Source organism: Zootermopsis nevadensis, unplaced genomic scaffold (genome assembly GCF_977971745.1).
Source record: "Zootermopsis nevadensis isolate Lab colony 2312 unplaced genomic scaffold, Znev_1.0 Znev_ptg000024l, whole genome shotgun sequence".
In the NCBI taxonomy this organism is placed as follows: domain Eukaryota; kingdom Metazoa; phylum Arthropoda; class Insecta; order Blattodea; family Termopsidae; genus Zootermopsis; species Zootermopsis nevadensis.
The window spans coordinates 644,367-766,253 of NW_028259156.1; the positions used below are offsets into that span (position 1 = coordinate 644,367).

At 40.7% G+C, this 121,887-nt stretch overlaps 1 long non-coding RNA gene across 3 annotated transcripts; it reads right to left on the reverse strand.

Moving 5' to 3' along the window:
* Positions 1 to 15,324: 15,324 nt before the first annotated feature.
* On the reverse strand, positions 15,325 to 117,063 carry LOC110830204 (uncharacterized). Of its 3 annotated transcripts, XR_015536903.1 has the most exons (4): positions 115,842 to 117,063; positions 114,892 to 115,081; positions 63,193 to 63,254; positions 15,325 to 15,447 (listed from the first exon to the last, which is right to left on the reverse strand). It is a non-coding gene; the product is annotated as an uncharacterized LOC110830204 (long non-coding RNA). The 3 variants fall into 3 exon arrangements; XR_015536904.1 differs by lacking the exons at positions 63,193 to 63,254; positions 114,892 to 115,081; positions 115,842 to 117,063 and adding an exon at positions 103,135 to 103,323; XR_015536905.1 differs by lacking the exons at positions 63,193 to 63,254; positions 114,892 to 115,081; positions 115,842 to 117,063 and adding an exon at positions 26,287 to 26,657.
* Positions 117,064 to 121,887: the final 4,824 nt, after the last annotated feature.

Genomic DNA, 121,887 nt, shown 5'->3' on the forward strand with positions numbered 1-121,887 from the left:
GGAGGGACCTCTCACGCTTCGTACAGCAACAATATTTTGTGTCGCTGCGTCAGAGGCGAGCAATGGCTGCTGAATAGAGCTAGGTGTTGTACGTAGGGGAATCTCCCAACACCACCGAGTTCTGGCTTCTGGGTGCCTCGGGGTATGTTAACTTCTAGAGATGACAGCTCTGACGAATAACGCGGTGTTCTGTATAAACCAGAATCATAAAACCGGTAGGGTATCATTACAAAGTAAATTGATGCGAGGCGAAGAATCTTGTTTCAAATTAGATTCGGGCGTTACCGAAAACATTCCAAAAGCCGAGCCTCGTCCTGTGGGGAGGGGCCACTCCACTGTAAACACGGAGCGCCAAACACCGTTTGAAAGGCTCGATATTTCTTTCGTATCTATTTCCCTGCTCAGGTAAATGCACTCCGTAGGAAGCTTACAGAAGATAGTCGACCCTCGTCTCTTTTTCTCTCTCCGTATTTACATTTCACATCCCCTTCTGAGAATTATAGAAGCCAGAGACCGGAGCATCAACGTATTCGTCCCTTCCTTTATTTCCTATTTCAAATGAACCTGCTCCGACTAACATGAAATACGTCTTCTAATTCAGATGGCTCTTTACAATTTTGATGCGAATACAAATCTAAATTATGAGTTACGATCTATAAATCGCATTTCAAACTGCAATAACCGGTATTCTGAAATACAGGACACGCGTAAGAGAAATTCTGTTTCAAAATTACAATGACTGCTGTCTGTTCTAGCTGACTCAGTGACTTCAATTACTGAGTCAACGATGTTAGTTGGAACAGCTAATACTTGGCGGGATTAAATGTTCTCGCGGCTACAATTACATAGATTGGGGCTGTCTTACGCGATGTCACATATTAAATTCAGTTTCAGAGGACCTTGCTCCTTTGTAATGAAGATGCACTAACTAAACCCCTCTAAACGTCAGTTAATATCCCACGATGCAGTACTCCAGGAGACAGCCATTTTCAAAATTACTAACTTCATAATTAGCTGACAGCTAGGTCCTTGGCTGATGAACGATTGCACAAAGCCATTGTAGCGAGTTTCCAGGGGGTGCAACTGTGCAAACCAAAACGTGATTCACTTGAAATTAGACCACAACTTCACAACTTAGTGAGTACTATGATGCCACCTACTACTTTTTCCATCAGCTGGCAGAAAATTGACGGGAAAGTTGAGTTTCTTTCATGGTTACCAATGCGTGCTACAGACCCCGCTCATTTCATTTATTTAATTAGGTCGGAAGTGTTGTTAGAATGCTAATTGTTTTGTGGCTTTCCTCATAACGTTTTATTAGATCCAAGAAAGCTTTCTTAGCGACTTCAGTTACGTCTTAAGTGACATGAGTGAGGGATTGTCGCTTAAAACCCACCGAGAGTCGTTCATGTTGTATGGTGGTGCACTCCGTCGAATTTGAGTGAAAGTCTGACTTTCCCAACGCTGGGAATCGGCGAAGTCATTTTTGTTGCAAAATGAAGATGTACGGTGAATGTCAGAAACATTTTGCAAGCATAACTCACACTCAAACTTTTCTCTACAATAAAGACGTGTAATCATTTACATACAATTTAGCTGAATTATAAAAGGTTTTGGCTCCTTACCGCCAGCCTTTCCTATGAACTGTCAACCGGGTGTCTGTTCCCAAACTACGCTCCTAACACCATGTACCGGGTGGGTCCTAATATCGTCCACTGGACTTCAAAGTTTTCTTAATATATGTAACACTGAGGATGGCTGTCTTCTGTGTTGTAGCGCCGTGTAATCTCGTAGAAGCTTATCGACGTTTCGGAGGTCCTTGCTGCCTCCATCATCAGGGCGATAAGTAACCGATGACACGCGCGAATCTTATTCATCGCCCTGAAGATAGAGGCAGCAAAGACCTCTGAAACGTTGGTAAGCTTCTACGATAATACAGCCCATCGCGAAAACCTACTTAGGTTGTATTATTTCAAAGGACCCTCAGTGTCAGATTTAGGTCCAGTGAAGATTTCTATTACTTTTACATTTTTGTAATTCTTACAATTTTATTTCTGTTTCATGGAGTTACGTTGATTTTCCTAGCTTACGCGTTTATAAAGTTTTACGACTCGACTCGTTTCACGTTACTGGTGTGTCGTTTATAGTGGGGCGTGTTTTGTGTTGCCAGAAAGTTTAGTTTCGAAGTTTCATGGGTGAGACTATTACTATTGTGCTATATATATTATGGGCAGACGTAACTGGGACACCGGAAGTCCCCAATAACGTCCAGGCGACAATTTTACATAAATTTTAAAAATAGACAAAACTATCAGTAATTTTATACATTAAGCAATTTTCTCGTCTTAAACGAAGTTTAAAAAAAAATATGGACGACGTTAGGCGCCTCTCCTCCTCCCAGTGAATCATGAAGAACCCCCGATGTGCGGATTATTCTCATATTACTTCCACCCGCTTTTGAACTCGTGTGGTTCGAATCATTTGGAACGCGACTTCATTTTCTGTTTAGAGGCATTTTTTCCTGCGCCATTACTGCGACTACTCCCTGCCAGTCGCCAGGTGAAGCTGACAGAGACTTGTGGCGATTACGCCCTACAGAAACAGGGAAACACGACAGTGACCTAAGTACCATTCTTCATGTCTTCGTGCTCATGACCGTGGGTGTCGAGGTCGGTCAGTTTTTGTTTTCAGAACAATTTCTGTCCTCGGAAGCTGTTTGTGAGTGGTGGAGATTAAGACCAAGGCAAATTTGTTCCTCCGCCATCTTATGAGCACGCGTGGAACAATGAAAGTATAGCACTCTGCATTTTACCCCTGCACTAAATACGGGTCTACGGCCAGAAGGGAAGGTGTTCTGTGTGACGCCTATTTTAAGGGGAACGGTCGCATTCTCGTAGAAGTTCGACGTAATTTGATGTGAATACCGCGGTTACAGATTTTGATGCAATTTCGTTTCGCGAACCTCAGTTTACGGAATGACAATGCACTTGTCAGTCCACCATGTTCCTTACGCATTGACGTCCGCACATAACAGTCTTTGAACCAATGGCGATGCGGTGTTAAATCGTCCAATGGTCGCGAATTCTTGGCTGGTGGACAGTCATTATCTGTCTTGAGGTAGTCGCCATGCCAGACTTTATTTTTCCTTATAAACGGAATTCTCTGTTGCAAGAGCTGGTTCACGGACTGGAATCGGCAATTTCTAGTTAGCGTTTGTCTTAACATATTTTTAAGAATTTTTAGATTTTTCAATTACTTCCTGTTATACTTTTAGATGCTGAATTAGCTGGTTTATCATCATTCACGTTATTGGTTAGGAGACTGCTATTGTTTTAAAGTTTGCCGCCCTGTCCGTCAGAAATAGGTTGGCAAAACGTGGATATTCGTAAAATCATCAGTATCGTAGCTTAAAATTTTATCTCATAGGACAAGAGATCGACTCCCGTTCGTCATTTACGGTAGCCAGTAAGAATAAAGCAGAACGGCGAACCATTCACAACTTAACATGCGGGTTTAAACATGGACCTTTTGTGCGTGATCTTATCTGGACGTGGGTTCCCAGTACTCTGACCATCACGTTGTTACCAAAACCCCTTCGCCCTTACTGGTAATCAACGTGAGAGATAAATGCATTACAGCCAATAGAATACTCTGTTATATAAGACACGTAAGTTTTGTCAAATAAAATATTGCCGTCTTAATGGCAGAATTCAGTGTTAATTTAACCCGAACTTTTTTATCGCATTTTATTACATTTTCTTTGCACTGAAAATATAAAAATATGTTTTTAAGAGCTTTAATCGCGGCTGGAATGATCTGAAACAACCGATACCAGAATTAAAGTGGAGCTCGGACTCACAGACAGCAGCCTACAATTTAATTTTAAATTCTCTATAGAAGCGGATCCAATCACTTAATGCGTCACCGGAAGCAGTTACTTGGTCGGAACTGGAAACTGGAAGGACTTCCTGTTGATTCCGTGGGATAAATCTGTTTAGGACAGCTGTAGCACAGAATCCTATTATCCTAATCAAACTCGTGTTCTTTCGGACTGAGATATGAGTACCAGAATAAATCTTAAAAGAGGTCGCTGTTGAGCTAATATTAATACCTGTTGCATGACGACTAATTGCTTCAAATCTACTTTTTTATTGAGATATTTCCAGGGTATTGTGCGTGGTCCTGACTAATTCATTCCATAATAAGGACTTGTGGCGGAATCGGTAGCGGACACTCCGGTTCGTAAAGACGACGAAATTCTTGACTATCTGAGCGACTATTAGCTTTCCAACGAGCAATCTCTTACCGACGATATTTGTTTATTGTAACCGAAGTTTCAGTGCCATCATTTATTTCTTGCTGTATTATTTACGATCCTGCTAGATCGCTAGACTCACCCACCCCTCCCAATCACCCCGAGGCATACGGCCTCTGGATTTTATCCAGGGTTCCTCCTCTTTGCATCCGAGCAGACGACCAATCCATGTCCCTTCCACTCAGTCTTCCTCCACACACACACACACGACACTAACAAACTTACAAATTACCATCAAACCCGGATGGTAGAAGTAGTTTGTTTTCTTGTTTCTTGTTTCAGTGTGTTTCGCCCCCTCCCCCTCGCCTCAGCTTCAGCTCCCGCCACCCCCTGTACGCACAGCTGACGTTCTGAAAGTTCCAATTTCAACCATCCGGACCAATTCCGTCTCTCGCCCGCATGAAACAACTGCACTGGGTTAACCGAACAATTTCCTTTTCCCTGTAATCTGAAATACGCACTTCTAGTAACTATTTCACCAGTGGGTTTGTAAATCATTCGGACACGCCTCTTACTTTAAAAACTGTCTGAGCATTTGGAATTTGTAACATTTCCAAGTTATTTAAATCCATACATTTCTCAGCGTTTCTTTATTAAACAATATTGCCTCATATTAATTTCCAACTCATCAGAAATTAATTACTTTCTTAACAGAAATGTCCGCATCGATGTGTTTCGGATTTGTTGCAGTAACTGCGTGTCTGCTGGTTCCGTTGTCCTCCTTTAGCACGTCTCAAAATATTTTAAACGCTGACGAACGCTTTGTATTAAGGGACTAAAGACATGTGACGCTCTGTATTCCTGTCATCGTGGCACTGCTCATTAGGTCCAATAAATAACCGGTAATGGACTGTTTAATGACGGGGTTCGCCGGCCTGAAAGCCCAACCACTGAATAATTGCTGTCAAAATGACGGATGTCTTGGTGGCGTAGTTGAGGCGCTCCCCTACACGAAATGGTCGTCCGCCCGATCGCATCCCCCCCCCCCCCCTCCAGACCCACACTTATAATGTTTCGTGGCGAATTACTTTATTCACAAAACAAGTAAATCTTGTACTTGAGATTTCGCGGCTGGCAAATTCATGAGGATTCGGGGACTCCATTAATCTCCGACCTCATCACAGAACGAACGGAGATCCTCGACTCGAACCTCTCACTTTGGACAACTGGGGGGTATCTGTGCCGACCACGGGCTGTCTGACGTCATTCACTGCTAAACGAGGGGGCCGAGGGCCAACCGAAGCTGCCCCTAAAAGGCGACCAAAATCCACTAACGGCAAAAATCCCGATAGAACCAGTTTTGTTTATAAGACACTGTTTATCAATTCCATCTATGCATTTAGGAGGCAAGAATGGTGACTCCACCCCTAGAATTTTGGCCAGTTGGTCGATCTATATCACACATTCATCCTGAAGATATCAATTTCAGATTTGTTACGCAGCAGCCCTGAGGATGAGAGCAGAGATTGCTCTCGAAACGTTGGCAGAAGATATGGCTTGTAATCCGAGAGTCTTTCATCAACTTCAGTCGCCGCGAAAACTTTACTTTATACATTTGTGAAAACGTTCAGACACCGGAAAGATTCAATGCGCCTCACCCCCAGAGCTGAATTTACACAAATAATTCTGTTACTGTCCAACTACGCTTATAAACCACGAAATTCTTATTCTCTGATGCACACTGACTTAAGGAGGTGTTGTAATTAAACGGGACGGGCACCGTGTTACGATAGTAGTGACTTACAGCCGCATTTGAACCCACGCGTCTCAAAACTGACGGTCGTCGTCATACAAATTCCTTTTAACCGCGCCATGTTGCCTCTGTACATAAGCATGAAGCCACTGACACGTATTCCAGGCTTATTGCAAACCAGAAGATCTTAGACGACTCCAGAATACCAACAAATGTTTCAAATTAAGTTCCTCTTATAACAAAAATTTAGACGTTCGTACATAAATAATTTCATCATCGTGGTACGTCTTAGCTCCCAAAAATGTATATTTAATTTTCAGGGTAAGCGGAATTTGAAGTATTACATTCCTTTGGGAGAGGGGGAGTGAAAATTAGGCATTGGTGGAAAAAAAACACATTTGGGGCTAAGACAATTGCAGTAACACGTTACAGGGGGAAGCCGTATCGTTATTTAGCCAATCGCGAGAGGTTCGAAACCCGTCACTGCAACGTACCATCTTCATTGACCTCGAGCCAATTCGTGAACGACATACCTTCCGATCGCACGTTCATTTCAGGAGTAATTTACAAAAGTACGGAAAATACTAGTGGTCTGTTATACCCCGAGACGGATCTGAGCATGCGCACTTGGCGTAAAGATGCACCTTCCGGGTCACAGGTCAGTGAAGTCCCAGTGTCCCATTGGTATTCGCCCCTCCGAGGTCTCTCAGGCAGCCTCGAGCGACAAGAAAAACAGGTTGCAGCACAGGGGTACCAAAGCTGTCGGCGTCCCGTGTCTACGCCGATCTACAAAACATCAGCCCACTCACGTAATCTGAATAATTACGAAGATTACAACAAGGTGCGACAAGCACCTCGCGTTTTGTTATTTCGTGACGTTCTCTCAACTGCAAACGCTAAAATGTGTATAGCGCAAACAGGAAGATGACACGTAACTGGACACAAATGGGAAGATTATAGCTCCTTCAGGCCTATGAACGACTGAATAAAACCACGATAACCCTGCAAGGACAGCCATTTTCCGGGGCATGATTGGAACCCGAAACCCCTGGGTATTTCATAATGGAGATGTAATTAAAGAAATGTGAATTTTTTTGCGAAAGCTCTCTCGAGAATAAAAAGTGCGCAGCACATATTCTAGAAGCCTTCTTCCCTATGAATTGAGTAGAAGTGGTAATGCCACCCCCACCGCACTCAGAGCACCGCGTTCTTTTTCTGTGAGTAATGGACTTTGAGTTGTACTCGACACCCACTCCTATTTCGCGGGAGTCGAGGCAGAGCTGTTACGCTTTTGACTGCGACCTGGGACTTCTGTAAACATCAACTTCCAACCCCCACTCACCCTTCTGAGGCAGCCATGTCGTATTCAGAAAATGCAGCTCCGATTTGCGAATACATTTCTCGAAGTGAACAAATCAGAACGTCGGTGTTTCATAATAAATTTTGCGTAAATATTAAGCCTGCTTTACGCTTCAGGGACAAATGCCTCTTACTTGTAACGAACGTGTAAGACTTTCTCTGGGAAAACCTAGCACGTGATGACAAATACGCGGCTCACTTTAATAAACAAACAGGGTTTTTTTAAAAATATTGCAGATCTTATTAAAATTACTATTATTTCTTAAATCCAAGCGCTCTCTGGTGCTCCTCGTGGATGTTTTGGGGGCCTTTGGCGTTCAGCACACTCATTAACGACTTTACACTGCAATTAATTACTCTAGGTATCGTCTTTTTTGCTGATATCAAAATTTTCCGCACTAGTAAATCTCCTAACGATTCCAAGCTACTGCAACTGACAATGATTCTGTACAAGATTGGCGAATTGCTAACTTCATGAAACTCAGTAATAATGAAAAAGAGCTGTATATTTCTCAAGAGAAACTCGTAATATAGACTGTTACAGAAGTCATAGAATCCTTATTAAAATATTTATTGTTGGTTGAAATTCAATAAAATCTGATACGGTTAATAAACACACATCGTCACTGTGACTACGCAACATCCCACGGAGGTCGTGTCATTTTGTGACCTGCTCGCTCCAGTCTGTCAGTTGTCTTTTCAACGAGTGCAAAGAGTGTTCTTTGTCGAACGTTTCCTGGTATCTCGTTCTTCTATAACTTGTCAGAATGAGTTTAGGGATGCACCAAACACATCGACAATATCTCGTCTGGTGAACAGTTCCCGCCATTACAAAAACTGCACATCAAACATGAGGGAAGGGGCGAATTAATGTATGCATTACTGAACGCGGTGGACATTTCCAGCATTTAATATAAAGTATTTTTGTTTTATGATTTCGATGTAACTTATTTTAAACAAATAGAGCAGGAATGGGTTGGGTGACTTTTAGGTCATCCTAGAATTCCCCTCTAAACAATACCGAATCTCTTAAAGACCTGGGATTACTTACCGATTGTTAAACTAACATATTTTATAGGCATCGGATTTACTGATTAGTTCCAAATACAAAGTCAAGGCAAATGAATCACGGAAATAAATATGATGACACTTAACACGTGTGTTGCATTTATATATTCGATTTAAATTCGATAAATTCTTTTGTAAACAACGGCTTTCGTATTTACGATTCGATTCAGTAATCGAAAATAACGAGAATTGCTTAAGATTTTATATCTCCTGTGACCTGTTGCCAGTCTTATGCAGACGAAACTTAAAAATACACAGTACATGCATTTTTATATCAGCCTGAGTAATGAGAGTGGAAAATTTACTAATGAAACATGTGGAAACTTGAATTCTGGTCTCCTTAGTGCGTGTACACGTGACATTTTCTATGTTATGTAAACGTCTGACTTTCAAACACATTAGGAAAAGACAAATTCACAAAACGTTCATCAAATTTCATTCGTTGGTGACCGTAACTCCAGTTTTAACACAGAGTCCACAGCAGAAACATTTCACATTTATGCCTTTAAGCGTCGCAGCTAACTTTCCAGGAACCCTGAGACTTCGTAATGCAGACCACAAAGCCTGCGTGTCTGACCAATCTTTTTGCGACGAAACAAGGCCACACACTCTCGGCTGGTCATCGGACACGAAAAGCGAATTCTGATGGGGCCATCGAAATGAGGCACGACGTCACGACTGAGTGGTTACGACCCCTGGTTCGTATTCTGGAGATGCCGGTTTTAAATATCAGTTCAGACACCGACAAAGGGCGAGACAATACCTTAAAGTAAGTCACGGCCGCTTCCTTACGCTCCCATTAAAACATCTGACGTTATACGTAAACGTTTCCTCCGCCTAAAACGAAATTTCAGTCAAATAAAGAAGCTACGTGCTGGAAAAATGCTACAGAATTTGCTGAGCTTATTCGAGGTGAATCAGACACCAAATGCGGCCCGTCTCTTCAATGCAGGGTAAATATTACGCATGCGACGCGGAATACGTCTTAATCGATACTAGGCATATTGGCGAGAAGATTCACTTTTCCTTAAAATTGATGGCTCTGCTACTAATGGGAACCGAAGCCAATCCCTCGGCCCGTTGCCAGGCACCACACCGGCCTCTCTCGTCCAATATCTATTAAGAGGAACTAAACATTCGTGGAAATGGCTACTTTATGGACGTAACACAAACACGGAAAACACTAATGACGAGCTTAAAAATCTGTAGTCCTCCCCCAATATTGTCAGGGTGATTAAGTCGAGAAGAATGAGATGGGCGGGGCATGTAGCGCGCATGGATGGGACAAGAGGTGTGCACCGGGTATTGGTTTGGAAGCCTGAGGGGAAGAGACCTCTGGGGAGACCTAGACGTAGATGGGAGGATAATCTCAGGCGGGATCTATGGGAGATAGGAGTTGAAGGAGACAGGGTCCGGTGGAGGGCTTTGGTTAGTTCGGTGATGAACCTTCGGGTTCGGTAAGCCAACCAGTTAGTTAGTTAGTTAGTTAGTTAGATGCGAAAGTCCACGAAAACTGTAATATCAATGGAATGCAACGATCAAAGTCTTCGAGACAAATTTAATCAATGCTGACACAACTGCCTCTGCATTCAAGGATACAGGTTACGAATATTTTAAGGAACTAACCATTTATTCCTCCTACGACTACCACGTTCAGAAGCAGAAAAATAATGTACAGAACTTCGTAGCTACTCGCACAGGAAAACATATTAGAATCGTGATGCGTTACAGGACAAGACGTTTCGTAAAGCCTGCAGCTTTCGGGGTGACATTCAGAAAGGGCGATGTTCAGTGGCGGACCGCAGTTTGAAGCTCATAAACACTCGGATTCCACAAGTGGGGACATAACTACTTCAGTAGGCCCACAAGCTGCTAGGATGACCGTCCACTTTGTTCCTCACTGACGGGCGTGGATCCGGCTGGTGCCAGGTGGTCTACTTTCCTGACGTGGCCTGGGACGTACTGAAGTCCCCTCTCAGAAGCTGCAACTCTCCAGAGCCTCTCCTCTTCGCACTTGACAAGCACAAGGACTCGATAAAGTATTTAGAGCTGTCAAGTCCCTGATTCGGTGATTTCCCGATCTGAAGTACGCCTATGATGCACTCGCACCGTTCACGAAACTGCTTACGACGTCAACGTGTAGTGGCCACTCTACCTTTGGTGAGAGGTGCGATACGTCATCATAGCATAATCTTTTTAACCTCTCGATAAAATCACAGGGACACATTACGATCGTCTGACTCGACAAAGTATTTGATAACATCGATTTGATTACTTAGAATGGTTGAGTGACGCAAAATAATTGTTTTAAATCATTTGATATCATTCTACCTTACAAACTGAGATTATCACATATGATTTTATGTTAGTCAGCGTTTAGAACTTGGGTTTATATTCAATTATGCAGCATGTATGTAGGCATACTTCAGATACCACACAAAATTACTATGAACAAGGTTAAACTACGTGTACTGTCCTGGAAAGTCGCAAAGAAATTTGTAAAAGCGCACGACGACCGAGGATGCGTGATGTGTGTCATCAAACTCGCAGGCGCAACTACTACGACGGAGAAAAAGCTACAAGCTCCACACACACTAAAACTTGACATTTCATGAAACTCAGATTTGATGCGGCCCGGGTCAGATGCTCGTTATGGATAACGACTCCGTTAAGACTAGTCAAAACGGCGCGTGTTGAAATAAACGAGTCCTTCGGAACCTGACAGCCGTTGTGCAGTCACGGAATTAAGGGTTCCGAAGACTCATTACTGTGTTACAGAAGCCCGATGCCGGTCCACATTCTGAGCCACTTGAATCCACTCAAATCACTCATACGCTGTGGGCTTAAGAGCTTTTAATTCTGTACTCCGATCAACGGCTTCCCAGTGGTCTCCTTTCAGGATTTGCGACAAAACCTTTTCATGATTTCTAGTCTGATTTATGATCCATCCATATTACTTGCTTTTATTCGGTCACTCTTTGAGTATCCGGTAAACGCCCTCAATCTGCGTGGTAAAGATGAAGTGTGACAACCACAAGTAAAATTATTCTTTTGTGTGTTCTAACCGGTCAGAGCGGAAGGCAGTCTCTAAACTACACGGTAGCAAGCATTCTTCAAAATTAATCTACTTTTAATATTTTCGTGAATGTAATTTAAACGTCGTACCGTCTTTATCGAAATTTAAATTTTTCAACACGTCGATGGGATTATCAGACAACTGCTTTAGATAGCGATGTTCTTCTGTTCTGGTGGCGAGACATTTACATAAGCCAGAAATCTGTTTTTTGTTTATGGCATTACACGGTTTCCATCCAAACAATTCACGTCGTCAACAAAGACCCTCTGAGTCCCAAACCATCCTTTTTCCCCTAGACCTTCCTAAAATCGTATCCTAAGGCTAATTTAAAAAATAAAGACCTTTAATAATATTACATGCATCAGATAAATGAATACAAACATGGAAGTTAGGTTAGGTTTTATTTAAGCATATTTTAGTTTAATATTCCTTGATTATCATTTTCATTTAAATACAAATAAGATAGAAACGATAAATTTTTGGTTTAGTAAATTACGATCATCTTAAACATACAAGCGGAATAACAAAATACTATTTGGTCGTTAACTTGAGCGCGACCTCTTAAATGGAAATGTTCTGATGCTAAGACTGGGGGTGGGGGGGGGGGGTGCAGTGGTGTCTAGTTCCTGCGACTGATGTGTTCCGTAGTGTGAATACTCATTGCGTTTCACGGGACATAAACGCGAGGAAGCTTATTAAACCCTCGAAGAGGTCTGCAAGTCGCATAATATCCACGTCTCCCGAAAAGAATGTTTTAAAGAAGTAAATGGATTTTCAATAAATTTAGTACGAATATTATGCCACAACAAGTCGATTCCCTTTCGACCATGTTCAGTTATATAAATTTATATGAAAATTGTGCTCGTGTGGAATTCTGTTTAAATATAAATTTCCTTTGAGTTTTGTACTTCAGTGGAATATGAAATAACAACATGGCGGCGGCTAAAATTCATATTTAGCCTTACAAATACCTGGAATAATTGTGGGCCTTGCATAAGGCACGTGGACTTTTGCATGGATTTGTATCGTTGGTACAGTAGAGTCCCGATTATCCGACGAAAAACGGGACAGGAGGACGGCGGAATAATCGATCGTAAATGTCGGATAACACGAACAACTGATGAAAAAATTTAATTCATAACTAAATTTGTGATAATATTAAATTACCAAGTCAATGAAATTCGGTATGGAATTTAAAAAAAATCTCGCGAGCAAAAAGAATGTTTAACATTACGCAAAATTTGTAAATGAGATTTCTTTAAATTGTAAGCGGATATTTGTTTCTGTTTATTGGGCAAAGTGAGTGAGCAAGATGTCCATAGAATTCAGCCTCTCGGTGTGACTCATTCCATCAACTTCCTCTGCCCCTTCGTCATATCCGTCCAATTCGTTGTCGCCAGCGCGAATCACAAGATCCAGTACGTCGTTATCAGTCAGCTGTTGTCCGTCTTGACTGATCCCTGCTTCCACAGTCAAGTGTTTTCTAGCCATCGTGAGGCTTCAATCTTTTCTTCCCTTCTCATTTGACGCACTAATTAAAAAATCAATGGAACCTTCCGATATGTCGGATAACCGTAGGTTGGATCATCGGGACTCTTAATTTATACCCACGATTCTGTATGAAAGATTTTCTTCGTTGTACACGTGGCGATGTTGCGAAAATTTTACGATATGAATGACTACCTTCAGACTCGTAAAAATAATTACTACGTATTATAATAATTTATTGGGAATTACTCCAGGATCTGCATCACGTAACAGTTACGTCATCAAAGGAAACGTTCTGTAGAAGGGCTTCTGAGATTACGCGGCTTCATATTTTGAAAAAAGATGGCCACTTTCCGTGCGTCCGAGGAAGACGTGAGACGTCCGAGCTTGCTGGAAATTTACAAGAGAGCACGAATGAGCAGGGAAATGAAACCAAAAATTTAACAAATCACGGCGTCGTAAATAAACACGTCAAAATCGATTTTATCAAAAAATTAGGCACCAAACATGGCGCTGTGGCAGTAAAAATATAGAGCTCTGTTTGGCGAGTATCCGGTTCGGACCCCGGTTGGTTTCTCAGTTATTTTGAGAGGCTGTCTCCAAGTGTCAAGAGACGAGCGTATCGACAGGAACCTGAAGACGGTCACTCGCCCCAATGCAGTAAGAAATACAAAGTTTCAACGTTCGGCAAAGTCGGGTCAAGATCAGAAATTGCTTGAGGAATGATTCGACACGGAACAAACCGAGGAAAATCATGCAATCTCGCCACTACCCAACAAACTGCAACTGAGAAGCAGATTTATCTGCATCATAGATGCAACAACAGGTGAATCAGAAATCCATTGTGAACGGGATCATGGGGGCTTCACAATGCAAGACTTTCCCGCACATTGTTTCTGGTTTTGCATTAAAACAACCAACGGTTGACTGAACAATTCTCATGCGCATTAATGTTTGAATAAACAAGTGTGAAGCCGTAATTCAGCATCAACTAATAGCAGATAATAAAACTTTGCATCTGTGTTACAATACATGTGTGTGAACGTCCAGCAAAATTGTCTATAAATTTATCTATTAATTATTTTCGACAAACTTTAGGAATACATCATCATCTGGATACACAAGGATACGAATCACAAAAATCATATCTGTTGGGTCTGCGTCAGCCCTCGACCTCAGCAAATTACGTCGTCCAACTCTAATCGTCCGACACTCAACATTGATATGGGGGAAATCTGTATTGTACAGTACATTCCAGCACCCGCAAAGCACTACTCTACGTTGTTACCTTAAATCGAGCCTCAAGGAACCTCCATTTCACGGCTTTAGGTTACGTTAAATTCATTTTCGTATTATATATCTGTTTTGCTAGTTGTGTAATGATAATTTTATACATTTAAATACATCATTAAACAACAAATAATGCACAATGATGGGATTTAAGTTTCTCATGGACTTCTTCTAGGTACCTTGTTACAAACTGACCGACGTTTCAGGGGTGTTAACTGCTCAAATAAAGCTCTGATGATGGCAGTAGCGATCAACCCTGAAACATGCCCAGTTTGTAATTGACTGCAAGACTACAGACCAGACCACAGTACAAGACAGCAACCTTCACCTCGCAAAGAAACAAAATAATTTTATAAATTGAAATTTTGTTACTAGGGCAAAGAGTTTCGTCCTTTCTCTGCCTTTCACAGTTTTCCTACGCTCTTTTCCTGAATTCCTAGACGAACGTACTAGATGCATTGTCTTTGATGTGAGGCTTCGCCGTGCGTACTTTTCAAAGACCTAACAGGGCTTAGTCCAGACTGTCACAAATCCTCGACAGACTACACCCCTGTTCATGCTTCGTGGGAAATTCCACCAAAGCCCTGCATCAGCTGTCATCTAATGCCTGATGACTGCACGCGGTCTTAAAAGTGCGTCGTTTCCTCTAGACGTCTTATTTTACAACATCGCTTAAAGATCAATCAGTAAGGCTTGCTGATTGGCAAGGAGGCCAAACTCCATGTGCTTAACGTTCACTCATTTGCGACTCTGAACGAAGTACAAGAAGTCTCTAGTGCGCAGTCGCTTTAAATCCTGCGTCAACCTGTCACTACGAAAAAATATAACTTCGGATATTTCAAAAACGTAAGCAAATCACTTATACCGTTTTTACCCGGACCTACAGAACGTCCAGTATTTGTCATTAATACCGCATAAATACGCTACTGACAGTGGAAGTCACACTGCGTTTGTGCGTGTCTCTGGAAAATTCCAGGCAAACGAGTTGGCACCTAAGCCGTGACTTGTGGCAACTAATGTGGTAATTGTACTCACCGTGAGGATGACGGCTGCAGTTACCACGTGTCTGCGCATCGTGAAAGGGTGAACTGACAGAACGGATCGCTCGCTCAGCTACGCCGCTCAGTTAACCGCCTCTGCACGTGTTTCTCCATCGGCCTGAAACACAAACACACAACGTGTTCCATTCACCGGGTTCTTACAGGTTGGCCTATTGTGTTAGCCACTTTGCCTCAACCAAGTCAAAGCAATCTTTTGTTTTTGTTTTCTTTGCTTATCTATGGACAAAACGAACAGTCGAAACGTGTGTGCGCCACATAACCAATTAGTTCAAGACATTTTATATATTTACAATTTTTAAGAACGTCTGTAACAAGCCACAATTACATTCAGAGGAAATTGAAAGCTGATTAAAGACTCGGGAAATCTTAAGTTTACTTATTAAATGATCCTGCTGTGTGATAATTCAATCAATATAACACAAAAAATATGTCCACATAACAGTTTTATTTTGTATTAAAAATTCAATTACTTCCTCAACTAAAAGTTTCAGTCTTAAATGAACGATCTTTAGGCGTATTTAGGTGAATATTGTATCGGTATTAAAATTACATTACAATACTTAAAATAATTAAAATTGCTTTACATACATTCAAAATAAAGTATTTTAGTAAAGTGAATTTACTGAAAATTGAAAAGTTTGTATCACAAGTTCTCTGTTCACATTGGTATCTGCGTGAACACGTATATTTCAGCTGGTGGATATTTTAGTTCAGTCGATCTGCGTCTGTAGGAAATCATGTCGAGTCCTAGGGTCTCCGTGGACCAACACTTGAAGCACTCATAATCTACTGCTCAGGGGAAAGTCGTCAGCACCGTATGATGTTTTATGTACGTATGTGATACGTTGCGCAATGTTTGGTTTGTCTTCAGGACGATGATGGGTCAGCAAGGACCTCTGAAACGTCGGTAAACTTCTAAAAGACTACACAATACCCAGAAGACAGCTGGAGGGTGCATTGCGATTGCAAAAAGTGATGTATAATAAGTTTACTTGAATGAATATGGTCATCACGGCGGGGTAGATGTGTCGGTCAAGGGTCAATAAGGAAAACCTATTTCCTGGAATAATGAACAGTCAGTACCGAACGATTTTGAGCAATTAACTTAGAGAATCGGTGTTTCCATTTCTGTAAAAATTTACGGAGCCCCTTTCTGAAATTATCTTCAGGATGGTCGTCGAAAGAAAGGGTTGTCAGCAATGTCTGAAAATCTCTAGCCCTTCAACGCCATTATTAGTTTTCTTAATAGCTACAGAGATTCAATCAAACTTTTGCCCATCACTAGCTTTTACTCAGGTACGAAAAGTACAGTGCTTCCTTACCACTGCCTTAGTTGCTTCATAGACACGTCTCTGCTTAGTCATTGCTCAGTGACTACTCGATGAGGCACGTGAGTGGGAATGTCCTTAGTTAGCATTTTGGTTGGCTGCTTTGGAGATGAGAACTCAATGTTGAGAGAGTGACTTAACTGAGGGGTTAAGAGGTCGGCACAGAGCCTTTACCGACCGGCGTCAGGCTACCGGAAGGACGGAACATTTATATCCAGATAACCAAGACTGTAATCGAGTCTTTGAACAGGAAACGTTATCACAAGAGGAGGAAATACTTATTATAACAACTGTCTTTGTTCAGGATGTGCAAACAAAACGTCAGGTGTGGGGTCGGGGAAACAAACAGGAAGTGCACGTGTGTGACTTGTTGCCGGCCGAGCACAAGGGGCTCTGTGTCGCGTGTCGCCATGACAACGATTCACTGTAGGCAATCCGTAACTAAATGTTTGGCTAAAGCGTGTGGTAATTAAAGTGAGTCTGTGTTTGTCCTTCGCTGCAACTAAAAGGTTCCAGGATGCGTACGACACAAGTGTTGATGTCAGCGACGGACTGTGAGGTCGAAATGTGTGTCAATGATAAAGAGAAATACACGCCATTAATGGAATACAGAACCTGGAACGGGCAATAATAATATTAAAATGCATCTTCAAAGGACAGAAAGCCTATTTATCCCACTACATCCCTTAAGAGATGAGTCCACCGAGCTACTGTGGACCCCAAAGTCGGCCCAGACCTGGTGGCAATAGTTAAGGAGCACAGAACACTGGACTTCCAACTTACAGCCAGGTAGTTTACCAAATTACCTGACATGGCCTTTTAATCATACCTACAGCTATTCGTTAATGAGAAATCTTATTTGCTGGTTTCGAGTGTCCTGATAATGTAAATTATATGAAAATTAGAGAATAATTAAAAAGGACTTTCAAGTAATCCATCGCAATCAGGTCTTCTGTACGACAGTTTCTGACCTCTTTCATGCGTGTTACATGCCTCGCCCATCTCATCAGCCTTGATTTAAATGTAACAAAATATATGTGGTAGAGGGAATACATCATGGAGCTCCAGCCTCCTGTTTTCAGAGCATGGTCCAGTCGTGTCCTTCATCGAACGCGACAGAAGTGGTTTAATACCCGGAACAGTCTCGCTGTTGATGGGCACTCGTCTCGCAACGTTCTGTTTCCCACACAGACAGACATTTTAATGAGCTGCTTAAGTTCGTCTCTTCTAATAAGATCAAATGCAGAGGCATGTGGGCTCCTTGACACGAGGACAGACGACCCAATCCATCAACAGTAGGACTCGAGGACCTCTGGCTGTTTCCACTCTGCGCCGTCATCGGCAGTCGAAGAACTCGGATTGGACAATTAAACCTTCAAAACAATTGCGCGTCTGACCCGAAACTCGAAGTGTACTCGGTTCAAATTCCTGCCGGTAATTAAACATCGCGGCTGAAGTTTCTCGTCATTCAAAGTTAATACAGTAAATTCCAGCGTATAACAAATGTCTCAAATATGAGTCTGAAGATGGCTGTATTGTGGGTTGTTGTTGTACTCTGGTAGAAGTTTGCCGACGTTTCAGAGGTACTTGCTGCTTCCATCATGAGGGAAATGAAAGGCTCGTCGTCCTGATGATGGAGGCAGCAATTAAGTAAAACGATGACAGCTTAACGTTACCAGGAACTGAGCACAAATGTCATTTCCCTTTCTGGATGATGACGAAGAATTGATACGAAACACTTAGCTGTGCATTTCAATTGACACTGCGCAAAGTCCTCAAAAGAGTGAGTCAGACGTGAGAAAAATGGTGAACGCATAAATTTATTTTATGGTTTAAACTGACAAATAAGACGTGTCAAAGGTTAGGTGACTTTTAGAAGCGGCGAAGCCATCACCCGGACAATGGTTAGCACACTGCCTCAGACTTTACTGGTGTGCATATTAAAGTATCAACTTCGAAAGTCGATAGTTTTGCTTCTCGCCTCCAGTCTCTAAAGGCAAATGCGAAGATTCGAGTTTAAAAACACGACATGACAGATAACTCGCGCGTTCACTCAAATCCCTCAAACTCCTTATCACTTAATCCAATATAATACGCGTTACTGATGTCGTCCCTTAAATCAATCACAGGAAAATAAATAAATAAATAAACATGTAAGGAGTAGGGGCAGTGTTAACATGTTGTTAGAGCAACACCGATAATGAGATATTCATATCATTTGCAGATATCTGTAAGAGCGATATTTTAACATAAAGATATATTTATTTAAGTACATTTTATATTCTGAAAAGAACAGAGTGCGGAATACGAAATATTTTATTCCACCTACAATGCAACATTTTTTAAGAAAAAGTCTGAAATTGTTTACTTTCATTATGAATTCAATTAAATATTCATGTAGAACATTAATGTAATATGAGTTACATAAGCCCATCTTTAAACATTAAGCAGCCTTCCTTCTGCGTAACTTTGTCATGTCACATTCGTTCCTATAGCGATTTCAGTATACGGAATGAAGCACGAAAACTTATTTAGGAATATTTCTACGTTAAAACATTAAATATTAAGTTTTATATCGGATCCCAGCGTCTTCCGACTTGACCTATATTTTCCTCTCACGTTAAATTACTTTCCGTGTCAGTATCCTAAAAGCAGTGTCGTATTTCAACGCAGTTTCAAGCAGGAGAGAGGCTGAGTGGCCCTTGAGATGAGGAATATCTGGACATCGACCAACCATCTCTGTACTTTCTGCCGAAGGCGATACAAATGCGTAGTTAACGCAACTCAGTGACGCCGAAGACGTACCCTAGCGCCACAAACAAAAAACATGTTTATGGGAACAGTTATGTACGCTTGACAATGTTGGAAACTTTGCAATCACCGTTTTCATCGACTTTAGTAAATATAACGTAAGAAATAAATTTAAGAGCTATTTTAATATTTGCTTGGGCTCCCGTGGTTCTAACATCTTCTCTTCGAGGCCCAGATATCCTCCTCAAACACTCGCAACTTGTGTTCCTCCCTCAAGAGTGAGAGACCATGTTTCGCACCCACACGAAACAACAGGCAAAATTATTGTTTTGTATATTTTAATCTTCAGGTTCTTATAAGTCAGACGGGAAGACAAAATATTTTGAACTGAGAAGTAGCAAGCATTTCCGGAATTTAGCCTCCTCCGAACTCCCTCGTGAATATCATTTTGATTTGTTGTTGTGACGTACGGTGACTGCAGAGGACAATCCTTTAAACCACGGCTAAAAATCCGTCAGCTGTTTGATCTCTCCGCCAGATCCACGCATTAAGTACATATGCAGTCGTCTTTTGTGTGGATTAAGTGGCATTCCATTTTAATCCATACGCCTGAAATCGCTGAGAATCGGATTCGAACCATATTTACGACTGAAAATTACGTCAGCAACAAAACTCAGATACGATGGCGTGTAGCTGCCGTAATGGAATTAAAGAAGGCAGTGAGACATTCTCCATTTTACATTCCGGTCACTGTATCGGCTGGTTTGAATAACACGCCCTGCGTAATTCTTGGACGAAGTTTCTAGTCGCTTTGCCGTTCCTTCAACGCGAGTGCCGTGGCTAAAGCTGATTATTTCCCCACGTGTTTTACATTTACGTAGCTACGTGGCCTCTGATCATTAGTAAAAAGACGAAACATCTTTAAGGGTGGAATTTATATTTTGGACGAGGAAGTTAACGCAGCGGTAACATTTCTTGAGGTACCCGTTTCAAATCTGGGAAAGATTAAAAGATAATTTATTTCGTTTTCCAAGATCTATCCTGTTCAATTTCAGAGATTTAATTACACTAAACAATTTCCTTTAAATTTTTAACAATAACAGGCTTAATCATGAACTGCCGTACGATTAATTTATACGTTATTACGTTCTAAAATTCTGTAAGTCAACACCAATATCTTTTCTAGCATTAGACCTACATATTGCCTTATGGTTCAAATGACAATGAGACCTCTTTGTACCAATGGTGTCCCTTTCAGCTAAGCTTTCGTAGGATAATAATTAAAGAAAGAGATATTAGACGTGGATGTTGGTATTCTGGGACACATGGAAAACGCAGGAGAGAAATATTCACTCCTTTATTTTACCACGAAACAAAACTTTACGCATGAATTAAATAATACCAGAAGTTACAGGAAAAGGTCAACAGTGATGATTTCTATGTGATTACAGTCGCTTCGACCAGGCAACACGAAAAATAATAAATAAAACAACATTCAGGTAGGATGCTAAATCAATTTGCAACGGAATTCAGGACAGCATTAACTGAATACAACGTGACAGATTTGAATAAATTATCTGCACGCTAACACCCCCAGCACGAACGATGGGGCGGCACTGAGTTATATTGGTTTTCCTGCATTGATTATTCAGAGCATTATAAAATTAGCGTGCCATTCACAGGTTAGACCTGCGGGTAACATAACCCAAAATGTAACACAGTCACTTATATATATATATATATATATATATATATATATACCAGATGCTTAAAATTTCATTATTATGCGACTATCTGCAGTAATTCAGAATGTTCCCCCCCCCCCCCCCCCCGGAATCTTTCGACATTGCCAATTCTTGTTTGAACAGTGACTTACATCCTTCAGAAAAGTGAACTTCATATCCAAACAGTACGTAAAATGACCTGCCTTGACCCTAGTCTGTCACTCAACAAAAAAGTTTAATAAGAAACATAAAATGCACAAGAACCAAAGGCATGGGAAACAACCATAAATTGCTTCAGCCCTGAAAGTTTTCGTGTATTCTCGCACTTACGATTTAGAATTTCAAGCCAGAAATTGCTTACATTGCCTGAGATATTTGTGTCCGAGGAAACTTCGGTATAGCAGCTTGTAATAGTATCCCTCAGCAACACGTTTTGTCCCCTCTTAACGTCTATGAAGTTGCTAAGTGTCGTTAAACAAACAGAACCGCTTCCATTCCATCTACAAACGCCATGAATCTGCTTAATGCAGAGACCACAGACGGGCGATACTGCAAATGGCACCCTCTTGGATCGATCTAAGATCACGACTGCACGAAAAATAGTCCCTGAACAGGTCCTTCATGTAAATCTTCGGCTCTAGTCGGATATTGTTGAATTTCGTTTTAAAAGACGTGAATATAGAACAACAATAACGCAACTAATTTGCCAATTAAGATAAAAGGTAACCGAATCACAATCATCTATCATTTCCACGTGTAACTTATCACAAATATCGGGAAATCGTAGTTTTATGACTAGCGATAATCCACGTGAATTACACTTTCCACCGAGTGTTCTCAAATCGCTACGAAACAATGGTTTCCGGTAGAACACGGAAGCTGGAAAAGGTAACAGTGGAAGTTTCGTCACTTTGAAAATTAGGCGTACGTACACGGAACTAACTCAAAATACCATTTTGTCTATTTGGTCCTCTGATGGCGTTTGCAAAGTGACAGATTCCTCTGCACGGAAGGCGAAGAAAGACACGTGGTGGCTGTCGTCTGCTCCTTTGAGGTGCACGGAAACTGGTAGCCCTCGTATGAAACATCTTAAACCATTCACACCGGTCACTTATTTGAGTTATGTTGTAAATAACCATCTGTCTGTGACCTTGGCCAACTAGGCCCATATACGTGATATGGAAAAGCAGACGGAGCGTGTGGCTACGACTCAGCTTACACAAAATCATAAAAATATTTGGAGAAGTTCAAAGTTCTTTGGTAACACGCGAAGAGAAGATTACATCTGCTGAAGAATCTTATTTATATTACACTGAAAATAAAGACGGTAGGAGAGTTGAACCAGGATTGGTGGCCGCTAAATCAATCCGCTTCATTAAGCCTTGACGTCGGTACTTAACACGATTTCTCCTGCGAGTGGACTGACCCGCCATGTCGTGCAACAGTTTAATATTCAGGGCAGTGAAACATAATGTTCCTAAGGGGGACACGTTTCAGATACACCGCCATTAATTTTAAGATAACAGCAATAAAAATATGGTCCAAGTCAGCGTTGTCCAACTGGCGGCCCGCGACCACTTGTGATCCGGCCCGCGAAAGTATTTGTTATTTTTAAAAGTTAGTACAACCAATTTATTAAGAATAATTGTTCCAGGAGCAAATTTAAAATAAAATACAAGCCTATAGTAGTTTGCGCACATTTCAATAAATAATTATATTTTACCATATGAGATGGTAATTTGTAATTTCTGAATAAGAATTATTAATGATAACGACAATGCAAAATAGTGACAGGGGGAGGGGGTGTCTTGGCCCTTGGGCCCAACAGGAAAACTATTCTGGCCCGAGCGAGGAAAAAAGTTGGACCACCCTGGTCTCAGTTTCTCTGTCTCTGCCCCAGGGCGACAAACATTCGCTCATCCGCCGTCTGGCTTGAATCCCGCTTGGGTCGTGGAAATGTTGGACCAATCACTTCATTTTAGCTCTACAACCCGAGCAATGCACCCAGAAGTGGAATTAGTATCGGTGAATACCACAGACGAAATAGCTCTCGACCGAATCCCATTTCTGAAAGCAGGAAGAGGCTCTTGTTCAAACCTATTTGCGAAAGAAAATTAGTTTTTCGATGTCTTTCTCGCAGACAACACCAACGAACGACTTTATCAAAATCTGTAAAACGTAGGAGGTTATAGCCCTTAACGAATGGCCTGGGGCCTCGGTCCCCCCCCCCCCCCCCCGAGGGGCGCAGCGATAAATCCCATTCCACTTGTATCGATAGGCCACCGCCAAACTTTTTCCATTTATCGGACTGCTCCCCCTCCCCCGCCTCGCATTCAAAGGCGTTCCACTGCGTGTCTATAATAAAACGAAACAATAACCTCGGAAAATCAATATCGGCCTACAAGCGAACGACGCAGACCTAAGCACTGACAATAGATTATCGAAGTTACATCAGGGGCACTTCAAAGAAACGAGAAGAATTAGTTACGAGTAAAGATACAAATGCACTTTGAATTATTGGCTATCATGGTCCTTGTTTAGAAGCAGAAACCACGACGTTTCGGTAACTGTCTGTTTCCGTCTTCAGACTCAGTTGAGTTCATCAGAAGGAGCTGGACCAGCTCGTGGTTGTGTCATCTGATGCCCTAAAACAATTACCAAGAGCTAAAAACTGTTGAGTCCGAGGTCGTATCTGATATCAACGCAGAGCAGAACCGATCGCTCCTCATTTGTATTTGAAAGTGTGTATTTTTCTCTCCGACTTCCATTTGTCACGTGCCTATGCGAAGTCATCAACGTGTCTGCCTAATTTCAAACATTGATGACTTTTCTGAGATGTGCGAACAGGTTCCACGGCAAGACAAAGGCGAGGACCAAACTTTGCTTCGACATGGATGTTCGGTTCTCGAAAGGCCTGACAGACGTCGACGAGAAAATTTAACACGGAATTTCGGGTCGAGATATCTCTGCACAGTTGTTAAATGTGTATGACGTATTCGCACAAACAGTCGATTAAAGTCGATTCAAACGTGTTTGAAAATTTCCCCTTGCAACTCATACCAAAAGCAGATCACATAGATACAGAAATATAAAGACTGAAATGAAAATGTGCAATTATTATTTGACCGTGCAAAAAGCAACTACGAGCGTTTAAATCCACGTTAGGATTCTTACTACTTTTCGGTGATCGTCCTCAAAAGGTCATTTCCACTGCCAGTGCATTAATTTTCTTCCAAAAAGTTCTATTATACTCTATTTGTTACTGCTCTTTTTAAATATTTGTATAGTTTTTGTTTTGAACCCATAAGACATCATTCAACCTAGAAATGTCATCTGATTCATGTCTTACACGACTACCAGGCTTAATTCTTATCTCCAAATACTTATAAACAACACAACAGTGTTTTATTGAACGACTTCCATCCAAATTTAAAGTTTGCCCACGTTTCCAAATTGATTTTGTTCTTTAAAATGCAATTTTAAGCCTCATACGTCATGTTCTTTCCTTTTCAATGATTTTAGTACGAGTGCACTTCCGGAATCAACCAACAAACGCCGATCCAGTTTTGCACTACAAACAAAACAGACGAATCAGCAAAAACAATGGATTTTCTATTATCGAGGAGGATGAGATGGGTTGTGCATGTAGCTCCCTTGATGATGACGTAAATGCATACAAAACTTCAACAGGGAACTCGAAGCGAACATTAGGTGTTGCGGATAATATTAAAAATAATGTTGTACATATTGTGTGAGCTAGATTCGGCAGCATCGGTGTAATGGCGGGGCCTTGTGAACATGATAACGAATTTGGGGCTTCCATAAAAGATGTAGAGTTTTTATGGACTACCCGAGTGACTGCTAGTTTTTCAATAATAAATATACTTCATGGATTCACGTCACGTCCGGACTGAAATTTTGCGAGGAACGGGCATTACAAACACCTGCAAAATGTTAACTCGAGATTCTGAAGCTGACAGGTGACGTATGAGACCTGGGAAGGCAGCTGAAGGTCGTAGAGAGACGGTGACATGAATTAAAAATATGGATTGCATTCAACAGTGTTAAGGTAAGGTAGACGATGAAAGATGTCGCTACCTACGCTTTGAGAGGATTGATTGGTTTCCATCAATGATCTGCAAAGTACGTTCCTAATGAAGGATGAATATATTGGCGGAAAAGAAACAAATTCCTGTCGTTGTTAAACCATTCGAGAGCCTTGTTCTAAGCAGTTTCTCCCTGCAACATGTAATTACTACCACTTAAAATTTATTTTATCAAGAGCACAGCACGCTAAAGACACTTAAATCAGTGTTTAATATTCCAATATCACACACACACAGCACATTTGACGCATACAAGATGGAGACTTGACTGTCACGTGACCTTCCATATTTGAAACAAAAACACAGCGCCATGCAACCACCACCATTTAAAAAGTTAGGGAACAAATCGTTAAGTTTGTTCTCCGTTTGTTGCAGCGATAGATAATAAACATGCATATGTTAAAAATAAAACCTAAATTTAGTTTAATGTCGTGAAATATAAAAAAGAAATTGTCGGACAAAGTTTCGTCGTAAATTTCCAAGCAAACAGACAACCATGAAACTGGGCCACTTCTGGACAAGAAACCTGCAAACAAGCGAAGTGGACGCGTTCCGAAGAACAATGGTTCAACGTCATAACACACGCCACAGAAATCACCAGGCGAGGCAACTTGGGCCGTGTAAGCCACGCTCTGCAACCACGTGACTCAGCTAGAAGCATCAACTTCTGAAATTGCTTTTCGCAGCCATTTTGTGGGAATGAAGTTCAAACTCGCTCGACCGATACTAAAGTTTAATGAAAAATAAAACAGTCTTCGTGACGAATTCTTAACCTAATTAACCGCAAAAGAGCCTGTGTACATTAACATAATTTAAACACGTCTAACAAACACAGGTAATTTGATTTTATTGTTCTTACGGAGAGATGTTTGAATCCTATTCAGAAAACGTTGCTCTTTGCAAAAATCTTATCATTCCTGCCAGGAGTCGGCAAATGACAGTCGCGTTTAACTTTGTCAGCGGACGCAATACATAAAAGATGTCTGACACAGGCCTTAAGAGGAGAAACTATTCTGTATGCACTCACCAATGCTCCAAGCTTCGATACGAACTTTCCGTTCAAGAGAAACATTTCAACAAAGGCACATCCGTCCTGTTACAAGTTCGTCAGTCAAAGTCAATGCACTGATTTTAACAAGTAAGAAAAGGTTTTCGATAAACAACACGTTAGTCTTGAAACTCACTGCACGTTGTTTCTTCTTGGGGAATAAATACATTCATTGTCATACCACAACACCAGGACAGTTTAGACTTTGCATTACCACTATCTCAGGTCAACAATAGAAAAAATTAAACACTTCAAACTACACCAAATGCGGAATTGTATGAAACTTTCTTCGTTCATTTGACACGATTAATTCGTATGCAGACAAACTCGCCCTTGTAGACGCTGGAAGTACACACAGCTAACTGGACCCTCGTAAGGAAAACGAGGGAGGGGGGAGGTCCGGGGAGGGGGAGGGGGGGTATACTCGTACAGGATTGCGCATGTTTATTACCGACAGCTGCAGTTGTCAAGCCAAGACGAATTCAATTTACCTTCCGTGCTTCTTACGAAGAACAAGTAATGAAGATGGGTCAGTCTTTTGGGTTGTTGCGCCGTGTAGTCTGGTAGAAGTTTACCGACGTTTCAGAGCTACTCGCTGCCTCCATCACCAGGGCGAGAGCCCGCAAATAGCAGGACAATTAAAAACGGCTCACCTACATCGCAATATTTTGATTTCATTACGAAAATAAAATTTACAAGGCGCTTGTGTGTCCCCGCTATGAAATACGAATAAATTGGTCGATTGTCATGAAAGCTGATAAGAATCCACCGCCCAATAAACTGACAGCAATGGAATTTAAAAAATGAGCAGTTGTACAGAACAAGTTAAATGTTAATGGCGGTAATTACATTATTGGAATAAGTTTAATTGTTTCGGTGGACATTTCGAATAGGTCAAATGTAAAGACTGGTTTACAAAATCGAACCATTAATTCGTTACATGTAGACAAGCTTTATTGAAGAATGCAATCATAAACAGAAAGGAACTTTTTTTAAAATTTGTATTGAATAGACAAATTCAATAAATGACAAATGAATAATTTCCGGTTAGGTTAAGGAAAAAGCAAAGAACATCTGTCAGTTCTCTTCAGCCGACATAAGACAGTACTGACTTAAAAAAAACTCGGTCAAATGGACCGACACTAAAATTTCTCGAGTCGTTTTGATTTAAGTTGAGAACTGTTAACTTTCAGGAATACTTTAAACAAAGACACGTGAAACTTTACGAGAATTCTTGACAGATTTTAGTTAAATATGCTATGTGGAACTTACATTAAATCACATTCTTAAGCTCATACAAGGACGATGACGTCAACAGGGTGACTATTAAAACAACAAATGCGACAATGGCATAAAGGACAGCTGTATTTATCGCCATTGTTGTAACAATAAAATCCAAGGTTATTACTGAAACAATGCGAAGTAGAATAATACAAGAAGAGAGCCTTCGTCAGGGCGCTTTGGCCCGTCCTCGCAAGACGTACTTCAAGCCGTTTCTTGACGGCAGTGCTACGTGTCACTCGCACAGAAGCCATGTTGGTAGTCGCGTGCTACGGCTTGCGAGACTGATTTCTGCGTTTAATGTGAACCTGACACGTCCAGTTTTACGATCCTGTGACGCACGAAAGTCCATGCAGCTTTGTTGTTCTGTTCAACTCTGATTTCAAGAACAATTTATGCTTCTTTATTTATGGAACATGTTTTGATTGTACCGAGTTCGGTAGTGGCGAGGAAGATTACTTTTCCCAGTGTTTGTTCAGGCACGCGGTCGCCCAGGACGCGTGACGCCAATAACGGATTAAGAGACGATGACCTTGGCCTGATTACCCGTGAGGCAAGGGACAGAAGGTTCAGCGCAATTGTTAAGGCTCGGAAACAATAAATATTAAAAAGTATCCACATTTAATTCCAAGAAAATGTCTTTGTTATTCTATGGACCTTTCCTCTTACCTTCTGTTATCGGTTCCTTTAACAATGAAAATAATTCTTATAATTCAAGAAAAGTGTTCCACTAGAAACATAATTCTTTGACCCTGGCTTCGAATGGGTTAAATTAAAATAAACTGCAGTTGAGATCAGTCCTCAGGTGACCTATGACCTTCAATATGTTACATTTTAGTAACATGTAATGAGAAATTCCGCATTTGACTGTCTTAAACTTCGGAAAATCGCCAGTTGGTAATTCTCATCCAAAGGACACATTTTGAAGGCTATGAAAGTTACGGATATGAACTGTCATTTAATGGAAATGGCTTACTTTTCGCCCCTGATGATGGAGACAGCAGTAAACTTCTACCAGACTACACAGCGTTACAACCCAGAAGACAGCCATCTTCAGACTCAGTAAAAACCTCAAATCCTACTAAATTAAAACACTTTACATTTTTAAACCACATTTGTGCATAGGGAGTCGAATTTCTGAGTAACGTAAATGACACAGAAAGGAGAATTTTCGATATAAATTTTGGCACTGAAGTCAGATAATTAGCAATACGTCTTGAACAAAAGCAGGAAATCTATTGAAAACTGAAATAAATCCAAAGTTACGAGACTCTTGAAGCGTCACAATTTAAGTTATTAAAAATTTAAATTTTTGTTTCTTGTTGCCGGCTCTTACAAGCGCACAAGACGTTAAGCAACAAACGGAATATTCGAAAGGAGACGGTAACCACACGTGATCTTGAAATTTGAACATAGCGAACTCCATATTTTGGCAATCAAAGTAAATTATCACAGCGAGACAACTACTAACCATCTCCCTCTCCGTGACGGTTACATTAATTGGATTAACTTCGCAATTGACAAATTGGGTTCGTACGAGAGGGGAACACGAAGCACATTGAGGCGCTGAGATTCGCCATTTTTGTTGACATACGACGGACGCTGAGGTACAACCTGTGTTCTAATTTCCTAATGGAAAAGCGCAAGATTTGATTAATTACGAATTGCGAGAGCATGAAAGTTTACCAAGTGACTTAAATGTTGTTATGTCCAACATGGCTGCCAGACGAGGTGATTTCTGAGTTTCGATTCAGACACAGGAGTGGCATTTGTCTGCTTTTATTCTGGGCACAGGTCAAGACGAAATTAATATAATAAGAAGTTTTAAAACTATTTATTTTTCATTTATATTACCCATTTACTTTCTAAAACACTGAGGATGAAGATAGGCTGTACATATCAACAGCTTTGCCAGTTCTTATTCTGTGGTCATTGCGAGTGTTTAAAAAGTGTGTCCAGGAGAATGTTTAGGTCTGTGGTTTGACGGCCTGCTGGCTTTACGATGGGTACGACACTGAAGAGTCCTTACGTAATCCACTTCAATTTAGAATGTAATCACAAGAGAAAAAATATATTATTAAGGACGGACCGTCGTGACCAAAACTAGAATGATATATTTTAGAGCACAGTACCACTGCTCACCATAAATATAATCCGTTGTGCGCAAATTTTTAGTTTTACTTTCAAAGGGACCGTCCTAACTAACCTTCCAGGAAAAGAGCGTCTTCTCACACAGACTCCGATGAACAGATACGCGAACATCTATGAATCTCATATTATCCGCCACTTTGATCTGCTTCAAGGGGTCGTTTCATCTTTGATTAGTGACACCCTCCACAAATTATATAGCCGTAAGGAGTCTTTGTTACCTAGCAACGAAAATCACGCCACTTACGGCGCTAATCTCCAGGCAACCTTGATTGATCACGTGGCAGAGCTGTCCTTTGTGCATGAGAGTAATTGACATTAACGTTATATTTGTTTCAAGGTGGGAAACCTAAAGCAACAAACACGATTTGTCAAATTCCGGTACTAAAATGCCATGTAGGCGCTTGGGGGGAGAGGAGCATAGCTCCTACTCGTTCTTGACCTCGGCACTAGACGGGGGTGAGTCAGCATCACGCCCCGGCCGCGTTTTACCCCCGGGAAAGGATCCCGGTACCCATTGGACACGAGGTTTGGTGGGCCCCAGAGCCGGTGTGGACGCAGAGGCTAGAGGAAAAATCATCTGTCCCCCATCGGGGATCGAACCCCGGTCGTTCATAATGCACGTGGAGCGGACATCGCTTTAGAGAAAACTGATAATACGTGTGAAGTGATCCGTGGTCCTCGGTGCACGGCCAAGGCTGAGACGAACCCCAGATACTTCGACTGCGTCTTCTCTCTGGGGTCCTACAAATGCTACGCATTGCGGGCTTTTATTTTCGCTCTGATTGGTCCAACTGAGGGCAGCTTTAAAAGAAGCTGAACGGGGCAAATAACATGCACGCTCTTATGTAATTGGCAACACTCGGCCCACTGTCGCTTTACAAATTAACGCGGTATTTAATGTACGACTGCAATCTAATTGTGTTTAAAATATTAAGTACTTTTAAACATTGACAAATCTGTATATCACATAAGCCAGGATTTCTGACTTAACTTTCTTCAACTACAGAGATCTTACTCGATGTTTAACACAATGACCAGTGGTCATGAGGATTAAACGAGATCGGTCCAGAAGCAACTTTCAGATTGTCCGTTGGTCAGATTAAAGTTGACGTCGAAATGTTTCCTGCGTTTTCAGCGAAACTATTAGAGTCTGTTACTATCACGGAGTCAACCGTGAAGATGGAGCCAGTATGTTGTTAAGAAACGTCGGAACCTGCGCAGAAGTCCAGACACGAACATGCAGTTCCGATATTGGCAATTCACTATCTGCAATGAACGAATGAAGCTTCAAGTAGAGAATAAGAATAATAACATAGAAAATGACATTGCATTGCCCAAGAGTTCGAGATGTGCGCACATGGACAGAGGTGTGTGTGTGGGGGGGGGATACTACTTTTACGCAAGAACATAAAAAGTGTCCTTGAAAACAACGGATTATCTGAAGGTAGGGAATGGAGACTCTTACATAATAAGATACTTCGCGTTTCGCAGAGTAAGGTTTAAAGTAATGCAATGGCGGAGAAATCGAATGCACATTAGTCCCACTGTTACAAAAATTTTGTGACTGACATGTTTAATGATCTAAGCTGTGCGTATTTTCCGATCACCAAAACGTATGAGTGACGTATTTCGAATTAAGACTATGACAGAGAGGCCCGGGGGGGGGGGGGGGTCCTGAAACTTGCTTCTTATCGACTTCTGCGCGCTGCTTCATAGCTGCTCATTTGTTTCGCCTGTTTATTTTTCCTCTCGCGATGTTGACTTTCACTTGTTTTCGCCTAGAGATGTGGTTTATTTGACTGTTAATCACTTGTAAATATTTAATGCCTTTCTGTGCGTGCGCGCACGTGTGTGCGTGTGTGTGTGTGCATAATGATTCATGCCAGAATTCGGCGCAAATTCGTCAGCCGCCATGACAGTTTCTGTTGCGTGCGGACAATTGCGAAATTTTATCCCGTAGTACGAGAAGGAAAACGTAACTTTGTTTTCTTTTTGATTCCGAGGGAAAGAACCAGGATTTTAGTCCTGGGAGCCGTGGGTTCGGTCCAAGGCCAGTCCATGTGGGATTTTTGGTGGACAATGTGACACTGGAAAGATTTTATCCGAGTCCTTCGGTTTTTTCTTTGTTAATATTTTACCAATGCTCCATATTAACCCGTGTATTACCTGGGGGCTGAGCAGTGGGCATAACTTAGCACTTCTTAACCGCTCGAGGTTTGAGGATGACGGGGCACATTACACGTTCTGCATTTTGTGTTGAAGACTTTTCAAAGGGTGGGTCTCGCCTCGTGTTCACGTATTACCGAGAAGGTGAAGAGACCATTTAACAGGTTACGTCCACCGAACAATGAATTCGTCAACTACCGAAAGTCTGAAAATTTGGTGCAAAAACAAAATTTACTATCGGCGGTAAAGACCGTGGGGTTTGCCATCACCAAGGTTGCCGGAAAAGCTGAATGCAGATTACGAAAATGGTAATTAATTAATTGACTGGAAGGTACTTGAAGGGAACACGGCGTAGACTCTTCCACACTCCGACATTCGCCGACTATCAACGGGAGTCAGCATCGATTAGATCAAAATCATCGGTAAAGTTGTGTTAAGTAAAACAGTCGCCAAACGAGAAGCGTTGCGTGTCGTCAGACGTCATTTAAGTGTCGGAGAAGAAAGCAAATGAACTATAGATAACTTTCAAAACATGAGTAATATGTCAATAATCTTCATAAACAGTAAATACATTTATTTGTTTAGAGTTCAATCGAACGAGAACTTTCAGTACATTTTATAACGTTCTTTTTTATATCTCATTTTGGAAATACAGGGGAAACACAAACAACTTTACACTTTTTAAACCACGCAGGAAACAAATACGAAGTGCATAGAATTTCAAAGCTGCAACAGTCGATATAAAAACTCTCGCCTCATATCGACTCGATACGTGCTCCGAGAGTCAGACGGCAGATGTCGAGACGATAATCCAACTCGTCCCAAACTTTAAGTACAAAGTCCTTAGTGAAGTTTTGATTCGAATTTCTTCTCGATATTTAGTTGGGTGGTTCCATTTGAAATTGTTTGCGAAATGCCCGTTGCACAGCTGTTACAGATTCCTTATTTGCTAACAACAGAACGTGGGGCAGCCATTTTCAGAACTAGTGACATCTAGAGCACGCGCGATGCAACTAAAAATGACCCGGGTCACGCGACACAAAACCTTTACAGTTTTTCTACCGACTGATGTGGGATGCGAAGTTCTAAGCACACCGCACTCGTTTTCCTGTGTCACTTTGAGAGTGTGACAACTCTGTATATCAAGTGCAGTTTTTAGGTCGAAGTTATTGGCTCAAGATTTCTTCTCTCTGAATCAAAAATTTCCACCAAGGAAATCACAAGGATATCTCGATAAATCCGAGACGTGTTATTGCAATTAGGTACCTCAGACAGGCCTGAACGAGTTTTAAATGCTGAGATGCAACTGATGATATTCTAAAACTTCGAATTCTTTGCTTTCATAGTTCAATTTACAGGAAAATCTTTGATTGATCATATCATCAAGCCTGTAGTAAAACGTTCCTTTTTCTTATTTTGTGCGAAGACGGGTACAGGAGGTCGGATTTGCGTCTGTGGGCCAGCGATGGGTGCAGAGTCTGGGACGAAATCTGAGGTGAAGACACTGTTTGGAATCAGGGCAGTGCAGAAGATGGTAATATCAAAACACATTTTAAGAAAACAGGCAGAAGAATGTGGATTGGGTTAATCTGGCTCATGCTATATGCGCTGTACTTCCATAAAAGACGAATTTATTCATAGGTTGAGAGACTACATGATTCTCAACGAAATGTCTTCTGGCTTCTTGAGATTTCAAGTTCTGACAGCGAAGAGTATGCGTCCTGATGACAGAGGCAGTAAGAACCTCTGAAACGTCGGTCAATATCTACAAGACAAGGCGCGACAGCCATCTTTGTATTGTCGTACGATATACGAGGGGACGTGCTCTAAACTTGCGGCGATATAGTCCACGAGAAAACGACGGAGGGCCTGCCATTGACGCAGCTCTCGTTTGTTGCAAAGAGAGTGTACGGGACCAAGTGCTTACAAGGACTTTGTCATCAAATATTCAGCGTGTGGCCCCATGTCCCTCCCGACCACAGCCAGCGAAGAAAGGCCACAATTTCACTGCGGGGAAAACCAAGTCTCGCAGCTCCGGAGTGGAACGGACGGAAGTTTTTCTCCGGGCTTATGCAAGCAAGCATTTGTTAATGTGTAATGATACGGCCTAACACACAAACTGTTCATTAGAAAGCCTTTCTCTCTCGCTTCAGCAGTAGGAGGTAGACCCTGCTGCTGACACAAAACAAAGGAGAAAAAATTCCTGAATGTATGCAAGAGTACTTCAAGGCACGTACGCTAGAGTTCACTACAAAAGTGGAATAAGTTATTGAAATGCAAATCTAATGAATCTTATAAATATTTGTTTCTGCACCAAAGGAGTCAAATAAATTTACTTCTTATTCTTCTTCCTGTGTCGGTCTTGGCCGCCTCCTTTCGGAGGTTTCTTAGTCTTTGAAGTGAGTGACCAGGCCACAGCCTCTGCACAGTTTCTACTCAATCCTAGTTTTTGTCTGCCAGAGCCATCTAGTAGAGAATCAGGAGAGACTTGGGTGAGAAATGGCTGATGAATTTTGCTTACGAAACATCTCGTTCATGCTCGTAAGATTCTTTTTGCATGCCGTAAATCTTCGACATCGGACGGCCGGCTTTACTTCCCCTCCGAAGGAAGTTTGTGCTACGGATTTTTATCACCCGTAAAAATTCATCGAGACCTCGGCCGGGTTAGAACCCGTGAACCTTGGGTCCAGTGGCGACTACGCTAACCACTAGTCCGCCGAGGGTAATTTAAACTGAATTTGATGCAGGGGGTCCATAATAATCCTTGTCAGGTGACATTAATTTTATCCTTCTACTCTTTTAATGTCAGCGTTAACAACGAAACAAACAAAAGAAACTCAAATCGTACTGCATCAGTTTTGTCAAAAACGACTCACAATACAATAAATGTGTTACAACACGAACCACAGACTTCACTGATATGTAAACTGTAACTGTAAATATTTTTCGTTTGTGGTGAAAATATCACCACGAAAGAAAGGCGTAAAACTTAAAAGTACAAGCTCGAATATTATGTGCCTCTCAGTAAAAACCCCAAGTCAGCAGCGGTCAATTTTGGCAGCCATTTTTTTGCCACAATAATTCATCGTAATACCAGTTAAAAGAATAGCATTTAGCCGTCACTCCCTGGCGCCTTGATTTTGAAAAGTTTCGTGAAATAAAATCTGTCCTGCTTTTATCTGAAAACAGCAAAAGTGTCCTGTCAGAAATGAAGCTCCTATCAGACGGAATCTGAATGCGGTGTTAGCTCAGGGCTGTCCTGGACCTCCTGAAGCGGTGATGGATGAGCCCGAAGCAGTGGAGGATTGATGATTAGAGGGGGAGACCGAAGAACTCGGAGATAAATCTGCTCCAGCGCAACTTGGAATGCCACAAATCTCACTTCAAGCCACGTGGGACTGAAACCGGGCCTCCACACTAAGAAGAGAGCGTCTATCAGCTTGAACGGTCCTTGATAAAACACTAGCAACGGAAATAATGTATTCGTACTATCAGATCTCAAGTTCTTACTGTGGCGAAAATGTCGATGTTTGTCTTTTAGAGCAGCGAGGCTTCCGGGGAGACGCCAATGACTAGGACGTACCCTAAAGACAGACGCAGTACGTTTCGCCTAATTTGACTCAGGGTGAATAATTTTGCGATTTCCGGTTTAACAAAAGGATGGGAATTTTTTTATCACCTGAGAGCCTAAAATAGTTTGTCAAGAACAACTTTGATTCACGGGGTAATTTATTATCGCATTAGACCATATAAAAATTTTAAAAACTTTCTCTGTATCATGTAATATATTTTGCGAACCGGTTTGAACAGTTCAAACAGATTACCGATTCACTTGCATCTCTTAAAACGCTGAACGAGAAAGGAACCGAACTTCAATCAAACGATTCAGTTGGTTCAAAGCCGTAAAAGAGACACCAAGAGAATTATTGAGAACACGCGAGTAAATGATACAAAGGAATAATAAGAAATAATTGGTGAAATTAATTGGATAATTTAAAGCAATCATCCTGTTTTAACACTTACCCCGGAAACTAGAAATTAATGTATGAGAAAAGAAGTTTCAAAATAAATAAATAAATACATGTAGCTTGTATTTGCATATAAGTAACATGGAGAACGATGTATTAGGCGTCATAAAACAGCGTCAAACGTGCTACATAAATTACAATGGGCTCAGAAAGGGTTACAATCCATAACACAGGAAAACAGAAATTATTTTAATGAAGTCTGTTTTTGAAAGAAGACGAGTTATAATTTTCAAAATTTTCCAGCATGTGTGGAGCAGGGAAACATTCTGTAAAATGAAAGACGTTGGTATGTCTGAGTGACGATAAGAAGTATAACTGTCAAATACACTCACAAAAAACTAAACAACTCAAATTCTGTACTAACACTATGGCTCTGATAACATTAATATACATCTGTCTAATATCGAGAAACAGAGGCAAACGACTGGAAACGTATAAATGAAATTCCTTTCGATTGTCGGTGATTATATATTAATGGATCAGATTAGGAACACAGAAATCATAAGAGAATCAAGTACATTTAATTCAGATTGCACAATTGAGAATAATAAGCAAAGTGAGATACGCTGGACACCCGAAGATTCGAATTCAGAGACGGACGGACGGACGGCGATGGCGAGTTTAATCCCACGAAGTACAATTTTTCCTTTCGACTTTCATATTAATTCGTTCAGTATTTTGAGTTGATGTCTATTATTCTTATTCGTTTCGCTTAAGCACCAAACAAACCCGATGACACCGCGGTTAAAAAGATAATTATGGGATTAAGTTTAATTCCTCGGTTACCGTGTTTCTGTGTAATTATTACTCTTTGCAACAACTCACTCCGGATATTATGACTACCATTAAGTCAAATTAAGTCCCAAAACAACGCCATGAGATTTTAATTATATCAGCATAATAATTTTGTCTCCAAATCACGTCATGTACGTTATTTGTCAATAGTTTAGCGAGAATTATATTTTATATAATTTATTTTTATCACATAAATTTGTACACAACTTACATTCTTGTGTAAAAATGCAGTTTTTGGAGAAAGAACGTAACTTACACCCAATTTTCACACAAATAGCAACAGAAATTTGACCATAAAATCGCAATAACCAATAGCCTTACCATGAAAATCTGTTCTTAAGTCTCGAGGGCAAAATGTGGTCTCCGCGTGTGTTAACATCTTAAGAATACCTCACGTGTCTTCCTTGCCAGATGTTCGTCTTGGGATACAAATTTTTCTCAACCGATGTTCCTCTGCAGACAAAACGCAATGACTCCCTTACGCCGTACGATTTTATCGACCGAGCAGTTTTCCACACAAACTGTAAAAAGGCGACATAAGTAATCCTGAGTGTCGCAACGTCTGGTATCTCCTACGCGGAATGATATATTTCGTGGCAGTTTGCAGCGGCAAAGTATCTACACACAAACAAGTTCCTCCAGTTCTGCAAGAAACCGGGGGACGTCAAGTTTAATTAGAACACGCGACGCTACTAACTAACTCCGCGGCATCTCTACAGGACACATCCCGATTTTCCGAAGAATCCCTAGGGGAAAGCCTGAACACACTAAATTAGCCCTCGCCCGAATCCTTCCAGATCCTTTCTTATTGATCATTTACGATGGTCTTTCAGCTCGTTCAGATCTGTAGCTATAATCCGCTACTAACTAACTCCGCGGTGCACAGACGTTCTTGAGAAGCTGATGTTGGTTCATCTACTCGGAAAGATCCCAGCCTCTGTAGGACCCGAAAGATACCTAATTAGAGAATTCTAAAAACCTCCAGAGTCACATGAATCCACTCATTACCCTCCGACCGTATTTATTAAAGTTCCCTTTTAATAATATCTTATCCATGCCTAGGTCGGAATTCGGGTCTCTTTCCTTCATGTTTTCCGACAAAGCTTCTGTATTTATTTTTCATCTCCGCCAAAATTTTCACCTCTGTCCCTACCCCACCCTACTTTGGTCATTAATTAATTCATTCATTCATTCATTCATTATCCATTCTCACTCCTATGTGCAGATTTCTTGACTTATTTCAGACATTTGGCAGGACTCCTTGGATGAGTGATCAGCCCGTCCCAAGGCCTGTACGTATACAGTACACCACGACACACAAAGACGCAGACAAACATCCATTCCCTGAGTGGGATTCGAACCCACGGTCCCAGTGTCCAAGCGCACGAGACCCACGCCTCAGACCGGCCGTTCGCTTAATAATCGTAGCAACATTCCGTGAAGAGGAAATTGGAAACTATTTAGGTCATAATTAAGAAAGTTTTTTCCCAGTTTCCGTCTTCTGTTCTCTGTCAAGATTTGTTCCTGAACTCTCTGTTCTCAAACACGTCACCCGCCCTTTCCCATAACACGAGAGATCAAGTTTCACACCCATACAAAACACCAGGTGAATAACCTAACCTGTGGAACAGTACGAGAAAGCGACGGCGACCCCTTGGAACGAATCGCATTTGTTTTCCTGCCGGATCAGCGAAGTGTTGGATAAACGGACAAAGCCACTGCTTAGAGCCGAGGGTACGACAGCACGCTGCTTAGTCAGAACGGTAATTACTCAGTGCGTCAAACTTAAAGACAAAAACCACTGGAGTTTCAGACGCTGGAAGTCCCGAAACATTCAGCTTTTCCCCAAAATACGCAACACAAATCACGGAGACACGTTTTCATCCCCTCGCGTACCTGAGGCAGGTCGCACTGACCGCTGTCGAAACAGTGCAACAAAAGAGTGCTTTTCTAGTTATTAATCTCAAATGTAGATGGAGCATAGTTTTCGAGTTTACATCATTCCAGCAATTTCGTGAACTTCTCCGTGTAGGTAACAGTAGCCCGTCACTATGCCGACCGTATTTACCAGCTGTCTTCAACAAACAAGAATCAGCATGTCATGTTGTAACCACATCGAACCAGTGCTTTGTCAATACGCAAACTGTGGCGTTAGTAATTGTGTGCATTACGATTTAGGAGCACAAAATAAATTCAGATGGCACCAAGTTGGTTTATTAACACGCTGATAATTTCTGTAAATAATGACATTGAAATTACGTCGCTACGGACATCGTAATTGTTCAGTGCGGACAGGCATAAGCAGAACGTCTGGATATTCACAGATTTTTGAGTATTTTAAGACATGATACAACGGTTCGGGTCGCCTTTAGCATTAGCCTTTTGCAAAGTTGGCTTTCTAAAATTCCGGCACGAAACAGCATTGAACTCGTCATACGAAATTCAGTTCAAATCCTGAATTCGCAGATCAAACTTCTACTTTCAGAATTAATTCCTATCTTTATTACTGTCAGTCACGTTGACTCGACCGATATTTCTTACAAAAATTCTACAAACATTTCTAATGTTAAGTGAGCCCAAGCCCTTCTTCGTCTTTATTAACCCTTTGAAGCCGAAGATCGTCTGAATATTATTTATGAATTCAGTCCGTACCGCGAAGAAAACACTACACCTCACCATTACGAAAATCAGCTGGTTAACCCTTTGAAGCCGAAGCTCGTCTTCATAATATTTACGAATCCAGACCGTACCGCGAAGAAAACACTTCACTTAACCATTAGAAGTCGAATCAGGCGGTACCACATAAGATTTAACAAAAGAACATCCCGGTCGAAGCCTTAATAGCATTTACTGGTGGTGCTATGTATTTCGCGTTGAAATTTCTTAGCCATTATGTCAACAGAGAAGTTAACAGAAAAATTTGCAAAATGCAATACCGCTATAAACCCACAATTCCAAAGTGCGATAGAGAGAAATTAGGCACGAATTTTGAAACAGACGCTAATCCGATTTGAGATGTGTTTTACTCAGAAACAGTTCCCTTCAACAGAACGCAAGATAGGTAAAAAATTTTAGGAATCAGAAGGGATTTCTTTTGGAGAGGCTAAACACAAGCCATTTTAAAGTTGTGAACTGAAACACAGAGGGCGCTGATCAAATCCTTTTACGATCGCATCTCCTGCATGAACATCGACTTTTGATGAGGTGTGTTTTATGACGACGCTGCTGCTCTTACCGGAACAGGTGACGCCCTCGTAATTGAGTTGAAGGCCAGGGCAGCATTTGGTCCCCATCTAAGTCCCAGACACTCGCAACACGAAGGCAGTAATTGCAATATTCTGCCCCTTTAATTCTGTGTCACCGAACTAGAAAATGATCTAGAATTTCGGCATTTCAGTTGCAGATTTTCAAGGTTGAATGTTTTCCGAAACGTCGATTGACACGAGATACACGAAGCGAAAGTTGTACCCCGAATTTCCAGCACCGAAAACCAACGGACAAGTTTCACAATAATTTGTATTGTCACAGAACAAAAGAATGGATTTCTTGTAACATAGGATTTACCCCACATCGTAAGTGCAATTTCTTATTCCATTTATAAATGTCTACTGGTTATAGGAGTCTGAATTGGAGATGAAGTATCAGTAGACACAGCGAAAAGGATTTCACTGCGGTCAGTCTGAAGATGGCTGTCTTCTGGGTTGTTATTCCATATGCTCGGTACTTGCTGTGAAATTCAGTGAAGTGTTAATGCACTGCGAGCTAAAGCCAGAGTTCCCGCCACAAAGATGAACCAACGCCACTCCGTGTCCATCACCATCGGCTCACTCCAACTTAAAATACGAATAAAGCCAGCCAAATGGTCATTAAGCTGGCGCCGTCATGACATTGTGTCAGCTCTGCCTCGATCCATTTAAATTTACACGTACCACGTGTTTTGTATTAACTTTGAACGCAAAGTTCCCAACTAACTGGCTCAAGGTAAAGCGGCCTGCAATACAGACATTTCAAATTTATTTTGAAATAAAATAAGAGAAACCACTTACCCAAATCGCAACTGGTTCTCTTTATACAAAGAAAGATCCTGATATTCAGTTATCCTGTTTTGTTCCAAATCTAAAGGCAACTTGTCTGGATTTCAACTCAGGTTCTTCCTGGCAAAAGTTAAACCTCGCTACGCGTTTTCACGTTCCTCGACATTGCAATTCTGTTTGCGATATTTCTCTACAGAAGCTGCTATGTTACAAGGAAATCCAATTCCCATAAGTTCAGACACTGCAGGCAGTGGTCGACTCCAGATCCTTTAACTCCTAGAATTAAACTCCATAAAGTCCAGCATCCGTGACTTAATCCAAATGAGTGCTTCTCCGAAGCATTTGCTAAGTACCATTCTTACTGCAAACAATCTACTCAACAAAGTACATCGCAATGTAGAATTATTAACAAACACGAAGAGTTTAAACTGCATGCGGGTGTTGTTTAAAGTTAATTGACGTTTAAATAACACAAATAAAGCCGAAGTAACCAAACGAGGCACGAAAAACCAATGAAAAGTTTTCAGGCGTCAGTTTTCGATTTACGTATTTTTGTTTCCTGAAAAGCACTTACTGACTAAACCGGGGCGGATGTCACAGGAGTAGTCGGGACTCAGACGGTGGGGCAAAGTTATTCACGCTTAATTCAGACAAATAAGGTATACACGAGACGCATTAGGATGTGTTCTATATAAATATTCCATTATCTTACAGTGCTTTCTCCGTATTCTACTTTTAATGTATATCTCTGGTAATTTTCACCTCTCTCCGTAAAGTACTCGATCCGAATTCCTCACCCCTAAGTCCTTTTCTAACAGCGTAAAGAGGTTTCAGACACCAGGCAACAAGTCACGTAAGTCACATTATATTCGAGCGTTGTAATTACATAAGAATAACAAAATTATTATCATCAGTCTTCACATAACAAATAAATATTACAAGTTTCAGCATTTCATTGCATGCTCGTTATTTCGCTAGCGAGATTATCCGAGCAGGCAATGCCTGATGATGGATTTATCTGTCCGAAACATGTCGCTAAAATAATAAACTTAGACACGTAAATATAAAAGCTTGTAACACTTTTAACGTTGAATAACGTTTATAAAATCACGGTACACTCGACGGAAACTGTAAGATGTAAGGTAACGCTGGTGTGTAACTTCTTCAAAAGCCAATAACTCGAGACCTGTGTAAGATAGAGAATATAAACCTATTACGTAAATTAAAGAGTAAATGAAGGGCTTTTTCTACATGATGTTTACTTTATTTAATAATTCATATTTTACACACTGTTGAAATAATTACCCAAAACACGTAATAACTATACCCTCGTTCCAACTTCAACCTCTTGCCACTTCTAAAGCGTAAGAGTTGGATCGGGCATATTGCGAGTGATATACGTAAATAAACACGAGCTTTTCAAATTTGCAAGCAGATTTCAGCGAACTCTCACGGTTTAGGAGTTCGGGCCATTTATTTGGTAACAAAGAACGGTTCTAGAGTCAGTGTGTTGAGTACATGACGCAACACGTAGATAAGCTGTGGGCAGATGACGTCACGTATAGATAAGACGTAAAGGTACACATTAATGTGTAAATAAAATGTTATTTCAGTACAAATATACTTCTACAGTTAAACGTTATTCAACGTTACCTAGGGAACCGTAGTTCCACTGTCAATTTTTTTAACGTTCCACTATGCACCATGTAGGCGTTTGGGGAGGAGTGGAGATATAGCTCCCCTCATTCTTGACCTCGGCACTAGATGGGGGTGAGCGGTCAGCATCACGCCCCGGCCGGGCTTTACCCCCTGGAAAGGACCCCGGTACCGATTGGACAGGAGGCTGTGTGGGTCTGGACGCAGAGGCCAGAGGAAAAATCATCTTCCAGAAGAAGTACAATTTATTTGTGTGCAGAATTCAAGGTGTGTTTCTGCAGTACAAACTCGAAATATCAACAGCTCGCCAACTTGACAACAAAACAAGTAGGAGCACGTATCTCAAGAACGCGTGTCCTTGGTCACGTAATATCGGTTTGCGAGATATCGAGACCATTCGCGACTCCGCGTGTAACACGGTCTGTTGCGAGTAGCGTCGCCAGCTTCTCAGAGTCCAAAAATGTTCTCCAGGTTTGAAACTTGTTTTTAGAAAGAGTGTCACAGCTGATGATATAAAGTTCTAATGGTTATTTCGGGAACAGCTAGCGAGACTCTGATTGGCTCAAGATGAAGTTCGAAAGATGATTATTTCCGTTTAAAAACATCAGTTTCTTATTTATCTGTTTGGATTATGGTCGTGCAAACTTTCTGTGTGACTTCTCATTCATAATTTCTAGAAACGAAGTTGATTGATAAAACAAAAATAACCTAAAATTAATTTATTGCAATGACGTACGGGGTTTAATCTGTAGGAACTGCCTTGGACAAAGTGCAGTGTTCAGCTGTTTTGTTTTTTCTGCTGGTCGCTGTGTAGTGATATCTGGTGAAGAATTCTTACAAATAATATGTAAATATTCTCTTGGGACTCACAAAAACGCAGTCGAAAAGTGGAGCTACACGTTACAGAACTAGAAATGTCGTTCCCGTGTGTCTTCAGGTCTGCTGTACCACGTTCCCGTCCAACTGACGGGCTTTCATTGAAACTGGCATGAACGTCACGGCGTTAACTGTGATGGGAACAACACTTGATATCCTAGAAGTGTGGAAACGCACTTAAGCTATGATAAAAAATTCGGTTTTCTGTTTGATGTCGATATTTAATGAATCATTACGGCTAGGCTTTTAAAATCTTGTGTCGAAAGTATCAAATGTAGATACGGCACATCTGCGGAGAAGAAGGACACATGTACACATTCTGAATGAAACAATTTTTATCCTAACAGTATGCAGATGACAATGGAGTAAGGTTTTGAGGTTACGTCTTTGCTGTTGGAATTTGTGTACACAAATGGATTAATAACCTGTGAAATGACTAATTTATGGTTCCTACCAGAACCATCAGAGGGAGGTTGGTGCCATCAGCGTCTTTCAATACTTCGAGGCCTGGACGTTCAAATCGTTTAGATAAAAGGTAAGAGCAAGGAGAAGATGTACATCGTTTCTTTAATGGACATATCGGCACTCGAAAGAACTCTGGAGAACAAGTCTCCTTGGCGGTCTGGAGGGCTATTCAATGTATTTTATACGCACAGAAGCGAATTACTGACAGCGCATGCGCGTATGCTGAGGGAAAATTTCAAAAATACTGGACGACCCGGGCGAATTTTATCACATGTTTCGACATGTCGGAAAGCGGGAACACTCAGGATTTATTTTCGGGCTGCAAATCTTTCGAATCTTGGTTGGTTTTTTTCAACTGTCCTGAGATTACGTGGTTCCCCTCAGTGCCTTTAAACGAATGTCAGAACCACCGGCCATCATCAGCTGAGCACTAATGAGCACTTACGAACTTCGTTGGATCTTTGTAGCTGAACCAGCGTCTCTGAAGTCGGAAAACGGAACTGAGCACGGCGGATCGAATGTGAATCGGACGTGAAACTGAATTCTTGTGCCATGGAGGTAAAACGATTGATCGGTTATTCGCACTAGCATCTACGCATGCGCCAAATGATGTGCACTAGAGCATTCTCAGCGAAGTTTAAATTATTTACTAGACGAAGAGCCCATGCTGTTTACCTTTGAAGATTATAAAATCAATGCGAATTTCTCACAAGAAAGGTCACAGAGTGTTTGAGAACGCTAAAATGCAATGTAAAATCATGAACCGGCCTTCATATTCAAACTAAACACTTAGATTATGCACTACGACGACTCAAAATTCGCTTTTACAAGATACTTATAGAATGATAAATGTAAAAGTGTCAAAGTTCATTTGCATGCTATTTGTAAGATTTGCACAAGTGATCGTATGTTAGGAAGCCAGCTTTATCTCTGAAATTAGTTTCACCATTTCGGATACCACACGTTAAGCTCAAATCAGATTTATTTATTTTCTCAAGACAGGCATAAGTAACGCTGTTCGACACAGTTTAATATTCTACAGGATAACTGAACCTGTTACATTTATTGCTAGTTGTTTACCTAAACATTAAAGCTTTGAAGAATAATGGTACCAAACATAGAATATTGTAGTTTTTAAATAATATTTCCCATATGGTGGTAATGCTATAAAATATAGTGTATCTAATGAATTTATTTATAAAACTAATACGGACGACAGGTATTAAGAACACCACTACCCGATAATACAGTCAAAATTTCATCTCCTTAGTTCAATGGAGACTGTATTCTTAAGATCACGGGGAGAAGACAAAATGTTGAATAATATTCAAACACAACGGTCCTAGTGGCGAGTCATTCTAGTGGAGTTTTGTTAACAAGCAAACATACTTTCTGAACACAGATATGCTGAAGTGATTTGAAGTAGTTGCTCGCTGAGGAACCAAGGAATCGAATAACATGAAATTATTCAATATTCGGGTGTCTCCCCTGCTGTTATAAAATTTATTTATTTATACTTATTCACGTTTTCCGACGGCAATACATGTGCAACAGAACAGAGTAAAAAATATAAAATTTCACGTGTAGTTACACGACTTATAAACTTTCTGACCAGAAAACTTCGCGCGACTTTGTAAGAATAACCTCTTTACGTGCCGGAGGATTTGTGACGTGCCAAACAAATTGTGGGTGCGGGGGGGGGGGGGGGTGCACGCTGCTCGTAAGTTGTGTCACGTACCTGAAGTGGCATTAACACAACGAACACAAAAGAAGAGCTCAAAATGTATTTGAGTGGAGTACACGTAGTTTATAATACATTCCTGTGTGGTACCGGTGCAAGCCTACATTTAATACGTGTGAAAATAAACACCAATAGATCCTCTCGTCTTGTGCATCCGCCGCTCAACTCTTGTTCCAGGCATGAGCGCTCAAATAACATATATAAAATACATTTAATAAAATTTGCGACTACTCCATTTTGTATTTCTACATGTAAGTGCATTGTATTAGGCGGTCTGACATTAACAACGATGGAAGACGCAAATCCAACGGCCCTGGAACGGATTTTATTGCAGTTTGGGAAAAAAAATATTCTTGTAGGTCTACCGCGGTTAGAACTTCATTTATAGAGTGCTTTACAATTTTCAAGGAATATAAAATGCAATTATAATAATGGCTACTCTTGTATACGCTGACGAAATAGAGTGCGTTTGGTTAGACTACATTTTCTTTCTATTAATGACATTAAAGTCATTAAGCTCACTCAAATTATGAGCAGTCAGAGGGTCCAGAAATTGGGCTTTACAAATTGTATTCTTCACCTGACAGTTTTGTGCTGATTACGTCAATAAGAATGAAGTAGGTACACTCTTTGGCAGAAATTGGGATGTCATGATTGCATACAGGGTTTGAAACATAGATCAAGTATACTCGGATACTGGGAACGACCCGTTCTTTCAAGTGCCTGAGCACTGCGGGTCCCAACCTTTCGTTGGCTTCGATCTATAGACATTCGGTAGGACTCCTTGGACGAGGGATCGGCCTGTCGCAAGGCCTCTACCTGTACACAGGACAACGCGGACAAACATCCATGGCTTGAGTGGGATTCGAACCCACGGTCCCAGCGTCCAAGCGACACAAGGCCCACGCCTCAGACCGTGTGGCCACTGCGGACCCCGGATCAAGTTTAGGGCAGATGATTATTAAATTAATCCTAATGAAACAAAATGTAAACTTGATTCAGGTAAGTGTCCGATAGCAGACTAATGTAAAGACGGCGAAAAAGTTCTCGTGTTTGTTTTACAGAGAACGTTCTAATGAGAACAGCACCAGTGTTACCAGAAATATCCTGTATCACAGAGCTAACTGGCCGTACATGGAAAGAGACCTTCTGTGAAATGAAACATCCTAATGTGACTCACACACACGTCGATCACGTTCGCAATAACGCGCACGGTAAATGCTGACAAATCAGAATAGCCACCGTTAAACATTTCCTGAATAACACCAGACGACCGAGATAGATACGCAGTGCGACATTCAGGCCTATGGTGGACACCCTAAGATCACGATTCCCGAAATCTTTTGTAGTTTCCATTCAAAAAGACCTCGTAGTAAAGCAAAATGCTTCGTACGGACAAACCGAGACACGTGTCGAGGGGAATGTTCGACATTCCTTATCGTCAGGGTACGGAATGATGGGACGGGTACATCGCAGCGTTAACAACTTCAGTGGAAATGTCAAAACTGGACTACTCAACCGGTCCATTGCTTCATAAGCCCACAAACCAAAGTCTCAAAGTCGGTGAGCGAATGATGGGGCTCACGCCTCGCATATATAGAGAGACATTTTGTATCAGTAAACGTATTACGTTACACAGCCACTCATCGATATCACCGAATAATAATAATATAATACATGTGGCACTTGTTAAAAACAATATGGATCCCGGAAATAGCTGCTGCCCTATGTACCTTAGGGAGAAGGTCTGCCTCGGGTACATGGAAGTAAAAACCCCATAAAGTGGTGAAAAGATGGGATAATGATAATAATAATAATAACCCTCTTACAACAGAGGTCAACCGAATGAATACAGGATATGAGGAACATGAAACTAAAACAAAAGTCTCACACCTGATCTGCATGTGATCTAGAAGGTTCCGGATGTAAATCAGCCATGACTGGTTACTTTCGTGGTCTCCCTCAGGCCCTCTAGGTAAGTGCAAACGTAGTTACGACCTCGTCTTTTCATCCGACAACATTCTGAGTTACTATAAGCGTCGTCGATGAACTACGTAAGATTTAAAAGTTGATTTGCTACAGAATTATACGTAGTTTCTAACCAACAAATACAGAAATAAGATCACAAACAGGAAGTGTAAATGCAAATTGAGAATTTTAATGCAGGCTCAGAAACGTTTCCACCAATTTATAAACATGATTTGTCGCTTTTTTCAAAATACATCTAACCAGATGTAGAAGCAAATGAGAACTGACTCAGTTTCTTCATTAACCAACGGTGCTGAACATTAAACGTCAAACTTAAACGAGTTATTGCTGTGCACCACAGCGCATTAATACCATCGACCTACCTACTGTATAAGGGTTCGACTCTGAATTCCGTTGTTTTAAGGGACGGTGCCGAGTTCTCTCGCCAGGTGGCAGGTACATCTGGAGGTGTCGGTAATTGCACCATGAAAATGTCAGAATTTCTATAGGCCTATTAAATTTTCAACGTCACCGGAAATAAAAGTTCCACCCCATTCATAAATCACACGCTTGACGCTGCATTTAGAGTTTCAGTACGAGTTTTTGGGTATAATCGTTCTATTATTTATGCCTTCCCCGCTCGTAAATTGAAAACGAGGAGACCGGGTCTCTCGTCCCGACTCGTTTGTCCGAGTCCTTCACCTCCCGAAAATAACTTGATACTGATAGTGGATACAAAATTTTGTCGAATAAATTCTATCGACCATCCTGCAGAACCTGACATCGACCGTTCTTTGTTTCGTCCTGTTTTGTCTCTTCCGTTCACATCCTGTACCTTGAACTACTCTCATCTGCATTTGCTATTCAAACCTCCAATTGCCATGTTTGGTGGTTTCCCGTCAACACGGCATGGCGCGTCCTCAGGTTGCGGACGGAGGAACAGCCTCCAGATATGGAGGTTACCTGCGAATATATTGAATAAGCAGTCCCGAACAGCCGACGAGGGGTGGTCATCCAGCTTAAGGGGTTGGGAGTGGAACACAAATTTTACTAGAAGCTAGTCGAAAGGTTGGCCTAGAAATGAATTTTAAAAAAATTGTAAGTACATGTTAGTATCCCGTCAGCAAACAGGCGGGCAAAATATTTTTCCTTCTTCTCCTTTGGCGCAACAGTCCGAATTTGAGCCTTGACCTCTTCCCTTGTGGGAGGTTTCTTAGTCTATGAAGCTTGCATTTGTGAGTAGTGAGTGACCAGAACACTGCCTCTGCACAATTTCTATTCAATCCTGATTTGACTGCTAGAGCCATCTAGCAGTGAATCAGGAGAGACTTGGGTGAGAAATGGCCGCTGAATTTTGCTTACGAAACATCTCGTTCATGCTCGTAAGGTTCTTTTGCATGCCGTAAATCTATAACATGGGACCGCCGGCTTTACTTCCCCTCCGAAGGAAGTTTGTGCTACGGATTTTTTATCACCCTTAAAAATCCATTGACCTCGACCGGGAAAATCATATTAGGGTGGCTAATAAATCCTTTGAAAGTGTGACAGAGTTAAAACACTTGGAAACAACAATAACAGATCGAAATTATAAACACGACGAAGTTAGGAGGAGACTAAATTTCGGAAATGCTTGCTACCTTAAACTAACCGTTCCAGAAACAATTGCACTATCACGATATGACTCATAGTCATAGGAAATGTTAATTCGAGCTCTATGAACGCGGAAAACGTCTATAGCTAACGTTTCTATGCAGCATCGCACGTCATGGAGCTTCGGACAACTTCAATTTCCTTTACGTGCGTCGAATGTTCTAGAACTGGTCGAGTACGCTTTGCACGTTTCATTACTGGCAACAGACAGCTGGACCACGTCCCCTCAGAAACTGGAAGACCTAAATCCAATTGTTACAATCGCCATCGTCTTCTGTTACATCTTCTTCCAGGAACACGACTAAAGTTCTAAAGAGGCAACGCCCATCACCAAAGCAGTTTTTAGCTTAAAATTATGTCGTCCGTCCTTATTTTTCCATTTTCATCTCTAAAAAACACACAGCCAGGGACTATATAGAGCAAAACACTGTCGGACACACTCAGGAGGCGTCGGTCCCACGGCCAGTAATGCAAAGATAAGTTCGTGAATCTCTCATAAACGTTACCATGGCAACGTTAATAATAATAATTAATGTACATCAGACAACACGCGTAAGTCGTCATAAACATCGTCCTTTTAATACACAATAAGATGGCTGCTGTCTTCTGTGATGTTGCAACGTGTAGTCTGTTAGATTCTGACCGAAGTTTCAGAGAAGCCTAGTGTCTTCACTGTCAGGGTAGTGAAGCATCTGCTTTCATCCTGACCCCGACGATGAACGCAGTAAGGTCCTCCGAAATAACGGTCAATGGCTTCCACATTGCACTTAGCAACAAACCAGAAGTCAGATATCTTTGTATCTGTCGCTAAGATAACCTCAAATATCACATAATTCAATGGGTTTAATATTTTATTATTTATTTAGTGTTCTGTCTGACGACAGGTCCATATGAACAGGATCCTTCCATCCTTTTCTCTTCTCGGACTGGGACCTGTTCATATACGTTCTTGGCAGATGATCCAGAAGTGGTTTGCCATTGCCTTCTTCTGTGTGTGAGTGGAGTAATTGTTGGGATGCCACGGAGGAAAACTCCGTGTTGCCTAGACCACGGCCTTGCCCAACACAAGTTATAAATTCGGGCACCGCCGAGAATCGAACCCGGCGGTTTAATATACGCCTATTTAAATATGGTATGTGTTCAGCGCGCACAGAGCAGGTTGTTAGCCCCAAATCATTCATCGGAGTATAGGGTGACAGTGAAATCTCCCCACACGTTGAACGATAACAAGTTATAAATCTATAGTCCGTCTTGTTCCATCAATGTCTGGCCAGCGACTCGCTTTGGACGCTAATCGGAATCAAACGTTAACGAAGTGACTAACAAGTCGTAACAGAAGAGCGTCGTTGGTCCTCCCCCCCCCCCCTCCTCAGAGGGCCTTTGCCATGAACACGGCGTTCAGTTTCATGACTCATTTAAATAATCCCAACGGGAATTTTACTGCACAACTTTGGTACGCCTGTCTTGTGAAAATGTTCGCAAATACAGAGCTTACCTACGTACGGGGGGAGTCTCGCTCTGCATGCAGAGTAGGGAAGTCTGCAGCGATGGAAATGCCCTCTGTCGTAAGAAGAGGGCAAACACGCTGCCATGGAAGAATTCTACCCCACAACCTGGCGGTCAATGTTTTTTTTTTAAAGATTTCATCTTTTCTAAGTTAAATTTAACATGCATGTGATTTGATTCAAAATCAAACATGAAACATAAACTACTTCGCAATCTGATCCAGTGTTTGTGAACTTAACCTCCACCTCCCGGTTAGCACCAATTTTGTTCTTTATTAAGATTTTCTATCTGCATTGTGGGCGATTCTAAAGAGATAATTCTAAACGCATGGTCGATAATAAAATTGGATAAAGCAACTGAGGAAAATCTTAAGACGGAAACGTTTTGCACTAGGACGTACCGACCCTTCAGTACCGGTTCTGAACCTGGTCGCATGTACCGGGAGAGGGGGGTTACTTGACGCATCACACGCAGGTGGAGAGGTTGATTTTGAATAAATGAAACGCAATCGATTCTGGTCCAGACTTGACGAGGCGTATCCTTGTCTGTACAAACTTATCAAGTTCTAATTAGGTTTTCCTAAAAGGTTTCTCCGTGAATACAAAATGTTTGCTATTTGTGCAATAAAATTAAAGCGAGCAATGAGCCGAAATTTTAACACGACATGCGTGCGCCTCTCTTGGGACCACCGAAAAGAACTCTTTCCGAATTTGTCCTGGTGCACGCCATCTGGGGGGGACCAACCGCTTCGTTTACCTGCAGTGACGGGAGAAAGGACGAGTGTCCCCACCACCGGCCCACTTCTCCGCTAACGACGTCACCGGGGGTGGCTGAACTATGCAGTTTCACTCCTTCGCCGTCGATTACGAATAAGTCGCTATCATCACTTTTTCCACCCTCAGAGGGTACTTTAGTATAAAAGGCGTCTTATAGTAACTTGCCCCGGATGTGTGATGAGGGCGGCTTCCGTTCGCGTAAACAATTTCTGAATGTGTACATTACAAGATCGTTTCTCGTAGCTCCACGTTGTCCTCCGTTCGATTCCCTTCTGACCCGGGCCCATTGTGGCCTATCCGCTGCTTCTAATCTCATCCTAACGGATCCCTGCATATCGATTAGATACAATCGGGCCTTCCCCGGTGAATTTCAAACTCGGGAGAGTAAACGGCCAACCAAACCCTCCCCCACATCAGCCGGCTCGACCTTCGCGTTCCGAGTCCCGGACGCTGTCGTCGGTTTCGTGTCCCAGGTTATGTCTCTCGTGCGTCACCGGGACTCCGTGGCGTGCCTGCGTCCCCTCTTCGGGCAACTCGCCGGCTTGACTCCCTTCCGAACCGCGTCTCTCCGATCGTTAAAGTTCTCTCCCGTGACCCAATTCCGAGGTCATTATAGCGTAATTCTGGTGAATAATGGTCGCACAGTGTCTCGATTCTGACACAGCCTTGCATAAGGTGTTACGATGAGACTCTCAGTGGCCTACTTGTAGTACTAGGCTTCTTAATTTCATTAGCTAATCTACGTATTTGCTAAATGCAAGTCTTGTGCCCCGTGCGGCTAATCAGGACTAATTGCCACTAGGCGTCTCTGAACAAGACTTTCTGTGTATGAAATAACCGAACATCAAGCGAAAAGGCCTTATACGTACGAAGGTTTGCAATTGAACGGGACACATCGGCTATTGGCATTTGCCGACGATGTTAATTTATTGGGGGACGACATAAATACAATAAAGAGGAACGCAGAAGTTTTACTAGAGGCTAGTAGACACGTGGGGCTAGAAGGAAACTAAGTACATGTTAGTATCTCGTCATCAGCAGACAGGCGGGCAAAATTACCTTAGGGTGGCTAATAAGTCCTTTGAAAGGGTTACAAAGTTCAAATATTTGGAAACAACAATAACAAATCAAAATGACACTCAAGAGGAAATTAGGAGGAGATTAAATTCTGGAAATGCTTGCTACTTCTCAGTTCAAAATATTTTGTCTTCCCGTCTGATTTCTAAGAACCTGAAGATTAAAATATATATATAAAAAAAGTTTGCCTGTTGTCTTGTATGGGTGCGAAACATTTTCTCTCACTCTGAGGGAGGAACACAGATCGCAGGTGTTTGAGAATCGGGTGTTGAGGAGGATATTTGGGCCTAGGAGAGAAGACGATGGGGCGTGGAGAAAACTGCATAATGACGAGCTTAAAAATCTGTACTCCTCCCCCAATATTGTCAGGGTGATTAAGTCGAGAAGAGTGAGATGGGCGGGACATGTAGCGCGCATGGATGGGACAAGAGGTGTGCACCGGGAAGCCTGAGGGAAAGAGACCGCTGGGGAGACCTAGACGTAGATGGGAGGATTCAATATCGAGAATATCGGCCATTATTCACTTCGTTTTGAAACAAAATCCACTTTCAAATAAACAGTTCCAAGAAATCAAAGCCACGCACGTGTACCACTTTTGCTATTATCGCTGTTCGAACAAAATTCACACTTGATACTAACAAGCCATCTCTCCTTACACCATCAGTTCGCGTAGTGAGGGCATCGAAGCGAAAGCACGAAGCCCGACTATCACTGGAAAATGGGCCGCGCCTCCAAGTAATTGGACAGCTTTAATGACTGCTAAGTAAATTACCCGTCTCGTGTCATTAGAAATATCTGAAGTCGCTTTCCAAAACGTAACATGCTTTAGTCGTATCCGGAGAGTGGCTGATTGAAGTTTGAGCCCTGGCACTAACAAATTCGGGCTATTCACCAATAAGATGGCACACTCTTACAATTAGTCTTCGTTTGACGTCGGGGATTGAACCAGGTGCTCAATTATTCCGATCAGTTCACTGTCCCCTCCGAAACGTCAAATAATGTGACGGACTGTCCCATACTCAAACAAGTTTCTTGTGCTCCTGCCTAGAAGCGCTGTCCAAAATACTTCCTGGCTAAAATTCTGTACGTATTTACGGTGTCCACATGTCCAGCCGATCGTAGCAAAGATTTGCCTAACATAACAGAACGCAAAGTCTTAAACTGCTCACGAACTTGCGTTCTCTGCGAGAACTTTGCTTACAGAGATTACTGCGTAGTGTTGCATAAAGACCATCTACAGAAGTAAATGTCCCTGCATATGTTTATATTCGTAGGGCCTATATTATTTTATACGTAACATTACACAAAGATATCGACAATTTTTATAATCTGAGACAATTTTAAACTTTGTAAGACATCTAACGGTTTTTTAAAATCAAAATTTACAAAAAAAAATCGGCTACTGTTATTTAACCTATGCAAACAAACAAACAAACTAACTCAGCCAGGGGAACTAGCTAACAGCAAGAAACAAAGACCTTCTTTAGAAGCTGGTAGTCGCTCCCAGCTTTTATGCAACCCTTAGGTTCATTTCTGTGTTTGCAATTCTTAAATGCCTTTCAATCGCACGAATCCAGTCAACATATTCCATCTATTTTAATATTATCTCCGATCTGCGTTCAGATTGTTCAAATGGCCTATTATTTCAGGTTTTCCAGTTTCGAGTTTGGTTGAGCAAAGTGTTCGAGAAGTCATCAACAACTTAAAACGTCGGTGCATTCCTAGTAGAACAACATCCAAATGTGTACGATGCAATATATTTTCCGTACCGCACTTTTGACATCTACGCCCACGCCTCTCGCCTCTCCCTTGAGCGCTTCCTTCCCCAAAGGCAGACAGACGCTGAGCAAATGTTCCACAAGTTCAGCCAGCTAAGGTCCGGCCCCATTTGCTTTTTAAAATAAGTTACATCCCGAAAAATACGTGCTTTAGGGCCCTTCACTTACAACAAAGTTCGTCTCGTTATGTCAAATTTTACGTGTTGTTCATTTATGATAATCATATCGAATAAACTTGGCGACATCAGTATCTAAGTTGACAACAGTTACCTTCATAATTAATCAATTTACCTTACGAACGATACGTAAAACTTTGCGGAACAAAGCTAACCAGCTTTTGCGTCACTCAGAACGTCTGCTGAAGAAAGGAACATCGCTCAGATGAATTTGAAACAACCCAACTTCGGGCAGACATAAATAAACCCGGATTTTACTGCGTGATCAAAATTTGATCCCTGGAAGATCCAGGGACTGGGTCAGATTATGCTGATACTGGAGAACGGCTGGTCGAAGTCAAAATGGAAACTAGAAATCTGGGCTACTTTAAAGAAACGAGGACAAATTAAAACATGTAAGTTCGATACACGCATTTACGGCCACGTTATTTAAGTCGTGAAATTGACTGCACGACATCGGAATCACCAAGTTCCAGCAAACTCCGCTCAGTGACTCGAATATGGTGATCCGGACAAAGGATCTTCGGGCATTAGTTTTGCGCATGTATTTCAGAGGACGAAATACATTTTAAGTAATTGTGATAGAAAATGTTTGTGATAATGAATATGGAGCGCAAATACATAAGAAGAAAGAAAGAAAGGAAAAAAGACAGAATAAAAAGAAAGAAAGCAGAGGGAGGGACTTCAGCGACTAATTAACAGTGTTAAAAAAGACCGTCCCTCTGCAGAATTAAGCAGCACGCTGTGAAGACGTATGGAGAATTGGAGGCATATCTCCACGCACAAATCAGTGTGTGGTCAGCTGACGCCCTCGAAATTTTGTCGGGACAAATGAGATGGGCTGAGTTGGCCCAGGAGTTTTGATCCACTCGTTGCTGGCGACAAGTTAGGTATTTGGCCGTACCTGAACTCATGCCGATGTCGGAAAGTTTAAAAAAATAATATCCTTCAAGTAACATTCGTTCAATCATAAAATCAGAAGAGCGTGTCGTCATAATCATATTTTCTTTGAGATAAAATTATGACAAAGATTTTTCTGTTCTGCAACGCGTGTTATGAATTGTTGTTATTTTGATCAGAGCTCCCCATTTTGGTGCTGGTTAAATGGTCGTTGTGCCAGGACAAAAACCTAATCTCCATACTGTTTACCCACTGACTTACCACCATTTGTAAGTGTAGTAGTGACTTGGAATTATTGTCAATATTGATAGTGGACTGTTGATACAGACAGGTAACTGGCCTAGTGTAGAAATAACTGTTTGAAAGTCTTTGTCATTTTCTGAGAAGCGTGGCCACATAAACTTAAGCAGCCACGAATGTAACTTTGTAGTAGAAATGGAGACACGCTGATAGATTAATTAGCCGTAGCAAAGAGCTTTCAGAACTAATGGCGCAGTCGTGATAATGTGACAATTTTAACACTAACATATTTTAATTATTTCTGAAAAATCAATACCTAATTAACCAAAAGCTTAACCTGTACCACAGAGGAAAATTAATGGTTAATCGACTTGAAAGAAGAAGACAATGATAAAGTTCATTACAAAGTAAAGTGCGTTACAGAAACAGTACAGGGCGATTACACAAGAGAAGAAAAATTCGTCGTCACGATTAGAAATCCAGTCCTTCTGAAACGTCTGAACATTTTTGTGGGTTGAAAAGTGCGTTCCGAAACTTCGTAGTGAACGCAACTTCGTTTCACAGATTCACAGTTTTACAACTAGGACACATTGCGTTAACATGTTTTGAGTCTGAGAACTTTGGTCCTGTCGCCGATCATAAACGATCTCACCCAATTATAGATCGCCTTGACATCCAGTGAAAAATTCATGAAAAGGAAAAAGGTCTATTGAATTAATGAAGCTCTTCGTGTCACTTACACGTGTGTGGGTGACTGTCGTAAACACACTTAATCACGAGAGCGTTAAATGGGACAACACTCGCGTTGTCTGAAGCTCACCAGGTACGCCTATCGCCATGAACGTTAAATTGTTGGTAAAATAAACCTCAAAATGAAACTGTATACGAGGCTGCTGGCTAGTTGTGGTGCACAGTGTAACATAAGTACGGTAGACTATGACCTTTCATGAAATTCTGTCAAACTACTCCAAAGACGTAAGCGAGGACCCTAAGTAAACTGGCCCTTAAAAGAAGTAATGTAAAATATGCCACAATCCGACACATTTAAGACGTAGATTTGGAGCAGTTCCGGCCTACGAAACTTTGATCGCGTCTACGCCTTGTAAGTGGGATCTTCGTACACGTTCCACTGATCAGAACTGTCTGCATTTCCCACTCACTTCCGACACGCGTTTCGCTGATTTCACTCAAGTGCTTCTTAAAGGACGGCCCAGAATAATTTACAGGCCTAATCGCAGTTTTCAGAAGCTGCGTTAAATCGTGCGACAAGTTTATAGACCATAAATTTTCTGGAGGGAATACAGCAGAGCTACGGAATGTTACATGTGATTCCGGATATACTGGGGCTCCATCCCTCGTAAATGAGGATTGGGGAGGGGGGGGGCAGTCACTGGACCACAGAGTAAGGAGGACTGTGATCTTGTGGCCTATCCGTCCTGCATTCTTAGACGACACCCTCCGGATTCTGTTCAAACTTCGTCTACGATGTGAGGAAGTGTTTGAATCTGTCTGTCGAACATTACGTGACTGCAGTGGTCAGAGATTTTTTTCAATTTGACTCAGTAATCCAGGTATCGGGTGGCTTTGACCACTTGGGATCGGGGCGGCACTGAACAGGAGTGATCAAGCCAGCTTATGTCGAGAGAGTTTCAATATTCATGAGAATCTCTTCCACCCTGTCTGATCCTTGTCATATCCGTTGTCAGGCAATCGGGAGGTTTAACTCGTCACACAAACCGACAATCCTCTAACTTGTCGCCGCTGTCTGTCCAGACATAAGCAGCTCACAAAAAGTTGATACAGTATCCCAAAATAAGCGATGGAACTGGAGCGCGCTGTGCCGACTTACTGTCATCCGGGGTAGACTAATAACAGTGGAGTGGAAGAACGGCTTACATGTTTGTAGACCGGAGATCAGAGGCTTCTTAGACAGGCGACCGCATGTACCCCAAAACTCTTTCCTTTCGGATAATGTATTATTACAGGAGTCCTGAGAATTTACCGTTCCCTAATGGTGAAGATGTTTTGCGGTCTGCCCTGTTCAAATGAGGTCCTTTGAAAATTGGTGTCCTTGAAACAAACGTTCCGTGTCGATTAACGTGAGTCATTTTTCATGCACACAATTTTCGTAAAACATTTAACTTCAATCTCGATGAGACTTATTATAACAGGCCCACACCTTAAGTATTCTTGGTCTTGGTTTTTGAGTTACACATGCGTTAATTTACTGATTCTTATTCTTCGAGTAAGCGAATAAACGTTCATAGATATTATTTTTCAAAACGTACTTGAAGCGAACACGTATATAGATGAGTCAATACCTGCTAGATCTCTGTTCAGATATATGGGGCGTAGGCATGGCGGCTTGTGTGAAACACGCTTTAACCCTACATCAGTTAATATGTGACGAATAAACCTACGTTTCTGTGAATCTAATGTTAGACATTTCGTCCGTGAGAAAGGTAAACAGAGGTCGTCAGAGAAAAATGAACGGTTCTTACGACCAAACAAGTTATATAAACTGAGTCGAATTATAAAAGAAACATTAATACTTGTAGCCTTAAAGTAACGAGCCGTGGTTTAAGTGTGCACTGGAGGTTATGTTTGTGCTCAAACGGCATGTTAAGGACACTTAACCTTCATGGCCCTGTTCAGTTTTAAAATGGAATCACTTAGTCTTTCACCACAGCAAATGTCGGACATAATTTAAATAAACAATAAAGATTGCTGTCCTATGGGTTGTGCTGTGTAGTCTGGTAGAAGTTTACCGACGTTTCAGAGGTGTTTTCTGCCTCCATCATCAGGGCCCTGATGGCGCACTGTATTGCACAGGACATCAAAGGATCACGTTACAGCACGAATGGAAAATGCACCATAAATTCCAAGTGTACGCCCAAGTCGCAAGGCGCCTTGAAGCCCGCATAACACTAATGTAAGAGTTCGGAACTGCAGCCCTCCAGGGCGTTTTAAATGCAGCGTTTTCTTTCAAAATAATTACAAAATTCTTGTATCACCGCAAGACACCAAGCCAAGAAAGGTGAGAACGGATTAAAACGTGTGAAATCAAATCGTTCAACGTGGTCGTAAGCCTAGAGGCATTCCTGTTAATGTTAATGTATATATATATATATATATATATATATATATATATATATATATATTTCTTTGCATTTTAGGAGTGTTAATTTGAATTTCAAATAAAACGCTTTAAAGAATAAAAAGTTTCTAAATCCGTCGAGTTGAGAGTGAGATGGTCTCATCAAATTCAGAGGCCCTACTCCGTATTCGGAAGGTTCAGGGTTGAAATTCCGAATCAGAGACCGGCCTAAGCGACCAATAGTTTTCGGGGTTTTCCTCAGTCCCTGCGGCAAATGCTAAGACCGCTTCCATCCACATAATTGTATCATTCTGCATTATACAGCCCGAACTGCTGAACGCAACGTCAAAAACCAAAGGGAATACATTTCATGTATTTTGTTGCTTTACGTAACAGGACAAATGGATTGGTTTTCTCTGTTGTATCACCGCGAACAAACACGTAACGTGACGTAGATAAGGCAACTAAAGTATATGAGAATTTTTTTAAGCAGGTTCTGTTTTCTTTTTAAAATAAACGAACTCTATTTCGAATGCATGCGTTTGTTGCTAAGCTTTGCCTATATTGACCAATACACCCCCGTACTATGTAACCAATATTAAGAGCACGATGAATTCATGATGTCAGATTTCCACCACTGCCTTCGTAACTTTTGATACATCTCTGGAAGATGTTGCGTAATAAGAGTTTCCTTTAAAATAAAATGTCTCACATTTCTATTTCTACTCCTGGTATGTTTGGGAACTCATCTGCCAATTATAAACGAAACTTACTCTGGTGACGAATGTAACAAAGGTGAATTTTAAATAAAGCTTCCTACGGAAATTCTGTATTTAGAAATACGACCAAAATTTAAAGATACTACCACTATATTCCATATATTCACCACCTTACAGGGTATTTCCTTCCATGTACCCGAGAAAACCTCGCCCCTGAGGTACGTAATGCAGCAGCTGTTTCCGAAAAACATTTTGTTTTTTAATACGTGCTACATATATTATATAGTTTTATTGTGAGGGACGACTATATATTTTACGTGAGCGTCTTTCGAATGACGTATGAAGATCCTAATATTGAAGTTTTCTGAAGTTCCCTGATGTCGTGTTCGCCCGGAATGTTGGCCAAATACTTTCTAAGTGATTTGGAGACAGTTCCATTTTCTCCTATAATTATTGGGATTTTTCACTTTCCACATTCGCTGTATTTCAATGAGAAGGTCCTTGTATTTCAAGATCTTCTCCGCCTCCTTCTTAATTACGTTCCTGTCAGTCGGTATTGCTATGTCAATTAAGAGACAAGTTCCATTTTTGTTTCGGATTATAATATCTGGTGTATTATTTGGGATGGTTCTCTCTGTTCTGACTTGTTTATTTTTATTATTATTATATAGCTAACATTCTGCGTTAAATAGGTCACGACCTAGAAGGTTTGCAACACCGCCATATTTGTTAATAGCTGTCATATAAATGCATTCACAAGTTTCGCATATCCTTACACAAAATTTCAAAATAATATTTGTAAAGTGCCATTAGTTTTTTTTTAAAATTAAGATCTAACTGAAATGTTCCTTTTTTCACATCACGGAAATGGTTCGAAGATCTTCAACGATCTTATAATTAAGACCGTACATTAAGTGACATTACTGTTGCGTGCATTTATCTTCTTCTTATCTCCGCTATGCCTCGCCATGTTCTGACGAGGAATTATAAAGCACAAGGTTACGGTGGTCTCCAATGCGGAGTGTCCGTACAAAATTTAGTGAAAATCGTTCTGTGCCTCAAAGCTGAAAGGGTAAACAACAAAATATTCCTATTTGTTACAACTAATTGCATCGTAACGCCGTTGTATAAAGAATGACGCGAGATGAACATTCCGACATGGTAGGATTTTACGTTCTTGCGGTGGTGAGTCCGAAGATGGCCGTGTAGTCTGGTAGACGTTTACAGACTTTTCACGGATTCATGCTGTCTCTAACACGAGGGCGTTCGAATAATAACCACACAGCGTTCCATTACATTCATTGATGAACCCCACCGTTAATCCTCCACTCACAGAATCGTTGTGTAAATTTTTGTTCGTTCGGGCAAGTCGACTCGTAATTACACCTGAACCCGTGTATAAAGGAATCCCATAATCGTGCGGACGGACGCATACCGTGAAACAAAGTCTGTCAGTCAACACAGTACTTCAATGTAATTTTCATTATCGCAAATTACGTACTTCATTAACGATATAAATCGATAATGGAACTCGTTTTAAAGTTTCCAAATACACTCAGGTATGAACTACCTATTTACTTGTGCAGGAAAATGTAAATCATTTATATGAAATGTTTTAAACTAAATCGTCACGTGCTGTGAGGTACTGATACGTGGTGCTTGTATCTAGTAAGTGCAGCTTCCAGGCTAAATAATTCAACTGCCAATTATCCTAGTGCATAATTAGATTAAAATATCCAGTACATATTACTCTGCTAACAAAATGCACTCAATTGGTTGGTTAAGGACAACAGGAGAAGCACAGGTATGATGAAATGTAAAATATTACACTGAAACTACAGGGTGATTCAAAAAGGACTTTACGACTTTGAAAGTGTATAGAAATTTATTCAGAAAGCTTACAAAATCGGTCGAGGCCTTTCCTTTACGCTTATTTTTTCGTGTTTCTGCTGTAGAGAAGTGGTAGAAACTGCTGATTTCGAACACGTACAAAAATTAACTTTGACTCAGGGAACCGTACGAAGCCCATATATGCAGTCAGTGGATAAAATATAAAATTATTAAATGTTAAAAAATGGATGGTATGTATATTTACCACTGTGTTTTAGAATGTTAACACCAGCATTAATGATCTGTTCACTTATGGTGTTAAACGAAACTGCTTGTGTCTCAGATTATATGCCGTCGAGTAATGGGATAATTAAAGAATAATGCATTAACATGAATGGACTGAGGTAAACCACGAAACAGTATTACTAGTCTCCATGCTTAGATATTAATTAGTGATCTGCTGAGTACAAAGAAACTAAGCCGCAAAGTATGGTAATGAAAAACATAATTAATCTTCTTTAGAAAGTAATATAATTAATACTTAAACATAATTACGTTTCCCTACGACCAGCAAACCACATATCGATATTAATTCTGTAAGTTTAAACCAAAAAACAAATGAAATGGAAAGTTTAATTATGAAAACATAATAACGAGAGCAGAATTAGTTTATACAAATTTATATTCTCTTCGTAAGTAAATATCTGGTACTTCTAACAGCGGTATTGTGGTAATTAAACTCACATAAACCTCGGTACTGATTACGTTCCCCTGAAAAGTTCGCAACCCAACCCACTTACACACAATGCAAGAACCCTAAAGCAGAAATGACTTAAGCAGCGACCACAGTTAAAGCTTAACATCGGTTGTTTGAAAAACGTGTACGTTTTATAATTACTATAAAATGTTCTGTGTGGATGTCGGTTGGTATGGAGCAATTAGCAACAAGCATCGTCGAGCAGAACGTATAATGATCTTGTAGATACAGAGGAAAAATTTAAAGGTGTTTTGCTTCTTGGCCTGAAAAATCATAAAGGGAGAAAAATACACAAGTTACACTCTTCGAGAATTATAAATGGCGTTAACGAGAGGTGGAGTGTGTACCACAGACACGAACAAAGAAAAACGTATTCCAAGTTTTCGTCGGGAAGCCATAAGGAAAGTGTCTCACGAAAGCCATCAGCGTTGATGCAGGGATAATATTAAAGTGGAACTTGGTGTCTGAGGGTGTGGACTGAATTCGAGTGTACACGTTCCGACCCATTAAACGTTATGTCCTAGTACTTTTAATACCCGACAGTTGGCAATAACGTGTTGAACCAGGACGCTGTTGTGTTCGGTTTGAGAGACTGCAAAATAAATTGTTGTCGAAGCGACACGTTTTAACAGGCATTAAAAACTTTTAGCTCATTTAAAGGTGATTTCTTAGTATACATTAATGTTTGACGGCGACAATGAATGTAACGTTTGTAGCCAGGGGCGTCAAACAGAGCAGCGCGCCAGAATCTGAACTCTGATCATTTCGAATACTTAACATAAGTGACGTCAGAGTTGTCTGGGCTCAATGACCATTGAGAAATTTTGTCGTGTGGATGAGTAAACACGTCATCACGAGGATGTGTCCTCATAAATTGGTATATTAATACATCGAAAACGCAGTTTATTGTATTTATCATTTAGTTGTGATTATAAGAAAATCTCATGCCACAAATCACAGTTCTATGACAGATATTTCTACGTGGAATTTTGGTGAAAATCATAACTCTGTCCTTTCCTCTCTCGACATTTTCCGTCGTCGCTTGTAAAAATTCATGCACAAAAATCAATTGGAATCTGAACAGGTAGAGCGGTAAAGGACTCAAAATATATTTAAACGCCAATTCCGGCGTTTCCCTAGACTTAAAAGAAATCACAACTCTCCCGCTGCGTCTCACGATAAACACACGACAACATTCAAAATATGTTTCCGGCTTACTGTTTCTGCGTCATGGGCAAAGGCAGACCAGCATCCGCTCTCTGACGATTCTCAGTCCCTACCTGAAACAGCGGAAAGTCAAATCAGTACAAAAAAGAAATCAACAAATGGTTATAAATCGCTCTAACACCATAAAACGTTCTCGCGTTACTGACAGACGTGAGAGAAGTCACACATTCTCAAATTATTCTAAACCTAAGTGGGTAAGCAAAGTGCTCTGAAGCAAAATTTTGAATGCGCGTTTTCAGTTTTTCCTTCTAAAACTCCGCCGAGAGCTTTGGTTTTAGAAGAAACATAACTCGACTAAATTTACTTTAAACTCATTTCTACTTTACACTGAAAGGCACCGCAATTTTTAAGAAAATCCAGGACTGATTCTTGCAGTCTTGTGGACTCGTGTTGTTTTAAAATTATGGATTCAAATTTAAGCGTCCTTAGTTCTACTCTAGCCATAAAAACAATTCTGATATTGCTTATGACAGTAATTTTAAAACGTACAACGAAAAGGGCACACTTAGTGGCATGATATTCGTGCCGGGTAATGACACTTTGGTAATTGGGTTGTCATTACGTAGGGAAAGAAACGGACATCTGAAACGACACGAATATCTCTTCTTATAAGATGTGGAAATCATAATGAAAATTAATTATTCGTTACTATAAAACGCTATGAACAAATTAACAGCAGCTTTTGTACAGTTTCGAAACATACCACGTTGTTAATTAGTAAAAAAAAACGCACAAGAACGAATTCAACATTGACCACGAAAATCCACTTTTCGAGACAATACGTCAGAACATTCCCGCTTCAAATCAGCACAGAGTTTCCCTCTCCACACCCTTTCCGGGCAAAGTGACACTACGAGTTGCAACACTAACCGAAACTATCAACCCATTAATCCACAGGCAAGAAATTATTAATAAACATGTAACTTATTAATAAACATTGTTTACAGGCACAGCAAGAATACAGGGGCAGAACTGATCACGCTGTAAAGCATTACTTTAAGAAGGATTTGAAGATTCAACTTTAATACAAGAAAATTATTTTAGTTAATTTCATCCAGGATTTTATTTACACAAATATTATTCGCTATTAAAAATGTACAACAGCTGTTGTAAACTTTGAAAACCTCTCATGATAACCACTTGTGGTTGAAACACGCAGTTCAGTGATGACAAGCATTTGGAAAACAGTGAAAATTGCGTAATGACAGGGCATTAATATCAAGAGACAGAAAGAACATTCCGGGATGCTACATTACAGAATTAAAAATACAGTCTACTTGCACACATTTAAAACTTCTTCTGTTTTTTTCCCCAAAATGATTCAGCATGTACGTTAAAAAAGACGGGCATCTATTTCTCTACCACTGTTGCTAAGATCAGATACTGCAGTTTATTTTACCAAATGATGGCGCTAGGCGCAATTTTTACTTCTGTCCTGTAACTAGAAATTCCAAGGAGAACGACAGTACATGACACAAAAGACGGGAATACATGTCACACATTTACAAAGCCACCAGAGTCAACTGATACTCCAGATAAGAACTCTGCAGATGGCGCAGACTCCGAGTGGAACACACGACAACTCAACGCTGCAATTGACCTTGCATTCGCGGATGCCAAAGCGAACCGGGCTTCCTTTCCAGAACACGACATTTTTTTGAGTACTGAGACTCCTCTCACCTGTTGATAGGTTTGAAAATTCATTTGATGATGACATCTTCATCTTATCTCAAACTCGTGTTATTTGTTCCAGAACTCTTCCGATACTGAACTTTCGAAGGAAAAATTGAAATCATTTTGTGTGGTTCTTATGAGTTACAGAGCAGAAGACTTTTAACTGGAATTCTGAAACCGATGTAATGACTGGGATGATGTATAATGCATTCAGGAAGAACAGGTTAATTCAGATTACTAAAAATATCTCTTTATGCCCTCTGACAGAAGAAATGGAAAGTAATTTTCAGAGACATTTTATTCCTGTGCTGAAATCGTATTCTTACGAGTGCATGGAGTCCTTTCATTTTCGCCACAGCTGTAAACAATTTATCAGGGGGGAAAAAGTAACAACTGGTTTTGGTTACAAGATTTGGTACCTAAATACTCGTAATGTTTTCCTGTTTAAATTGTTTAACTTTGATTTTTATCAAGGGAAGTGTTATCGCTGTAATAAAGAGTATGAAACTAAATTTGGCAAAAACCCACACTAAGCAGATGGCCTGCAAAGCGTACTATAACAAAACTAAATATAAAATATAAAAATCTGGAAATAGATACCCACACAAAATAGTGTATTTTGTACGTAGCAATTGCCTCCATTAATCAGCTCGAAGTCTACTTACTTCTGCATGCACCAAATTTAAAATAAAATACAGGAACAGTATTTTAAATCCGAATTGCGAAGTTCAATTTCTCTTCAAAACGCTGCCCCACAAATTCATAGCTGGACGAGCGACCATTTTGGCATGTTGCACTCTGGTACGTCAAAGTTAATTTAAAAAGGAGAGAAAGTCGTGTTATGTACAAATTCCTTTTTGTGATAATCCCGTTTTTGATAAAAAGTTTCATTACAGTTTCGTGTAAGGTGTAGTTTATAATTTAGATCAAACGTAAGCAAATTTAAATTCGCTGAGCAACTTTTAGTGTGAGCTATCACCACCAGATATCGTCCTAAATCGTCGATTAGTATCCATTATGACATATGAGAACGGACGGACATCAAAGAGCTCAGAGAATGGAATACAATCAACAGATCTTCCGACTTGATGCATTGTCTATGTATCAGGGTCGGAAATAAAGACTCTGTTTGCATCTGCATAATATCTTTGTGTTCACTGTCACGTGATAGGCCATTCTATAATGTTCACATTATATAAATAATAAATGCTTCAATTTCGGAATATTATTGTACGAACGTGTTCTTTATACACCACCGCCTGTGAGTAACGGTTCAGAGAGCATCTGTGACAAAGTTCAGGACCAAGTCGAGAAATCGAAGTGTCTACTTATAGAAAAGATTAGATATCAGACTGACAATTACGCATTTGGAAAATTAATATCCCTTCCCAGTAGGCGTGTGGTTAGTTTCAGCAACGATTACAGAACCCAAAACCAGCAACAATTGATGGCAGAAATGAAAATATAAATTCATAGTAGACAAGACCCAAGAATATTGAAGGAAAAGTTTTACGTCGTTAAACTTAAGACGAAATGCAAAACGCTCCCCCTACAAACTTCCTCAGACACATCTAATTTTAATTCAATTTCACGTCAAATATCTTTCAATGGGTTACAATTGTAGAAATGCACTTCATTAGTTATGGTAGCTAACAATACATCTCCACCTGCAACAAAGGAATATTTTAAGGGATAACAATAATAGCAGCAAAACCGACGTTTCGACAACCATCTCCGTCCTCGTCCTCAGGGTACTGACTCGAAATGCTGATATTTTCTTCATTAGCCAAGAAATTAGCATACTTAATCGTTGTGAAAGCTTCAAATCACAAATAAGGGAAGAAAGTTCAGCACCTCAGTTTAAAAAGTACACTATCAGCCTCCTAAACCTACAACCTCCTTAATCTGAGTTGTTAATTATCAGGGGAATGTTTATAAAGGCCAGTGTCCTAAGAGTCGATGGGAAAAGTGGACCTTATTGACTCATATATCTTTCCGTTCCTACGCGATTTCAATATCGCAACTCTTTCGTGAATCTGAATGTCTCTTTGCAAACGATGCGAGCCACCAAACTTCTGGATGGAATTGCTGGTGAGTGAGGACTGTCAGTCGTAAACCGCCGATGCCTAGTGCATCCGAACGCAGCCCGGAAAACGCACACGTTCATTATAATGCCAACACATTCCGTCGTAGGGCGGGGTTCCTAACACTTCATTACCATGGAATGATTTTCAGGGGAAGAGAGAGATTTTATCTGTGTGCTCGCTTGGTTTCAGTCCTTTGCTGCTAGAATTCAACTAATCAGGCGAGACGTAGGGATTGCTTGTCCATTTATGGGGGAGAGAAATGTCGGACGCAGGGCCTAGCTGTTTTAACCGTAGTGCGCCATTCTTTACGCGTAAACCCGTTTAGCCTGGCCAGACAAAAACCACGAAATAAATGAGAGTTACGTTCCTGTGAGGAAAGGCACACGTATCGTCATTTTAAACTAAAATAACGAAGTGTCGTACAAAAAAAGTATAAATCACACAAGTCTTATTTATTTACTTTTATCTCACGAGCTATTCACTGAAAATTCTTCAGAAGCGACATAAATGAGATTCAATAAAGATTTTTGTGGCTTAGGGACAGAATCGCCATTAACAACAACATTCTTGGTTAAATGCGACTTCAGTGGTAGAATTAGTGATGTATAAATATGTCAGAATAAAGTGGACAAATATGGGTCGGAATGTCCGAAACGTCGCTCAGCATAGGAAACTACATGGCAAGATAAACAAGACGCCACCATGTTTAAGACATCTCAGAAACGACGATTCTGACATGTGATAACATTTACGAAAACGTAACCAGCTGATCTTGTGTGTAATAAGTGGTCTCTGTATGTGCTCAGCATCCCGTCCGACAGACTGCTACGCATGAGCTCTGGGCCGATTTGCAGGTGAGGAGCTTGGATGCGAAGTTCAAAATGGAAGAGTTTTCCAAAAAACAGAATTTAAGTTGACCGCGTACGAAAACGTGTAATTAAGAGACGCGTTGATATATTCTCAGTGGTGTAATACACGCTGATTTTTTGTACTTTGTCCATCGTATGGTGTTATAAAATTACGCATTTCGAGGGAAGATCTGTCCTTGTGTTCACGTGTAGTGAAGGGACCGGGAACCCGCTTTGTGGGGGGCCTGTTAGAATGACATAACCTCAATCACTAGACAACCAACCAACCAACCGAAAAGCTAATTAAGGGCGGAGTCCTGCACACGGGCAAGGCATAGTCCCTTGCTACGTTACACCATTCCTGCGTACGAGACGCATTGCTGGAAACGGTAAACAGAGCCTTATAACTAAAACGGGAATTTGCTTACGCTAATGGGGGTTTTGTCGTGGCGGAAGGCCTCGAGTATTGTTGCTGGTGCAAAAGATTATCCCACCAGCAAACTCGTCTTTTGTGTGAAGAAATTCCGATGGATTGCTCGCTGTAATTTGAAATCTTCGGCTGGTAGCCTCTGAGACTAATTAAGGGGAAAACACTCCGACTGAAGGTTCCCATGATTCGGAAGAAAGGGTCATGCACCAGTCTGCCTTGTAACTGAGGAAAAGCAAGGAAAACTTCAGTGAGGGTAGACGAGTAACTAGACTACTCGTTGCGCCAACGGCACGGTCTCCTCAGGAACACCTTCGGCTGTTCTGCTGACAACCGCCCAAGTCGCCGAAGTAAGGGTTCCCGCATCAGCTCACAGTCAGCGCTCTGAAGTGGTCCCAGACGTGTCTGCAGGCAGCTGACCTCCAGATCAGGCATGCGTAATCCATCACAGGACGGATAAGCTGCTTGTAGAGCAGCACACCGTTTCTGACCTGTTAAGACGGGGGTCACGTATGCCCAAACGTTGGGCTGTCCTCTTTCCAATTTGGCTGACATGCCCCGAACAGATAAGCCCCGTTTGACACCGGGTCACCCCAAGATACCGCGTTCTTACGACCCACTGTATCTGCTCTCCGAGAAATTGCACTGCTCTGTGCATTTGGGTGCATCTTACGACCGTGACAAAGGGCAAGGAGGTACCAAACACTACTTCTCACAAATGCATTCGTCAAAGACCAAAAAGGAGACGGCAAAGACACTCACTGGGTTGTAGAGCCGATGAAGAAGAATAAGAATGAGCAGTTTCAAACAGTCAAAAGCCCGAAATTGAGGTTAACGTAGGAAAACTCCTGCGTTAACATTACCAGAACCGGTAACAACGTCTCGCACGCCTTTTTGAAGAAGCCACTTCTCTCGACAGTTCTGGTAGAAAATGAGAATTGACCTGTGACCTAAGGCGACAATCTTGGACGCCGTAGCCTCTGACACGCGTAAACAAATCTTCGTCGATGCGAGGGAATACGTCGCTTAAAAAGTGTTCATCATAACGATTTAAAGCGATCACGCCTAAGATCAGGGCCGTGAGTCATAACAAAATGGAGCCGCTTTCGGCAATATTTTGAGATGTTCATGCAGATGAATATATACGGTTAGACAAGGCAACAGCGCCATTAGTTCATGTAATCTACGCACTTCACGTAAAACAGCAAAACTCAAATTAAATCATTCTTCGCGATTCATACCGGAGAGACATGATTGGTCAGCGTGCTCATGGTGTCTGAAATGTTCAATACCTACCCTCGCTTGGATTATTCAAATAAAGATCTGACAAATTAAAGTTTGTTCATATTGTTGCTATTATTTTTAACTTTACTGCAATTTTATTTTACCAAAAAAAAATTTCATAACCCGCAGTCACAAAATTAATATGTTATGACTCACTTTGATCAAGTTTGGATGCAAATTAAATGCAAATATCAGCATAAAACATGCGAGAGGCGAATATATCAAGCCATTTCCGCTTCTGTCCCACGCAGATGGACTTGATGAATAATTCTGAATTTTCTGAATGTTCTCACAGCGTCGCCACGAGTGTGGCACATTCCAAATCACCAATCATCACGCCGGAAGCACTGGGCCAGATACAACGTCTGCTCTCTGGGCGACCAGAAACTTTGCTGTTTCAGTTTATAAATAAAAGATGTCACTGCCTGCATAAATGTGCCTCAGACGTGCGAAAATCATTCATCCAAATCAAATTTGGTTTCAGTTACACATTTCAAAAGTTTCCGTTCCAACCGATTTTTACGCTCATGTATTTGTCTTGCTATCATTGATTGATTGATTGATTGATCCCACAGACTAACCACTAGCGAAATTATAATTGTAAATATATTTATTTTGTACAGTCTATACACAAACGTTTGTGTATAGACTGTACAAATAAATATATTTAATCAAACACAAACATGACGCATATAAGATACAAAATAAAATATAATTGTAAAATTTGTAACTGTACGTTTTTGTAAAATAAGCGTCACGTCCTGAAAATAACGAATGAACATCAGAAATTTTATTAACCGAAGTAACCATTCTTTCGACACATTTTAAGCACTTAACACACGAATAAAGAACGTCACGACGAGGTGCCAACCATTAATAATAAACGCATTAGACTGTGTTTAAGAGCACGTACGGAGCGCGCGGCCTTCCACTACGAGAAGATAATTTATGCCCTAAAATGACCCTTTCAAAAGAAGGGAAATCAGCACAGTGGACTTTCCAGAAAATATTTTATCGTAATCGGTCCCGCATTTTAGTTGCTTTCACTTGTTGACAGACGGACAGACTTAATAACAAGCGATTTCCAAATTACTCTTTCGATGTACAAAGAAACGGTGGTAAGTGACTTTATTTTTATTTTCACCGGAAATCAAAGTACATCGGGCCGTCTGTGATCCAGCAGGAAGATCAATGCTCCTCAGGACGTGACGGTGGACGAGGCGGTCACTCAAATCCAAGTTCCTTGCTTCGATTCCGACACTGTCTTCGCATATATCGGTGATATTGACGGATGATGACTGGTGATTCAATATCAAGAACTCTGATAAAGGCTGTCTGCAATCCATAATTAAACTTTGTAGTCGATACGTTGACGTTTACTACGCAATAATCGAAAGTAAGATTTTAAGAAGTTACCAAATCTGCTTCTCGCTCGAAAATTGCGTGAATCGATTTCTCAGATCGGCGAGTATCATTAACGAGACGGCGTCTTATAATAGGTCACGACTGCTCATAACCGTGTCCTTCCCAATTTATCGTTTACTGTCGAAATTGAAAGCCTACAATTCGAGCTACTGAACAAAACGTGACGTTAAATACAAGAAGATGCGAAGATGAGATCCTTGTGAGATGTTTACCCGCGTTTCAGGGGTGGTTAGTGCCCCCATCAGGACGGTAGGCGAGGCAGTAAGAACCTCTGAAACGTCGGCAAATTTCTAGAAGACTTACACGAGACAAACATCACACTGGAGGTTTCAGCGGGCGCAATTATGCCCACACCGGCTGTGGAATCCTGAGTAACACCTGGAGTTCAGTAATAAAGTAGCAGGCCCTTAACTGCCATGCACGTTGATTAAATAGTGGACGATTTTACACACTGCGTTCTGCATGCGCTACTCAGGAAAAGTTGGGTTTAGACGAACAGCGAAACTGAATCTTTACATTGTAATAAAACAAAGAAAGGGAATTGTCGCAAAAAAAACGGGATATTCCTGAAGAGACAATTACCTGTGTTGGCTGCACTGCATTGCCGACACGAACCTCCATGAATGATGTGTAATGTGATGTTTATCTTAAATGCGCCTGACTCAACGCCCCATTCCGAAATCCATTATTCCCCCAGACTGACACCTTTCGTTGTAGGAAGGAAGGAAGGAAAAAAGAAAGAAAGAATGGAGGTAGAATTCCAGTCGCGTAACAAGATGACTGTCTGCAGAGCGGGCGGGGGGGAGAATGCCAGAAGCAACTCGCAGGCCGGCTACCTGTTTGGGTGGAGAATTCTTCTGACGCTGATGGATGTATCAACGCCTTCGGAATGATTTTCCAGCCACCAAATCGGAACAAACTAACACAAATCACACAACCACATTCGCTCCTCTTCATTTTACAGAAATAAAAAGCAATCTTGCGGCTTTCGATCGCCAATAAAATACCACGAACAGTTGGAAGTTGTTGGCCTCGAAGATGCCAAATTCGGTCTACTCCTGGGACCGACTGGGTCAGGTGCGAGGAGGTTGATATTTACGGACCGTCAATTTTCTTGCGAAAAGCTTCGTATTATTATATAAAACACGGAAAATATTCTGAACAATAATTTACACCGTCATAACGACAAGCATTAATGTCACAAGCGACAAAACACAGCCACACGTTTTGGCATACCGCCATCTACAATGTGTTTGACGTACGGCTTATAGACCCATACTTGCAATGTGTAATTAATGGATATCTTAAGTTCTTAAATATTATAACAAATAAGTAACAACTGGATTATATCAAGGGGCTAACTAAACTAAAAATAAGTGAATGCAGAGCCCATTAGCAAGCCTTAGATTTATCAACGAAGGTAAATGATAACATTCAGTAGTTAAGTACAGGATGTAACAGAATAAGGCAAAGAAATTTGAAAATTTACAGTGACCAAATGAATAGTAATATCGAACAAATGTTGTTAGAGATCATTTGATAAAACTTCAAGTTTTGCGGTCACGGCGACGAAGTATAACGAATTCTTCTCGGGCTACCAGATGGGTGGATTGGGAAAACATCCACGTCCTCGTACTAAAGAACTTCACTAACCTGACGACGAAGATGGCTCTTCATTCAACAACCTGACACGGCTGGTACCCCGAGAAAAATTCGTTTTGAGATGCCGTACTTTGCTCACGTAGAAAAAGGTGAAGTCTGGTTGTACTTCGGTCAAAATCGGAAACCGAGTATAAACAGGGAATAGGGAGACGTATCTCATATGACAGCGACGAATGTGAAATACAGATAAATCGCCTCAATCTAATAACCTGGCGATCACCACTCGATACTCTGTTGTCGAACATGTGACAGACGAGGTTTTCTGTGCTGTGAGCAGAACACATGCTTACAGATCATTTATTTTCGCAGGAGGTACAATTACTGGTGACATGTCCGTGGATATGCTGGACCACTTCCCTGTCTGACAACACGAGGCCCCGCCCCACAGTCAGTGAGATATGAGGCTGTACCCTAAATAATCATTCCCGGGAATGTGGATTGGTCGTGGTGGCCTTGTGCCCTTTCGGCGTATTACACAGCGCATTCCCACATCCGTTGCCCCCAGAGGCTGTAGTCAGTCTTCTACAAACACGAACATTTAGATTAAACTATTACTGAAGCAGGTAAATCACTTTCTTCTATTTTTATTCGGACCTGCGGTCTAGTGCGCATGTGCATAAGACTTTCCATCCCAAAGGAACAAGTTGACGAGTTTACTGAACCTATTTTCAGTTCTGAGAATTTAAGATCGTAACCGACTACGTTATCTCCCAGACATATTTGTCGAGCATTCTCGTCATGTTTGCATCAAACAAGCTGCACTTGATTTCCCGCGTAATTCGTGTGCAACCGGAAACAAAAGACAAAGAAGGGACCACAGAGGGACATTCGCCTTTCCGGACCGTTAACACAAAGCCTAAGCCGCCATTTAAAAAAGGGTTTACATATCGCAGCTGAACCTTTAAAGGCGAACTTCATAAATTTCTTAAATTAAAATTAAATTATTTGGTTATTCCGTCAAATCACAATGTATTTAAAATAAGATAATTAAAATAATTAAAATATCATTCTGTGTTCCATATCGAATAATCGATTTACAATTGGAACAGTTACAACATGTTTCGGTTTTATTAAACCATCATCAGGTGTAAAATTATATTAAATTTAAAACTCAATTACAATTTTTTACAATTTTTCGTAGTGTAGTTTTTTGGAGGTCGTGTCCAGATATTTTCATATAATGGATCAACTTTATTGTTTGAAGTGATGTTTTTTGATGTTTACATCGGTCAGAGATGAAATAGTAGACAACACAGTTGTGTCTGGAGGTGATCCAGAAGTATTACCGTATCCGATCAAGGTTTGTTACTTATTTGTTATCTTATTTTAAATACATTGTGATTTGACGGAATAACCAAATAATTTAATTTTAATTTAATAAATCACAATATGACGCAACTACACTATTTTAGAAATTTCTTAAAGTCGAACGTCTTACGGTAATATTCTCTTAAATAAATGAAGTCCAGAGTTGAGTAATTTCAAAGTCGGTAGTGGGAGAATTTTTTTTTAGGACGCTCTTGGTAACGACCGAAAGCTTAAACAGTGGCATAATTAATTTGGAACGTGCAGGCGGATGGATACAAGAAAAGTGGAGACAGTGTTGTAGGGGCTTATGGACGTGGCGCAAAGTGACTCGGCTTTAACCTTGCGAAATTCAGAACAGTAATCCAGTATGCCTTTGGAGCATGTGCAATCGAGAAGGTACGTATAGGAACTACAAAAAAAAGATAGGAACATTTGTATTTGTAATGAAATTAAATTTTCATGCTTGATAAATAGCAGATCAGTCTCAGATGACCTGAGCCCGCCTCATATCCCTAATTGAACCGACTGGTCGTAATAGGGTAGGATACAGAACTTGATATGTCACTCATTTGTTACAAATGTTGATTAGTTCCGACAGAAGAAAGTTTGAAATTCGACATCAAAAAGCCTTCATATTTAACATTCCACCGACGTGTGAATACCGGAAATTTATTAAAAATTAAACGTAATTTGATATAGACAAACTGATAATGACATCGCCTTCGCAATGCAGTACACAAAGATTAACAGAACTCAATTAAAGGAGTTAATGTAAGGTCTGTAAATGGACGTCCATCTCGAAACTCATTAAACTCACGGCTAGAGAATGTGAACGCTGTTGCAAGGAACACGTCGTCGTCCTCCTCATCATCAATACGTATCTGTGGCTCCGAAACCAAGTGGTTTCTTGATCTGTTTAGACATTTGGTGGGACTCCTTGGACGAGCCATCAGCTCGTCACAAAAGACAAGACAGCACACGACACAGAGAGACGTGGAAAAGCACCCATGCCTTGAGTGAGATTCGAACCTACGGTCCCTGTGTCCAAGCGCACGAGATCTCGCATCTCAGACCGGGCGGCCACTCTGACCGCCCCGTATCTGTTAATTACCTTTTAAAAATATGATCACCGCTACTTTACAGAGTAGATATGTGAAGCAAGATCAATGTTTGTCTGCCAGAAAGCTCTTAAGACGGAATAATTATACAAAATCAGGCTGTGATACGTACAGCCTTCCTTTGAAACAAATGCCTTCTTGATTTCGAGAAACAGAGTTGATAGATTCTCAAGAATGCCCCTGCTCTTTTTAAGAACTAAAGCCCTTCAACTTATTCACAAAGCTCTCCTTTAAACGCTTAGCCCCTTGAATATAGTCCACACTCCAATCCGAACGTCTCCAGTATTCGTCTCCTCCTGTTCAGTTCAAGCCAACATTATGCTAGCATTTCCACGTCTCCCTTCCTAATGTCCCGATGTCCTTAAGTCCTTGATTTATCTGCCCTGACTATATTAGATGCCGAAAACCAATTATAAAATACCTCAGGGTGGTCCAACGTTTTTCCTCGCTCGGGCCAGAATAGTTTTCACATTGTCGTTCTCTTTAATAATACTTGTTCAGAAATTACAAATTACCATCTCACATGGTAAAATATAATTATTTATTGAAATGTGCGCAAACTACTATAGGCTTGTATTTTATTTTCAATTTGCTCCGGAAACAATTATTCTTAATAAATTGGTTGTACTAACTTTTAAAAAATTATAAATACTTTCGGGGGCCGGATTACAAGTGGTCGTGGAGCGGATAAGACCGCGGGCCGCCAGTTGGACAACGCTGAAGTACCTCATTACAAAACTCCGTGATGAATCCACTTCTTCAAATCGAAATATTCTCAGAAGCACCTAGCTCTCAAAAACCTACGTCGTTGTCAAACTTCCTTTGAATTAAGTGTCGCTTGATATGAATACAAAGAAAAAACAGGCCAAACAAATGTGAATGACCAAGAAAGACAAAAGTATTGACACACGCCTTGAGCAAAGTTCCAGGAAGTAAAATCCGAGTCCCATAAATCAACTAAGCAGGTTACCACAGAGGTAGAAGAAAGTCGTGCGCAAACTAATTACAAAAACGCACGTGTTAACGAAATAACAAATTCGTGGCGACAGAGCGCTCTGAAACAGTCGCAAACTCTGGCGACTTGATCTCGCCGCGGCTAACATCTTCATACTTCCTCCGGATTTAGCGGGACGTGTTATCCCGACTGGGGCAAAACGCACGGCGTAAAACATAAATACGAAATTGACAATGAGCAAACACTTTTTGAGACGTTCCACGTCCCAGATGCTACAATTTATTTCCTTGGGACTAACAGGAAGAGATTATCACTGATAAAGTGTCTTACCAAAATTTGGAAGGTTCAAATTTGAACTTGGCTGGGTACCGGCTTTCCCAGTTTTTTTCGTTCTTCAATTCATTTCCTCAAGATAAAGACTTCCGATCGCTGCACATAAAACATTGAGAATTATGTCCATAATCAGTTTTAACATTTTTAAATAATTTAGTTCGTCTTAATTTCGAATGTAAACCCATTTAAATGGCAGCCACGGACCACGACTAGAGCATTTAAATTTATCTAAGCGGTCCCATAACACAGACTGACATTAGGTAGGAATGGGGCTCTATAAAATTGTTTCAGTTGATTAAGCATAAACCAAAACTCTTCTCTGTTTTCGGGAATTATCATTTCACTAATATCCATTGTGCATATCACGATATCATCCTACTTTCGTATCGTATCGTCATGTACCACTATTTTTAAAATCTGCCATAAGCGCTCTGTTACAGAAGAAAGTGCAAAGAAAGTTTCCTTTAGCAAAAACTCCGAAACTGTAGGTGGCCGTCTTCTGGGTTGTTACGCCCTGTAGTCTGGTAGATTTCAACCAACGTCCCTGCTGCGTCAATCATCCGGGTGCTAACTACTCATCGCCGTGATGATTAAGGCAGCAAGGACCTGTGAAACGTCGGAAAACTTTCACCAGACTACATGGCACAACAACCCAGAAGACGGCCATCTTCAGACTCACCTCCGTGGAAAACCTAAAATAATATTGAGGACGATTTCACCTCCTTCATGGCTAAAGACCAGGTCGGTTTGAATTGCTCCAATGCCCGTCGTTTACAAGATAAGACGGATCGAATTTGAACGCCGTAGGATAAAAACATTAGGCTTAAATGATTGCTTAGTATGATTTTAGGTATTCACGGTGGTGAGACCGAAGATGGTGTTCCATCTTTTAACTGAGTGCCTGTTCGTAAAAGCAAACCTTACCGCAAACCAGAGAAAGCCTGAGTAAAATACAGCAACATAAGTTAACAAAGGTCACACTGACACGTTATAGGACTCAAGAGAGTTTTACTGAACTTCATCATCTGTGGCATTCTACCCTGTCAATGGAGTACAAAGAAACAAATGACGTAGTTAAGTATCTAACTGGGCTTGCAATGAACACGTCACAACACTAACGCATCAAGGTGTTACAATACAGTCTGCATTTCATAGAAAGATTATTTCGGTAAAATTTGTCGAGAATGTTTCAGATTATCTGAGAAAGAAGTTTTTCTGTTCCGGAAAAGTATAAACTTTCATGCAAGACAAAACGAAACAGTCTCGTGTTAGCATCTGCTGTTATGGGACCCCGACGATCACAACGGAGAAGAAAAATGCATTATCTATCAAATTCATGACCAGCTTTTAAATCCCATTTACGACTGCTTGTCTGAGGCTTTGGTTTGTGAATGTAGATTTCATCGTCCGCCCGTGCTCTTACATGTTCTAAGAAGTCCTTTGTACAAAACGTGAACCCACGTGTTTTCACTTAAGTGGAAATTCGAGGTCTCTCTCTTCTATGGCCTGTCTCTCTCTCTGCAACACTTGTTGAAACTTCCTCGGCCAAGTAAACATCTAGCACATACAACTCGGAATTATTAAAAGCAGAACAAGAAATTATGTCAGTTATACAAAGAAATCCATTCCAAGATGCGGGTAGGACCGATTATCAGGGAAGCTACGTAAGGCACGACTTCAGTGCCTCATAGTCAGTTCTCGCGGGCGACGGCGTATTCAGAGTGCAAGCCGCTCACTCGCGAATGTTCCCAAGTGACCGCGTTCATCTGATTATTTTCTCCTTCTATTTGCCTGGTCTCTTCCTCTCTCCCTGTCGCCGTGTGCATAATGGCTTCTACCATCAGTCCGTTCCCTTAACTATTTAGTATTTATGATTTATTTCCTTCAATATTACACCTTACATTTTAGCTTCTTCGCGGTGTATCTTATCTTTCCCACATTCAGATGCAACTCCTTCACTTCGCATTACATTAATTCTTTTCTCTCTGCATTCTTCTCATTCCTTCTTTAACTTATGTTTTACCTTTACCGTCAAAATTACTACATCCTTAAATCAAGACCGAGAAAGGTAAAGTTACCATTAATGAATCCATGCAGTTAAAACTACACAAATAAATAAAGAAGTAATGCTATAAGACTTTGGAGAATCCGAGACAAGGCAAAGAAATGCGATTCCTAATCTGCAATTCTCAAAATGAGAAATACAAACAGCTCATATTACAATCCTCTAGAAGATTTGCATTTGCTGTCTTTTCTCGTGACCAACTAAAGGGCGAAATATCCTATTCCCAACTAAACAAGGATTTGTAGCTTTCTTCAATGCCTTCAGCACGCTATAGACATTCGAAGATTAAAATTTAACAGTCGATCTGTTATTATCTGCGTAAGACACACATCTTCCAGTACAGGCAATATTTTGCGTGTGTATCTCCTGATTGGTGTTAGAAGCATAAGAATAATAAGTGTATGAAGGGGCATATTACACTTAAATGGATATTAGATTCCTATGGGAAATAGAATAAGACACAAATAAATGTGTGGAAGTATACGAATTACGAGTAATATACCAGGGTTTCAAATTCTGCAAGGAAATTACGCGTTGAGTTCAGTCACATTCAACAAAAGGTACGTATGAGATTAACTTCGAATTCTAAGCGATTTTACAGATTTTTGTTTCAATACATTTGATGGTGTGATATTTAGATGGGAAGTGACTGATGGTTTATGCTGACTTTCCCTTAGCAACGGGGAGCCCTTCCTTGTAAAAGCGTCCATAGTAACCGAAATGCAAAACCAGAGTGCTCTGGTCGTGCCATTGACACAGAAAAGAGTGTCGGCACTCACCTAACCCTTTACGATTTCCAGGCGTTTGTAATAAACCTACCGGATTCCTGCGACGGCCGTGCAGTTGCAGCATAACGTGTAAGGAGAATGTTTGCTCCTTCTCGGCGCCAACATCGCGTAAGGAACGCGTTACCTTCACCTCCGATTTCACGTGGTTTTATGAACAGATTTTAATCCTTTTTATTTTTTACTTAAATGCAACACGAAGCTCATCTCCGTCAATCAGAAAATTGAACACGTGTGTCTTCCGTTGATTGAATTAAATCGAGTGAAGCCTTAATCAGGTTCCTGGTGCCATACGAGATTCTAACCAGACGTCTAGCAGACGCGCTGCCAAGGCCCCAACTTCTTCCTGCTCGCCCACTGCCAGGTCGTGTTATTCGTGTCGATGTCGACAGGTATGTTCAGTTTGTCACAGTCAGAATGCACCCACCAAATACCGAGACGCGAGATTCACTTCTCGCATTAGTGTTACGAATTAGACGCATTTCCGTGACAGAGTTTCAGTCAGAAGGGAGGGGACTTTGTAACCAAAAATCACAAGCCAAGTCTCCACTGAATTTTCTCTCAGTAACAGAGCCTTGCTTCTCTAATGGAATACATGTACTTTCGAATGGCCACCAAGCTAATGCCGTTTTGCATTAGTACAAATTTATGTAAAAATGTAGCGGGATTTCTTTTTAAAACAATCCCATTTTTACACACAATACTCAGCAGTAACCAAACTGCTGTTGTAGTGAACCACGAATGTTATCTTGAATTTTGCGAAGTAAATCTGTGCCAGACACCCCGGAAATTGATATCTGTATTGTGGAAATGTGTCTTGGACATCACATAATTCCAGTGTTTCCTATTTGTAACACACTGTGTCACTAACACTCAAGTGTTTTATGTCTTCAGAATCAACTTCGCCTTTCCCCCTAACACACGCGTAATCTCGCACGTAACTTCAGACCTTCTGTTATTACTGGGACGTGAGCACAATTTTTGTTTTACTCAGTCAGGCGTCGAGCTGTTTCTTGAGGTTTTCGCGGCGGTGAGTCTTCTGGGTTGTAGCGCCTGACAGTGGTGTCAGCAAGGACCCTTGAATCTTCGGTAAACTTCTACCAGACTTCTCGGTGCAACACCCCAGAATACAGCCATCTTCTTCTCCTCCTTCTTTCTTTAAGATGGCGTTGATTTATTTTATTGTTTGTTGTGAGAAAATTTGCAGCTGTGATATACATCGCAACACAAACTTAAATCTCGAAGCGTGTAGACCAAGTCTGTTTCTAGCGCCTTCATTTCACGGGAGTGTCAAATGTTCCTCGGAATATTGCAGTTGGGGAAGTATTGTCCACGTCAAATTTATCTACCACGGAACAAAAGATTTCAAACGTTTCTGCACAGGTGGGAAATGGATTATTTTAAAAACAGGAGTTCTTCCGAATGTCCGGAGTTTCCTTTCTAAAGATTTCTACTGCAACGTGATTTCACACAGTTTTTCTTTCCATGTGTCTGCATTATGATAAATCATACGAATCATTAAAAGACCCTGTGCAACACAAGGAACATGTAGCGGTCTAAGGCTCTCTTAAAATCCTCACCAGTTAGAGATTGTCTACCTGGCAACATGTTTGCTTGCATTTAAATTTTATAAACCTTCAGATTACGATAGTCCAACGAAAGACGCATTACACGCATGACGAAAGAGGGCACTGCCATCAGAAGTAAACACGTCATTGAAATCACTAACATGACTGACATGAACGAAAACTGGCCGTAGATTTCGATTTTCAGAATATTATAAACTAATCTCAACAGCTTCTGTACGGTTCGGTTAACTCACTGCGGTAATGTGACCAAGATTCGTGAATATTTCTATCTGCTAACAAAGTAATTTTATTTCATAATTATCTCCATAATTTCTGTCTTTGCCTGGCAAATCAGTTGGGTAATTTCCAGTTTCACAACAAGTAAACCTTATGCCCTTCTTACAGTTTGTGCTGGACCGCGAAGCGGGGTTTATCCGTGTGAAAACAAAGCCGGGAACTTACCCGAGGACACGTCTCGCTCAGTTCGACGTGCTAAAAACAGACTGCTCAGAAGTGTGAATTATTTAGTATCCATTCTCGGAGACTTATATTATTCAGCTCTATTCATACAGACTGATCGTAAAGTCACTAAAATCGTTTGTGACATATTCTTCATGTCAAAAAGTAGCTTACGCTGAAATCATAAAAAAAGTGTTGAGTTTCCAAATGGACGCGGCATTCAGCGATGCATGCAGACACTGATTCCTTCGTGGTTGATGGAACCCGGTTAAACGTTTCTGTAGTGACGTAATGCGCCAGGCGATATTCGACAACGAACACGCGTTGGAGTTTTGAAAAAGACATCCTTGCAGTTTGGTTGCTGAAAGGCAGCGGACGGACAGAGCCGGGCCAACCGATTGCGTCATGACGCGACGGTCTTACGACGCACAGCGACATTGTGTGTTTATTAATCCAATCAAAGTGTATTGAATTGCAAGCATCAGCGAACGCGTAATTTAATTTGTGCCGCGTGACGTCTCGATCACACGGAACATCGTAAAATATTTATTTACAAAGAGAAAAGTGTAAATGTGTATTTCGTGACACAAGCCAGAATAATAGTACAAGCGTTTCCAAGGAGTTTACTTCCTCCACCTTCTGGGCTGAAGATGGAGACGGAATGTTCCTGCGAAATGGTGTATGCCTCCCGCCACACGTGGCGTCGTGGAAATAACGAATTTTCTATTGAATTGTATCGTAACAAAAATATCGTATAATTTAATGAAATATGTAATTTTTTACACTATGTAATATTAAGGCCGCTACACACGCTCTCCGGTAACCCTAAGGTTTACCCACAGAAGCCTCGAAGTCGTAAAGGGCTCTTCATGTGGACTGTCTGACGTAGACATTTCCCTGAACGTATATATCGGACATGGACAAGGAACACCCGGGCGAGTTCTGTAATATTCAAATTCTACAACTCTCCGCCTTTCCACCCCATCCTGTGTTCAATATGACACTGGCCGCGACTGTCCACTTGTTTCTCGGTTTGCGTAGGAAATTCATCCCGAATTATCTGCGTCACGTTCTCCGCCAAGCAGCCAGGACTTCGTGGTCAGGCAGTGGCGTTCGGCCTCGCTCTGATGCCGTCTCATGTGCTTTGCGTTCCTGTGATGAGACAAAAGTTCCGTGTCCCAATGGAATGACGAGAAATGGTGCGAGGCGACAGGAGTCAAATTCTCAAATAGTTGGCGGAACTGTGTTTTGATTCGTCTCTTATTTTTAAGCACTTTTTAAATTACTGCGAAATCGGTGGTCACAATATAACCCGCATCTAGTCATATTTTATGACTGCAGCGTAATTTCACATCTAAATATCACACAATCAGATTTAATGAAACAAAAATCTGTAAAATCGCTTAGAATTCGAAGTTAATCTCATACCTTTTGCTAAAAGTGACTGAACTCAACACGTAATTTCCTTGCAGAATTTGAAACCCTGGTATATTACTCGTAATTCGTATACTTCCACACATTTATTTGTGTCTTATTCTATTTCCCATAGGAATCTAATATCCATTTTAACGTAATGAACTAGTAACTTGCTGGGTCCATTTACAACAGCAGTTTCTTCTCAACTAGTCTGAAAATCAGTCACTGATAGACATAGAAAATGTATCATGGAGCCAGGGTCCGGTATCTGTTCCCGGGTAGACGAATCCAGGCCATGTTTTACCCTCCTCACGAAGTAATCGGTGGACACGTCAGTCCACGAATATTCCGCAAATCGGTGAAGCACACGAAGAAATCAGTGTTTGAATTTGAATTAAAGGAAGATTAAGAAAGACTTGAGTCAGCTTAGTAAGAAATCGAACCCTGGAATATTCCGAGTGCGAAAATTTGCTGTAGAGTAAACATGGTAAAATCTTTCTGCTGTTTCTAGAATTTATACAGCGGCGTTTAAATGGATGTCAGATTAACTCCAGCAGGCGTCATCCTAACAAAGCTAGAAAAATGTCCGTCCAGAAGGTATTTATTTGCGTCAAAATGTAAATGAGGTGGGTCACTAGTTCCAGACTCAAAGCAACTCAAGTACTTCGCTATTACTGGACACACACACAGTAACCGAATTACGCTATTATCAACATGCACGGAGCATTTCAACAAAATTATCCGCAAATATTATTGATTTCCTGGTTGCACGTCTGACGGTACTTCGTATTTTTGTGTGTCAACGACGAAATGCGTTTTATTTTGAAAAAAATATGAACCGCTTCAAGACTATGAACAAATTATTGTTCACTAAGAAGTAAGTTACGACTAAGACTGGTGAAATGTGGCAGATTATTTTGGAACAGAAATATAAGACGAGGTCTCTGCCTACTTAACTGGTATTTCGAGTGTTGGCAGTGAATGTAGATCCTACGTGGGATGAATAAGGAACATAATAGATTGAATCTTCAATCCTGCAATGGCATGTACATACACGTATTCAATTATTTGGTTATCATGAATTATCATCTCTGGTTGTTGGCAAATTATCCTGTCTATTATTCTAGTTCTTGCATTAATTTACTGGGATTTAAGGCACCTCAAATCCTATAGTCCAAGGCTTCTTTCTTCATACCGATTATTACGCACAAATATCTTGATCTTGTAATTGTGAAAACGTCATTACAGAATATACGACAATTTGTTTAGTTAGTAAAGCTATTCCAATCCACTGTGATCCCAAACAAGACTACAGCAATAATAATCCGAAATTTAGATTAATGTGAATTGGCATCCATAAATTATTGCCACATTTTTATTAACTCCTAGATTTCGCACTACGAGTCAACTAACGTGAGAATTTTGGGATGGGTGTTCCGTTTTAGGACAAATACAACAACTTAAGTCTACAAATGTGCCTTTAAATATTTGCACAACTTCTTCGGAGTGTCTTCCCAACTATCTAAACAGGTTGGATGAGAATGGAGTAATTCCTTCACAGGACTGCAAAGACTTCGCTAACAGGAGAATGTAGGCATAAGTTATGTAAATATGGATCCAGTGTGACAGAACTTAATTCAAACTTGTGTCAGCTTCCGAAACATAACAAGCAAATAAGCCGTATTCAAACGACACAGAGACCATTAGCAAATCTAATTCTCAGCTCACATTCGCTCAGACGTCCACAGTTACGCGTGTAGTAAACCTCATTACGTTCGCAATTTAAATGACGTAACCTAGGACAAAAGTGCGAGCGGGAAATTGGCGTGGCAGAAGACGTTTTGCCACGTATTGTAATCTGTACCGATGAAGCCAGTCACGTGCATTGCGCATGCGTTGTGTCAAGATATTTATTAGTATTTTAATTGACGTTGCAAGTTAGTTCCTCGCAATTTCCAAAATGGTTCTTCTGGTTGTCTCATACACGTGGAATATACACCTGTAAAATACCTAGCCCTTGTGGTTTCTTCCTCACTATTATCGGACTCTACGAATGAAATATTATTTTAAATGTCACAAGAAGAATTTGTGCAATGTTTGAATTTACGCTACCATCTCAGCAATAAATTTCTGATAACCAAATAAAAGAACAGAGCAGAGGGACAGAATATTAACATCTGAAACAATCAATTTAGTGTTCTGTCTGACGACAGGTCCATATGAACAGGATCCTCCCATCCTTTTCTCGTACTGGGACCTGTTCATATACGTTCTTGGCAGATGATCCAGAAGTGGTTTGCCATTGCCTTCTTCTGTGTGTGAATGGAGTAATTGTTGGGATGCCACGGAGGAAAACTCCGTGTTGCCTAGACCTCGGCCTTGCCCAACGCAAGTTATAAATTCGGGCACCGCCGGGAATCGAACCCGAGACCCCAGGATTACAAGGCCAGCGTTCTAACCGCTAGACCACCTCATCTTATTATTATTTAGTGTTCTGTCTGACGACAGGTCCATATGAACAGGATCCTACCATCCTTTTCTCGGACTGGGACCTGTTCATATACGTTCTTGGCAGATGATCCAGAAGTGGTTTGCCATTGCCTTCTTCTGTGTGTGAATGGGATGCCACGGAGGAAAACTCCGTGTTGCCTAGACCACGGCCTTGCCCAACACAAGTTATAAATTCGGGCACCGCCGGGAATCGTTGGTTAAGCCAATGGCATTGTTAATCCACCCAAAGCGAGCTTTCTAGACAGCGACACGAGAAGCGAAATTGTGCGAGGCTGATCGGCCAGGAATGACGCAAGAAACGTCCGAATTCTACCCTTCAGTCCGCGGTCCACAATATTTGTACTATGTAACTTCACTACCGAATTTCTTTAAAATACTCCAGCTACCATTTATTAATCACTTTACTTCTTCCGGTGCGCCAAATTAAGTAAATCTTAGCCTCACTTAAGCCGCGTCACGCGTAGAAAGGTGCGTTACTTGCGTTTCTCTTTACTCATTCGCTCGAGAGTCGAGTTAAATCGTTACTTGGGCCGCGTCAGTAAAACAGTGCATTATGTACATTTGTGGTTGAGTTTTCGTTCAGAGTTGCATCTTATACTGTGGATTGGCTGTTAGCAGGATAATTACCTTGAATTTAGCTACTCTCATTAACTGATTGTTATTAACTGTATGTAATTTATACGGTTAGAGTTTGCATCTTCCTTATAGTCACTTTAAGTAGCACTTTGATGTGTTCGGGTCGCGTATCTTTTCGTTATGTATTTAGTTGTCTGAAGCTTAGAAGCGTAGTTTTGCACATTCCGTGGCAAATGTTAAACAAAACGGTGAAATGATTAATAGCTAAATACGTGCATATTTTAGTCTAAAATCATACAGACGAGGAATGCGGTAAATAATACCTGCAGTAAACACAATTATGTCTGTTATTTTAATTATGTTAAACCTTTAATTTCAAACATTATAAAGTACAAGTTCTAAAGTCATAATTATGTGATATGAATTTTTTTAGCAAATTAATGAATTACAGTTTGGTTCTTGTGCACACACGATCCAATCACGGTCGACATGAAATTATATCCCGTGGTATGTTACAGACAGGTATAATTATTATCATTGTCAGTAGTAGTAGTAGTAATTACTATTTTTACATCTCTCTTTCCAGGAAAGAAATTAATAATTTTACATTATAACTTAAAGAATTTGTCACACACAAACGCAAAGTCCCACATAGCGACGAACAGATTTGTAAAGTATATTTAACAGCGAGATTAAATTTGTACTTTTAGTCGAAGTGCATCGATACTGAATTTTATATGCTTAATCCAACAGTTCATTAAAATCACAACCACATTTAATGCAACCTCCATGTTGTTGTTCATTGTAAAAAATTTCACCTTATCGAAACATTAATTTATGAATATCTATTGCCATGCATAATTACAGAACCGTACATTTAGTTAGTGGCGTGGGAAAGTCAGCCATTTTATTATTACAGCTCTTCCATAGCATGACGCATGGCTGTCGAAACATAAGGACACACGATCAAAACCAAATACGCAATGTCTTTCATAAGGACAGGCGAACTTGCGTGTTTGAATACTTCCCTTTTTAGACAGGGACAAACGGAGTCTGGTGATAACAGACGGTCCTTCTGCTTCATCCGCCTTAAAAACATTTCTCATTAAAAAAAATATATTCAGAAATTAATACAGTGGTATCACTTCAAGAGTAGCGAAGAGGACTGGTCCTTATCGTAAAATACTAAACACTTTAACCCTTTGAAGCCGAAGATCGTCTGAATATTATTTATGAATTCAGTCCGTACCGCGAAGAAAACACTACACCTCACCATTACGAAAATCAGCTGGTTAACCCTTTGAAGCCGAAGCTCGTCTTCATAATATTTACGAATCCAGACCGTACCGCGAAGAAAACACTTCACTTAACCATTAGAAGTCGAATCAGGCGGTACCACATAAGATTTAACAAAAGAACATCCCGGTCAAAGCCTTAAAGATGGCTGTCTTCTGGGTTGATGCGCCGTGTTGTCTGGTAGAAGTTTACCGACGTTTCAGAGGTCCTTGATGCCTCCATCAAGGAGGAGCAACAAGCTCCGAAACGTCTGTAAACTTCTACCAGACAACACGGCGCATCAACCCAGAAGACAGCCATCTTCAGACTCAGCGCCATGAAAACCGCAAATCCTACTGAGCACTTTTTTATTAAAAGTGATTAATACAATTCTGTGCGTTTGATGAATGTTGTTTTTCTGCTTATTCTAGGTTTCAGCTCGTGCAAACATCAGCAGTGCGCCTGTTACAATGTTGAACCTCGCTTGCTCTTTCCGGTGTGGGGTGGGTCATTCTGAGCCCCAAGTGCCAACACAGACGAGAAAGCAAATGTCTCTCAGTTCCAAAGATGGAGATTACTGTGTGTGTGTGTGTGTGTGCAGTCAGATGGACCAACAGACGTTGAATAAATATGTTCCATAAGTGCCATTATTTGTACTCTAATACGTAGGTTCTAACCAAATATTTTGTGAAACCAGAATTAAACAGCTGGCCACAATTTCAAAAGTGGTCTCCGATAACAGAGTTCATCAGTTCAAATACCGTGACGTTGCACTCCGACTGCTGCTGACTACAGCGCAACCCCCCCCCCCCCCCCAATTTCACCCCCACTGATTTGGCCTGTCATGGGTAGTCACAATTCACGTGGTCCTGCATTACGCAAAGCAGCTTTCTCCTGTTTCCCGTTCCAGGTTCAAATATTCTCGTCGGCAGATTCCTTGCCCACTCGCCCAATCCGTGGTCTTCTCGTCATGTGAGAGACCAAGTTCCAGAACCATACAAAACATCAGGTAAAATCATAGATTTTGTATTTGTTTCAGAGAGCAAATGAAAAGATTAAGGATTCTTAAGTTTATGGCAAAAAGCATTCTAAGAATTCAACTTCCTCTTAATTTCTTCACGAATAAGGTCGTCCATTAATTAAGATGCTTGAATCTCGAGAGACCTTTTCGTTCTTTAGGACGTCAAAAAGAATTTGTCCTGGCCCGGGGACCTGGTGGTCAATGCACTTTGTAACACGTGAAGATTTTTTTTCGGGGGAAGTTGTTAGCTTCTCGGTGCTGTTTTCCGTATATATAACGTAATAGCCTAAATCCGCCTGCCCGTTTGCCCCACTTTGTTTCTCTCAAACGGAGCGTCACGGGCAAAACATAAAATCATGAAAAAAGATACATTTGGAGACAGCTCAGCGTTTTTTTAAAAAAAATGAGGGACTCCAGCGAGGACGCGTATTCAACGGCCAAATGACGAGTGGCAAGAAAGAATTGTAAATGCAAAACATGTTCTTCTTAGAGACAACAGCCTCGCCATAGAACTATCTATTTTTGTATTTATAAAATTAAATACGCGACATAAGGACAAAGTAAATAAAAAGCTTAATATCATCCAGACACATGCTGTCATCTAGCACCACTTTTTGTATTACGCGTATCAATGCACAACGCATTTTGGGAAGAAATGACCAACATTTTGGACATGTCGCATCGATGCTCTTGAGTTCTGACCTTGTTCCTTCCTGTAATAACCTCAGAACTACGCGTAAGTTCTGTTACAAACTGTGTTTTATCTCTCTGCTGTGTGTCAGATCAAACACATTATGGACGCACGTGGTTTTAAAAAAACAATATGTGTGTTGTTGGGAAAGGTGGAATGAGAAATTGAGTTTCCAGATTTAATGTTATATTCTGTTTCGAAACAGGTTATTAGCATGAATATAACATACGATCGCCTTAATCCAAACATCAACAAAATCTAGTTTAATTACCACCGAGAGCCAATAACGCAGCAGATGTAGGAAGTCCCTTTTAAGTTTACTATCGCGTCGGACAAATTTCTTTTGAAACGCTCGACATTTTCGCGTTTATTAGCGTGAAATTCCTGCTTCAGGCTTCCATCTAAAATCTGAATGATGTATCAAGCTGTAGACTCAATATTTTATCTTGAGTCTGCGTGATATTATTTTCAGAAGGGTTCACTTAAAAATGTAAATGTTCGTCAGAACTCGATACAAACATTCAGATAAATGGTTCGGAACTGCGTCTAAGCATCGCATTGACGAAGATAAAGTGCGAGATGCAGACGGAAGAATGGGTTTTTTCAGAAGGCCGCAGATGCTTTCACCTTACCGATGGGAAAATTCTATCTTAGGAGTGAGGAAGACAGGGGAAAGCCTAAATCATATCCGTGGAGAAACTGGATCGACTGAGGAGTGTCTTACACGCAAAATAAACATCGCTTGTTGATGGACATAATTTTACTTGGGCTGAAACTGTTGATATAAATAGAAATACCTTTCATCCTTTGTTCTGACCACTTCCTTAAATATTAGAAACCAAATGAAGACAAGCCATTAACCCTTTGAAGCCGAAGATCGTCTAAATATTATTTATGAATTCAGTCCGTATTTTTAACTTTTCGCTTTACGGAGGTTATTATATCCGAATATTATTTAACGTTAAATAATCGAATTCCATTCATCCGAAATACCGTCCTATTTCGAAAAGGTTTGAGTAACTTGTCGGGGCGTGGAGAATTTTGTTAAATACAATTTACTGACGTCGTTAATATTCTCATCTGAAACAATGGACGATTATTTAACGTTAATCCGCAAAAAGAAATATTGGGTTTGGATCGAAACAAGTGGGACTTTCTTTAGAGCAATGAAATGTTGGAAACGTCGGGGTAGGAATGGGCGTCGGTATTAGACCTGCAAAAGGGACCTATAGTCGCAGTTACCATCCGTGCCTGCTCACAACAGATAATGTAGTGAATTCTTTCCACCAAATAAAACTTATTAACCCTGTAAAATATTCCGGCTTTGCCTAGTAATCTCGCAGGATTGTTCGTTTTGTTTCTAAAATACGTAAACGGTCCAATAAATCTCTCTAAATAAATGCAATAATTACATAATGTGATGAACAGGATTATCAGTGCAGTATAGAACTTAACTCATAGTTAAATTGTTCAGACGAATACGCTCGTGACGTCAGCTTAGTATGGGTGAAATTTCAACACAGAAAATTAAGCCCGCAGTTTCTTGAGAATAAAAAAATCTGTGCTTACTTGGCAGAGAATTGAGGCCCGAACTGATAACTCGGTATGCTTTATTGAAAACTGGCTAGCCTGCAACACACTATTTAGCGTTCCCAAGCTTACAATCGGAAACGTCTTCACAAAGATTAGCATAGAAGCATGTGTTTTGTTCCTTATTATACCCTCTCTGAGCATCACAAAGGAGGTGAAAGTATTAATCAATCATCTTGAGTAAACAACTCCCGTTTCCTTTCAATTTCTACTGATTAATGGAAGCTTCAGAAATTATGCCCCTCGTGATATAAGCACGGAACAACGAGTGAATGTATTTCTTTTGAGGTATTTTGGCTGGAAGTTTTTCACCTGCATTATTCAGCCCGCATTCACCATCTGTAGCACATTAACTTCGTACAGGTATAATCAAGACAGGTATTAGTCTTCGAAAATCCACAAATTTACTCCTCTAATTGTAGCATACAGTTTCGTGGCCCCCTCCCCCACCAACAAACAAAGTTAAGTGCATGATTCAAAGTTGAACAAGAAATACTGCACTGTATCAACATCAGAAATTATACCTCATAACAAAAATTCTAAGAAATATTTCTCCTCAAATTCCCCTTTCATCATTCCGTGTGCCTAAATACTGGGATACCGGGAACGACCCGTTCTTCGAGTGCCTGAGCGGGTCCCAATTTTTCGTTGGCTCGATCTATAGACATTCGATAGGACTCCCTGGACGAGGGATCGGCCCTTCTCAAGGCCTGCCTAAATACAGCTGACTGTATAAGAATCAATTACTATAAACCAAATTGACTGCGTTTCTATCGTGCTGTTTTTCTTGTTGACAAAACTACGTCGCTTTAAGACAAATATAATTGAATAATCTCCAGTAAGGAACATTCTGAGGACGCGCGCACCTAAACCTAAGTAGTCTAAGAGAGGACGTAAACAACGCCGTGCACGTGGGTGAGTCGTATTGCATCATCCTGACCTTGCATCTCAACCGCTATCATTACAAGTTACGGACCTCATGAATGAAAGAGCGATTACTTTTTGCAGCGATAAGGATTTAGAGCATAACACTGATAAGTATTTATTATATAAATAATGTTAAATGTTACATTACGAGATGTTGATTAAATTGTTTGTGTACAAGCGACTTCGAGTGCGTCAGCTAACAACTTCAAGGATGACACAAGAGAAAAGTATTCTTTAGTGTTTTATTCTGTGACTCCAAGTAGGAATTTCTGTCAAGTCAAACTCGTAACGTGAAAGTATGCCTAGTCGTGTTTTGAACTATCGTCTGTGTATATATTAAATTTGTCCGTCTAATCACAATAATTCTTATTAAATATTAAAATATTACAATAATTAACATTTAAAATATTTAAAATATTAAATGATGTTCTTTATCGAAATATTCGATTTACATTAGACCATCATTTTTCATGTTTCACGACATGTTTCAGTTCCTAAAAGAACCATCCTCAGGTGTATATAATTATATAAAGCTTCAAAACGATAAATAATTGAAATACAATTTTCATACATTATGCTAGCGTCTGTGTATTTATAGTGTGTAGAAGGCAGATAGAATTTGAGTAATTGAAATAATCAGAATGAAGGCAGAATATGTTTTCGGGGCAGTCGGTAATATTTCTTCCATTTCACAAAAGCAGTGCAACGAGAAGAGGATTTGTTTTGACCGAAAATCAACTTGTTTAGGATACATGGTTGTACGAGTATCTTCGCAATGTCAGCTCACGTGCTAGAACCAAATGACCATTGGACGGGGTTTCTGCAGCGATGAATTTCGCCAAACTGATTTCGTTAGGATCAAACACCAATGACTGACATTTTCCACAACATCCTACAACCTTTCCTGGGTACATCTCGAGAATAAATCGTTAAATATTTGTCAGATCAATATTTGTTTCCGGGAAATTCTCCAGGAAATTGAAACGTATTTTATGTCCGACAGTAATTTCTCTAGCGTACGAAGTTTTCTCTTTTCTACTTACCCCCCCCCCCCACACACACACACTTTGTCTCTATTTGCTAGACGCAAGGTCAATGGTCAGTGCCTTCGAATGTATTCTTATGGAGTTCGGCATTCTACCTGAAAACAAAAATTAAATATGGCTGTCTCGCCGTGTTGTTTAGTAGAATTCTACAAACGTTTCATATGTCATTGCTGCCTGCATCAACATCGCCCTGAAGATGGAGGCAGCAAGGGCCTCTGAAACGTTGGTAATCCTCAAAACCTCTTTATTCCCCCCTTCTTCATTCGCTTTGCTTCATACAGCAATTTCTGAAGACGACCACAACCATTACAGTAAAATCAGCGAATGGCTCTTAGTCCGCTATTGCACACGAGAGCCTGGACCAAAACGAACCCAAAAGCAAATTTTTACGCTGCGTGCGTTTGCACGTTTACATTTCTCGGTGCTCCATTTTCACTAATAATTTCAGTATCGGCAAAATGAATGCAGTGCCGCATGTGATTTGGCCTGATTAATCTCGCACAACCTCGCAGGAAATTCAAACTGCATTTCAGTAGAATGGCTACACAGATAACAACATCGATCCACACACAACGCACGTCTAAAACTTTTACTAGTCTAACACCTGTTTATAGGGAATCCTGCAAATTACAGTGGCCCATATTCAATACAAGCTGAAATAATTATCGCAACATCAGTAATGCGATGTAAAGAGCTGCTTCATAGGGGTCACTTAAGAAAATCCCACAGCAAAGTGTACTACGTAGTTATTCTGATGGTTCCAAACAGGGTTACCAAAATCTTGGAAAACATAATTTATCGATTAAAATGCCGGACTACGCGAATCTATCAAATTAGCGGCACACGTTAATGTGTCTCAAACAGAGAAACCTCTGGATTTTCTGTCAGACGGGCTGAATTCAGCCGTTAACACCTGCTGTAAACTTAACCATGAACTGCACTGCGAATAAGGTTCAGGCATCAGACATGAATACAGCCTTCGCCTATATTTATAATCAGCTGGCATGCGAGTTTTTCTAGTACAGATGCACCGGGTCACGTGAGCGAGTCGTATCGATATTCCTACTCCGTCTGCAAAAGCCTAATTAAAAATAGTGCTACATGTCAAAAGTTCGAAAGTCCTTAGCTTTATCGCAAAAGAGTGACGGAAATTTTTAAATTTCAGCAAATCGTGTAATTCCCAATAAAATCCCAATATTTTTTTTCTCTAGATACGTCTCGAAGACCTAACGCCAACTGGATTCATTCCATCCTCTACGTAGAAAATTCTCACAACAGGAAAGTTACAATTGATATCTCATTATAAAAATTTCGAGTAAGAAATATTCCGCGATTCCAATTCTGAAGATTCAATATCAGAATAACTGATCCACAAATTTTTCGTAATAGTTACCGGTCCCATTAACTACGCTGCATTCGGAACACTGCCCCCTGCTTCGATTTGAGCCCATTCTTTTTCATGTAAGTGCTCAAACGAAGTGCACACTGCCTTCTCATTGAACGACGGTGTACGACACGCACGAATGGGCCCCGACTTATACCACACGCACAAAACTCAGAAGAACACATCAGTAAGTCAAACAATGATTCTGTAAAAATAACAGCGTGGTCAACAATGATGAAATAAATTTTGTAAAATAAAATTTAGAGAAACAACCGAATGGCATTTGTTGCCTGCAATCGAAACTACAGTCAAAACGCATCAGCGCAAATCGGAACAGAGTAAATGTTCCGAGATTTTGCTTCGCTGCAGAAATGTAGACGAAATACCTGAATCCGCATTCATTAGTAGCTTCAATGTTCCTCCAACCACAATATCGAAACAAGCATCCCAATCAATACGACCCACAGGCCATCACGACCTACGCGCTTACTCAACGGTTTAATTCAGAACCTCCAACAATGACAATTCAAAGCGTTGGCCGAATCCTAACCTCAACAATAACAATTCAAAGCGTTGGCCGAATCCTAACCTCAACAATGACAATTCAAAGCGTTGGCCGAATCCTAACCTCAACAATGACAATTCAAAGCGTTGGCCGAATCCTAACCTCAACAATGGCCCACGCCAACAACAGCTTATCTTCTGCGACTCATTTACAAACGTTTCCCCGAATAAATTAACTAAATACAATATTTTAACTGTCATACGTGATTAATGAAGTATTTTAAAGTAACAAAAATCAGTGATTGTCTTCACCCGGTGTAACAGCCATCAGAAAAACTGACTGGCATAAGAATTTGTCGAAAAGGTTGCTACATAGTCAGCAGTAAAGAATTGTCCTATTACGTGATGTAAGAGTACTTATACTCGGATCCACGAAAATCCTTCCCTTACAAGATTTATTCCGCTAACCCAGTGGAAAGAGACGTGTGTGTAGGAGTGTGATAAATGACACATCCCACACACGACAACGATAATTATCAAATTCATGTCACATGTTTGAGGTTCATCAGCACAGAGCGCTAACGAGCAACGCTGAATTTATTTATAATGAACTTTGATATTTCTGTACATTCCACCGAGTTCGCAAGCCTTCGCCATTTTTTTTTTAAAATTTTCAAGTAATTTGTAAGAACGCTTCGTTATACACGGAGCCGCAGCCTCAAAATACCACATTTGCAGGTGGTTCCTCAGTAAACATTGCCTTAGCTTTGCGGACGGCGACATACGAGGTGTGACAAAGTTCCCGAGTAGCGAGTGGGAAATGTCTTAAGTAGAGACGTGTTATGAAGTTCTAATGCATAAACACGCAAAACAAATTCATCCAATATACATTGTAACATTTCATAAGTGCGTTTTCACGAGATAAATACGCATTCTTCTCAGTCTCTAACCATGTTACAAATAATTTCAAAACCCTTTTTGCAGATACGACACCTAAAAACGAGGCCCGCCAAAGAATTCATTGATACTAAAACAAATAATTTAATACGTATTATCTAAAATATCCCATTCAAGGAACCTTTTGAGCTGATAATGCTATGTACTGTTCACTGTAATTTTATTCTTAGACAAGGAAATATTGTGACAAAATATTTTTAAGTTTTAAAACTTCTTTTTTTTAAGTACACACTAAATGTATGGCAAATTACATATTTGTTTTATGTCTTAAGTCGCAAGTGTCAATAAAAAGTTACGTGTTTTCTAGATTAGACAGAAACAGGCAGTGTTAATTTGACAAATAACAACGCATTAAGTGGCTATTAATTACACCGTTACCCTACTATTAGAATTCCTTCCAGGGCCCCAATGCTTAATTACTGTCATCCACACCCTTCTTGACTCTTACGCAGCCGAAACTAAAATTAAAGACAGAGAAGAGTCGGTGTAGTGATCACAAAACCGTGGTTCTATTCATACACACACACACACACGTGTTATCTCCGAGGAAAGCACTGCTGTAGCAAAACGGGCTGCCTAGTTGAAAAGGGGCTAATAATACTGTTAAAATTCTGCACGTACAGGAACCGCTGTGCTATTAGCCACGTTTGCAGCTAAGTACGCCAATTTGCTTCCGTTGGCCGTCCGGATGTAACAACACAGACAAAACAGATCCTATTCCCATTAAAATTTTATATCGGGGAGGTTTGGTGAATTTCTTCAACATGTTTCAATTTTGGTTAAAATTTTACAAAGTTAAAGGGCACTTTAAATGAGACAACGATAGTACACCGTCAAATACGCAGACGCACAACATGCTTATTAAAATATTATCCGACACTACAAGTCTCCGCTCAAGGGCCATTTTCAGGTGTTAAAAACATGGACTTAAGCAAGTCTGAAGGACACTGCATAAAAAAGCTCTCATGTGGACTGCGTCGAACACTTTGATGCATATACGTTACTAACATAAAAATAGAAGTGCTGGCACTACAAAACACTAACTAGATGGCTTACCGAACCCAAAGGTTCATCAACCTGTCCTGGGCCAACAAAATCCGGTCTCCTTCGACTCCTATCTCCCATAGATCCCGCCTGACATTATCCTCCCATCTACGTCTAGGTCTCTCCAGAGGTCTCTTCCCCTCAGGCTTCCCAAACAGTGGACCCAACCAACCAGATGGCTTACCGAACCCGAAGGTTCATCACCGAATTAACCAAAGCCCTGTCCTAGGCCAACAAAATCCAGTCTCCTTCAACTCCTATCTCCCATAGATCCCGCCTGAGATTATCCTCCCATCTACGTCTAGGTCTCTCCAGAGGTCTCTTCCCCTCAGGCTTCCCAAATAGTGGACCCAACCAACCAGATGGCTTACGGAACCCGTAGGTTCATCACCGAATTAACCAAATCCCTCCACCGGACCCTGTCCTGGGCCAACAAAATCCAGTCTCCTTCAATTCCTATCTCCCATAGATCCCGCCTGAGATTATCCTCCCATCTACGTCTAGGTCTCCCCAGCGGTCTCTTCCCCTCAGGCTTCCCGGTGCACACCTCTTGTCCCATCCATGTGCGCTACATGCCCAGCCCATCTCATTCTTCTCGACTTAACCACCCTGACAATACTGGGGGAGGAGTGCAGATTTTTAAGCTCATCATTAATTACTTTTCTCCATGTCCCATCGTCTTCCCTCTTAGGCCCAAATATCCTCCTCAACACCCAATTCTCAAACACCCGCAATCTGTGTCCCTCCCTCAGAGTGAGAGACCATGTTTCGCACCCATACGAAACAACAGGCAAAATTATTGTTTTGTATATTTTATTCTTCAGGTTCTTAGAAATCAGACGGAAGACAAAATATTTTGAACTGAGAAGTAGCAAGCATTTCCAGAATTTAGTCTCCTCCTAAGGAGCTTTTGTTAAGAGCCTGCTTTCTGTTATTCATCTGCCGCAAGGTAATAACACGTTATGGAAAAGTTAGGTTCATTTTTCTGTTGAATTTGTGAGCCAACTGTGCTGTATGAATTCTCCTTGCTGACAGCAGATGTACACGACGTCACGCAACTCATATTAAAACATTTATTGACGGATGCAATGAAGTAAGTTCCATTGGTTTAATAGGCAAACAATATCGCTGTGATTGAATAAGATCCCACGGAGGTTGTGACCTACTCGCTTCAGTTCGTCAGTTGTCTTTCAACAGTCGAAGTGTAAAGATGTCTTTTTCACAAGTACGACGAGGGTTCATTGTCGAACACCACCTGGTATCTCGTTCTTGCATAACTTGTCACAATGAATTTGGGGATACAATTATCGATTCTCCTACGCGAAGAAATTCGACAATTTGTCGTGCATTCAATCGTGCAGAACTACCTTTGGTGTTAAGTGACGGCAGTCTGGACGGATTTCCTTCTCGAGGAGAGCCACTGAGAACAATTTCTATTCACAGTGGATTATCATACGAAACTCTGTAGATTTTATGAGCCGGTGTAGCTCAGTCACTGACCACGGACTGAACGACCGCGGTTCGATCCCCGACGGGGGCAGATGATTTTTCCTCTAGCCTCTGCGTCCACACCGACTCTGGGGCCCACCCAGCCTCCTGTCCAATGGGTACCGGGGTCCTTTCCCGGCGGTTAAGCGCGGGCGGGGGGGGGGGGGTGATGCTGACCACTCACTCCCATCTAGTGCCGAGGTCAAGAATGAGAGGAGCTATACCGCCTCTCCCCCTAAGCGCCTACATGACGCATAGTGGGACAGCTTTACTTTACTACGTAGATTTTAAAACGTCATCAATATCGTTTTTATGGCATGTACGAACTCCATTAACCTGATAAGGAGAAAGTGATTCTAGTGCTCCAAATGGTTTACACACTTCATTCCAGGGGATACAGACATTTCAGATAAAGTTTTGTTTTGTGATTAAGAACGGTTCCGTCTAAGTGGCTAGGTTGAAACACACTCGTTATAAGTAGGACTGTGGTATGCTGTCTGCCGACGGAGGATGCCTGCCGTCATTTGCTCCAGTCAAACGATAACAGCTAAAAAGTTACCAGGATCTGAGCACGAATTTCATTTTCACGGTGGTGAGTCTGAAGACGGCTGTCTACCAGATTACACGGCACAACAACCCAGAAGACATCCATCTTCAATTATTTATTTCCATTCATAACACTTCTTCCCAGCCAATAACTGAGTCCGCTGGCCCGTTCCGGGACTGAAGGAAATGTCTCCATCTCCTTCTTGGTTGTCCCATTTCCCGTCTTCCAGTGGGTTGGTGGTAGTATGTTTGCCACGGCAGGCGTTCAGAAGGCATCCTCCCACCACATTTCTTCCATAACAAACTCTTATTATTTCTTAAATCTGAAAATACAGACGATTTTCAAAACTTGTTACTTTGGCAATCGCTGTTCTGGGGTCAGAGAAACAAAGGTCAGTGGCTATGTCGTCTCATGCCATTTCAGTAGCCATGGAGCAGTGGTTGCTATGTTATCGGGTTCCTCTGATGCCGCATCCTGTACATAACACAATATTTCACGACAAAACAAAACACCTTGCCCCTCGTACTATCCCCTCCCAGCCGCGGTTCACCAACGCAGTTCGCTGCAAATCCTGGCATCCATAAAATCTTCTTACAAAGTCCCAAGAGAATTACATCAATCTTCTTCCATTCCTCGTCTAACTAATTCCCATATTTCTGCTCCAAACATCAATCTCTGCTAGCACAGCATCTCACATACATTTTCTACGAGCGGTTGCCGTCTTATCGGGCATTCGTGTCGAACACTTGTCAGTGGCCGCTGAGCACTGGCTTCCTTTTACCATCGGCTTATTTTAGCTCCTGCAACTTCTGCTGTTATTCCTAAAGAACTTATTTCATGTACTACGTCTGTTAGTTGACCGTTCGTCTTCAGTATTACTCCTTTCTTAAAGACCAGCATCACGGTCTCCAATGACTACATTAGTTTGAGACTTGATCAACGCGTCTCAAACCCCATCAAACAGCTGAATTGTCTAGAAACAACGATCCCACGCGGAATTTGCATTGACTGGATGACAGCTTTCCGTAAGCTGCAAGTTATCACACTATAGGCGAAATTATTCAACAGGAATTAAGAAACCTTGTCTTCGCAGGATCTGAGAAACAAATGTCATCCTGAGAGATTAAGGTGGCATGCAGAGGGGCCTGAAAGTGTGCCAAAGTCTCATCTGCAGGGTGGAAAACAATTGCAAATTAACAAGAGCAGAAAGGAGACGGTATAGTGTCCGGTGTGTGTTGCTCGAATCACTGATTTGTCTGTACCGTCAGCCTTAATTTCTCAATTAAATTACATGAAACTTAGCAATGGTCACTGAAAGTGGTTTCATGAATTCAAAAATTGCTTCAAAAAAAAAAAAGTCACAACACGATGGGCGACATCTGTGGCCGAAGGACGAACACTTTTTTCCGACACTGGACAACCATGTTTGTGGTTGCCGTTGTTTTTGTACAGAAAACCTTATTACCCTCCTGTCTTTACCAGTTCTCTCGGGATACAAGTTCAACCCTTTGACATGGTATTTCTTGTGTCCGTCTGAAAACAGCGTACTCCCTAGAAGTCCAAATCCAGGAAGGGACGTAAGCTAGTTTCTTCCGCGCGGCCTACACTACGACATGACCTTAAAAAGGTGTAAAAGCCTTGCGTCTATTTAAAATTTCCCTTACAGACCACATACCTTATTTGGTGAAAATTCTGAACCAGTGATAGAGATGAGATGCCGGATGGGAATTTCAATGACCCTCATCCCCGAACCCCTGATAACGTCCGTACAAAAACAGCAGTAAGTACGCCCCATTCCGGCACAGACTGAGTCAGTCCAATATCATCCCTTAATGTTGATGAACCTGATGTTCCCACAGGAGCCTCACCACCAACTCTTGATGATGTACCACCATAAATTACTACCCACAACGCATAACCAAAGGCAATGTCTCAAAAATCATACATTTTTGTCCGGAACACCACAAAATATTTTGCTGAAATTCAAGAAATACAGAGTGGGATAAGAAAAGACTGGAACAGAATAAAAGTGAGGATGCAGGGAAATGAATACGATGACAAAACTAAAGTTGTCTCTGCATCGTGAACTTCGACATTTTCACCAATCGCTTGGTCCAGCGCGGAAGCTGTCTGGCATGGGTGCACGAAGACCGGGTCCACTTCAGAGAGAGAGACAGCAGCTATTGCCTATTTTACGCCTGATATTCGTAGCGAATGGATAAATAAAAACTCATGCGAACTTTTAATTCATCCGGTAGAGTACTAACCACGCCCAATGCTGCTTAAGTAAGGTGATCGGACGAGAACATGTGCATTCAACGTGGCATGGCCCCTAATTACTTTACTTACGTACTTTTGCTTCATTTATTAACAAACATTCGCAGTTCGCAGTCAGAAAACGTCATCCACCCCTAGAAATCTTCCTTAATTCCTGCATAAACATGGCGGATACTGAAATTAGTGGAGTGGGATAACATTTTCTAGTGACGTCAACGTCATCGTCGGACTGAGTCGGTTTTAAAAAAAGAAACTTTCGTATTACGAGGCACTGAAATGAATATTGTTAAAATCCATAGCACTTTAATTATGCGTCCTCGTTTAAAGTAGGCCCTGACTTCTTTCTCGACGTGCTGAATGAAACCACAGAGAATGATATCGATTTTAAGGGAAAAGATTCGAACCTTGGGCCTCTAGGACTTGCAACAGACGTACTGACACTGAACCGCGTCTTTCTGGGTTTTCAGAGGCTGGCAGGCACAGAAAAGGAACAATTTTTAACCAAACGACGTAGACATAAATCTTATATTTTAGTTTGAAGCTTCTACACACAAATAATTATTGGAAATCTGAAAATGGCGAAGTTGATAAAAATATGTACAGAGAACTATTTGGGGTGCACGAACACTTTTTTTCACTCCCACGGCGGTTAACAGCAAAAATTATTCACGTTAACATTATTTGGGAGAAAGCCATGAGGTAAGGATTTGAAATGAAGAACGTACAAAATGGCTTTAGTGGTGAAGAATTAATTAAAAGCGAAATATTAAAGTGTAAATGAGATACGTAAATCAGCTCTAAGAAATGACAATAAAATTACGAAAACAGAAGCAACAACACAGATATTTCTTGAAAGTATTACGTTTATTTTGCAAAGACTGTACTTACAATTTAGAATATGTTCAGGCGAAATGAGAAGAATTAAATAAAGTTTTGGTAAAAATTATATACAAATGAATGGATGTTCTGATGAATGACAAAATAGAATAGCGATTTCTGTTTTCAAAAAGGGGACAAAACAGTTCCAAACAATTATAAAGGAATATTCCTACTGAATACGTCACAAAAACATTACAAAATTTTAAAAATAAATTTTTGAAAAGTGTTTAATACACTTATAACTGAGGAAAACAATTTTTTTTTTGAAGAAACAGATCACAATATTTTACCTGAAACGGTCGACTTAATACGGAAGTTAACGTAAGTCACAGATTACGAGCTAATTACAGTTTATCGATTATATAATATAATAGAATTTTGAGACACGTTAATTAATATTTTGAGGGGCAACATTTATATTAATAACAAAATAATAATTAGGCTATATTTAATAAAAAATAACTTTCTAACCACGAAATACGTCAAAGATTATCAAAATACTTGAACGTAACACCAAACAAATGACAAATTCAGGAAATACATTGATTAATAATATCAATAATTTAATGATTTAAACACACTTATTTTGCATGTCTTTTGTAATTATGTAAAATTCGGTGGTGATATACGAGCTTACTGCCCGGAAAAGAAATTTGCAAACATTATATGACAATTTTAACAGAATAATAGAATCTAATTCCATTTCGTAATAATAAAGTTTATTATTTACACTGAGACCACCAGAAACGTAGCCGTAATTAAGATAAGTGAGCCACTTAGATCGCAGAGTCACCGGAACAGACCACGCGGTCTCTGTCCGGACCGCTGACGGCGACTGTAAATACGAAAATGGCACAAATCCTTTCCAGGAGAGGTTGTCGCGTCACGACGCTCGTGGTTTTACTCAGCAAAAATTCTCTACCTTTCAGATTTCCATTAACTTCAAGCAATTCAATTTCTTATCCCATCTGTCAAACACAGCTTCCAGCAAATTGAGTTGAGACGTGAAAATATGGGCGTCGGGCAAGTTCGCTCTATTAGACCGGCATTCGATAAATTATCCTAATAAATTTTTATTTCAGCATGTAATCATCATAACAAGGGATCGCATTGGATTTATAGTCTTATCATTATTTAATGTACGTGAAGAATACAATTTATCTGTTATCATATTATTTCTAGGAAAATAAATTTGCTTTAAAAATCGCATAAAAAGATCATATTCTCAGAACTTTCCAGATAAATGTGAACTTTATGGCCAGAGCCTCCAGATATTTTATTTATGCATTAAGGCAAATGAACCCCGTAAAATTCCTGACGTACGTTACGCTGCTTAGCGTTCGGTCTACCCACAAGCAATAAACAGTCGCATTGATAAAGGGCGTCTCGAATTTCACTGCTGACACACTGACGGAAATAAAATCAGCATTTATAAACTCTTGAATGAGATGGTAAAGTTGCGTCATATTGTGATATAATAAATATATATTATTTAAATCTTGTCCGTCTAATCACAATAAATTCTTATTAAATATTAAAATATTACAATAATTAACATTTAAAATATTTAAAATATTAAATGATGTTCTTTATCGAAATATTCGATTTACATTAGAAACATGTCGTGAAAAATGATGGTCTAATGAAAATCGAATATTTCGATAAAGAACATCATTTAATATTTTAAATATTTTAAATGTTAATTATTGTAATATTTTAATATTTAAATAATAAATAATAAACTCTTGAATGTTTACGGACGATGCAACATTTTAATCGGCCATGTGTTTGTGTGGTCTTACCTGATTTTGACAGACGAACTAGGGCCTGCTCCTACCTGGAACACGGCGACCAACAACGTGATATCGATACTCGTTCACAGACAGAATGACCAAAAATAAATCGGTCTGAAGAACTAATGTGCTCGGAACTACAACGCACGTACGTGAAACGCAACGCGACCGGCCAGCGTGAGAACGTGCCAGCGATTGAATGCGGACTCCGACCCACTGCGACAACGCCGAGGACCATCGATCGCAAGTGAGGTTCGCCGGCCAGTTCGGTCCATACGCATGCCTCGGCCCAGCAGCCACGGCACGAGTCTATTCAACCAGAGCGCGGCACAAGATTTTGACATTACTACAACCACTGCCCCTCCCCTCCAAGACCCGACGACGCGACGTTCCGATAAGTGACTGAGCCACTGTAGTAAGGCTACTTACTACATTCCAGGTCAGGAAACTGCACTATGCAGCGACGGCGGGGGGCGAAGACCAGGCCACAGAATCAGTCCTCCGGCAACTCAGACTTGAAATCATCAAAAACGTGCCCTGCACGGGAGCTAATTAATCACTTGTAATTTTGGGTATTTCTGTGTTCTGCATTGCAGTTCTTGGAATCTACATGAACGTCCATGTCTTTAGTTTGAAATGATTAATGTGTCTTCTTGTACTAGAAACTACAAAAAAAATAATTTTGCCTGTTGTTTCGTATGGGTGCGAAACCTGGTCTCTCACTCTGAGGTCTCAGGTGTTTGAGAATCGGGTGTTGAGGAGGATATTTGGGCCTAAGAGAGAAGACGATGGGGCGTGGAGAAAACTGCATAATGACGAGCTTAAAAATCTCTACTCCTCCCCCAATATTGTCAGGGTGATTAAGTCGAGGAGAGTGAGATGGGCTGGGCATGTAGACCGCATGGATGGGACAAGAGGTGTGCACCGGGAAGCCTGAGGGGAAGAGACCTCTGGGGAGACCTAGACGTAGATGGGAGGACAATCTCAGGCGGGATCTATGGGAGATAGGAGTTGAAGGAAACTGGATTTTGTTGGCCCAGGACAGGGTCCGGTGGAGGGCTTTGGTTAATTCGGTGATGAACTTAAGGTTTCGATAAGCCAACTAGTTAGTTAGTTAGTTAGTTAAGTGTCTTGTTGAGCACTGGTCAAAATTCCAGACTATTCTGGAAAGGATAACCAGTGGTGTGGTGATGATGTCGATCCATATGACGTTCAGAAAGTCCCCTAATCAGAAAGATTCTCTGCACATAAATCGAATGTAACGTTGAAGTGATTACCACTCCTACTTCATATTTGGGAGAACCCACGCTTATAACGCTCTTACTCAGTCCCTCCACAGAAATGCTAGAATATTACCTTAGTATATCTGAACATTCAGCGCTTTACAACCATTGACATCTTACGTAAAGCAAAAATGAATCAACCAACCAACTCCCTGGCAGCAGAACCACGACCCTGAGCCAACTCCACCCATTTGCCACCCTCACAGCCCGGATCCCCAAGATCCATCTTCATGTTATCCTTCCATCTGCTTCTTCGTCTTCCCAGTGGTCGTTTTCCAGAAGGGTTCCGTACCAGAATCTTGCATGCACCCCTAGCCTCCCCCCATGCGTGCTACATGTCCAGTCCAGACCAATAAGTGCAGTAGATAACGTATGGTCCTTGCTCTGGACGTTAAAACTGTGCCGATTATCTTTTGGAATTCGGCGCTCCTGACACCAAGCTCTGATGACGGCGATTTAAAACAGACTCGCGATTTCACCGAAATCATCGGAAAATGTCTGCCACACGGCTTAATTTCTCGAAAGCAGCTTTGATGTAGTGACGAATTCAGCATCGCCACGCTACAAATTTTTCCGGGCCGGAAGATAAAATCAAATGCATGAATAAGGTAAATGTATTTCTATCATGAAATCAAATTAAAACCAGATACACAAATTTATAAACTGTTAAAATAAGTCAGCAAGATACAGTTACTAAGAACAGTAACTAATGTAACAAGCGAGGTTACTATCTGAGGCCATGAAGCAGTGTCCTTCTTCAGGAGCCATTACCACGCTGAGCTAAAAAAATTTCCCGCCTTTATGAAAACCGAATGGTCGTCACCGTGCTCACAAAAGCATTCCTCTGCAGGTTGCACACTTCGTGTAAGGTAAAACTGTTTTCTGGAACTTCGTCTAAATCCTAAACAAAAGCTCAACATTTAAGATGCTGAAACTGCTTCCTTCTTCAATCAGTTTGACCCCTGATTGAACCATCTTCAGATCATAAAAACTCATTCAAATGTTTCTGAGCCAGCGGATACTGTTGAAGGTATTATTGTGGTTTTTCTCAGTATCTCCATGCGATCGCAAAAATAGTCTTCAACCAGGCCTTTACAATCTCCTTCCAAATTCTTTTCCACTTGGAATCCATGGCCATATTTCCATTTTACTCGAAGCTACACGCCCCTAAAATATATCTTAACGGTGTTTCTGTGTGTTAGTACCTTTTTCAAAACCTGTACCTCCACACTTTAAACTGAATGCAACTTTCAACATGTACCAAAGATCTTTGAAATTCTCACGACAAATGTAGATACCGACGGTCACTTCAGCGGGGCTTACTGCCTCCATTATCAAGGTAATGACCCTCACTCTGAAACGTCGGTTAGTATCTGCCACACTACACATTGCTACATTCCAGAAGACGATAATCTCCAACATGGAGCTGTCTGTGTGGCAAGACGAATGCTGATAGCTGATCTGATTTGTTGTCCTTCGGCGTCAGTGATATTCACTACAAACAAAACACTGTCGTCTTTTGATGATGATGATGATGATTGTGTCTCAAAGCGCCAACTTAATTTTAGGAAGGACTCTTTCAGATTTGGTAGTTAGGGTCTGCGTGAATCGAGTTCTCGAAGAGGCTGAATCGATTATAGTTGAGGCTGCGAGTAAGCCGAACTTAAGTGCCATTGCAGTGTGTATGTTGGCAACCAGCAGAGGAAATTCGGTTTGAAAATCCTGTTATTCCTTGAGGACAAACAGATCAAAGCAAACTGTGTTGGCGAAGAAAATGCTTTACTGAATATCGCTTAAGAACGATGTTTCTGAGCGGATCGAATTACGTCGATAAACGCTAAATATCCACATCGAAACTTCTGTTTCAACTACAATTCTTGGTCACCACGTCCAGTTATAAGGAAGATTTATTTGTCTGCAGGAAAGCGTTTGTTGTTTTGAGTAGCGAAACGTAAGCAAAGATCGTGGATAAAGAATTTGCTTGGAAAGACGTGAGGGACTAAGTTCTGGTTGTAAGCCTTGGCATGGATGATAGAAGTGGGTCTAGACATTTTACAACAATAAGGACGTTCGATTTTGAATCATTGTCGATTGTTACTGGCCTCCGAGTGTGAACGAATACACCGAGCACACAAAATGTGTAACAATAAATTGAATTACATTTGAGTATTTGTTCCTTTCTCGGCTTGTAAACGTTTGATAAGCTAACCATTTACAGAGTTTTAGGTCGTCAGCAAAACTTCCAGACATCATGGCGTCAGTTACATGTTTCTTGCGCCGATGTTGACATTACATTTTCTTTTCAACAATGTCCACGCCAGTTCCCATTTAAAAGGAAATTTATCGCCTGCAGGTTTCTTCTTGTTTTGATTTTCATAATTCTGCATAAACATTAACGCAGTTCGCATTGACCTATTTCTTGTCTGGACCACTAGACGTGCCTAAAATAAGACATGAATCGGCCTCATAACTAAACTATTTTAAGAACAAAATATATTCAGCTTAAGATTTAAACTGCTTAAAACAATTAATATGACACTAATATTTAACCTGTAATATGTTGCTTTTAATGACCGACGGTGGTCTAGAGGTCAGAACGCTGGCCTTGTAATCCTGGGGTCTCGGGTTCGATTCCCGGCGGTGCCCGAATTTATAACTTGTGTTGGGCAAGGCCGTGGTCTAGGCAACACGGAGTTTTCCTCCGTGGCATCCCAACAATTACTCCATTCACACACAGAAGAAGGCAATGGCAAACCACTTCTGGATCATCTGCCAAGAACGTATATGAACAGGTCCCAGTCCGAGAAAAGGATGGAAGGATCCTGTTCATATGGACCTGTCGTCAGACAGAACACTAAATAAAAAAATAATGTTGCTTTTAAAAATAGATAACGCTCGTCGTAGACAAACACTGTTTGCGTTGTTAACACAACACCAAGTGTCCGCGTGATCAATGATCTCCTAAGTCAGTAATGATCGCAATAAATGTTCCTCGCAAGGCACAGTGACGAATATCGCTCGCTTAAATTGTTTTCCCTCGTTCCTCTAATACAGGGGTGGCCAACCCGCGGGCCGCATGTGGCCCGCCTTGAACATTTTTCCGGCCCGCGAGATTCATCACACTTTTACAAAATATATTTATTTTATAATGGCCAAAGTAGTGAAAACCAATGTATTAAAAAAATACATTATTTGTGCATCCATATATTCAAAAATTATCTGTCGAAATTATGAGAAAAAATTAACTTTGATTTTAAAATAATATTCTTGCGAATATATGACAGATATTGCCTGTTTTATTCATTATTATTATATTATCTATGTTTACATGTAAGAATAATAGTAAACACAATAATAATAACTCATTATGTTTCAATTTTTCACTCCAAAAAAATGTCTATAGTGTATCTAAATCTAATATGGGGATATATAATTTTATATGTGGCCCGCGGAGTTATGATGCATTTCCAAAGTGGCCCGAAAGATCATTTGGGTTGGCCACCCCTGGACTAATATCTGGACGACAGCGCCGAAGGCAGGGGACATGCCCCCTACAGGCTCAATTCTTTTTTCTAATTTTCGATCATATTTTTGGATGTGCCAAAGTTCACTAATCTCGTAAGACTTGAGGTTCTCACAGCGGTGAGTATGATGATTTCCGTCTTCTGGGTTGTTGCGCTGTGTAGTCTAGCAGATGTTTCCCGACGTTTCAGAGGTCCTTGCTGCCTCCATCATCGGTAAACATCTACCAGACTACAGGCGCAACAGCCCAGAAGACAGAAATCTATTTGAAACCATTTTTCTAACTTGAAGATAATACATACGAATTGGACTGCTCTAAATATGGACGGAGCGTGATCCTGTACACTCTACCCTTAAAATGATCTGTAACCTCACTGTAGAAGACAGCCACGAAGCCATGACGTTGAATTAATGTCGAAATTTCACCCGATTTGTTTCGCCGTTCAACAAGAGGCACGCACACGTGAACAAACAGATGACTGACAAACAGAGCGCACACACACATTACGTGACTACACACGCCGAGGCCGATATGACACATTCATCTTCTTCATCGCCCCGATGTTGTCTCGGTTGCGTCAAAATCACATTTCGTCCTTAGCAAAATATTTTAAAACTCCTGATACGATTTAGCCCATTTTTCGTATTATGGGCACAGGTGATCTGTTCAGCTGAATAGATTTTCATTAAATTTGGAATGGCATACAATCGAACTTTTAATTATTCCCCGCGATGCGAATACGCCAACATGTTTTCCCAGAATCTTCGGTTATGACGCCTTCGCCCCTGAAAACATCACCGTCAGTGGTGATTATCAAGATATATATTGAAATTATAATACGTTTAGATTATTTTAATTATATTCCTGATGATCTGATAACTACCTCACTGTAAATCACTGGTCTGATTTATGGAAGTCATCTATAGAGCCGGAGGCAGGTAATTATTACATTAACAATATATCTTAATGACGTGCAACGTGCATGTTACTGAATAGAATTTAAAATTATTTATTTGAAATATATCAGCGACAAAGAGGTTGATATTTTACGTGCATCTGAAACTTAAAATACATTGAAATTGTAACAATTTGGAGCCGCGTATTGCGAATAATTCGAGAACTTAATCGGGGCCGCAAAAACCATCCAACGAGATGCGATTTGGGACATCCCTGTTTTGAAGGTCGTGACCAATACCGAGTTCCCCCGGCCAATCATATTTCGTGTTCTTTATGACGTCATTTCTTAACTTACACAATGGAGTACACGCCTTTTGGAACAGATTAACTTAAATATTTCCAAGATCTGATGCATTACGACTTAGAGGCCGCAGACTGCAATTTCCTGGAACAGACAGACTGGCGGAATTCCTCGTGGTTTGGGGCGACGTCGTATAGAATGAAACACTTTTAAAGACATTAGACCGGTCTCAGAATCGTGCCAGATCTGAACGCATTGTGCCCCCGTGACTACACTTATTCATAAGAGCTTAATGCAAATTAAATGTTGTCTGACAACAGACAGAGGGATCTGTTTTTCGTATTTTATTTCCCAGAATTCCGCATTACTAAATTACGATTCTAAAATACATTATTACATTGGCTCCTTCTCAGTCTTCCATTTCTTTCTGACTTGTACAGTTATTAGCATTTGTATGTCCGTCTACTCGCGGGTTCCCCCCGCCCCCTCGTGGTGTCTGCACCAGACAATCACGCGAGACAATTCGAACGTCCACTCATAAATGTTAACCTCCGTTACTCATTTCAGCTCATTGTTGTCCTTGAAACGACAACTTCAGCCGCTCCATACACTAATCCATTGTCTAATAAATTCTTCTCGTGTACGGTGGTTCAGAAGTGAAAACACCAGCTTTTCGAGAACCATCTTCGTCGCCGCGAAAGCTTCAAATCGCAATCCGTTGTCATTAGCAGACACGAAAATTCTAAGGCTCGTGCAACTTTAAACAAAGGAAATAATGAAATCGCAAACAACTAACGACGTATCAACAATTGAAAAGTTTAAAACTAATCTTTTCAGTTCAATCTTTTCTGATTGTTGTATCAGTTGAGGGGCAATTGTCCCACATTGTACAGTAAAAGTAATAATGAACAATTATGGATTATTACTCCCACTCTGAAAGTTGAGGCACTGAAATTCAGAGAAGTTGTAATAAGCCATAATTCGATTATGCACGTAAAATTACTTGTCAAAAGTCAAACAATACACAAGAGACAAATCTGCTAATTACTTATAAACAGTGGAACTACTTAACATAATTAATGTTTTTTTTATTTATTTATTATTATTTAGTGTTCTGTCTCACGGCAGGTCCATATGAACAGGATCCTTCCATCCTTTTCTCGGACTGGGACCTGTTCATATACGTTCTTGGCAGATGATCCAGAAGTGGTTTGCCATTGCCTTCTTCTGTGTGTCAATGGATGGAGTAATTGTTGGGATGCCACGGAGAAACCGGGGAAGCCCCCGGAGGAAAACTCCGTGTTGCATAGACCACGGCCTTGCCAAAAATAAATATACGTAAACAAAAATTGTAGCGATATTTTGCTGTGTGGGTACGAAAAGGGCACATGTTCATAAACCAAATTGGAATAACAGTTTCTAAAGGTAAATGAAGTAACGCTGTTTTATATTTAAGTTTCGTTAAATGTTCTCCCTTCAAATGCCCCCAAATCACATAATTGTTATCCCACTATTCAGAAGACAGAAATATCATTTTATATCACGTATTAATTTTTCTTCTAAACGTAAGTTATTTCGGACCGCCATTTTCATTGTCCACGCCAGAATACAAGTAAAAAAAAAAATCCTACTGATGCACTTCGCGACCTCTTTGACGTCGTCCATCTTTTTTTATTTGCCATTAGTGAAGCTTCGTCGACTATCTTATTTGAGACAGAAAGAATCCTGGAATTCTCTGCGATGTAATCGCTGAAATCCACGGCTATTAACTCGCTGGTCTTCATACACGTAGTAAAATTTGCTACTTGAATCCTATAAAAATCAATACCGTGCGACTGAAATTGCACATTCTTCTTGTTCTTCTTCTTCTTTTACATTTTGATTACACTCCGTTCAATTTTTCGTTTCTCGTCTTTGCTGTTTGGTTGCTCAATCAACTTATTTATTTTCTATGGGACTGCCTTGACACGTAAATATCAACTGATTTGGCTCCGTATCTAATTAGCTAATTAATTTTTAAAGGCAAAGTAATCTGACAAGAGTACGGATTGTCCTTTGGCCTTCGCTTCCAGATACGTCGTTATTGATGTAATCCTGTGACACGGTAATGAACCTTAGGGTCCCATAAAATGTGGGCCCCTCTCAATAAGGACACGGCTCCATTACTTTTCTGATCATCAAATTAATTCGTAAAATGCATAGGGCATTTCTTTTTATATAAGGCACAATTTCTAATTATATATAATTAAATTGAGTTTGAATCTACGTTATCGACAGGCTTCACTACAAATTAAACATCAAATGAAAGAGTCTGAGACCGACAGATAAGGAAAATGTATAAATGTGAGTAGAAGGGGCACTCGACGCTTATGACTGCAGATGTTCTTATCTGGTTGATGGTAAAATGCAGTGACACGATCCTTTAAAAATGACAAGAGGATTTCGGTGCCATCGCAGACCAACTGGACCACTGGCAGCTTCTCAAGGAGGACACACTCTCAACGGACCCTTCGTTGCATTTGTTTCCAGGACCACGCAAACATTTAACGTTCAAATTATAAATAAAGTAAGTGAATTCCACTCCGTGTCAGCGAATGGTTTAAGGCGGAGTCGTAAAATGTACGCGGACCAGTTGGGGGTAATCAACCCTCGACCCTTGTTTACTGGCGGGACAGACTCTCTGTGTGCTCGAGCGTCAGCTCTGGTAGACATCGCTCCCCTGAAAACTATTTGCTTCGTTGTACGTACACGACCTTTCAGAACTCAGAAATGACGAACAACTGGGTACGAGGTTGTTACAACAATATCAACGGCGTCTTAGTTAATTAAAAAAAGGATTGTTGTACAAAGGAGAAAAATATTAACGGTAATGAAAATCCATTGCTTTTACTGATTAACCCTTTGGGATTTTCCATGCGTTGAGCATAAATATATCCCCTTTTTGGGGGGGTTATTTCATTATAAGACAACAATTCGCTCGATCAGAGGCGTTAGGGGTGCAGAAACACGTGACGTAAAGAGTTTGGTTCAATTATTACGTGAGGTATAAATTCTACAAACAGTTGAATCACTTTCTACTGAGAAATTCAATAGTTATTTTCAGAATCAAAATGATTTATCTCCGATCGTAACTAAACTCGATACATTGTAGTAAAATGGAAGACGTAATTTCAGGAGGTTATTTTCTGAATTAATGTGAGACACATCTTGGAAAAAAATTTATATGAAGCTAATACATAAAATAATCATATTTCATAGCTTTATACTTTTTCTTGGGTGATTGTTTTGTGCCGAACTGCATGACAGAAAATACAGGGCACTGGAAAAATAAAGCACGAATTTGTGTCTCCATCCGCGTATATAAATTCAGTCTTGACAAACGTTGGCATTTCTAAGTCTAAAAATGTATTTTCGCTTAGTGTCCAGCCCCCATACAGTTCGGACACTCAGACAGCGGATTTGATATGAGATATTTAACTGCAATACGTTGGCACTTCTGATTATTGATCGGAGGCTTCTTTGTAGGGAGTCTTTTACTTTATGCAGGATTTGAGGACGCAGATAAACCGCTGAATGAAAACAAATTTCAAACAGCGTTTTGAAATATTTTTTGCCGATATTTGGTTGTCGAAAAAACAGTTGCTTTATCTCCGTTACTCACAAAGCGTATTCATGAAACAGACGACGTACGGCGAAACTACACGGGGACTTTTAATATCTTACAGCTGCCGAGTAACCTTCGGGTCTATGCGATCGAACGCGATGGAAAGGTGATTATTAACATAGTTTGGATAAAGATTTTGAAGAAGAAGATGTCTTTGAATACAGCACATGAAGTTCTGTAACGGTCCGGATTGACGTCTGGGGAAAATCTAGTTAGCGTGACCACGCCCCAGCATGTCTCAAAGTCCAGGACACAGAGAAATGCGTATCAGAAGAATTCTGGTTAGCAAAATGTCTTTTTCACGCTTGCAGGCTTACACTAGGGCACCAGAACACCCTCTCTGCTCCCAGGTTGACCAAATACGTTAATGGGGTAACGTGATAATACAGGCGCAGGGATGCACAAATATTTATTGACATTACAGCAGAGTATAAGAGACAGCAACACGTCATGACCACTCCGTCTGTAATCCCAAGGTCATTGGTTAACACGCGTAAATGATAAAAGAGAGATTCTCTCGCTAAAAAGACGCAACATTTCCTGATCTACAGAGGAGATGTCACACTCATCTATTCGGCCTGCTCTCACATTTGGACGCGACCCCTTGGTTCACCAATAAGCCAAGACGTAACAAATGAGGATTCAGAAAGAACTCCACGTGCACTATCACCTTTTCATAGGCGCCATTTTGTCGTTCGTAAGTTACGTGATAATTCCGAGGTTCGTCGCTTCTAAGCATTTCATACTTTTGTACGAGATTTAAGTTCCTTAACAACATCACGACTATGCTAAAAGCCTAACGCTTTAGAATCAGAAACCAAGATGGCCACGCAGCGTTGTGTCTACCCAGTGCCCACAAATTACGACGACGGCCGTCTCAGGTCAGGAGACGTAAGCCAAAATATGGCTGATTAGTGCAAACTTTGCATCAGCACTAATGATATCTTATCTTTGAGTTTGTTAGATTGCAACTGTTGCTACTTTCAATTAATAAAGCATTGCAATCTAATATTTCCTAATTAAACGTGATCATTTCACTAAAAAACCAAGTGGAGATCAATGGAGAACTCACAGACTGTCACGTGTTTTACCCATAACAAGCGACACTTGGCTGTTATGGGCGTGTATAGACGAAAGACACCCATTTCTCCAGGCAGAGATCGAAGAACGACGTTTCAGTCTAGAGCCAATGACATTGCAAAGTGAGTTGAGTTGATTTGATCACTCAGAATTCCAGAAAATGGAAATCCCATCGCTTGTTGTCATAATAGACGTGTCCAGGAGCTGGAAAGCAAATAACTACGTGCGCCCTATACCAGCTCGAGGCGATTCTAACGAAGATCACTTCAGCAATATAAATAAACCTAAAAGAAAAAAAAATGTCTGAAATAGAAGAGTCGAGGAACTGAACATTTTCAAGAGCAAAATGACTTCATTAGTGTGATACAACCTCTTCTCAATTATTTACTCCAGCCTCAAAATAGCTTGATTAAAACTAATGTACTGTCAATGTGAGGACAGGCAATTAAGGTCACCTGCGTGTAGGCAAGATCGTGGAGGTCAGGTTACTAATTTGGCTTAACAACAGTCGATGGGAGATTTTAATTGGCTCAATCAAAATCATATAAATATGCAATCAATATATACTATTAATACTTGCCTTTACTACCGAGCAAAACACGTTTGTTACTTCGTCGAATATAAATTTTTCACATTTCAATCGAAATGCTGGGAATGTTCGAGTTTAAATTTAAGTTTCACTACAAAATAAAATTCCTATAAAACACAATCGTCATTATTATAAACTTTGAAAGTATAACTGATTGGTAAATGACGGAGGAAAACCAAGGTCATTACGCTGTTTAATTGAATGTTTTAATAACAACGCACAGAAGAAGTATATAATTCACAAATCTTAAAGAACAAACCTTTTTAACTCTTTACGTGGAACTTCGCTTAATTGGGCCAAAGTAATCTAGTCCCGATGTGTCCCAATTAACCGGAATCCGCTTTATTTACAAAACAACACACTGTCGGAGGAAAGTTGACAACAGGATCAAATGGCAAGCAAGGTTGAAAAGTAGTTCATATTACTCACAACAGATGTCGTCACTCGGCAAGCACCTTCCTCGTCACAGCGGCTGGGAATGTATGGTTGAATGGCACGTTTTATGTTCATAATTTGGTTCACAACACTGATTCACTTTTACTTAATTGCTGAATGAGTTGTTGCTACGTGTAACCTTGGGCACTGCATATATTATTATTCCGTCCTTGCACATAAGTCACTGCAGCACAACACAGATCACGAACGCCAAGGAGCAGCGGCAAGACACACGCATACAAAAATAACTATTTTACCTGCGATGTCACCCACCATTTTGTGATTTTATAGAACACAATCTCAATATTACTTGCATAATAAGGTAATTATTTACATGTGATTAAACTTACGTGCCTAACCTGATGATGATCAATTTTTATCGAAACATGATTATCAATAGTACAAAAAAACTGCCCCACTACTTTCCATGTAGAGGGGAGGAGGAGGTATAGCTCCTCTCTTTCTTGGGGTCAGTGGTCAGCGACAAGCCCCGGCCGGTTTTACCCCCAGGGAAAGGACCCCGGTACCCATTTGATAGGAGGCTGAGTGGGTCCCAGACCCGATCTGGACGCAGCGGCTAGAGGAAAAATCTCTACACCTGTCGGGGATCGAACACTAAACAGTGAGTCACTGACTCGGCTAGTAAATAAAAATATTAAATAGTGGTGTAGGAAGTAAGACAATCTGGAACTGACTTTGTAAAGTGAGGGTGGCTTAGAAGATAAATAACTTCGAACATAAAAATGTCGTATTACACAGTTTGACTGGGGTGGTTTAGTTTTGTTTTAATTCTCATTGAGTTATTTATGCGTATAATTTTGTACAATACGTTGACTAAATATGGACAATTTGATATAATTTTGCAAACAACTGAACGAACAGAACTGTTACCTACAATATCTCAAGGCATCGGAGCCAAATAAAACCACAACGAACTTATTTACCTTCGTCTTAACCTCGAACCTCGCCACACGACTGAACACCTTAGCGGCCATTACGATTCTCTTGGGTATTCCTCGCTTGATGGCAGATGGCAGCACATACATGACCTACGAACAGAACACCTGCACTTAGCAGCCACTGGTTTCAAGGTGGGGGTCGCGCGAGTCATGTGAAAATAAATCACGTACACAGTCAAATTACGATAATGCCAACCTGTGCAAGAAATATGCACCACAAATGCACGGACGCTGGAGAAATTTGAGTAACGTAAGTTGTACTCCTCGCCAAATATAATTAGACTGACCAAGACAAGGAGGATGAGATGGGCAGGGCATGTAGACCGCATGGGAGAGAAAAGAAATGCACACAGGGTTTTGATAAAGCAGAAGGAAAGAAACCACTGGGAAGACCTAGACATAGGTGGGAGGATATTATTAAAATAAATCTTAAAAAATAGGATGGGTTGGGATGGGGACCAGTGACGGGCTTTTGTGAAAACGATAATGAACCTTCGGGTTCCATAAAATGTTGGGGAATTTGTTGAGTCGCTGAGCGACTATCGGCTTCTCACGAAGGACTCGGCTCCATGGGGGAAGTATGTAAGTAAGATACATCGATTTTACTTCGGTTTCTCTGGGCGGACGTCCTCGGCGTAAGGCGCCTGACAATCTTGCCAAGTTCCGTGATGGAGCATCCCCGGTATGGCCGGAGCAGGCGACGCCACAGCGTCTCGACGCTCCTCCTCGGGCACCCCGTACATCTGCAGCTCTGGACATAATTCAGTGCATCTCCGTGTAGAAAAATATCCGCTCTGCGTATTAAATTAAATTATAAACTGAAATCGACTGCGTACAGAGAACGTTTAATGTTAAATAAAGGTCCGTTTGAATTTTTAGGCTCATAAAAAGACTTCATTTTAACCGGTCCTTTTATGAAACTGACAAAATTATCGCTAATTCATTTGATTGTCTTAAGGATCAGAAAAGTCAGTGTTTCTGCCCACAGTCAATTTATCTCCTAAAACCCACGCACGCCGACTTTAAGACAATATCAGAAGTGTTTTGTTAAATTTAAATATACCATGTATATTATATTAATATTAAATTTTATGTGAAAACTCTGCTTAGTGTCGTATGATATAGGTAACAGCAAGGTACGTACGTATAAACACTACGCATGCGCGCTTAAATTCCTATTCCATGTTTGTGCAATAATGACGTAATGGACCAGAGAAGATCTCGTTATAAAAATCGCTATTAAAATCATCCGTTCATAAACGTCATCTCGATTTTTAACATTTTAGTCTTTTTCGTGTTAAGCAGCGTATTTTAGGATGCAATTTGATTTCAGTAGTGTGCGCAGATTGAGTCTTGCGTCTGGCTGTACTGAGGAACGCAGAAATGAAAAATTCTTTGTGCAATCGCTTCCGACTGTTTTCCAAGCGACTCGGGCTCTTTAGCATTCGGAGCTCGTCAAGAACACACACACACACACACACACACACGTCTTTACTCGGTATCTACACAAACAAAAGCACAGCGCAAGAGAAAAGGTCAACACTGAATTGGCATGACAAGAATTCACCACGCGGTGGAATTATTTTGCGATCGTCGTCAAATTGATAAAACCTGCACGGATGGTACAGCCTTCATTTGTCAGTAGTCCTGAGAGAGGGGGGGGGGGGGGGGGGGCAGGTCCACATGACAAGAAAACTTACTGCATTAACCATCTGGCGCAGAAGTAGATTCGTCGTTCAAATAAAAAAGAGAATGTTTTTGCCTCGCAGTCATGAAAACGCTGCAATGTAGGGATATCCGAGGGCGAAACCTAACCTAACATTTGGCAGTTTGGATAGCAAAATTGTTTGGCAGGTTGAAATATAAACAGCTCTGCCACTAGCAGCTACACCTAGATTTTTTTGAGGTTGATGTTGATACTGAAAAGCTTAAAAGATATAAATCTTCAGGTATTTATAAAAATTCTGACTGAATTAATAAACGCGACGTTCGGTAACTGAAGAAAACAGCGTTAATTTCGAGGTTAGCATATAATTCCTTCTCGTTTACAAAACAAAACCTGTTCTTTCCACTCGAAATATTACAATCTACGTTCATATAATTGCAATTACAGACTCTTTACATCCACAATGAAACTGTATGACGTTCTTAACATTACAAAGAAACAAAACAAATGCTTTCTCCTCTCTAAATTTTTCCTAAAGGAATCTATTGGCATTCGTCTTGTAGCTTAATCCCCTGGCAAAAGTATCGACATTGAAAGAGGGCGCACCGAATGTGATGTCATCGCAATGAAAGTGTAGAATTTGATAAATGACTAATTACGCGACATTAATTCGATCCGGGCTGCTAAAGAGCGCATGAAACTTCTCCCTTTGGGGACAATACCCTCCGCGGGAACTACACTTTTGACAAAAATAATTTTATATTAATTCTGACGTCATATTAGTTCAACAGCGACAACACACCTTCGACGTGGGGCAAGAGCTCCTGACCAACTCGACTATCGATCCTAGAAAGCGGGCACGGCTTCAGTGTTACGTCGCCAAAGAACCGGAAATGCTTCGTGCTGTGCTTACAGCGAATCTAAGGCGCTGACACTCGAAAACTTTCTTGTGAGTATTGATCGTGAGCTGGTGGCGACACGAAGGATGGAGATTGATTTGTTATGTCAATGACACCGAATAGTTTACAGCCCAAAAAGGCATTGGAAATCTCTCATACCAGTGGCGATCGACGGTGGCCTTGCAATGTTCCACCATCGGTACGACACATCGCTCTTGGGTATTAACAGCGCCGGATTTGCCAAGCGGGAATAAGTAACAACAGGCTTATGAGTACTAGTGTTCAATTTTTTTTTTATTTCAGATTCCAAGATGGCGCTCAGCGCGTATGGGGAAATCTCAGGGCTGTCGAAAAACCGATGTAATGTCCTCCTCTGTATCTGTTTGTACCCCTCGATTCAATATCACTACCATATCTTCGTGTTTACATGCTGACCGAGGCACAGCTCCAAAGTCAAACCTTTAGCGTCCTCGGCGTGAAATCTTCGGACGGCGAATTGGACACTGGTCCTCTGAAGCCAAGGTGCTGATGGCAGTCTCTCTAACCACCCCGTCGGGACACCTCATGATAATGCCATCCACCCACATGGGACTCCACAGGCGGTGACTTCTGTCCCCCTGTTCTCGTGGAGCGAGAGGGGAAACATGAGAATAAAAGAGCAGAGTTGGAAACCATACACAGCAGTTCTCCTGTGATTCCATTGCTCTTAGCAGGAAGACAGAGTCATGCCGCCTCAGGGAGTTGACAATTTCAGTCAACCCACGGAGGTGTGCGAAGATAATATGGGGAAGGAGCTCACCATTTGTGATAAATACGTTTTTACTATGTATAGAGACCACTCCTCTAGGAGACAGTGGCTCTGACATGTCACAACGTGCTGGTGTTTCAAGCAAATTTGTGGGTTGGAAGCTAATAATTCAGGCGTACTGAAACAGAGAGGTGGCTGCTGTAGAAGACTCGTGGACCAAGGTAATCCATAACGTCGCCTTCATGTATAGGTTGTTTCTTCTGGCTCAGATTAAGTGACAGGAATGCCAGAGTGAATAAAAATTGGCGTACATGAACTATCCAAGTCAACTGATGCCCTGTCCAGTTTGCATATAAGACCTAGTTCTAACAAAACTCTAATTAAAGAGGTAAATATTCTCTATGAAAACAAGGATTCTTTAACTTACAGCTTCTCACGATTTCACCATTTGGATATGCATTTTCTGAAACCAGGTGATTATCAATAAGGTATTTTTTTATGGTTAGATGAACGGACAAGCAGGAAAGATCCGCTATTGGTCGTAGTTCAAAGTTTGCGTAAATGGGGATCCCGACTTTAGTTGGTCAATAGTTTATTCGTATTCTTTACATAGTCAACACAAAATTCGACTTTTTTTTATTCAGAAGTGTTCTCTTAATTAACCAGTTATTGCCTAATCCTGAATTTCCAAAAATGTATTTTATATTCCTTCATTTGTCTCATAATTTTTGGCCACCAGTTTTTTCAAGTTACGTGTCAATGCATCCTGTACGGCAGAAGTTTGAAGAGAAATTAAAACAAATACAGAAATTCAGAAAATGGAACGCTTCGTCTTAACAGTAATCACTGGATACACAGAAACTGTAAATAAAGGACTAAAATCTTAAACTTGAAGCCGAGCACTGGGATTGATTCACCACGGTTTCAAGAGAATACGTAAACAATAATAATAATAAAATAAACCAATAAAAACTCACAGATTCTCCCGAGTAGATGCTGGGAGGGCTGTCCTGGCAACCACTCATGCATTTTAATAGAACAGATTTTAAATGTTATTTTCACTTACTAATAGAACAAATATATTACAAATACGAAGCATGGGGTAATCTTTGGTTAGGTGTAGAAACAAACAAAACACAAACAACAGTCACTTCATTACGAACTGAAAATATTGGTAGTCATTCTTATTGGGAAAAATGTCGAAATTAAGTCGCTTCTTCCAGGATTTCACCAAATCAGCGCTGATAAATGTTAAAAAACAAAACAAGTTTCATACAGCATAATCACCCAGTCTGACCCAGAACTGTCTGCAGCAACAAGGAACACCAACAATTCTTTTGTAACCACGCGAGTTTGAACCAGTGGTCTGTGGTCCAACTTAAATTTCTAAAACATTTTTCATTTTTTAAATAAGATCACACAAATAAAGCTGAAATCATATTTGTAGCTCCCTAATAAATAAAAAGATACAGCCTGTCTCCACTGCTGCAGATGATGGCTTCCTGCCTCCATCACCAGGGTAAATGCCTGATGATGGAGGCAGCAGGGACCTCTGTAAATTTATACAAGACTACACAGCGCTACAACCCAGAAGATAGCCATCTTTGGACTCAATGACGTGAAAACTTCAAATTTTAAAACATGTTTGCTTTTAACGATGGCGAAACAAACTGTAAGGCAGCTCACACACAGAGAAAATTAGTTTATGAAATTGATTTCATAAAATTTAAAAGTGGTTTCATAGTAAATATATTTTTTTTAATTGGTGGTCACACACAAAGTCAAATGAAATTATTGTTCTAACGAAAAACTCAACTTCTCTGCGTACGACCCATCTAAAACAAAATGCTAATAAATAAGTGTGCAGTCGCCAGAATTTACCTTTGTAAAGGTGGCTGCGATGTAAGAATTGGCCGGAGGGTCGAAATCCTTCCAATGGGCAGGCTGCGTTTCCCGTCTGGCCGGGCGACGACATTATTATGAAGGATTCCCCAAACAACAAGTCAGCCTGGGGATTACCCAGAGTCCAAGGCACAAAAATGAAATTTGGTCAGGGATTCACAACCTTCTCGAGACCTGGTGCCAAATTCACGTTTCATCATCAATTTGTGGGTACCGAGGACACGAGCGATTGCCACTTGTTGAAATTCCATTGAAATTTATTAATGACCAAATTAGGTATTACTTCTCTTTAACAAAATTGGTCACTTGCGACGTCCCTGAAAATTTACAATTTCAATCCAACCAATACGTAAAAATATTAGCCCACCTTGCACAAAACAAGTATTACTGACCTATTTAGCAACAGTTGTACATAGGAAAGCAATTTAAAATTAATAGATTTTATTAGCATCGTCATATATTACCGCCACCGCCACCATCATTACAATAATAAATTGAAATAATAAAATAATTACATCTATTATTTAAGTGCTTAAAACTGTCACTAGTTAAGCAAATAAAAATACGTGTGTGTAAGATGGACTAAAATTTCTTACGTTTCCCAGATTATTCTACTAAACGGCGTCAAATTCTGTTGTTGTTGTTCTGTCCTTGGAAGTCAATATTAAAACAAATCAAGACGTCCTTTTAGTTTCATTTCAATCACAATCTTGCAAAATGTACTTCAGTTCGAGGAATTTGTACCGACGTCAAAATAATTTACGAGCTAGCAGGCAGTTCGCTGGTAACAAGCAATGAATGATCATCCAACAGAAA